We start from the raw sequence: 144,179 nt of genomic DNA on the forward strand, positions 1-144,179 counted from the left end.
AAGAGGAAATTTACTGAAAGGGTATGGGGGAAAAGCACAAGGAGGTTTGTGGAAGTGAGTCATGCATTGTGAAGCTGTCAGGGCCTGAGGGAACCACTCTTTTCATCTCTCTGGAGTCACATTATTTCTCCTTGCTCCTTTCTTGTCATTCTCCTACTTCTTGCTCAAAACTGGCCTAGAATTATTCACAAAAATTCACATGGCTTATCATGGCCATTGTGGCTTTGAGTCGTGTTTCCTGGGTGCCTTGTTTCAAATTGGAATGGAAAATTCTGATTGATCACTGGTCATTCATTGCCTTGTTATTCTTGGATTCTCATCCTTCCTGGTTACATGCTACTCACAAAGTTGATTGGACTCTACAGTACATCAGGCACTGCTGGTGTGGGAAATTCCCAGTGAAGGGGGGTAGAGGGTAGGGAATAGTCTCCTAAAGTGGTTGACATTTTTTTTATATAAATGATAACAATGAATAGGCTGTAATGGTTTTTCTAGTTTTGATCCAACCAAGTGTCAGACTTTGTACTGTCGTTCAAGATTAATAAATGCAACTTTGAATTGGTCACATTTTTTTTTCTTCCCTAGTTCCAAATTCAAGTACAGTGGCTGAAATCAAGAGGATGAGAATCACTTATAGGATAAGTCATAAACTTTAAAAGTTCTAATGACTTTTACCTTGGAGTTATGTAAACTTTTATCTCATTATTTGGAATAATTATTTTGTCAAATAGCTAGAATTTTAAATTTATGAAAATGTTGTGTGATAAATTTATAAAGAAATGGGGTTACAGGGAAGAGCAAAAACAGACATCACCATTGTAACTAGATTTTTACACATGCACTAATAGTGCATCTGTGATAAATAGATATTTAGTGGAAAAGAGTCATATTTTGGATAAGACAGGTAACTCTAACCAGTTATTGTTTTCAATGTCATTAACAGGAAAAAACAAACACAACAGTCACAAAAAATGATTTTTTCTCTCTTTTCTGCCCTTCCATTCACTTCCATTTAAGTAATCAGATAGTTGAAGACAGGAATACACTGTCATAATAAAGCAAAATGACAAGATTCTGCATGCTTTATTGCCAAATACAGTATTTCTTTTTCCCCTCAGATGTAAAAATAGAACAAGAAAAAAAAATGAGAAATTCTTAACAGAATTAAGTTGCTTTTTAAATAAAATCACTCCTAGAATTTTGAGAAGTTATGTTGCTCCAGGCACCATGCCAAATGCTTTACATACATGATCATGGTTCATTTTAAGAACAACCCTGTGGGGGATGTCCTATTATTACACTTCACATTTTCCAAATGAGGAAACTGAGGACCACAGAGATGAATTAACAGGTAGTAAATTGTGGAGCCTGGAGAAGAGAATGAAGTAAGAAGGAAAATGCCAAGGGCGATTGGGAGGAAACTTCTGAAAACAGTGGTTTGTTTCATGGAGAGAATATGACCCGGCTAAGGGGACAGTTTGTAAATAGCTGATCTTGTTAAGTCAGGTAGTAGCATAGTAGAGATTTCCCACACTTAGGGAACAAGCTATAGGAAATGTTAATAACAAACACTCAACCTCCTAAATGTTGAAATACACTTCAAGTGGAAAAGGTTGAATAATTGTTTATTTGGCACTCAAATTGTTTCAGCTCCAAGACAATCCCATAGAATCTCCTACTTGTATAATCTTGGGCGAATCACTTAAACTATCTAGTTATCAGTTTATTTGGCTGAAAACTAAGTTTCTAAGGGAACTGCAAGCTCTAACCTTCTATGATTCTACGGGGATTTTTTCGTTTGTTTCAACTCCCTTTCACCCCCCATTTATTTTCCTAAGAAGTCTGTTCATAAGTCTGTTTATTCAATCAAGCATTTAGCTTTGTACCAATCTTGAAGGAATTCACTTTTATTCATATTTGAATAATTGAGATGGAGAGTGTAACTGTTATTAAACTAAAACTCATATAAAACTATTTACATTTTCTCTGCTTTAAAAAGTAAATACATCAGTCTGATTTTGTTTTTTCTTTGACAACGGGCTCTCATAAGCAGCTGTGGAAACCTAGAAAAACCATGTCATCTGTATAGTATTCTTTCCCAAGAAAACAAAGGTCACTTTGAACAAACAAATGATATTCTGTGGCAGGTGGGAGTATTCTGAGTCATTAAAACCTCAGTAAATTTGAAGCACTTTAATCTTAAAAGGATTGGGAAACAAACACAACAAGAGCTAAATCCACAGAATTTAGAATTACCACAGATCTTCAGAAATAGTTAATCAAATAATGATTTATGAAAATGGAAATGCAGCTGACTATTCCTAGTCATAATGAAGGTATACTAGAATACTGTCTAGCAGGCAGTTGGGTTTGATTCGAAAAGAAATTGTTATATGCTTTCTACTTCTTCATTTACCATAAAACCACCGTCATTGTGAATTTAGTCATGATAGGCTTTTGTGAGATTATCAGTAAAATATTTTCCAGCAAAACCTTAATTTGTTGTAAAAGTCCAGACTGGAAGTAGAAGATCCTCCTAGAGTTGGTTTTCCTTTGTCCTAAAATGTAGCTCAAAGCCTATTTAATTATACGTGGAGATCTAATTAAAGCAGAAATGCTTTTCTTGTCTCCCCCATACTTCATACTCCTGGTCACAATTAAGCAAAACATTTACACACAATCAGTCAAAAATTACTAAGAATATTTCACGTGTTTAATTTGTGGTCATTCTATCTTTTGATTAGATCAGCATAATTCAAACATGTTTTGGAGGAAGATATATTTCCTTCCTGCAGTTTTCAGATATTATCAGTGAACATGTAAGGTCCAAAATAGATTAATTCAATTGTTTGTTTTAGGTTATTTGGTGAAAATTAATTGCACATTACTTATGCTATTTGGTGGATACATTTTCCCTGAAACAAGAAAAGTATTTGGTTTACCCAAACAAAAACAGACCCATAGGTACAGAGAAGAGATGGGTGGTTGCCACAGGGGAAGGGAGTGAGGGTGGGAGAAAAAGGTGAAGGGGATTAGCAGGCCATGGGTATGTAATGTATAGCATAAAAAAAATGGTCAATAATATTGTAATAACTTTGTATGGGGACAGATGGTTACTAGACTTATCATGGTGATCATTTCATAATGTATGCAAATGTCAAATCACTACACCTGAAACTAACATAATATTGTATGTCAAGTATATTTCAATAAAAAATAAATAGAAACAATGGAAGAAACAACAACAACAAAAGTATTTGTTTTATAGTAATTATAATATTTTCTAAAACTCTTCCTATTTTCAAGAGAAAAGTTATTGGCATCCTATAGAACTGAGTTCTTAGGATCATATTTTGGAAAGTGCTGGGCAAGAGGTACAAGATTAAAAGATCTTTAATATGGTATAGAAGGTCCACCAATAACTTATTTCCACTTCTTTCTGTGCTCTCATAATGCCCTACATTAATAGCAACACAGCCCCTGAGATGTGCCTTTCTATACTTTATAGATATGAAGAGCTGATCTGGGGTCATTCTTTGTTTCTCTGTCCATGTGTGTATTAGCTTGCTAGAGCTTCCATAACAAAATACAACAGACTGGGTGTCTTAAACAAAAGTAATTTATTTTTCACAGTTCTGGCAATTAGACATCCAAGATCAGGGTGTAGGCAGGTTGGTTTCTTTTGAGGCCTCTCTCCTGGCTTGTAGACAGCCACCTTCTCACTGTGTCCTTGTATGGTCTTTCCTCTTTGGGCATGCTTCTTGTGTCTTTGAGTCCAAATTTCCTCTTTTTGTAAAGACACCAATCAGACAGCATTAGGTCCCACCTATATGACCTCATTTAACTTTAATTACCTCTTTAAAGGCCCTAACTTCTAATACAGTCACATTCTAAAGTACTGGGGGTTGAAATGAGTCTTTTTTTTTTTTTCTTTCGGTACGCGGGCCTCTCACTGTTGTGACCTCTCCCGTTGTGGAGCACAGGCCCCAGACGCGCAGGCCTGGCGGCCATGGCTCACGGGCCCAGCCGCTCCGCGGCATGTGGGATCTTCCCGGACCTGGGCACGAACCCATGTCCCCTGCATCGGCAGGCGGATTCTCAACCACTGTGCCACCAGGGAAGCCCATGGGTCTATTTCTGACTTTGCTATTCTTTACTTTTAATCTTCTGTTAAAGTGTCAGCATCACACTATTTTAAGTATGGAAGCTTTGGAGCACATTTTAATAACTATTAAACTAATCACTTACAATGAATCTTCTGCTTCAAGATTTTACAAACAAATATTGTACTTTGATTATTCAATATGAACTTTAGAGTCAACTTGTCTACTCCAGGAAAAAAATAACTTGGTGGTATTTTAAATAAGATCACATTAAATTTACAAATTATCTGAAAAAGATAACATTATGCATGACAGCTTTATAATGTTGAATTAGAACAACAGATGTCTTTTCATTTGATGAAGCCTACTTTTGTGGTTTTCATGAGTTTTAAACTTTTCCTCATATAGGTTTTGCATATTTCTTAAGTTTATTCTTAAGTAATTTATCTCACGTTATAGCCATGTAAGTGTGGTTTTCTTTTCCATTACACTGTCTCATTGTTTGCGTAATCAGAGACTATTAATTTTGTACGTTAACTTTGTTTCCATTCTCTTATAAATGCAAGACAGTTACTATGTCTCTCCCTTCCAAAATTTCAGATATTCTTTCCCTACAAGGAGAGGCATTTCTGGAAGTATTCATATTGTCTTGCCTTGTCAGGGCCACTACCTTAGTAGAGATCCATGAGTCCTCTGGTACCTACCAAACTGTAATGAGTACTCATTTCAATCTTCAATGAATGAGGACTGCTTGGATAGAACCCTCTTCTGGAAATGCAAATAACTCTGAGGAAAATTCAGGTAATATATATAAACATGATCTGATAAGCAAGCAATGAGCCCAAAACAGGTAGCCAAAAGATAAGGAATGTTTCCAGTATGATGTTTCACCACAACTGACCTTCATTTCAGTCTAGGGTAGAGTGGGGGAAACAAAGAGGAGATATCTCCTTATTTTTTCTTTTTTAGATATCTAAGTGCAATGGAGAAGGATATCTCAGTGCAAGACAATTGTGCTGTTCCAGGCACCTCTCCACCCTCTGACTGCTGGGTCACTAACCTACAGCTGAGAGAATATGATCCCTTGGGGATGGTTATGCTCAGGGCATGTATAGGATTGCGTAAGCAGTCCACCCCACCTGCCAGTGAGTGGTAATTCATTTTGGCTGGTAAAACAGTATTTGTTTCCACTTTTCTATTGTTCCATTGTTCAGCAGGTGGAACAGTAGTGAATCACATGTGACATACATCTTACCAATATAGGTTCAGTGATGACTATTGGCAAGAGGTTAACTCTTGGAAAAATAAATGAGATGACAGCCAACATCAAGACCACTATAGTGTCTTTGTCCTATTTTCTATTCTCAGTTTTGGATGCTTTCCCCTACCAAACAATAGAAATGGGAAGGTGGAGAGGTAGGAAAAAAGAGAAGGAAAGAGTGAAAAAAAGATCAGATCAATGGCTAAATCCTGGAACTGACATCCCTGACTATTCACTCTCACTACCACCGAAAAACATTCTTAAAAAACATTAATGAATAAATTAAGTAAATGAACAAATGGATAAGAAGCTCAATGCACAGGTTATAGTTACAAAGTTAAAATGATGTGTTGTATTCACGTAAATAAGACATTAATGGAATAGTCTCATTGTTATAGTCTTCTCAACATATTCTTATTTATCCCAGAAACAAAAGAGTACATGGTGCTATGTTTCTTTGAATCAGTGTTTAATTCTCAAGATGATGATGCTTAAAGCAAATATGCTACTTATTGTAAAACTGTAATTCAAACTTAATATTCCTTATTTTCTAACATATGCCCCTTTGAAAATGAGTAACAGTCCAAGAATTTCAGAAACGTGATTCTACATGAATCTGAGTCAGGAAGCCCCTCTAAACCTGTGTGTTGTTTTGATACATATTCACATCTATTTACACATACAGCTTAAGTCAGGTATTTCCTGAGTACATTGCACTTGCCTCACATAGCTTGGTTTTATGCTGCTTATACAAACATATTTTAAAATTAATACTTTCTAAAACCCCAAAATGCAATTCTAACTAATGATTTGGCTACATGTGTTTTGGTACAAATTCCAGTATGTTTTCTGCCTAAGTCCTACTAATAAACATCAACTTAAGAGCAAAATCTTTTTCTGACACATTGTACTATAAAACAATTTCTTCTAGTGATAAATAGCATGCTATCCCGAGAAAGTGTTTAGTACAACACTGTGGAATGACCTTCCCCCAACGTCATTCAGAAACAAGGCTGGCTATCCTGATTTCCAGTATAAGCCTTCTCTTAGGGCAGTGTAAATTCTCCTTAGATTGCACCTTTTATTTGGTGAGATGTCAGAAGGGGATGTAGGGAGAAGGCAAACATTCAGTAATCAAGATAAATAATATTCAGTGCAATATTTTTAAACATTCAAATTATTTTAAAAACATGATGAACAAAATATCAAAATTTTAAGTAAAGACAAGATTTGACTGCATTTACAGGACCCTATCTCACTCAGCACACTCTACTCCAAGCTCTGGTTGCAATTAAACTTTATTTACAAAAGTAGGTAGATGGCTTATAGGTATAGCATGTCAATTCAATTTTTTAAAAATATTATTTACCTTAATAACTGTGTTTTTTGTGCTCTCTTAAATAATGCACCCAAAATGCGTGCTTCACTCACCTCACCCTGGTTTCTGCCCTGGTGTACATATATATCAAGCCCTATTAAATTGTACACTTTAAATTCTTCAACTGATTTTACATCAGTTATACCTCAGTGAAGTTGTTAAAAATAGAAATGAAAAAAACTCTTCAGGTATAAAGCTATAGATACTCTTATTTACTTTCACTCCCACAACTCACTAATCTATCCAAAGGGCATAAATTTTACTGGTTTGTACTTGAGGAAAATTTATCTCTTTTATTTCCATGTTCCTGTCTGTAAAAATGTAGACTGTGGTAGGGTACAAGAAGAAGGGATTTATGATTATTTCCTGGCAATGTAGTTGTGTGCTAGTTGGAATTAGGCTTATCTGTGAGTGACAGAAAAATAACAGTGGTTTAAGTGAAGTTTATTGCCCCTTCTATTCTCTTTCTGGGCTACAACCTTCATTTTTTTGGCCTAAGTGGGTGACCTTCAAGCTCCTACAGCAAAATAAGGAAAATATAAAGAAGAGGGAAAAAGAAACATTCTAATTGTCCCTTTGGGAAGACTTCTGGAAGCTACCAAAATATAGTCCTGTTTTCATTCCTTCCACAGATTTTAGTCACAATGATACATAGCTTAGATACAAGGAGCTTAGCTTCAAGGAGACTGGGAAGTTTTTCTGAGTATCCATATACATATGTAAACACTTTATCATCATGGAATTGGTACTTACTTTCCTCGTTTCTCAAAGGAAGGGATTTACTTCATGACCTTGATGTTTTTCTGAGATTTAATATTCTGTATTTTTAATAAAAACCAAAAGTGGATCTAATTTGGGGGCCAGTGGGAGTAAGATGCAGTGATAGTAATAAAATTATATCTGACTAAAATTGAGCTCTTTGTTTGAATGCAATAATTCACAAGAATGTATATTTCAAAGAGAAATAGTTACACTGAATGGTTAAAATGTCTATTTTAAGTTCCATATTTATAAATTCTAAACTGGATATAAAAACAGAGGGAGCTATTTTAATAATACTTGTCATTTACATTTGAAAACCTGTTTATTTCTCCCATGAATAAAGGCATACTTTTCTGTTCTTTTTCTCTTGATTAAAAACTTTTTTAAGTTGACTGAAATTTGCATGTTCAATCTGACTTTTTTTGTCTTCTAGGGAAGATCTAGTGACAATGATTAATCTGTTCAAATGTCATATTGTAAGACAACAACAAGTATTTAAGGATATAACTGGGGAGATCAAGATGATGGAGTAGGAGGATGCTGAGCTCACCTCCCCCCAAGAACACATCGAAAATGCATCTACTTGTGAAGTAGTTCTCACTGAAAACAAACCGGAGATTGGCAGAAAGACTCTTATACAACCAAGACTGTAAGAAAGATCCACGTGCATTTGGCTAAGAAAGAAAGAGAAACAATCAGGTCAGGACCTGTTACATAGACTCAGAATCCTCCCTGGAGAGTGAGTGGTTCAAACCACATATTGGATGTCCCAGGCCTGGGCTTGGACACTGGGAAGATAAGCCCCCTTGGCTGGTTTGAAGATCAGTGGGACTGGCAGGGTGGGCTATGAGAAACTTGGACTCCACTCATGAAAAGTGTACACACAGGCTTGTTTGCTCCCAAACCAAAGGAGAGGAAGAAGATTGAGGCCACCTGAGATTCTGGATGGTTTCTGGCAACTGCCCCAGGGCATGCCCCAACCCAGGCCAAGTGCCCACTCTGGCACCTCTTGCTCTGTGGTACAACTATCCACTTGGATGAAAACTGCCACTGATGAATAGAGTGTGCAGTTGTGGAGAACAGAACTGGTTCAGACCCAGCACTACATCTGAATGGGGCAGGGGTGATTATTGCTGGTGCTCTTGGAGGCAGCAAATTGGGAGTGGTCTGGAACTCTGACTGGTGTGCCTGGACCACTCAAGTGTGCACCTACTCTGGCTCCTCTTGTTCCAGTGCTGCTCCTTTCTGTGGCAAATGTGCTAATGCAGGAAGAGGGGACAGCATGCATTTAGAGGCAATAGGACCAGCTCAGACCCTACCATCAGGGTGTCTGCTTTAGCACCCTGGGACCTTCCCCCATCCCCAACAGCATGGTGTCAGTCACTAAGTATAGGAGAAACCCCAGCTCACAACTGGCTCTGGCTCTAGCCCCTTCATCTCCAGCCTCAACTCCATCAAGGTGATAGCTGCCAGCACACCTTGGGGGGAGATGTGACTCATATTCACTTCAGACCCAGCTCTCCCAACAAAGGCACTGGGCACATGTAGACTGTACAGTGATGTACCCACACCAGGATACCCTTTCAAGGCTGGGATAGATAACCATTTTACTCTAATTTCATAGAGACTGAGAAAGTTAAACAAAATGAGAGTACAGAGGAATTTGTTTCAAATGAAAGAACAAGAAAAGTACCCTGAAAAATCAACTAATGTAACATGTATAGAGTTCAAAGTACTGGTGATAAGAATGCTTAATAAATTATGGAAACGAAGAGATGAACACAGTGAGAGTTTTCACAAGGAACTAGAAAATATAAAAAAGAGAACCAGTCAGAGCTGAAGAACACAAAAACTAAAATGAAAAACATACTAGAAGGAATTAAGAACAGACTAATTGATACAGAAGAATGCACAAGTGATCAGAAAGGATAATGGAAACCACCTAATCAGAACAACAAAAAGAAAAACTAATTAAAAAATGAGAACAGTTTAAGGGACCTCTGGGACAACAATAAGCATACTAACATTTGCATTATAGGGGTCCCAGAAGGAGAGAAAGAGAAAAGGGTCAAAAAATGTATTTGATGAAATTATTGCTGAAAATTTCTTGAAACTGAAGAAGGAAACATATATCCAGGTATAGGAAGCACACAGTCCCAAATACAATGAACACAAAAAGACCCACACCAAGACATAGCATAACTAAAATGGCAAAAGGTAAAGAGAGAATTCTAAAGGCAGCAAGAGAAAAACAAAGAATCACATATGAGAGAACCTCCATAAGGCTATCAGCTGATTTTTCTGCAGAAAATTTGCAGGTTAGAAGGGAGTAGCGTGATACATTTAAAGTGATGAAGGGGGAAAAAGACTGCAACCTAGGGTATTCTACTCAGCAAGATTATCATTCAGAGTTGAAGGAGAGATAAAGAAATTTTCAGACAAGCAAAAAAATGAAAGGGTTCATTAATGCTACACCAACCCTTAAAGAATGTTAAAAGATCTTTCTTAAGTGGAAAAGAAAAGGCTACAACAAGAGATAAGAATTAATAGGAAAGGAAAAAAAATCCCACTAGTAAAGACTATTTAGTAAAGGCTGTGGGTCAACCATTTAAATAAGCTAGTTCAAAGACTAAAACACACAAAAAAATTGTAAAATCGTCTATAACTACAATAAACTGTTAAGGGATAAATATGAAGATGTAAAATATGACATCAAAAACACAAAATGTGGAGGAGGGGTTTAAAAATATGTAGATATTTTAGAATGTATTTAAACTTAAATGACTACCAGTTTAAAACTAGTAGATATAGGTAAGCATGTATATACCCATGGTAACCACAAATCAAAAACCTATAATAGATGCACAACTAGAGAAATAGGAACCGAAGCATATCATTAAGAAAATCATGAAACCACAAGGGAAGAAACCAAAAGAAGAAGAAAATAACAGATAAGAACTACAAAACAACCAGAAAACAAGTAAAAAATGGTAATAGCTACATACCTATCAATAATCAGTTTAAATGCAATGGACTAAATGCTCCAATTAGAAGATATAGGGTGGCTGACTGGATTAAAAAACAAGATGAATCTATATGTTGCTTACAAGAGACTCACATCAAAGCTAAAGACAGACACAAACTGAAAGTGAGGGGATGGAAAAAGCTATTCCACACTAATGGAAACAAAAAGAAAGAGAGGGCAGCAATACTCAAATCAGACAAAATAGATTAAAGAAAGTTTATAACAAAACACAAAGAAGGGCATTAGATAATAATAAAGGAATCAATACAAGAAAAGTGTATTATTCTCTGTAACACATATGCACCCAATACAGGAGAACCTAAACGTATAAAGCAAATATTAGCAGACAAAGGGGGAGAAATTGACAATAATACAGTAATAGTAGGGGATGTTAAAATTCCACTTACATCAATGAAAAAGTCATCCACACAGAAAATCAACAAGGAAACAGTAGTCTTCAATGACACATTAGACTAGTTGGACTTAATAGTTATCTACAAGACATTCCCTCCAAAAACAGCAGAAGACACATTCTTTTCAAGATCACATAGACCATTCTCCAGGACAGATCACATGTTAGGCTACAAAACAGATCTCAACAAATTTAAGAGGATACAAATTATATAAAGTATTTTTTCTGACCACAACAGTATGAAACTAGAAATGAATTACAGGGAAAAAAATGGCAAAAACACAAACACATGGAGACTAAACAACATGCTACTAAAAAAAAACAGTGGGTCAATGAAGAGTTAAGGAAGAAATCAGAAAATACCTTGAGACCAATGAAAATAAAAACACAACTTTCAAAAATCTATGGAACTCAGCAAAAGCAGTTTTGAGAGGAAAGTTTACAATGATACCTCAAGAAACAAGAAAAATCTCCAACAAACAACATAACCTACCACCTAAAGTTATTAGAAAAAGAAGGAACAAACCCCAAAGTCAGCAGAAGGAAGGAAGTAATAAAGATCAGAAGGGAAATAAATAAAATAGATACCAAAAAACAATAGGAAATATCAATGAAATTAAGAGCTGGGTTTTGGAAGAGGTAAAGAAAAGATAAAGAAAATTGATAAGGCTTACCAAGAAAAAATGAGAGGGGACCCAAGTAAACAAAATAAGAAAGGAAAGAGGAGAAATTACGACCCATGTCACAAGGAACACAAAAAAATTATAAGAGAATACTGTGAACAGTTCTATGCCAACAACTTGGACAACCTAGAAGAAAGTGATAAATTCCGAGAAATATACATTCTTCCAAGACTGAATCAGGAAGAAATACACAACGTGAATAGACCAATCACTAGTAATGAAATTGAATTAGTAATTAAAAAAAAAAAAAACCTCAGCAAACAATAGTTCAGGACTGAATAGTTTCACAGGGGAATTCTACTAAACATACAAAGAAGAGCCTATCCTTCTCAAACTATTCCAAAAAATTTGAAGAGGAAAGAACACTCTCAAATTCATTCTATGAGGTCACCATCACTCTGTTGGCAAAACCTGACAAAGACACTACAAAAAGAGAAAACTATAGATATCTCTGATGAATATAGACTCAAAAATCCTCAACAAAATATTAGCAAAATGAATTCTACAATATATAAAAAGGATCATACATCATAGTCAAGTGGAATTTATTCCAGGGATGTATGGATGGTTCAATACCTGCAAATCAATCAATGTAATACACCACATTAACAAAAGGAAAAATACAAATCACATGATCATATCAATAGACACAGAAAAAGCATTTGACAAAATTAAACATTCATTCATGATAAAAACTCTGGTCAAATTTGGTATACATGGAACATATTTAAACATAATATAGGTGATTTATGACAAACCCTCAGCTTACTCATACTGAAAGTATAGAAAACCCTAAAGTCTCCACCAAAAAACTATTAGAACAAATAAATGAAGTCAGTAAATTTGCAAGATACAATATTAGTATACAGAAATCTGTTGCATTTCTATATACTAAAAACGAACTATCAGAAAGAAAAAGCAAGAAAACAATCCAGTTTAAAATCACATCAAAAAGAATAAAATACCTAGATATAAGCTTAACCAAGGAGGTGAAAGATCTCTGCTATGAAAACTATAAAACATTGATGAATGAAATCAAAGATGACACAAAGAAATAGAAAGGTATTCTGAGTTCATGAATTAGAAGAATGTTAAAGTGTCCATACTGCCCAAAGAAATCTACAGATTTAATGCAATCCTTATCAAAATACCCATGACATTTTCAACAGAACTAGAACAAACAATTCTAAAATTAATTTGGAACCACAAAAGACTGAAGAGCCAAAGCAATCTTGAGAAAAAAGGACACACCTGGAGGTATCACAACTCCTTGACTTCAGACTATTCTACAAAGCTGTTGTAATCAAAACAGTATTTTATTGAAATAAAAATAAACACATAGCTCAATGGAACAGAAGAATAGAAAATGCAGAAATAAATCCACTCATGGTCAATTAATTTATGACACAGGAGGCAAGAATATACAATGGAGAAAAGACGGTCTCTTCAGTAAGTGGTGCTGGGAAAACTGGACAGCTACATGTAAAAGAATGAAATTAGAACATTTTCTCACATCATATACAAAAATAAACTTGAATTAAAGACTTAAATGTAAGATCAGAAACTATAAAACTCCTAGAAGAAAACAAGTCGAACACTCTTTGGCCTAAATTGTAGCAATATTGTTTTGGGTCTGTCTCCTATAGAAAAGGAAACAAAAACAAAAATAAACAAATGGGACTTAATTAAACTAAAAGCTTTTGCACAGCAAAGGAAATTATCAACAAAATGAAAAGACAACCTATGAATGGGAGAAAATATTTGCAAAGGATATGGCCAATAAAGAGTTAATATCCAAAATATATAAACAGCTCATACAACTCAGTATTAAAAAACCCAGACAACTCAATTAAAAAATGGGCAGAAAATCTGAGCAGATATTTTTCCAAAGAAGAAATACAGACAGCCAACAGGCACACGAAGATATGCTCAACATCGCTAATCATCAGAGAAATGCAAATCAAAACCACGATGAGATAACACATCACACCTGTCAAATTGGTGTGGCCACTATGGAAAACAGTATGGGCTTCCTCAAAAAAATAAAAATAGAACTGCCATATGATCCAGCAATGCCACTCCTGGGTATATATCTGGAGAAAACAAAAACACTAATTCTAAAAGATATATGCACCCCAATGTTCATTGTGGCATTATTTACAGTAAACAAGATATGGAAGCAACCTGTTTGCCCATTAACAAATTAATGGATGTGGTATTTATATACAATGGAATATTCCTCAGCCATAAAAAGAGTGAAATTCTGCCATTGACAGCAAGATGGACCTGGAGGGTATTATGCTTAGCGAAATATCAGACAAAGAAAGACAAACACTGTATGTTATCACTTATATGTCAAATCTAAAAAATAAAACAAACTAATGAATATAACAAAACAGAAACATACAGATATAGAGTAAAAACTAGTGGTTACCAGTAAGGAGAGGGAATGGGGGAGGGGAAAGATAAGGGTAGGGAGTTAAGAGGTACAAACCACTATATATAATATATAAAATACACAAGCTACAGGATATATTGTACAGCACAGGGAATATAGCCAATATTTTATAATAACTTTAAGTGGAGTATAACCTATAATAATATTGAATCACAATGTTGTTTACTGAAACTGATATAGTATTGTAAATCCCCTATACTTCAATTTTTTAAAAGGCTATAAATATAAGATTTTAGAATTATTTAACCTGAAGTAGCTGAATACAAAGTGTGGAAATGAGGATACACACACACACACACACACACACACACACACATATTTTAATATATGTAAAGGTCTGTGACCAAAGGGATTTTATCAATAGCAGGAAAGTTTAGTGGTTTTGAGGAGACACTTGGGAATTGGACATATTTGGGTTAGAGTCTATATTGTAAATTTTTAAAACTTCAGATTTTCCTGATGCCTCAACATCCTCATAAACAGGTTGTGGGTACCACTCCCAGGTGACCAGGTACACCAGTGTGATAAGGCTGGTCTCTGAAGAAGTTCCCCTTCTTGCCTTCCTCTGACTGACCTAGTGACATTCAAACACATTGATGAAATTCCCCTTACCTCTTTGCTTGCATACCCCACCCTGACTCCCAATAAAGGCACTTGCCCACATCCCCAGTCTCTCCTCTCCACATCTGCTTTGCTGAGTTGACTCCTGTGGCCCTCCTCCTGTGTGGTCCCCTGTGTATGTCATGGCATGGTGTGGTGTGCCTCCCTCTTCTAGGACTCATGGGTATAATAAGTTTCTTTCACTTTCGTATGCCTCTCCATGGGGTTATTCCATATCCACACTAGACCAACGATCAAAAAACTCCATTTTGAGTGACATAATTATTCCTTATAACACAGAGTCTTAGCCTCTGTTTCTTCATCTAAAACATAGGTTTGATAATTGAACCTGTATTATAAGGTTATTATGCTTCTTCAGTATCATCATGCTCATAAAGTGCTTAACTTGGAGTCTGATGATTGGGGACTGCTCAATAAAAGGTAGTTGTTATTATTGCTAAAATATTAGAAAACAGAAAGAAAGCAAGAAAGTCAAACAAGCTTATGATGATGAAATCTGGTGATTTTTTATATTCAGGAACAATAGCATATGTGAAGGAGAGTGACATGCTGGAATCTTAAACAAATGACTTTAGGAGAAGCCATGATTCCAGGTGCTGGCATAATGGTAAGGAACATATGCAGGGTGACAGTGCTCTTTTTTTTTTTTTTTTTTTTTCCATTCACAAGCCGTTTATTGAGAGTTGAAAATGTGCAAAGGTACAGAGGTGAATAAGATAAAATATCCAAACAAAGGTGGCTCATACAGACGGTAGTGTTGGTATTAGAGACAGATTGATATCTACAAGTTAAAGTAGTGCATTCTATAAAAAATGGGAGGGACTTCCCTGGCAGTCCAGTGGTTAAGACTCTGCACTTCCACTGCAGGGGAGCTAAGATCTCACAGGCTGTGCAGTCAAAAAAAAAAAAAAAGGGAAAAATACAACCTGAGAAATTTTTTTTCTATTTTTTTTATTAGTTTCTGCTTTATAAAAAAGTGAATCAGTCATACTTATACATCTGTTCCCACATCCCTTCCCTCATGCATCTCCCTCCCTCCCACCCTCCCCATCCCACCCCTCCAGGCGGTCACAAAGCACCGAGCTGATCTCCCTGTGCTCTGCGGCTGCTTCCCACTATCTATCTACCTTACGTTTGGTAGTGTACATATGTCCATGCCTCTCTTTCGCTTTGTCACAGCTTACCCTTCCCCCTCCGCATATTCTCAAGTCCATTCTCAAGTAGGTCTGTGTCTTTATTCCCGTTTTACCCCTAGGTTCGTCATGACATTTTTTTTTTTAATTCCATATATATGTGTTAGCATATGGTATTTGTCTTTCTCTTTCTGACTTACTTCGCTCTGTATGACAGACTCTAGGTCTATCCACCTCATTACAAATAGCTCAGTTTCATTTCTTTTTATGGCTGAGTAATATTCCATTGTATATATGTGCCACATCTTCTTTATCCATTCATCTGATGATGGACACTTAGGTTGTTTCCATCTCCGGGCTATTGTGAATAGAGCTGCAATGAACATTTTGGTACATGTCTCTTTTTGAATTATGGTTTTCTCAGGGTATATGCCCAGTAGTGGGATTGCTGGGTCATATGGTAATTCTATGTTTAGTTTTTTAAGGAACCTCCATACTGTTCTCCATAGTGGCTGTACCAATTCACATTCCCACCAGCAGTGCAAGAGTGTTCCCTTTTCTCCACACCCTCTCCAGCATTTATTGTTTCTAGATTTCTTGATGATGGCCATTCTGACTGGTGTGACATGATATCTCATTGTAGTTTTGATTTGCATTTCTCTAATGATTAATGATGTTGAGCATTCTTTCATGTGTTTGTTGGCAGTCTGTATATCTTCTTTGGAGAAATGCCTATTTAAATCTTCTGCCCATTTTTGGATTGGGTTGTTTGTTTTTTTGCTATTGAGCTGCATGAGCTGTTTATAAATTTTGGAGATTAATCCTTTGTCAGTTGCTTCATTTGCAAATATTTTCTCCCATTCTGAGGGTTGTCTTTTGGTCTTGTTTATGGTTTCCTTTGCTGTGCAAAAGCTTTGGAGTTTCATTAGGTCCCATGTGTTTATCTTTGTTTTTAGTTCCATTTCTCTAGGAGGTGGGTCCAAAAGGATCTTGCTGTGATTTATGTCATTGAGTGTTCTGCCTATGTTTTCCTCTAAGAGTTTGATAGTTTCTGGCCTTACATTTAGGTCTTTAATCCATTTTGAGCTTATTTTTGTGTATGGTGTTAGGGAGTGATCTAATCTCATACTTTTACATGTCCCTGTCCAGTTTTCCCAGCACCACTTATTGAAGAGGCTGTCCTTTCTCCACTGTACATTCCTGCCTCCTTTATCAAAGGTAAGGTGACCATATGTGCGTGGGTTTATCTCTGGGCTTTCTATCCTGTTCCATTGATCTATCTTTCTGTTTTTGTGTCAGTACCACACTGTCTTGATTACTGTAGCTTTGTAGTATAGTCTGAAGTCAGGGAGCCTGATTCCTCCAGCTCCGTTTTTCATTCTCAAGATTGCTTTGGCTATTCAGGGTCTTGTTTTTCCAAACATATTTTGAAATTTTTTGTTCTAGTTCTGTGAAAAATGCCAGTGGTAGTTTGATAGGGGTTGCATTGAATCTGTAGATTGCTTTGAGTAGTAGAGTCATTTTCACAATATTGATTCTTCCAATCCAGGAACATGGTATATCTCTCCATCTATTTGTATCATCTTTAATTTCTTTCATCAGTGTCTTATAATTTTCTGCATACAGGTCTTTTGTCTCCTTAGGTAGGTTTATTCCTAGGTATTTTATTCTTTTTGTTGCAATGGTAAATGGGAGTGTTTTCTTGATTTCAATTTCAGATTTTTCATCATTAGTGTACAGGAATGCCAGAGATTTCTGTGCATTAATTTGACAATGCTCTTGAGTAAGTTTGCCACACAGCCTTTGTTCAATATGCCTCGGTGCCAAGAAGGTTTGGAACACATCAAAACTTTCTTGATGGTTGAGTTTTAACTAGGAGGAACCTTGGCTATTTTACTGTGTAAATTATAAGATAGATATGGTTCCAAAACCAAATTTTCTTGCACATGCCCGAGTCCTTGCATGAGCAGCATGGCACCAGTGGCTGTGACATCCAAGGCTTTGTTCATACAGGGGATGATCAGAAGACCAGCATGCAATAAAACTCCCGTATTGCCGGGCTTCACAGAAATAAAATACACAATTCTTATCCTATGTGAAACATGGTAGAGAATACATTCAAGAGAACAAAGAAAAGGTGAAACATAGCCATTGGCTATTTTTGCAGTGCAATATACAGCAAACCTCAATTAGTTTGTATTTTTTTAAAATGGAAATACACAGTATAATGCAACAAGGAGAAAGAAAGGACTAAGGATGAAGGGCACAAGTTCTGGAATTGATTAAATTCCTAAATTTATTATTAAGTCCTCAACAAAGTGCTGGAAAAATTAGGTACTCATAAGTTAACTGGTTTTGTTCACCTCTTTTGCTACTTTCCATCATCTGCTAAAGCATTATGGAGTCAGCACGTTTAGAGCAAAACTTATTATTCTCACACAAGCATAGTGTCTTTGAAATCAAAATGAAACCTTTTTTTAAATGGCAGAGTGATTTATTTGCTGACTACATTTTAATAAGAGCAAGTAGATTTATGCTGTGAATTAAAGAGAATAATTTATAGCTGGAAGATCAAGTAAGTTAGAAATCAGGATCATTAAAATGAGGATCAATGACCAGGGCAAATCATCTTACAGATTTTCTATTTCTACTGTTACTTCTCTTATCATTATGTATGCTTACATAAAACAAATGATTAAGAAATAGAAAATAAATTATCAAGGGCAGTTAGAAATAGAAGGTGGAGTGAGTGAAGGTGGTACTGTCTTTATCTCAATGCCTTGCAGTGGAGATGGTATCAATAAGTTTTTGGAATTAGATGTGTATGAGTTCATGAGCCCAGAGGAAACATTCTCCTCCTTCTTGGACTGTCCAGATAGATCCTATCCTATAAGCCTGGACCTTATCACTGTTCTGCCGGTAACTTACCAATCTGTTTCCAAGGAAAGAAATCACATCACTCTAAATATACCAAGAAAAATTGAGAATAATTTATACTTTTAGTTGTATTCTTCTTTTAAAAGCAACAGAGGCAATTTAAATTAAGACCAAAAGATAAATATTTTATAATGAGATTGCCTAAATATTGACACTGAATTCCTGGATATTTATAGATGTAGGAAGAGAATCTTTATATTAAGTTCTTTAAGCTACTTCTGAGGAAGGTATACATGAGGCAGATTCATCATCTATAAATAAAACTATTATAACTTGAATTCACCAAAAATATGGAAATCAAATACATGCAGTGACTTGAAGCCCTGTGTGTTCATCTGACAAATATCTATTGTGTGCACAGCAGTTATTAGATGTATATGAGAAAAAAATGATAAATTAGACATGGTCTCTGTTTAATAAAATGTAGGAAAGAAATTGTAAAGGTAATATATATGGAAATTTCTAAATAGTTTGCTTTAATGAATAATATATACTGTCCATTCCTTGATACAACTAGTTATGAGAAGATAGGAAGAAAGATTGGGTTCATAAAACTTAAAGGGTGTTTTTCTATAAGGTAGTAAGTGAATGGTAAGAAATATACCAATTAATAAGGTATGTCAAAGTTAGTCATTTCCACTAAAAATATTTTAAAATGAGGGAGAAAATGGAAAAAAGAAAACATTTCCTGAATACTGATAATTGCATTATCTCATTTAATTATTTCATAGATGAGAAAACTAAATCAAAGAAAGGTTAAGTGAAAAGATAATAGGCAATAAAGCAGGGATTAAAATTAATATACTGGAATGAGAAAATTGAAATAGAATATAATTCTCCAAGGTTCAGCCTGGTCAAATTCTCCTGGGCTCTTCACATTAATATTCGTGTCCTCTCCATGATGCCTTTGAACACTGTGACAACCAATCACATAGTATGTACCAGCGTCAGCAGAAGACTCGAGAAGAGCCTTAGATAACTTTGGAAACTTTTCCCATGAAAAACATCTGCCAACCGAATGCCATTATAGGTTTTTACTATAGAATTGGTCAAGTGAGGGGCAGTACAAGTAGGAAGAAGAAATGGGTGCTTTTAACATTAAGGGATTTCAGTGCTCAACGGGATCATTAATGTTGACTTTAAATTGACCTAGAATATATTTAAATGAAGAAAGTAAATATTACTACTCACCAGGAGATGTGATGCCTTTCACCCACATCTATAAAGTAATTCAGTAATTTTCAGTTGCATCTAATTTATTGACTAGCTATTCCTTTTCCCTGAGGATAAAACAAAATGAACTTGGATGAATAAATTAATTAGTTTCATGGTAAGTGGAATAATGTCTCCCCGAAGATGTTCATGCTCTAATCCCCAAAACCTGTGAATATGTTACCTTATATGGCAAAAGGGACTTTGGAGATGTGATTAAGGGTAAAGGCCTTGAGGTGGGAGATTATTTTGGATTAACTGGCTGAACCCAATCTAATAACATGAATTCTACTAACTCAGAGTGATATGACATCAGAAAGCCTTGATCCACTGCTGCTGACTTTGAAGATGGTAAAAAGGGGCCAGGAGCCAGGGAATGCAGATGGCCCTAGGAGCTAGAAAAGTCAAAGAAACTGATCTCCCCTATGGTTTTCACAAAAGAATCAGCCCTGCTGACACCTTTAATTTAGCCCAGTGAGATCCATGTTGTACTTCAAACCTACATAATATATTTGTGTTACTTTAAGCAAGTTTGTAATAATTTGTTGAAGTAGCAATAGATATATAAATAATAGTAAATATAAGCAACATATATAATGTATATTATATATGTGATAAATATAAGCAATAGAAATAGTAATAATATCGACTATATATATTGTACAATGCAGTGGTAAATCCACAATAAATATAAAATATGACCCTTAAACCACAGTTCACCTTGCTAAAAGGAGCAAGGCTTCCAAACATGAAACAATTAGAAGATAATACAAATTATTGTGTATACAAGCGTTAACTTGTTTGATTCAGACAAAATATTTAAGACTTCAAAGAAAGATGTGTTTGAATATAAATGTGAGCCCGTGGAATTAGATAAGGCTTCTCCTTGAGTAGGAAATATGAGTGTTATATGGAAGATGTGAGAAAGATTTCCTTGATAACATTGACCATAATAAATAGCTGGCATTAAAAGAAAGCTTTGAATTCTTATTTCTGTACAATTCTTTCAGATCACAGATGAAGAGTGTTTTTGTTTTTTGTGTTTTTCTCCTCAAAACAGACAACTTGGTTTGATTGATAATGAGGCCCTGAAGGATATTTGAGATAGAACCTGAGACCTTATTTGAACTCAGTAGGAATGGTGCCATGATCAATTAGAGATGTGTATTAGGGTCATAGGAAACATGTTTAGTTTGGATATTACCAGGGCTGATATTAGTATGTACCAGTTGATAAAATATGGACCTGTACTGACCTATATCAATTATTCAGGTTGATAAAAAGTGGCTCCCTAATTCCCCAAATGCTTTACTGTTACCTTGGTTACTTGGCTTCTACACCAGAGCCCTGAACCATCCCTTATCCAGAACCTAAAGGACTAATATATGGTGCAGTGGTCATACTGGTTGTTGCATATTTTGAATATTATTTGGATATTACATTGAATGAAGGTAGGGTGATACACTAGATGATTTTTCAAGGTCGGTTTGAATCCTATGTTTATGCAATATGTAAAACAATATATATACTTGGCCAAAAGAATATACTGATTTATGTTTATAGATATAATTTATTTGGAATCAAACAGAAAAGTAGCTGTATTAAATTTACTTCTCAGGAAAAGCCATTAATCACCAGCGTGGAAAAACTTTTGGTATAAGCACTTTATGAAATGCTTAGCAATGACCTCACAATAGAAGCAGGAGCTGGCAGATACATGCCATTGAGCTTTCTCAGGACAAATAGTACAGTTTCTTGGCATACTTAGAAAAATTCTAAAAATGGCATTTTCCATGTACAAAGCAATGAGAATGGAATGTCTATTTTGTTACTACCATATGTGGAAGGAATCCATAGTTTCTTACAAACATATAAATTCGTTGTGGTAGCTAGACACAATACCAACATGTGGTGGATAGACAAGCAGACATTTAGAATTACGTCACATAACATAATTTAAAAAACCTCTTCCATTAGCAGTCATGCTGGGAGAATGTGTGACTATATTTCAGTTGTGACCATAGAAAAACAATTAAGTAAGGAAACTGCACCATATCCAGGTACAGCTGCTGTTCTCATCTATGCTTTTATCTAAGAGGTCATTGTTGACATGTTGAACTAGCCAAAACTTGACATTTTCTGTAAAAAGCGGACAGGGTGCCAGAGTCTACTTCACTTTATAACATTCCTTCTGTGTTTCTCAAGCCTGTGCAAAATTTACCTATTCCATATGTCTACCCAGTCTTCATTCAGATTTTCTACCTTACCTGAAATCTTTGAGCAGTCTGGGCAATAAACAAGTGGAATAATTCTAGGGACTACTATACAGACCATGAGAAGTTTTGAGGAAACATTCATCAAAATAACAAAAATGAGAATGACCCAGAATTTTATTACTCAGTTATACTCTGCCATTAATGATATGTGAATTGCATTGTTGCTAAATCTAGACCTGAAATTTCCCTTACTAGTTGTTATGGAAGTACTTTTGGGCTTGGAAGTATATTAAACTTTACATATGAATCAAATGAATATATGTAATTCATATGTATAATTGTGAATTTTAATTTTAGCATCAATCATACTTTGACTTGTATTATAATTAGTTGTGCATATTTATATTTTTCTTGCAACACTGGGCTTCTTATGGATAAAGGTTGTGGTGTACCAACTTTCATTTATCAAGAATAGAGTTATTCTTGGAAAAAGACAGTAAGCACTCAAGACACCATTTTTTTTAAATTGAGTTGAGTTGAACTGAATTTCATTTTCAAAGTTTTTTTTTTTTTGCGGTACGTGGGCCTCTCACTGTTGTTACCTCTCCCGTTGCGGAGCACAGGCTCCGGACGCAGAGGCTCAGCGGCCATGGCTCACAGGCCTAGACGCTCCGCGGCATGTGAGATCTTCCCAGACCGGGGCACGAACCTGTGTCCCCTGCATTGGCAGGCGGACTCTCAACCACTGCACCACCAGGGAAGCCCATTTTCAAAGTTTTATGACACAGATATTTTGGGGACAACATTCTGCTTGGATGATGCCCTGCATTGCTTAAGTAGGATAGTATAGTTGAGTATAAGAGTTTTAAATTGATTTTTTGGTGAATTCTAGGCAAACCAAAATGCATTTTCAGAGATATTGCTGTTGCTTTTCATATTGTGTTACCATAATGTTATTCATAACCTTAAATAAGAAAAAATATTTATAACTAAGCATATGTTATTTTCCCCTTCAGCCCTCAAAATTGTCCCCCCAAACACAGTATTAAAGAACCAGGGTTTCGGGCTTCCCTGGTGGCACAGTGGTTGAAAGTCCGCCTGCCAATGCAGGGGACACGGGTTCGTGCCCTGGTCTGGGAAGATCCCACATGCCGCGGAGCGGCTAGGCCCGTGAGCCATGGCCTCTGAGCCTGCACGTCCGGAGTCTGTGCTCCGCAACGGGAGAGGCCACAACAGTGAGAGGCCCGTGTACCGCAAAAAAAAAAAAAAAAAAAAAAAAAAAAAGAACCAGGGTTTCAGCCTAGTATTTGTTGCTAATTAGTATTTGACATTAAGTTAACTTTTTAAGCTTTAAAATCACACTGAGTTTTTAAGATGGGAAAATTTGTCTAGATAATGTCTAGTGACTCTTGAAATCTAAAGTTCTTTTATTTTCTAATGTTGTTTTCTGTTTACAAAGTCCAGAAAGACATAGGCAAGAGAAGTTAGGCAAGCCCTTCAATTCTGTCTGCAGTTGAAGAAAAAGAAAGTTATATATAGGTATTGTTATTTACCATTGTAATTTCCACTACTTTAGGTGTAGGCAGGTATTCCTAAAGGAGACAAATGGAAACACAGAGATAGCAAGAGATTTAAACAAGCTCATTATTCAATGGTAAAAATAGGATTAGATCAGGTCTCCTGAGTCCAAGTCCTTCATTTGACAAGTGACTTATTTTCACAAATACAGCATTATTTTTTTTCATTAATCTATTTGATAGATTGCTCCAACTCTACCTGACATATTTTCACCTCTGTTTCATAATGCTTTCCTTCCTATGTTCTTTATCTTCCTTTTTCTCCCTTTAGACTCCTTTACATGTATTTTTAAAAAAATTTTTCCATTTCTTTCTTCCCTTGAGAGAAATTCTAGAATCAACTAATTATTTTCTCTTTTAACAGTAATTCTAACAGGAAAAGCTAACGTAAATACACATTTGATGCCATATTTAACAGCATGCAATAAAGTTTATATTTTAATGGACCTTGAATTAAATGAAAATACATAAATCCTTTTCCCGTCTTTTCCCTCTATCAACTGTAAAATTCTACTGAGACTTGGAGTCACTCAATCAAGGCTAAGGTGAAACTTTTTTAAAGTAGTTGAATGTTAATTAATAATCTACTCTTCAATTAAACATAATCTTTTAAGGTAAGAATTCAAGGTGAGTGCTTAAATTAGCTGTATTCAACTTATAGCAGTGGCCACATGTAATGGACTAAGAAATATATATTATTGAAATAGAGAATAGTGAAGATATAAAAGAAAGAAAGGAACAGGATTCAGGAGGTTAAGAAACAGTTTGACATAACACTAATATGCCTTTGTTCTTTTGATTATTTGGTGATTGTTTTCTTTTGGATCCCTATAATTTGAGAGATGTCTCATATTTTAGAGAAGCAGAATCCCCTGGAGGGTTAATAAAGTACATATTGCCAGGCGTCACTCCCATGGTTTCTGATTCAATAGCTCTGAGTAAGGCTTCTGAATTTGCATTTCTAATTGGTTCCCAGGGGATGCTGATGCTGTTAATATGGGTTGTATAGTGGATTCTATCTTGAGAAAATATTCCTCAAACCAGCTCCTGTTCTCCCTTCAAAACTATGCATTATCTTTTTTTTTTTTGGACTTAGATTATATGCGCTCTTGTTAGATGCATTTCATTAACACTATTTAAAACTGTTTTTATTTATTTATTTATTTTTATTTATTTATTTTTGCGGTATGCGGGCCTCTCACCGCTGTGGCCTCTCCCCTTGTGGAGCACAGTCTCTGGACGTGCAGGCTCAGCGGCCATGGCTCACAGGCCCATCCGCTCCGCGGCATGTGGGATCTTCCCGAACCGGGGCACGAACCCACGTCCCCTGCATTGGCAGGCAGACTCTCAACCACTGTGCCACCAGGGAAGCCCTTAAAACTGTTTTTAGTGAGATGTTAAAGCAACAGTCAAAGTTTTCTTTAAATTCTGGTTGGATAAAGTAACAAAAGCAGGCTGGCTGGAACCGTGTATACAAATAGAATCTGCAATCACTATAACATGAAATAAGGATTTGAGTTATGTTAGTATAGTACTCAGAGAAAAGTTATTCTGCTTTCACAAACTTGAAATCATTCCAGATTCCTGAAAAGACCAGCAGAGCATCATAAAAGTTATAACACAGGCACATAGACATACACATTATAATATTTACCATGACTGTAAAAATTCCCAGAGTATATAATATGAAAATCATAATGGAATAGAAATGAAATCATGCAGACTGTTGAAATGTTGAACAATGCATTCATTTAAATTGATGTAAATGAAATAATTTTTTGCACTAATAAAAAGAAAAGATTTACTCATATAATTAATCTATGATTCCATGTACATTGTCGGAATTCCTTGAAGTATTAATTTGGACTTTTTTTTAATATCTGGGGCTCTAAATTTATTGAGAGTAGATAGGCTTATTGTAATCAAAGTTGATTAATGATTACAGCTCTTATACTATTTGACATAATGCCTTATAAATTAGGATTTTAGAATATTCTCTTTTCAAAATAGCCATATCTACTATCACTAAATTCAAGCTTATTATTTTGTTTAGATTTCAGAAGTCCAAAAAGTGTCATAATTCCACAGTGATTTCAATAGTGACAGGAAAAGGGGATTAGAGACAAAACAATTTTTGCTTAGGTTCCAGGAATGCTACTGAAAATATATCTCTCTTTCAACATTATGAAATATGTCAGAGACTTCAGTTCTTTTTAACAATATAGTAGAGTTTAATCCAACTACATCAACAATCGCTCTAAACATCAGTGGCAGTATTATAAATACACCCATAAATGACAGAGATTGTCACAGTTGATCAAAAAACAGGACCCAAATATTCCAGAAAATAGAAGCAGAGGAAACTTGCCTAACTCATTCTAGGAGGTCAATATTACTCTATAAAATCCAGATGAAGACACTGAAAATTAAAAAAAGCAAACAAACACCTACACAACAATATCTTTCATAAACATAAATTAAATCCCCCAAATTTATTAGCAAGTTGAACAAACAATATAAAAAGTTATATACCATGTTCTACTAAGATTTATTCCAGGTATGCTAGAGTGGTTCAATAGTTGTAAAATCAAATAATATAGGGTTGGCCATAAAGTTCGTTTGGATTTTTCTGTAAGATGTTATGGAAAAACCCAAATGAACTTTTTGGCCAACCCAATATAATTCACCACATTGACTTCCTTTAGAAGAAAAATCATATGATCATATTAATTGATGAAGAAAAACTATTTGGCAAAATCCAACATTCATCCATGATAAAAGCTCTCTGATGTAGAAAATGTACACAAAATATACAAAGACTCTTAAAACTCAACAATAAGATACATAGAGAATCCTAAAGATGCTACCAGAAAATTACTAGAGCTAACCAATGAATTTGGTAAAGTAACAGGATACAAAATTAATGCACAGAAATCTCTGGCATTCCTATACATTAATGATGAAAAATCTGAAAGGGAAATTAAGAAAACACACCCAATTACCACTGCAACAAAAAGAATAAAATATCTAGGAATAAACTTACCTAAGGAGACAAAAGAACTGTATGCAGAAAATTATAAGACACTCATGAAAAAAATTAAAGATGATACAAATAGATGGAGAGATATACCATGTTCTTGGATTGGAAGAATCAACATTGTGAAAATGACTCTACTACCCAAAGCAATCAACAGATTCAACGCAATCCCTATCAAACTACCACTGGCATTTTTCACAGAACTAGAACAAAAAATTTCACAATTTGTGTGGAAACACAAAAGACCCCGAATAGCCAAATCAATCTTGAGAACAAAAAATGGAGCTGGAGGAATCAGGCTCCCTGACTTCAGACTATACTACAAAGCTACAGTAATCAAGACAGTATGGTACTGGCACAAAAACAGAAACATAGATGAATGGAACAGGATAGAAAGCTCAGAGATAAACCCACACACATATGGTCACCTTATCTTTGATAAAGGAGGCAAGAATATACAGTGGAGAAAAGACAGCCTCTTCAATAAGTGGTGCTGGGAAAACTGGACAGCTACATGTAAAAGTATGAAATTTGAACACTCCCTAACACCACACACAAAAATTTACAAGGAGCTCATGTAGCTCAATATCAAAAAAACAAACAACCCAATCCAAAAATGGGCAGAAGACCTAAACAGACATTTCTCCCAAGAAGATATACAGATTGCCAATAAACATATGAAAGAATGTTCAATATCATTAATCATTACAGAAATGCAAATCAAAACTACAATGAGATATCATCTCACAGCAGTCAGAATGGCCATCATCAAAAAATCTACAAACAATAAATGCTGGAGAGGGTGTGACAAAAAGGGAACACTCTTGCACTGTTGGTGGGAATGTAAATTGATACAACCACTATGGAGAACAGTATGTAGGTTCCTTAAAAAACTACAACTAGGGCTTCCCTGGTGGCACAGTTGTTGAGAGTTCGCCTGCCGATGCAGGGGACACGGGTTCATGCCCTGGTCTGGGAAGATCCCACATGCCGCGGAGCAGCTGGGCCTGTGAGCCATGGTTGCTGAGCCTGCTCATCCAGAGCCTGTGCTCCACAATGGGAGAGGCCACAACAGTGAGAGGCCCGCATACTGAAAAAAAAAAAAAGAAAAAAAAAACTACAAATAGAACTACCATACGACACAGCAATCACACTACTGGGCATATACACTGAGAAAACCATAATTCAAAAAGAGTCATGTACCAAAATGTTCATTGCAGCTCTATTTACAATAGCCAGGATATGGAAGCAACCTAATTGTCCATCAACAGATGAATGGATAAAGAAGATGTGGCACATATATACAATGGAATATTACTCAGCCATTAAAAGAAACGAAATTGAGTTATTTGTAGTGAGGTGGATGGACCTAGAGTCTGTCATACAGAGTGAAGTAAGTCAGAAAGAGAAAGACAAATACCATATGGTAACACATATATATGGAATCTAAAAGAAAAAAAAAAGGTCATGAAGAACCTAGGGGTAAGACAGAAATAAAGACACAGACCTACTAGAGAATGGACTTGAGGATATGGGGATGGGGAAGGGTAAGCTGTGACAAAATGAGAGAGTGGCATGGACATATATACACTACCAAATGTAAAATAGATAGCTAGTGGGAAGCAGCCACATAGCACAGGGCGATCAGCTTGGTGGTTTGTGACCACCTAGAGGGGTGGGATAGGGAAGGTGGTAGGGAGGGAGACGCAAGAGGGAAGAGATATGGGAACATATGTATATGTATAACTATTCACTTTGTTATAAAGCAGAAACTAACACACCATTGTAAAGCAATTATGCTCCAATAAAGATGTTAAAAAAAAGAAACTCAAGAATAAGAAATAAACACCTCAATTAAAAGCATCATTAATCATTAGAGAAATGCAAATCAAAACCACAATGGGATAACACATCACACCTGACAGAATGACTACCTTCCAAAATACAACAAATAATAAATGTTTGTAAGATGTGGAGAAAAAGGTAACCCTGTGCACTGTTGGTGGGAATGTAAATTGGTACAGTCACTATGGAATACTGTATGGAGGCTCCTCAAAAATTAACAATAGAACTGTCATATGATCCAGCGATTCCACTTCTGGGTGTATATCTAAAGAATATGAAAACACTAATTTGAAAAGATACATGCACCCCAATATTCATAGCAGCATTCTTTATAATAGTCAAGATATGGAAGCAACCTAAATGTCCATCAACAAATGGATGATGAAGCTGTGGTATATACACACAATGGAATATTACTCAGCCATAAAAATGATGAAAATTTGACATTTGCAACAACAAAGATGGACCTGGAGGGTGTTATGCTTAATATGTTTTTACTTATATATTGAATCTAGAAAATGAAATGAATGGATGAATAAAGCAAAATAAAAGCTGACTCACAGATACAGAGAACAAACGAGTGGTTATCACTGGGGAGAAGGATGGAGAGAGGGGAAAGTTGGGGGAAGGTGATTAAGAGGTACAAACTACTAGGTATAAAAGAAATAAGATACAAGAATGTAATGTGTAGCACAAGTAGAATAGCTAATATTTTATAATAACTTTAAATGGAATATAATCAAAAAAATATTGAACCACTATGTTGTATACCTGAAACTAATATAACATTGTAAATCAACTATATATCAACTTAAAAAATAAATTTAAAAATAGGCAAAAGATCTAAATAGAGACTGTATCAAAGAAGTTATACAGATGGCAAATAAGCATGTGAGAAAATGCTAAATCATTTTTCAATAGGGAAATGCAGATTACAATAATAATGAGATACATCAGATACCATTACAAACCTATTTAAAGGGCTAAAAAGAAGATAATATCAACTGCTGGCTAGGATGCAGAGCAATAGGGACTCTCATTCACTGCTGGTGGGAATACAGTATGTAACATACAAATGGTGTGGCCACTTTGGAAAACAGTTTGGCAGTTTACAAAGGTAAACATACTACTACCATATAATCCAGAAATCACACTCCTAAATTTTTATCCAAGTGATTTTAAAATTTATGTCTACACAAACACCTGTACATGAATGCTTCTAACAACTTTATTCCTAGCTGCCAAAAACCAGCAGCCAACAAGATGTCCTTCAGTAGGTTAATGGATAAACAAACTATGATATATCCACACAAAGGAATCCTTTTCTGCAATAAAAATAATGTAATATCAAGTCATGAAAAGACATGTATGAACTTCAAATGCATATTGCTAAGTGGCAGAAACTAGTCTGAAAATGCTACCAACATTATGGTTACGTTTATATGACATTCTGAAGACAAATGTCTATAGACAAATGTCAAAAGACAAAACTACAGATCAAAACAGCAAAATGAAACAGCTAGAACAGTTTGAGCAATAAATAAGTAATATTGTATGATAACTTAAATTATAAAATAAATGTTCCTTATTCCATACAGATATAAATAATTGATTAAATACATAATTGAGTGAGATGAGAGAAATCTGCCTGCAATAGAATTGCAAACAATTATTGTAGATACTCTACCCACAAAAAGATAGAGCATAACTCCCCGCTACTTAAGTACGGGCTACTCATAATGACTTTCTTCCAAAGAGTAGATATAGGAAGGCAAAGGAAAGAGTAACTTTATAGTCAAGAGACCTGGGAAACACTTCCTCAGGTCACCAAAGTCAACAGCAGTGATAAATCTTGTTGATAGTATGTACCCTTGATATGTGCTGAAAATGGCACTTTACCTCTGTGGTCTTCCTATCAAAACCTAGAACCACATCCTAATCACAAGAGGAACATCAGACAAATCCCAGTAGAGGAAAATATATTTAACTACTACTCCTCAAGACTATCAATGTCATCAAAAATGAGGAAAGTCTGGGAATCTGTCACAGCCAAGAAGAGACTGAGGAGATGTGATGACAAAATATAATATGGTATCCTAGATGGCATACTGGAATATAAAAAGACCATTAGGACATCTAAGTATGAACTTTAGTTGATAATCATGTATCAATTGGTTCATTAATCGTGACAAATATACCATACTAATATAAAATGTTACTAACGAGGGTAACCTTGATACTCTCTTCACACTTTTCTTTAACTATAAATATATTCTAAAATAAAAAGTTTATTAAAAATTTTAAAATTTTAGGTAAAAAAACATGAATTTTAGATGTATAGATCTATAAGAGACCTTATGTATCAATTAATTTATTTCCTCACTTTACAATACAGGAAATGGACCCCCAGAGGAAGTGACTAAACAAATATCACACAAGTCTAGAACCTTTGTTCTATAATACTGAGCTTTATCATATGCCTTGAGAAATTTCTCAAGTTTCTTCAAAATTCAAAGTATGAAACACATTCATATAAATAAATATGCAATAAGTTAATAACATGTTTTATAACTCCTTTTAACATAGCATTAATTTGAATTTTTCATAAAATATATTTTGTCAAACACACTGAGTTCAAGGAAAGCCATAAGAGCTTAACACATGACCTTAGTGTTACAGATAAGACAAAACTATTTATTCAGAGCAATGGTACTATAATAATACTGCCCTCTGAGACAGTCTTCTCCAGGAGTAACTTTGCAAGACAAGCCTAACTTTCAGAAAAGACTTCTGGAGAAGGCAGACAGCAGAAGCAAGAAGAACTACAAAACTGCAGCCTGTGGACCAAAAACCACATTCACAGAAAAACAGACAAGATGAAGAGGCAAAGGGCTATGTACCAGGTGAAGGAACAAGATAAAATCCCAGATAAACAACAAAATGAAGTGGAGATAGGCAACCTTCCAGAAAAAAAATTCAGAATAATGATAGTGAAGATAATCCAGGACCTCAGAGAAAGAATGGAGGCAAAGATCGAGAAGATGCAAGAAATGTTTAACAAAGATCTAGAAGAATTAAAGAACAACAAACAGAGATGAACAATACAATAACTGAAATGAAAACTACACTAGAAGGAATCAATAGCAGAATAACTGAGGCAGAATGGATAAGTGACCTGGAAGACAGAAGGGTGGAATTCACTTCTGCAGAAGAACAAAGAAAAAAGAATGAAAAGAAATGAAGACAGCCTAAGAGACCTCTGGGACAACATTAAACACAAAAACATTTGCATTATAGGGGTCCCAGAAGGAAAGGATCAGAGAAAATATTTGAAGAGATTATAGTCAAAAACATCCCTAACATGGGAAAGTAAATAGCCACCCAAGTCCAGGAAGCACAGAGAGTCCCAGGCAGGATAAACCCAAGGAGAAACATGCCGAGACACATGGTAATCACATTGGCAAAAATTAAAGACAAAGAAAAATTACTGAAAGTAGCAAGAGAAAAATGACAAATAGCATACAAGGGAACTCCCACAAGGTTAACAGCTGATTTCTCAGCAGAAACTCTACAAGCCAGAAGGGAGTGGCATGATATATTAAAAGTGATGAAAGGGAAGAACCTACAACCAAGATTACTCTCGCCAGCAAGGATCTCATTCAGATTCGATGGAGAAATCATAAACTTTACAGACAAGCTAAACCTAAGAGAATTCAACACCACCAAACCAGCTCTAAAACAAATGCTAAAGGAACTTCTCTAAGTGGGAAACATGATAGAAGAGAAGGACCTACAAAAACAAACCCAAAACAATTAAGAAAATGGTCATAGGAACATACATATAGATAATTACCTTAAACATGAGTGGATTAAATACTCCAACCAAAAGACACAGGCTTGCTGAATGGATACAAAAACAAGACCCATATATATGCTGTCTACAAGAGACCCACTTCAGACCTAGGGACACATACAGACTGAAAGTGAGGGGATGGAAAAAGATATTCCATGCAAATGGAAATCAAAAGAAAGCTGGAGTATCTATACTCATATCAGATAAAATAGACTTTAAAATAAAGAATGTTACAAGAGACAAGGAAGGACACTACATAATGATCAAGGGATCAATCCAAGAAGATATAACATTTATAAATGTATATGCACCCAACATAGGAGCACTTCAATACATAAGGCAACTGCTAACAGCTATAAAAGAGGAAATCGACAGTAACACAAAAACAGTGGGGGACTTTAACATCTCACTCACACCAATGGACAGATCACCAAAAATGAAAATAAATAAGGAAACAGAAGCCTTAAGTGACACAATAGACCAGATAGATTTAATTGATATTTATAGGACATTAAATGCAAAAACAGCCGATTACACTTTCTTCTCAAGTGTGCATGGAACATTCTCCAGGATAGATCACATCTTGTGTCACAAATCAAGCCTCAGTAAATTTAAGAAAACTGAAATCATATTATGCATCTTTTATGAAAACAACACTATGAGATTAGAAATGAGTTACAGGAAAATAAAGGTAAAATACACAAACACACGGAGGCTAAACAATACATTACTAAATAATGAAGAGATCACTGGAGAAATCAAAGAGGAAATCAAAAAATACCTAGAGACAAATGACAATGAAAACTCTATGATCCAAAACCTATGGGATGCAGCAAAGGCAGTTCTAAGAGGGAAGTTTATAGCTATACAATCCTACCTCAAGAAAGAAGAAAAATCTCAAATAAACAATCTAATCTTACACCTAAAGGAACTGGAGAAAGAAGAACAAAAAACCCAAAGTTAGCAGAAGGAAGGAAATCATAAAGATCAGAGCAGAAATAAATGAAAAAGAAACAAAGAAAACAATAGGAAAGATCAATAAAACTAAAAGCTGGTTCTTTGAGAAGATAAACAATATTGATAAACTATTAGCCAGACTCATCAAGAAAAAGAGGGAGAAGACTCAAATCATTAAAATTAGAAATGAAAAAGGGGAAGTTACAACAGACACTGCAGAAATACAAAGCATCCTAAGAGACTACTACAAGCAACTCTATGCCAATAAAATGGACAACCTGGAAGAAATGGACACATTTTTCGAAAGGTGTAACCTTCCAAGACTGAACCAGGAAGAAATAGAAAATATGAACAGACCAATCACAAGTAGTGAAATTGAAACTGTAATTAAAAATCTTCCAACAAACAAAACTCCAGGACCAGATGGCTTCACAGGTGAATTCTATCAAACATTTAGTGAAAAGCTAAAACCCATCCTTCTCAAACTCTTCCAAAAATTTGCAGAGGAAGGAACACTCCCAAACTCATTCTATGAGGCCACCATCACCCTGATACCAAAACCAGACAAAGATACTTAAAAAAGAGAAAATTACAGACCAATATCATTGATGAATATAGATGCAAAAATCTTCAAAAAAATACTAGCAAGCCAAATCCAACAACAAATGAAAATGATCATACACCATGATTAAGTGGGATTTATCCCAGGGATGCAAGAAGGATTCTTCAATATATACAAATCAATCAATGTGATACACTATGTTAACAAATTGAAAAATAAAAACCATATGAACATCTCAATAGATGCAGAAAAATCTCTGACAAAATTCAACACCGATTTATGATAAAAACTCTCCAGAAAGTGGGCATAGAGGGAATTTCCCTCAATATAATAAAGGCCATATATGAAAAACCCACAGCAAACATCATTCTCAATGGTGAAAAACTGAAAGCATTTCCTCTAAGATCAGGAAAAGACAAGGATGTCCACTCTCATCACTATTATTCAACATAGTTTTGGAAGTCCTAGCCAAGGCAATCAGAGAAGAAAAAGAAATAAAAGGAATACAACTTGGAAAAGAAATAAAACTGTCACTGTTTGCAGATGACATGATAGTATACATAGAGAATCCTAATGATACCACCAGAAAACTACTAGAGCTAATCAATGAATTTGGTAAAGTTGCAGGACACAAAATTAATGCACAGAAATCTCTTGTATTCCTATAAACTAATAATGAAAAATCTGAAAGAGAAATTAAGGAAACACTCCCATTTACCATTGCAACAAAAAGAATAAAATACCTAGGAATAAACCTACCTAGGGAGACAAAAGACCTGTATGCAGAAAACTATAAGACACTGATGAAAGAAATTAAAGATGATACCAACATATGGAGAGATATACTGTGTTCTTGGATTGGAAGAATCAATACTGTGAAAGTTACTATACTACCCAAAGCAATCTACAGATTCAATGCAATCCCTATCAAATTACCAAGGGCATTTTTTACAGAACTAGAACAAAAAATCTTAAAATTTGTATGGAGACACAAAAGACCCCGAATAGCCAAAGCATCCTTGAGGGAAAAAAACGGAGCTGGAGTATTCAGACTGACTGACTTCAGACTATACTACAAAGCTACAGTAATCAAGACAATATGGTACTGGCACAAAAACAGAAACATAGATCAATGGAACAAGATAGAAAGGCCAGAGATAAATCCATGCACCTATGGTCAATTAATCTATGACAAAGGAGGCAAGGATATACAATGGAGAAAAGACAGTCACTCCAGTAAGTGGTGCTGGGAAAACTGGAGAACTACATGTAAAAGAATGAAATTAGAACACTCCCTAACACCATACACAAAAATAAATGCAAAATGGATTAGAGGCCTAAATGTAACACTGGATACTATAAAACTCTTAGAGGAAATCATAGGAAGAACACTCTTTGACATAAATCACAGCAAGATCTTTTTTGATCCACCTCCTAGAGTAATGGAAATAAAAACAAAAATAAACAAATGGGACCTAATGAAATTTCGAAGCTTTTGCACAGCAAAGGAAACCATAAACAAGACGAAAAGACAACCCTCAGAAGGGGAGAAAATATTTGCAAATGAAGCAACTGACAAAGGATTAATCTCCAAAATTTATAAACAGCTCATGCAGCTCAATATTACAAAAACAAACAACCCAATCCAAAAATGGGCAGAAGACCTAAATAGATATTTCTCCAAAGAAGACATACAAATGGCCAAGAAGCACATGAAAAGCTGCTCAACATCACTAATTATGAGAGAAATGCAAATCAAAACTACAATGAGGTATCATCTCACACCAGTTAGAATGGGCATCATCAGAAAATCTACAAACAACAAATACTGGAGAGGGTGTGGAGAAAAGGGAACCATCTTGCACTGTTTGTGGAAATGTAAATTGATACAGCCACTATGGAGAACAGTATGGAGGCTCCTTAAAAAACTAAAAATAGAATTACCAAATGATCTAGCAATCCCACTACTGGACATATACCCAGAGAAAACCATAATTCAAAAAGACACATGCACCCCAATGTTCATTGCAGCACTATTTACAATAGCCAGGTCATGGAAGCAACCTAAATGCCCATTGACAGACGAATGGATAAAGAAGTTGTGGTACCTATATACAATGGGATACTACTCAGCCATAAAAAGGAATGAAATTGGTCATTTGTTGAGACATGGATGGATCTAGAGACTGTCACACAGATTGAAGTAAGTCAGAAAGAGAAAAACAAATATCGTATATTAACGCATGTATGTGGAACCTAGAAAAATGGTACAGATGATCCGGTTTGCAGTGTAGAATTTGAGACACAGATGTAAAGAACAAACGTATGGAGACCACGGGGGGAAAGCCGCAGGGGGGTGGTGGTGGTAGTGTGATGAATGATGTGATTGGGATTGACACGTATACACTGATGTGTATAAAACTGATGCCTAATAAGAACCTGCTGTATAAAAAAAAAATAAAATAAAATTTAAAAAAATATTCAGGTGAAAAAAATTTTCTTTAAGAAAATGAGAAATTGATCACCAATTAATATTTGCTCTCATTGGATTTTCCACATATTCATAATTATTTTGCCATAAAAAAAGACTTCTGACTAAAGAAAAGACATGAGTGCTCAAAAAAAATTCTGTACTTTTTATTTCCCTGCCACATAGAGAAATAATTATCCCAGAAAATAATAATCCTAGAAAATTGTGACCCAGACAAGTTACATGAATTCCTTGTAGTAATTTATTAAGTCAGTGGCATAATTCCTTGTTAGTTCATCTAGTTTACATTTCTAGATCATATATACCATAATAATACCCAAATTACTGAAACATAATTTGATGACATCAAATAAAATTGGGTACATTCGAACTCAAGAAATAAGAGGTCTTCACTGAGGGCCTCACGGGAGAGAAGTGAACATGCCTTGTCTTTTTTCAATACTTTTTTTTCCAATATCTCCTCTGACTTCTTCCTTTAAAAATTTCAAAGTTTAATTTCCAGAAACAGCAATGATAAAACAACATCATACCCTTTAAACCCTATAGAAATATTAAATCTATTTTGCTAGGTTAGCCAGTAGCTAAAGCATTCAATATTGCTCAATTATTCTCATCCATCTGTTCAATATGGTAAAGTGACATTCCTAGCCATCCTTCTCGCCATGAAAATAAAACAATGTAGAGAAAAATTCAGTAGGTCTCACAAAGAGAAATAATAAAGGAAATAGATTATTATTAAGCCTCATGAACAGTCCTTAAAAAATGTTTCTGTATTTTGAATCTAAATATGATAGAGTACTGTGGAGCAAACAACAGTTATAAAACAGAAACAAAAATGTTATTTTTAAAGTCTTAAAAGAGAACCATAACTTGCAGGGCTTCTTCAGCATCTGTTTTTACTTAGCATTGTTTTATATATAGACACTATAGAGTTTACATCTGGTAAAAAGATCTTTTAAAGGACCCTTAGGTCCTTTACGTTCCCTTCTTTGGTGATAAAATTATATTTCTAGGTGACTTAGGTGAACAGTAATTTTAATACTTCTTGAAAAAAACAAAAGTTAAAAAATTAAACCTCAGAGTTCTAAACCTTCAATATTTTTTTCTGGGTCTTTATGAAGTCCATGAAATATTGCATTTTTCTTTTTCTCCCATAAGTGGTCTTTCTGTTAACATTGTTCACTGATTTGCTTTCTTTCTTTCACAGTCTCCTAGCAGTCTTGATTATTATGTCACCTTTTAAGTTATTTTACTGACTAACACCAAACAAATTCTATTATTTCCCCTCTCTTCACAGTTTAATCTAGCCACTCCTTCCTCTGTAGACTTTATTCCTTTTACATACCAGGACCTTTTCCCCCCTTCTTTAATTCTGCAAATCATCCTTTAACTTCATGGAGCTCATATTACACATTCAGTTTAAGGACTTAAAATAGCATACATATACTAAATTTCATTTTCACCTTGCTCAACTTATTTTTTTAAGCTCCATGGGCTAATTCTAGTAAAGAGTGTGAAAATATGTTTCATTACAATTTCATGAGTGAATAAATAGCTTTAATAAACTGAAACCGTGCTAGAAAGGAGATGCCCTAAAAATGGCATGAATTGCTTATTTCATATCATACTGATGGGCTGATTGACAATGCTGAACACTTTTGCTAGGTAATAAAATTAAATGAATGCAGAACATGGTGAAGCTGGTCAAAAAAGATTGATGGACATTTAAATTGAAGGTTTCTCTTTCCTTCTAAAAGCCAAAGTAAATTAACAACTGAAAATACAAAATAGTCTTTTATTTTTTCCTATTACTTTACGTTTGGAAATTAAAGTTTCCAAAAATTAGAACACGGTTGCCTAGCTTGTTATTGTTTAGAGTTAAAAATCATTCATATGTTTTGCAATGATGTGTGTGTGCATGAATACACGCACACACAATGATATGATACAACTGAGTTAGGTAAAATAAAACCTCACCAAAATCTTCTCTCTTTGATGCAATACCAAAATAATCTACTAAGAAAATAATTCAAATATAAAATTAATCACTTTTTACAAAAGTATGTTGACTATTTTGCATTTTATACATTATTACTTATTTGTCTGGGATATAAGTATTAACAAAAAAATTGTTTGAACTTAAGAAACTTAACATGTAGTCTAGTACAAGGGTTACTTGGCTTTAAATGGTGTAATATGAGATAGAGAAGTGGCTAAGTATGAGGAAAGGATTTTGGAAGTTTGGACAAAAAAGTTTCTGTGTGTGTGTGTATGTGTGTTGGCAATTTGGGGGAAAATTTTAGTTGAACCCTGCAAATTCACCAGAACTCAAACATGTCAAAATGGTACCATAAAGACACTTCTGGTATTTAATAAGGCATGGAGGAATGGATACAAAAATAACGTGTATGAAAAATATTAAGGAATTCAAATTTGCTGAGAGGGTAAAAATTAAATACAGTGGTAGAATGTAGTGCTGGGAAGGCAAATTTGGGTCAGATCATTTAGGATTTTGAATTTTTAAACAATGAGACTAACTGTGGGCAATGGGAAGTCAATAATGCTTTTAGGATAAAGGAGTAACCTGACCTGTCACAGTCAGCATCATGATAATGCTTTTGACAGCAGACTGTAAGAATGGTAAGGGAGACAAGACACTGAGAATGTCTTCGTTTTTTTTTTTTTTCAATTTAGCAGGGAAAGAAAGATAATAAAGAAGGCAGAGATTTGGTAAGAGGACCAGGGAAAGGTTTTGTCAATTCTCATTTGGGCTGAAAGCCATGAGGTCACTATTGTCCCCAAATGGATGTAAGTTGAAAAGTATCACCATCAGATGTAAGATAAAAAGATTTAGGAGAAGATACCATCTAGCAGAGTTAATAATCGTCTTCCCATAAGGAATCATGCATGCATGAAAGATTCTCCAAGAGGGGAGAAGGAATAAGATTTGAAGGAGATGATGGAGGATATTTCATTGTTGGTGGGAGTGCCTGTGAATTTTCCCAGTGCTCCTGGTTGAGTTTCTGGGATGGAGGTGGGAGTTGGGAATCACTTAGAACCACCTTAATTCTCAGCTAAATTTGGACCAAATCCCCATTTCTTGTTCAGTATTCTGAGGGCCAGCAATCTAAGGAGAAATTTCTCATGTTACTGTTATACGTTAAGAACAAATTAGGAATGGCAAAGTATATCTTGGTCAGAGAGAGTCTGATGTCCACACTCCGAATATCCTAAGACCTAAGGCCTACGTGTCACAAGAAAGCAGCTGAACATTCTCTACCAGAGAAGTTGGAAGTTAGCTAAAGAGACACCAGAGTGGATAATGGAGTGAGCATTTGAAGACCATGACTGGGTCACAGATATCACAGCAGAATGAATGGGATAAATGCAATGACTAGACTTCATGGTTTCTGCTGACTGCCTTCTGCTCCTCTCCACAGACCACTACCTCTCTCTCTGCATCTGGTATTTAAATTTTTAAAGAGAAAGACATAATTTGTTCAAATGGAGTTTAAGTGTAAAGATTACATATTGAAATGTGAAATATGAGAAAGAAAGAGACCTATGTAAAAGTTTTTTTTTTTAATCTGCAGTACTATAATCCACAAGGCGGTGAAATATGTGTCATAAACAGGCAACAGACCAGTGAAATCCAGACAAAGCTCCATTTAATGGTGGACCACCAGACAAGGGATCAAGTGATACCTGCTGAGGAAGTCACTAAAAGCTGTATTAAATTTTCAATGTGGGCTAGTTTCTGTGATGTTTCGTCAAAGTCCTACAGAGCACTGAGATGAGGCTTAGTGGAAATGAGCATTTTGACACATTCTTCTTACAGAGGTTACAGTTTACTGCTGTAAAAAAAAAGGATAAATTCTGAGCAAATCTCACCAGGAGATGTGAAGTGTGATGATATCCAGTGAACTTGGTTTCTGTCATCTCAGTTGCTTAAGGGAAACATGCTTAGATTGGAAATAATGCTATTCAACCTGTCCCAGGTGAGGTCCTTCCATGAAATTAGAAGCCCAAATTGGGTTTTACCAAATCTTTTATACTTTAACAACATCATGAAACATCAGCATTTTATGTATAAGTAGTAAATATTGCCTTTAACATATCACATCACCTAGCTTCTTAGTTCTGGGTTCAGTTTCTTCCCACATCACCTATGGTCTCTTTATATATTGTCCAGAGATATATAATAATGTCTAGGTATCACACAAGGTTACCTGTCTATCTATGTATCTCTCACTTGATTTTAGTCCTTCAGCTGATCATAAAATAATAAAAACGTTTGTCTTTACTCCACTTCCTGGTCTGTTTTATAAATTAAATCCTACTTTCCTATCACTGTCCTTCCCCCAAAACTTTAATCCTAATTGACATTGTTATGTTTAGAATATAAGATCTATGAAGGCAATAATAATTGTACAATAATAATTTTTATTTACTTTTAATGAATAATTATAATACCATTTTATTAATAGCAGAAAAGTTACAGTTATAATTTAGGGTATTTCAGAAATACATTGTTACACGGAAAAAAATTTTTTTGACTGCATAAAGATATAAATATAGATATATAATTGTTTAGATAAAGTCTAATTTGTGGGTCTTTAGTGTCAAATGTTCCTTATGGATCCATATCTTGAATCATGCTTAGTTTTGTCCAAGAAACCTTTTCCACCTTATTTAGAAAAGGGCAATATTGGTTAGCACTCCTTAAATTCCAAAGTCTCAGAGGACCAAAGATGATGCCAACCATAACACATTCTTCTACCAGCTCACACTTGAATCTGGTATTTAGTTCCAATGTTTGCTTATAACTGTTTTATTTATGTTAGATACTTACAGTGCTTTTTTTCTACAGTTTTCAAAGAGGTATTGCAAAGAGGTTAAGATGGCAAACAATACCCAATTGCTTAAATGAAAAATCTTTGCCAAACCACATTCCTTAGTAAACTATAACCTTAAAATTTTGCCAGAGACTAGAGGTTCATGTTAGTCAATATTTAAGCTGGGAGGTCCTTTTCAGTCAATAGTTAAATGGTACCAATGTTTTTGAAAACCGATTAAATCTTCACAATCCACTTTTTGATTCCAGCTGCCACATCCAAGGATATATTTTTGTTAGAAGATAGAAAACTATCAAATAATGAAGAGCTTCTAAAGAATTTGGGACAGTCTCCTACAAACCATAGTGTGTAAGACACTGATTTCTGCCCAAATCCAAGGAAATGTCTAAAATTCCTCTTAGTTAAGAAGGATGAGGCATTCATCAGCAGTGCTAACTGAGGAATGTATATATTTTTATTTTGGCTTTAGTTTTTGCAAGTGTTAGTGGAGCATGTTTTCATAAGAAGAATCTGTGCTTCCTGATTTTTCAACATTTGTGGAAAAGTGTGCAAAGGACATACAAACAAAAATAGTACAGCAGGAGAATAACAGGGCAAGTGAGCTTTTTTCTCCTTATTTAAGAAAATGTTGAAAACACCACTATTCTTACGAGATAAATCCTGGACAGGATAGTCAAGAATGCAGAGTTAAAAAACAGACATAGGGGCTTCCCTGGTGGCGCAGTGATTGAGAGTCCGCCTGCCGATGCAGGGGACACGGGTTCGTGCCCCAGTCTGGGAAGATCCCACATGCCGCAGAGCGGCTGGGCCCGTGAGCCATGGCCGCTGAGCCTGCGCGTCCAGAGCCTGTGCTCCGCAACGGGAGAGGCCACAGCAGTGAGAAGCCCACGTAATGCAAAAAAAAAAAAAAAAAAAAAAAAAAAAAAAAAAAAAAAAAAAAAACAGACATAGCTATGCTCAGGTGAAGGCCAGGAATGAAGTACAGGCATACCTCAGAGATATTGTGGGTTCTGTTCCAGACCACCAAAATAAAGTGAATATTGCTATAAAGTGAGTCACACAAATTTTTTGGTTTCTTAGTGCATATAAAAGTTATATTTACCTTATACTATAGTGTATTAGGTGTGCAATAACATTATGCCTGAAAAAAACAATGTACATATTCTAATTAAAAATGGTAATCATCATCTGAGTCTTCAGTGAGTTGTAATCTTTTTGTTGGTCAAGGGTTTAAAATATTACCAGAATTACTCACACGTGATGCAGAGACAGGAAGTGAGCAAATGCTATTGAAAAACATAGTGTCAATAAACTTGCTTGATGCAGGGTTGCCACACACCTTCAATTTGTAAGAAACACAGTATCTGTGAAGTGCAATAAAATGAAGCAAGGTATGGCTGTATTAAACAGATCAGAAGTTCTTTCTAGACCAAGAAGTGAGCACAGGAAAACGCCAATAGCTATATGTATATGGTATATGAAAAAAGATACACTGCAAGGAAAGAAGGGAAAATTCAATAAATTATGGTGAGAGGAATAGTTAACCAGAGGAAAAAAGAAATTAAACATCAACCTCATAACAATATAAAAATCAACTGTAAATAGATTAAAGGCTTAAATATAAAAGTCAAAACTTTAAACCTTTTAGAAGAAAATATAAGGAAAAAATCCCTTTGTTGTTTATTCCATATAAGAAAGATTTTTTTCCCAAGGGAACAAAAAAAGTACTCTGCATTAAAATTTTAATTAATGTGCTTATATTAAAATTAAGAACTCCTGGGCTTCCCTGGTGGCGCAATGGTTGAGAGTCCACCTGCCAATGCAGGGGACACGGGTTCGTGCCCCGGTCCGGGAAGATCCCACGTGCCATGGAGCAGCTGGGCCCGTGAGCCATGGCCGCTGAGCCTGCGCATCCAGAGCCTGTGCTCTACAACGGGAGAGGCCACAGCATGGAGAGGCCTGTGTACCGCAAAAAAAATAAAATAAAATAAAATTAAGAACTCCTATTCAATAAAAGATATCCCTTCTCGCCCCGCCCCAAAACAAGAAGAAAAAGAAGTTATAACTACGAACTGGTGTCAGGGATTTGTAATACTTATAACTGGCCAATGATTCATAAACCAGAATACATAAAGAAAATGTTCGAATAAGTTTAAAAAAATACAAAATATCTAATAAAAGTATGAGTAAGAGAATAGCCATTTCACAGAAGGAAAAACCTAAATGAATAATAAATATATAAAAATATATTCAACCTTAGTAATCAGGGAAATGAAAATTAACACCCAAATGATTTATATGTACTAGACCAGAAAAAAAAAAGATACTTTGACAATTCCAAGCTTTGGAGAGTTTGTAGATAACCAGAACTCGTATGCATTGAGGTGGAAATGTAAAATAATACAACCACTTTGGAAAAATATTTAGCATTATTTTGTAATGAATATTCACATACTCTGTAACCCATCAATTCAACTCCTCAAATATATACTCTAGAGAAATTCCTGAAAATGTGTATCAAAAGACAAATACAAAAAGAAGTCTTAGTACCACTCATTATCACTCTTTCATCACTACTCATTACAGAAAAATATTGAAAGCAACACCAGCATCCAAATATAGGAGAATAAATGATCAATTGTGATATATTCACACAGCCCAATAGCACACAGCAATGAAAAAGAGCCACATGCAATAAAATGGATGGATCCTAGAAACACACTTTTGAATAGAAAAAGAAAGTCATAAAAACTACATATATAGTATGATATTTTTACAAAGCTAAAACACAAGCAAAACTAAACAATGTATTGTTAAAAGACACATACATGTGCAATGAAACAAGTTTAACAAATAGAAAGAAAGCAATGAACACAAACATCAAGATACTGGTTATCTTCCAGTTGGGGTGGGGGGGGATATAGGAGGATGAGCTAGTGGAGAAGCCACCTGCATGTATGTAATATGTAGTCTTTCATTTATTGAAATTAGATAATAATATAAAATTGGGCCAAACAATCATTATAGCCTAATCAGAAATGGCAATTTAGGCACTTATATAAAGAGGTCCTTGTTTGAAGTGATAAAGGTTCTGAGAACCTCTGAGGCATAATTTTCCTCAGAGCATCATCTGTGGCAATACATGGGAAAGGAACAAACAATGGGAAAGGAAGCCACAAAGCTTACCACAGCTGGTGAACCTGCATGCTTCTAGAAAAAGAATTCTCTGTAGTGGCTAGTTAACTCAGCCTAATCTGGGTTCTTTTCCAATTTGAGGGATGTCTTAATCTGGTTAATTTTACAGGATTTTATCCTATTTTTCTCAATGCTTTAAAGGTAAATTTATGATTAATGAATTTGGTTATCAACTGGCTACTTATATCAATTATTATAGTTTCCAATTAACTGAAGAATAATAATAATGGTATTTTATTTTCTGATTAGAAATCATAGGCTGAATTAATATTTATTAGGAGGCCAAATCAACTCCAACCTTACCAGATTAATTAATTAGGACAAATCAGTGTTAACAACACTATCCTAACAAGAATTAGGACAAATCAGTGTAAACAGACCTATCTTTGTTTCTCATTCTTTATTTGGGAGTTCACGTATATAGGTACATAATATATTTAGCATGACTTATGTATTTTTTCATTTTTTATTTTTTTCTGAGCACACTCAACCAAGGATTTATGAGTTTTATTCTTGGAATTTTCTTCTGGGTCCTGTTAAAAATCCATGAATATGGCTTCCTAGTTCTTATTTTTGCTTTCTTAGCCAGGCTAGGTTTACATATTCCCAATCATCTCAGTGCTACCATTCTCAATGATGTATTCTTCTCTTGCATATTATATGTACCTTCTCTAGAAAAGATTAGGTCAGGTGTCCTAGGATGCAGGAGGGTGTGTTGCATGTAGCCAAGAATTACAGTGAATAGAGAAGCTTAACATGCCCGTACATTTCAGGCCAAGAGAGAGGTACAGGCCCTAAGCTAACAGCACTATCATAAAAGGTCTTTCAACATAACTGAACACTGAGTTCAGCTCCTTTAGAGACAAGGGTTCACTGGAAGACTTGAGGTAAACTCCCTATTTGAAAGGAGGACAAGGGAGAGATCACCGGGCCTGTGTCCTGCTTTGGGCCATTTGTGAGAGAATAAATAAGCAGAGAAGAAACTTGCAGAGCAGACAGCTTTATAAAATGCTTCTGATTGGTTTGCTCAAGAGAGGGGTACACTAAAATAGGTAGTGGATGGTTTTATAGAACTCCAGTTTTTGATATTCATCCCATTGGTCAATTGATATGAATGAGGGACATCTGCCACAAGAAAAATATTCTTTTAACTCTAGTTGTGACCAGAGACAGCAAAGAACAACAGTAAAAGTAAGAACAATAACAAACTAGCAAAATGAGGGCATTCAGTATAGTAACTGACTGTTGAGAAGTTATGATAATGGAACTCCAGGAAACCTTATCTTTCATTTCTCTGGTTGACTTTTGTTGCTTTTTTCAACACACACAGTATGAAAAAGTAAGCCCTACACACTAAAACACATGATACTCATATAATATTTTAAACCTTTTGGTCTCATTCATTAATTAGATTTCAATTTAAATGCCCTTCCTCCTTCTTCCCACAATACGTTTTAAATCCCTCATCATAGCATTTATCCATGTCACAATAAGAAGGTGTATCTGATTTTGACAACATTCAACACCTATTTATGATAAAAACCCTCAAGAAAGTAGGCACAGAGGGAAATTTCCTCAACATAATAAAGACCATATATAACAAACCCACAGCCAACATCGTCCACAATGGTGAAAAATTGAAACCATTTCCACTAAGATCAGGAACAAGACAAGGTTGCCCACTCTCACCACTATTATTTAACATAGTTTTGGAAGTTTTACCCACAGCAATCAGAGAGAAAAAAAATAAAAGGAATCTAAATTGGAAAAGAAGTAAAGCTGTCACTGTTTGCAGATGACATGATATTATACATAGAGAATCCTAAAGATGCTACCATTACTAGAGCTAATCAATGAATATGGTAAAGTAGCAGGATACAAAATTAATGCACAGAAATCTCTGGCATTCCTATACACTAATGATGAAAAATCTGAAAGTGAAATTAAGAAAACACTCCCATTTACCATTGCAACAAAAAGAATAAAATATCTAGGAGTAAACTTACCTAAGGAGACAAAAGACCTATATGCAGAAAATTATAAGACACTGATGAAAGAAATTAAAGATGATACAAGTAGAGGGAGAGATATACCATGTTACTGGATTGGAAGAATCAACACTGTGAAAATGACTCTACTACCCAAAGCAATCTACAGATTCAATGCAACCCCTATCAAACTACCACTGGCATTTTTCACAGAAATAGAAAAAAAATTTTCAAAACTTGTATGGAAACACAAAAGACCCGGAATAGCTAAAGCAATCTTGAGAAAGAAAAACGGAGCTGGAGGAATCAGGCTCCCTGACTTCAGACTATACTACAAAGCTACAGTAATCAAGACAGTATGGTACTGGCACAAAAACAGAAAGATAGATCAATGGAACAGGATAGAAAGCCCAGAGATAAACCCACGCACATATGGTCACCTTATCTTTGATAAAGGAGGCAAGAGTATACAGTGGAGAAAAGACAGCCTCTTCAATAAGTTGTGCTGGGAAAACTGGGCAGCTACATGTAAAAGTATGAAATTAGAACACTCCCCAACACCATACACAAAAATAAGCTCAAAATGGATTAAAGATCTAAATGTAAGGTCAGACACTATCAAACTCTTAGAGGAAAACATAGGCAGAACACTCTATGACATAAATCACAGCAAGATCCTTTTTGACCCACCTCCTAGAGAAAGGGAAATAAAAACAAAAATAAACAAATGGGACCTAATGAAACTTCAAAGCTTTTGCACAGCAAAGGAAATCATAAACAAGACAAAAAGACAGCCCTCAGAATGGGAGAAAATATTTGCAAATGAAGCAACTGACAAAGGATTAATCTCCAAAATTTACAAAATTCTCATGCAGCTCAGTATCAAAAAAACAAACAACCCAATCCAAAAATGGGCAGAAGACCTAAATAGACATTTCTCCAAAGAAGATATACAGACTGCCAACAAACACATGAAAGAATGCTCAACATCATTAATCATTAGAGAAATGCAAATCAAAACTACAATGAGATATCATCTCACACAAGTCAGAATGGCCATCATCAAAAAATCTACAAACAATAAATACTGGAGAGGGTGTGGAGAAAAGGGAACCCTCTTGCACTGTCTGTGGGAATGCAAATTGATACAGCCACTATGGAGAACAGTATGGAGGTTCCTTAAAAAACTAAACATAGAGCTACTATACGACCCAGCAATCCCACTACTGGGCATATACCCTGAGAAAACCATAATTCAAAAAGAGACATGTACCAAAATGTTCATTGTAGCTCTATTTACGATAGCCAGGACATCGAAGCAACTTAAGTGTCCATCAACAGATGAATGGATAAAGAAGATGTGGCACATATATACAATGGAATATTACTCAGCCATAAAAAGAAACGAAACTGAGTTATTTGTAGTGAGGTGGATGGACCTAGAGTCTGTCATACAGAGGGAAGTAAGTCAGAAAGAGAAAAACAAATACCATATGCTAACACATTTATATGGAATCTAAGAAAAAAAAAAAAGGTCATGAAGAACCGAGGAGCAAGACGGGAGTAAAGGCACAGACCTAGTAGAAAATGGACTTGAGGATACGGGGAGGGGGAAGGGTAAGCTGTGACAAAGTGAGAGAGTGGCATGGACATATATACACTACCAAACGTAAAATAGATAGCTAGAGGGAAGCAGCCACATAGCACAGGGAGATCAGCTCGGTGCTTTGTGACCACCTAGAGGTGTTGGGTAGGGAGGGTGGGTGGGAGGGAGATGCAAGAGGGAAGAGATGTGGGAACATATGTATATGTATAACTGATTCACTTTGTTATAAAGCAGAAACTAACATACCATTGTAAAGCAATTATACTCCAATAAAGATGTTTTAAAAAAAAGAATGTATATTTGACTGTCTTTCATTAGAATGTACACTCCATGAACATATCAGTCATATCTCTGTTGCTTACCATCATGATATCTTTAGACTTTAATGAAGTTCCTAGAGCATGATAGCTGCTTAGAAAATATTTTTGCATAAGTGAATAAGTAAAAGTGTTCTAAAGTTGATTTTACTTGAACATAAGTATGGTGACTTTAATCATTATTTCTAAATGGTAGGTTGTGCAGTTTTCTGAAACTAGTTCCATCAAGCACATATGGTATCATGTATTCAGTTTATCCAAATGCTCACAATCTCCACACTGCATCATTCCAGGATACTTCACACATCAAAGTCTAAATCAGATGCCCTTGGATTTATGCATTACCAGCCCAAGTGGCCACACATGGCAGTCCTGACCTGTGCTGACCTATAGTACCACCTAAGACCATAAGAGAAGAATGAGAGCACAAGGTTTAAGAGCACAAGAAATCCATGGGGAGTCTTAATCTTACTAAAAGCCCTTAGTCATATGCATTACTTTTTTTTTTTTTGCGGTACGTGGGCCTCTCACTGCCGTGGCCTCCCCCGTTGCGGAGCACAGGCTCCGGACGCGCAGTCTCAGCGTCCAGGGCTCACAGGCCTAGCTGCTCTGCGGCATGTGGGATCTTCCCAGACCGGGGCACGAATCCATGTCCCCTGCATCGGCAGACGGACTCTCAACCACTGCGCCACCAGGGAAGCCCCCATTACTAACTTTTTAAAAAATGATAAAATTTAAGAAGAGTAATTTTCATTAGATGTGATTTTTTTTTTTTTTGGTAATGGTTTTAGAAACAAACCTTTATAAGATGTGACTGTGTCCTAGTTAAGATCTATCAAAATTATGAATTTTAGGAGACTTCCCTGGCAGTCCAGGGGTTAAGACTTCACCTTCCAATGCAGGGGGTGAGGGTTTGATCCCTGGTCAGGGAGCTAAGATCCCACATGCCTCGTGGCCAAAAAACTAAAACATAAAACAGAAGCAATAGTGTAACAAATTCAATAAAGGCTTTAAAAATGGTCCACATCAAAAAAAATCTAAAAAATAAATTATTAATTTAAAAAATGTTTTCCCTCTATTCATTTGAATTACACCAACCACTGTAGACAACACGCAATCCTGTTCATTCAGCTTTTATTCACATCTCCAACTATAGATGTACCCCCTTCTACTGAAATCAGTTTAACACTTTTTGTTTACATAAGTCTTTGACGAGGCATTCTGACACATGAAATGCATTATTATTTTACACATCCATATTGTCATTCCTAAAATCTTGGGATAATGCACATACTGATGCCAGCTCCTCAACACCCAACTGTGTGATTTATGTAGAGGGGGTATTGACTACTTAAAAGTTGAAGGGACCTGGTCCCAAGCATGATTGGATCCAGGGATTTTATTCTTATTGTCCAGAAACTTTTACTTTTCCTTCTGTCCAACTCTCATTTCTTCATTTTTATTCTTAATTTTCTCAATATGGTGGCCAAAAAGCCTTTGAGAAACCCTTATTTCCACCCTCCCTTTTAAATGGGTACATAGGATTCATACCTACATTTCAACCACTATTAACCTTTGACATTTTAATGTAAAATTTCATGTGCTTATCATCATATTGCATTAAAGAATCCCTTTAAAGTATTCAGTATTGAGGTAGAACAGAGTATTAAAATACATTTGTTATAGAACCTAAACTCTCAGAAATATCCTGTATACACAGTGTCTTCCACATTATAGTGGAATGATTCTTTTTTTTTTTTTTGAAGCAGTACAGTAAATAAAACCTGTTTCACCACATCCTAAGTATGTTGTAGTGGGGAATGATTCACTCACTTTCCTTCCTTATTAATATGCACTTTTGTTTCTGTGCTTAGAAAAATTTATGTGAAGTTTGTTTCAAATGGAATGTTTCTCTGTGTTACTTCTTTCAGGAAACACAGATTCCTGTGGTAATTAGGAAGGAAAGTAATGATATTGGCAACCGTGGAAAGAAGCCCTTTCTGCTTATGTATAGTCAAATGAAATGTCTACAGTAAATAGCTTAGGTTGTTATTTCTGCAACTTATCTGTGTATAAAACAGAGGCTTATTTTCCAAGAGTTGGTATCTGTGTTTTGCAGTTGCTGCTTCTCTTTGGAGAATTGTCTTAGGGATGAAATGTAGAAAGTATGCACCCAAATGGCAAATGCTGCATTTACGTCAACACTAAAGCACAGAAAACATATCCAGCATTTGCCATCCTGGTAAATGCCCAGATAGCAGACGTGAACCCAGACAGTAATGCACATCTTCCAGCTAATACCTGCTTAGGTATGCACCAGGCGTACCCTGATATGCCACACAGTCTAGAGCTGTCTTGGTTCTTCCCAGTGAATGGGTCAGAACAGAGATGGCATGATAGTGGAATGAGTGACATCTCAAAATGAGGAAGGCAATAAGGGCAGCCAAACCAGGGTTAAAGGACACCTAAGTCTAAGTGTAAAGTATGTGAAAAAGCTGCCCTGGTGTCATTTCTTGCCAAATACTGTCAGCAGCTCTTGGAGATCTGAAACATGCCTGAAAGGTGGGTATTTGGGCAGGGTCTTTGTTTTGATAAGTGGTGCACTTATCAAATCTCTATTTCAAGTTATGCTGCACCATCCCAGGAGGGCAGCATCATTCCCTCCTCTTGCATTCTCTTCTGCTAACACCTAGCATCCTGGCATTCATCAGCACAGATGACTCTGTGTGGCCATATGGGTCCCTGAGTACAGACAACTATCTCGTCTCCTAGCTTTGGAATGGCTGTCAGCTTTCATGCCGTTTCCATGGCTCTGTGATCCTTGAGAAGCTGCATTCTCCTGGGCATGAGGGGAAAATTTACATTTTCACTTAATATTTTGAACCATCTTTTATAAATCAGCATACTAAAAGCATGATACTTTTCATGAGTGCATACATTGTGTCATGAATTACAAATATTTAAATGTTGTTATAAAACAGGTTGCATGCTGTATTCGATTTCAATTTCTGCCCAACAAAATTGCCACAATTTAGCAGCTAAAAAACCCACACACACATTCATGACCTTACAAGTCTGTAGGCCAGAAGTCTGAAGGGGTCTCATCAAGGTGTGGCAAGGTCGCACTCCTAGCTGGAATCTCTAGAGAGAATCCATTTCCTTGCTCATTCAGGTTGTTGGCAGAATTCCTTTTCATTATAGTATTGACATCCCCAGTTCGTTAGTGGCTGTCTAGAGTCACTTGAATTTCTTGACTCATGGCCTCCTTTTTCCATCTTCAAAGCCAGGAACTGTGGCCCAAGTTCCTCTGATGCTTCAAATCTCTCATGCTTCTTCTTTCCTGATCACATTTCTTACTGATTCCTCTGTCTTCCTCTTTCACTTAGGAGTTCATGTGATCACACTGGAACCAACCAGGCAATCCAAGATAGTGTCTTCTTTGTAAGGTCAGTTAATTAGTAACCTTAGTTCTCTCCACAAAATCCCTTTTGCTATGTAAGGTAATATACTCACAGGCTCTGGGGATTAGGGTATAGACATCATTAGAGGGTCATTATTTGGCCTACCACACACACTTTAAAAAAATCTCTTTTAAAATATTTACTCACATAAAGCTGATTTTTATGAATTTTTATATAAAATAACCCTAATCAGTGATGGGTACCTAATATTAAACTCTTTCCTTTGACTTCTTTTCCTACAAAATACTGGTTATTATTTTTCTCTATTGGAAGTATCTAGGATGGAGCTAAATTTCTGTAACTCTTGTTTCAGTCCCTGAAATTCTTCAGGGGATAAACAAAAAAAGAACTGTTTGACATTTGTAGCTTATTACTTTACTGTATTCATTTAATGCAATCATAAACCCTTCCAACAATCTTGAAAAGTTCTTCTAGAAGTCATCCAGCTAATGCTATCGCTTTTGCTTCACCTCATCTACTTCTTGGCAGACATTACTTAAATTTAGCTATTCTAAGCAGATAGGAATCTCCATGCTCATTTAATGACAATGAGGCTCTAAAGCTCCAGTCTATCATTTTTTTTGCTCATGCATAACATACTTTACTGTCTGGAAATCTTTCTTTGAATTTAACCCAAAGAGTTCCTGATATAATTTAAACAATTTTAACTTCCTCTTTTAGAAATTAGTGGATTCATACCTTAAAGTGCTAATGAAATTGTATAGTCCTTCTGATCTCTTCTCCCCAAAAAGTCTATTTAAATCCCAGAAGTTTCAGTAAAATCAAAATAACATCCATAGGAAATCACTATTATTAAAAATCATGTAATAATACCAAAATACATTTGTCAATAATAGGACTTTTTTTTTTTTTTTTTTTTTTTGGCTGCTTTGGGTCTTCATTGCTGCATGTGGGCTTTCTCTAGATGCAGAAAGCGGAGGCTACTCTTTGTTGCAGTGCACGGGCTTCTCATTGTGGTGGCTTGTCTTGTTGCTGAGCATGGGCTCTAGGTGCTTAGGCTTCAGTAGTTGCATCATGCAGGCTCAGTAGTTGTGGCTCGGGGGCTCTAGAGTGCAGGCTCAGTAGCTGTGGTGTGTGGGCTTAGTTTCTTTGAGACATGTGGGATCTTACCGGATCAGGGCTTGAACCCATGTCCCCTGCATTAGCAGGCAGATTCTTAACCACTGTGCCACCAGGGAAGCCCTACAATGACAAATTATAAAGGGAGAGAATCTTTTTTTTTTTTTTTTGCGGTATGCGGGCCTCTCACTGCTGTGGCCTCTCCCGTTGAAGAGCACAGGCTCCGGATGCGCAGGCTTAGCGGCCATGGCTCACGGGCCCAGCCACTCCGCGGCATGTGGGATCTTCCCGGACCAGGGCACGAACCCGTGTCCCCTGCATCGGCAGGTGGACTCTCAACCACTGCGCCACCAGGGAAGCCCGGGACAGAATCTTTATGAGTAGAACTTGTTAGCCAAAATGTCGATATGAAAGTGCAATTAAAAAACATAAAACTATTTTTGTACCTCTACTAACAAAGAACAAATTTTGTGTAAGAAAATGTGAATTCTTTTGACTCTACCACTAAATTAAGAAATGTACTTCAATTAAAAAACAGGTGTTGGCTAGCTCCTATGAATTCTTTCTGTGTCCAGGGAGTGTTAATGACAAGGAAATTCTACAGTTTGGGATAAGAAATACTTAGCTGTGGAAAAAGAAGGATACTGGGAAGACAGGTCAAATTCCTTCCAGTCTAGAGAATTCTACACTTATGAATTCCCACAGCATTTTATCTGAACATTGTCAATGGAGATTTTCACTGACTACCTTGTGCAATAATTATCATGAGCATGTATATCTTCTTTGGAATAAACATTGGAATCACAGAGCCATTGATTTGAATCCTGATTTTACCCCCCCCCCCGCCCAGTTCATGTCAAGCACATGTTATACAGAAGGTTAAAATAGAGTTCCTGCTCTCAGTGTAGTCTGGTACTCCAGTGAAGATAAAGGCTGTGTTGGAAATATTCATAGGTGTCACATAAGCTCAGAGGCAGCTAACCCTCTCTGCTATTAACGATTTATGAAGGAGGTAACTGCAGTGGGTTTCAGCAAGCTGAAGAAGGACAAGGGTGCAGGGTAGGTGGTCTTGTAATGGGAAACAACATAAGCAAAGGTAAGGAGATAGGAAACATCCTTTTAGAGCAGCATTGAGGAAACTTGCAATTGAAGAAAAAGCAAAAGGAGATAAAGGTGGAGACGTAGGCAGGAACCAGATGCTGGAGTCCCCAGTGTACTAGACTAGCTCAGGAATCCTGAATTTTTCCTAAAGTCTGTGTGGGCTTGGGTAATGTTCTGTGGCCTCTGTTTCTGCACCTGTAAAATGGAGATAGTGCCTGTGTCAGACGCTTTTTAAGAAAATAAAACATGCAAAGAGCTTAACAGATGCTTGTCAGAGAGTAGGGATTTGAAAATGTTAGCTATCTCCGTTTCTTTTATTCATGTCATTTCTAAGGAGTCCTAGTACATGGGCCTATTCTTGGAGATAGTCTAGTCTGGGAGAAGTTTCAGTGGTACTGACCCTAAGTCCATGCCTCCTTCACAGAGGCTCTCACTGGTTCTTCTTTCTTCTGAGCATTCTTGGCATTCAGTTCTCTGGACTGCTTTTGCCATGGACACTACTCCCAGGACTTGGGAGAAGCAATTTTCCTTCAAGTGTCTTTAGATCTTTATGTTAGGCCGAGCTACTCTTTAGAAGGGAATGTGGATAACTTACTTACTCCTCAACAGGTTGTATTATTCTTTCAGTTTTAAGGTCTTTCCTATTGAGAAATGTAGAGCATTTTTTAAAGCTCTGAGCTAGAATTCATATGAGTGATACCATGCTGTTCTATCCACTCCATCACTGGGCATGTGTATTTGGATTTTTTTCCCCTTACTTTAGAAATTCCCCAAGTTTCTGGAGCTCTAAATCTCCCCAGAAAACAGAGAAAGCAGAACAGCTTTGTGCTCCCACTACCACCACTGCAGGACATTTGATACAGGGTTGAAAGCTTGATTTCAGTCTCACAATCCCCTTCATCATTTCTCCCAGGGTGCCTAGGGACGCTTGTGAAAATGAAATTTGATGTAGTCTCCTTTCTTATACAAGAACTCCTTAGGTAGGTGTGCCCATTGTATCTACTTTTCTATATATACGCCTCACACATATAGTAAGCATTCAGTAATTCTAGTAAATATTACTAGAAAATGAAAGAAAGGGAGAAAAGAAACAAACCAATCAATCAATTTGGCCTGGTGCATACTAAAGAAATTAGTACATGTTTTAAAAAAAAAAGAATGGTTAAGTACATACAAAGTTCATCCCATTAAAAAATGTAAGTTACGGGGCTTCCCTGGTAGCGCAGTGGTTGAGAGTCTGCCTGCTGATGCAGGGGACACGGGTTCATGCCCCGGTCCAGGAAGATCCCACATGCCACGGAGCGGCTGGGCCCGTGAGCCAGCGCGTCCGGAGCCTGTGCTCCGCAACGGGAGACGCCACAATAGTGAGGAGCCCGCATACCACACACTCACACACACACACACACACACACACACACATACAAAAGTAAGTTATCTCAAGATTAAATTACAGAAAAAGAATGAGACCAGTATATGAACAGAAATTATTAAATTCCTAGTCACATGTTTGAGATGCGAAGTTTAAAAAATTCGTAAAGGGAAGACAGTGAAGTCCAAGAAAGTGTATGAAGAAGTTGGAACATAAATTGTAACTTAAAGGACAGGTAAGCAATGACTTTTAATCACTCTTTTATATATTCTAGAGGTAAATGTGGAGTTGGGGGAAGGAAAGTTAGAACCTTTTTGTGAATAAAGGCCCAGGAACAAAAAGTACAGAGAATATATTTGTGTAACCTGCTGCATGTTTTCCATCTTTAACACAAAACTCACCAACCTTGGTAGGTTACTCCATTCCACCATTCTCCACAACCATGAATTCAAAGGCTTGAAAATTATATAGCTTTTTCCCTGCCACAAATCTGCCAACAGTGTCGTCAATTACTTTCACCAAGGACAATGACACAATAACTGCTCTATGGTTCAGCTGAGATTGATAATATGCCTCACAGATCTGCAGATAAAGACTTTAGAACAATGATATATAGATGTAGATTCATGTGTATTTTTCCCGTATCCGACAGTAATACATTATGCAGTTAGTCTTTTGCTGTGAGCTGTGGGAAGATATATTGGACCATATATCAGACTGAGCAGAACAATAAGACTTTTACTAAACATGAAAGCATGATCCAATTTCTGCAATAAAAAGTAATTCGGTGAGTCTTTAGCAGCATTCCTTATTTGGAAAGCTAGGTTAATGAGAGGAGACTATATATAATAGAATTAACCAGTGAGCCATTACTCATAAGGACAGGGTTATGGAGAATAATGGTAAGAATACCTTTTTAAGTACCTTAGTTAGATTGAAATGACAACCCAAGAAATTAAGAGACTAGACTGCAGCAATAGGTATGAACTTGATGATACAATTAATTAGAAGGCCTGTAAAACCAAACATTTGTAGCTCTATTGTTAGAAGAGAAAATTAGGGTAAACATACACTATTTTAGAACAATTTATCTATCATCCTCCATCTATTGATCAATCTATCTGTCACATCTTATTTTTTTTAATTTATTGCTTTCTGATGTTACTTTATTTTTCAAAGATGCCAGCCTTTACAAATCCTAGGGTAAAATTATTAATTGTGATGTTAAAATTACCTTATTGGGTCTATTTATTTTATATTCACTCTAGATCTTATTAAAAAAATAATTATACAGATTGTCTATACTTCAAACCAATATGACTATACTTTTCCATGTTTCATTGAAGAACAATATACATACAGAAAAGTGTATATTTCATAAAGTACTCATAGCCATACAATGAACCTGGACAGAAATAATGAAATAGTCTAAATATTCTTCAATGATTATTAACTATTCAAAAGATCAAAACATCTAATTTTCTATATCATTTATGATAGTAAATGCTACATAAGGCTCACAAAGCTATTGAAATTGAAACTTCAGAATAGTTTATCTTATAATTGCCTCCATTAAATTTATTATTCTTGGAAGTCACTGCAATAAAACCAGTGAAATCTCTCCTTGTTGTTGAATTAGAAAAATATCACAGAACTAGATCCTCAGTTGGTTTAGTTATATATTTCTATATAACAATATTACCATGAACTTTGCAGCTAAAAACAATATACATATATTATTTCACAGTATCTGTGGGTCAAGAATCCAGGCATGGTTTAGCTGGGTCCCCTGCAAGGCCACAGTGTCAGACAGGACTGGGTTCTCATCTGAGGTCACCCGGGAAAGGATCTACTTTCAAGCTCATAAAATTATTGGCAGCTTCTATTTTCTTGCAGGCTACCAGACTGAGGGCTTCAATTTTTTGCTGGGTGTCAGCCTAAGGCTGTCCTTAACTTCCTGCTGTGTGGTCCTGTTCATATGGCATCTTACAACATGGCAACTTTTTTTTTCAAAGCCAGCAAAGGAGAAAGTCTCTTAGCAAGATAAGTATTTCTATCTCATGGAAGATAATCTTGCATCTCCTGTCATCTTTGATATATTTTGTTGGTAAGTAGCAAGTTGTAGTGTTTTTAATGCAGAGAAATTAAAAACTTAAACAAAAGGGTCCATAATCAAACCCCACAAATATGCCTGTTAACATAGTTGGGATAGACTAAATCATACTGTGGTAACTAACAGTTTCCAAAACATCAGTGGCTTAAAACAAAAATATTTATTTTTCAATTACACCAAATGTTCACCACAGGCCCGTTAAGAATCTCATTAGAGAGTTAAGCTCTGTTCAGCAGCCACACTATAGAATAGAGCTGCCCAAATTTCAGAACTATAGGTTTGAAAAATAATCTTTCCAAAAGGTAAATTATTTGTGAATAATTTTATTGAAAAATAAATCTCATATAAGTATTAAACATCACTTTACATTTTTTCAAATGAATCAATTTACAAATAATTTTGAGGAACTTGCTTACTGCATAAAATTACTCAGATGCATCATAAACAGTAGCATTTTGTTAACCTAAGTTAAAAGTCATAAAAATCTGAAGAACATGAAGATAGACATTAATTAATTAACTATTAAAAAGAAAAAGATAGACATGGTAAAGGAACGAGGAATTCTCAAGATGATTTACATCCCTTCCCGCCTGTATGCAATAAAGTGAGCTGCATAGCAATGCCAGATTTCTTTCAACATGAAAAGTATGATTATATAACTTCAAAAAATGCAATTATAATGGGTTTCTAGAAATAAATATTGCTTTCCTTATACAAAAAAGGTGATGAGTGTTTCTGTCCAACATGAAATTATGCTGTCAAAAAGACATTTGTTTGAATAACTACATCTTCACTTTGTTAAGTAACTGCTTTTCTTAGGGCATATTACCAATAAAATTTCTAGCATTGGATAAAATTATGTAGTAAATATTATGAAATTTGATAGAATGCCTGCCTTATAAAAATCTGTTCTGGCAATGACTGAAAATAGAACTTAAAATAGTTTATCTAGTCAGATTATTTACATTAAAAGTTTAAACTATGAATGATGCTACATATTTTTTTTTTTTTTTTTTTTTTTTTTTTTTTTTTTTTTTTTTTTTTTTTTTTGCGGTATGTGGGCCTCCCACTGTTGTGGCCTCTCCCGTTGCGGAGCACAGGCTCCGGACGCACAGACCCAGCGGCCATGGCTCACGGGCCCAGCCGCTCCGCGGCATGCGGGATCCTCCCAGACCGGGGCACGAACCCGCGTCCCCTGCATCGGCAGGCGGACTCTCAACCACTGCGCCACCAGGGAAGCCCGATGCTACATATTTTAAACAAGGAATGCCAAAATAATCAAAGCTATGGAGATATAACTTAAAGGAATTAACCTATATAAAATTTAATGTTTTAAAAATATTTTAGGTTCTGGATTTACCTTTTAAAGACCTATTTTTAAATAGTGTATAGTCTATGATTGATTACCATTGTTAGTGTTCCTACTTTATTAATTATCATGGCACTCTTTTTGTCTTGGCCAAATTAATTGACGTTTACACCCTAATTCTCACCGCAACACCATGTGATGACTGAGGCTTAATGACTAGGCAAATTTATTCAAAATGTGTAGGCTAGAGATCTTAAAAAATGAGTAAAACTATAGTACAAGCAGAAGACTGATGGGAGGGACTGAACTATGAGGAGAAATTAGAGGTCATTTGAAGGAGGATAATCTGACAAAGAGAATGATAGTGGCATAATTAAATGGGAACCTTGTAAAGACAGATGAAGTTTCCATGAGAGTGTAGAGTGGTTTTCAAAGTGTGGTCCCCAGAGCAAAGGCATCAGCATCACCTAGGAAAATGTTAGAAATGCAAATTCTCAGGTCCCACCTCAGACCTACTAAAACAGAAACTCTGAGGTGGGACCCAGCCATCTGTGTTTCTGCTGATTTTGATGCACACTCAAGTTGGAGACCCACTGGTATAGTGTCATGAAAACTAAGAGAGGAAAAAAGAAAGAAGGAATGGTCTACATATTGAATGCTACTGACAGCTTAAATAAAATGAGGATATGAGAGTATCCATTACAGCTGAGCATGGAAGTCTCTGGAGATTATTATGCAAAGGACACTGACACACATGTACCCTAAGATGTATTAAGGAAAGTGTAGAAGCAATAGAGTCAGTAGGATGCCCAAGTTCCCTTTTCTATTCCTCATACCATGGGCAGCTGGACAAAACATGGAAAGTGCTGCATGAGAAGGACTCTCTCCCTGTGGTGGGACATACATTTATTGGACAGTTGAGAAAAGTTAGGGAACTCTGGTCAACCATGTAATAATGGAAGCTCTCTAAGGAAGTAAAAAGTGTTGGTAGCTCAGAAAGATGTGAGGCCAGTTTTTTTTTCTATTTTAAATATGGGAGATACTAGCCCATATTGGTGTGCTGAAGATAATAATTCAGTGGAGATGTAGTATTGGTAATTCAGAACTGAGGGGGGACACTCAAGTTAGCCAAGATATTTGAAGAGATGAGCAGAGATGGAATCGAGAGAACTGTCATGAATTTTGAACTAGGAAAGAAGAAAAAGAAAGTCTGAAATGTTGTAGGTTTTGAAGGCATTTATTGTTAACTTGATCATCTCTTGGTCTGGACCATCTTTCTCTAAGACCATGGCTCGGCTGTGTAAGTCACCAAGTTTTCTGTCCACGGAGAGATAGAGAAGAAGCACTGGGTCTCAGGGTGTAATCAGAATAAGATGATGCAACACAAGCTGTCACACGTCTGGGAACTGCAGCTAGGGCTTGGTGTGTTTACAGTGGTGCCCTCCCTGTTCTGTGCATACTGCAATGGCCATCTATGCACTGAACAGGGTCAGTGCCCCATCCACCTGTCCATGTGCCTTGAGGCCGCTAGATCAAAGTAAGGACCATTTTTTGACTTTTACACTAGCAATCCCCAATAAGAGAAAATGGTTTTAATCCTCTTAGAAAATGATCGCTTTCATACAGGGCAGGGCTCATTTCTTCAGGTCAAGATGCAGGAACAAACACATTCTTTCCTTCCCTCTTAAGATTTTCTTCCTTCTCTTTCCTGCTACTTATACACAGAAGGTGAATGGAAGAGAAACGACAAACTGCAATAGTAAGAAAATGTGAAATTTCTTATTGAAGACTTTCATTTTTGAGGCTATTTTGGAGTTATACTATGCATTTGGAGTTTATGTGGTGAAAGAGTTGGAAATACCCAACAAGGCTATAGAGTATAAAAGTATAAAGTAATGCACTGTAATCCCAGCTCTGTTATCCCTTTAATGGAAACAGGCCAAAAAATATTGGTGATGTATACTTGATCTTCAGAGAAAAAAATCCATTTAGTTTTCCCATTAAAGCTCTCCATAACACAATATTAAGACAAATGAATTTTTAAGTGCTGTTTTGTAGTGCTTCATTTATTCTGTGGCCTGTTTTTAAAGTGATTTATTGAACGTGATAAGTGAAAATAAGCCAAAACACCATTTGCCTGACAGAACAAACTTAGCAACAATTATAAATCATGTGTAACCACTTGGAACATAACACACTGTATTCTGAGTGAAATACAACTGTACAGGACATTACTCTCTCATTGTATAATATTTATAGAAAACCAACAGCGCCTGGAGCATGAGATAAAGTCTGAGTCCTCTATTATTCTATATTTCAGCACTCTGAAGGCACTCTGAAACATAAATTGAAATGCACAGTTCTTTGATATTGATGTCAGGCTCTATGTAAAAGTTTGATGACCTGAGGAATTAACAATGAAAATTAATGGCCTATTATAGTTCAAAATAGACTTTTTGCTGAAATAGAGTTAAATTTTCCCACATTGTCTGCCACAGATAGTTAAGAAGAGCATTTCTCTCATTTGGCTTTGCTAATCATAGAACCATGCTGCCTGACCTAGCATAAATTCATGCTATTTTCAGTTGGGCTCTCAAAGCTACTTGACAATCTTATTATTCATCTCTAGATCATAAATTAGTCCATCCCTTACAACTCAAATTCCGAATCTTTTCTCATCTTCTCAAATTCTCTTGCCTGAATTTCCTACACACTCCAGGTCTTCAGTTAACCTTGCCTTCTTGTTTACTGAAGACATTAATATTGACTATTAAGCTTAAGTGCTCACTTCACTTATTATATTTTATCTTTTATTAGGTATTCTTTGGTTGTCTCTCAAAGGAAAAAGTGATCTGCTTTTCCAGTCAATTCCTATGGCATTTTGTTCCACGGATATGGTACTTATTATATGCTTGATGTGTTGCAATTATTGCATACATGGTCATATCTTCTTTTATATTACAGACTTTTTTTTTTTTCGGTACGCGGGCCTCTCACTGTTGTGACCTCTCCTGCTGAGGAGCACAGGCTCCAGACGCGCATGGCTCACGGGCCTAGCCACTCCGCGGCATGTGGGATCCTTCCGGACTGGGGCACGACCCCGCGTCCCCTGCATCGGCAGGCAGACTCTCAACCACTGCGCCACCAGGGAAGCCCTATATTACAGACTTCTTATGTATAAAGGCCATGTGTAACACTAATGAATATCTCTCACAGTGCCAAGCCTTTTACACAAACAATTCTCAATTAATATTTGCTAAATGAATATATTTAGGAAGAAATGACAAAACCCTGGCTTCTATTACCTTGGTCTTTGTTTCAAAATAAAAACAATGTAAAGATATTCTACAGACTGTGTGATTTATTTTTAAATTTAGAAGCCAATAAAAGGAGAGAACAAAAGCTACCTTGTGTAATAAAGGATTCCAGAGAAGGAATTTTAATACAAATGGATAAATTAGTGATTCTAATATCTATTGATTGGCATTTCTTTTAATTACCTTGGTGTATGTATAGCCAAATTCCCTAAGCCTGTGTGCCATAGTATGCATTTGGAACACAGGTGTCACTCATGATGGTAAGGGGGGTTCTGTAAAGAGAGTTTTATGATCAAGAGGTTATGTTATATAGTATTATCTCCTCTAGAAAATTCACATTGTGTCGTAAGCTATTAAAGTATCTAGAGTCCCACAGTAAAAAATATCTCATTTAACCCAGCATTTCTAGAAATCAAAGAACTCTGTTTTGTATCACATTAACATCTAACAGAACATTAGTGTTTAACGAACCATAGTTTGGAAATTCCTTCTTAAAGGAACTTGGAGTGATATGGCTTTATTTGGCCATGGAGTCTACTAAAACAAATCCTCTGGGATCTATATTATGTTATGAATTATTAATGTATTCAAATACTTTATTAATCCAGTCCATAATCATGAGTAACAAGGAAATGAGAGGGTACCAAATAAGGTTGTAGTTTTTTAGCCAAAAAAAAAAAAAAAAAAAGGTAGGAATGGCCATTGGGTAGGCAGCTAACAAACTTTACATGCTGTCAATAGAATTACTTTTATCTACTCTTGGCCAATACGTATAAGAATATTTTTTTTTTTACTTGACCTATTAAATTTGCTGGAATGTACTAAGGATGTTGAATATAAATGGTGATGGTAAGCATCCTCAGTTCTTTTTGTTTTTAATGGCTTTAGCATTTGTAGATGTACTTCTTTTATATGGTAATTAGATATTTGTTTTGATCCAGAGAATTTTTCTGTTAAAGACTATGTTTATACCATCTTAAAATAACAAATAGTCTTACCTTAATTTTATTATCTTGCTTCATATATTCTATGTTAAATGCTTTATCTATTTTCTTTATTTTCTCACTTGGTTTTTATTTTCTTTGAGGGCTATGTGTGTGTGTGTGTGTCCTCCATCTGATAATTCTTTTTTTTTTTTCAGTTGTGGCATGTGGGATCTAGTTCCCCAACCAAGGATCGAACTCAGACCCCCTGCACTGGGAGCACGGAGTCTTAGCCACTGGACCACCACGGAAGTCCTATAATTCTTTATTTTTGTGATAAAAACCACATAACATAAAACATATCACCTTAACCATTTTAAAACGTAAAGCAAACTATATGCACACTGTTATACAACAGATCACTAGAACTTTCTCCTCCTGTAAAACAGAAACTCTATATCCATTGAACAGTCACTTTTTCCCTTCCCCCAAGCCCCTGGCAACCACCATTTTACTTTCTGTTTCTAAGACTTTGAGTATTCTAGATACCTCATATAAGTGGAGGTATAAATATTCATCTAGTATTTGTCTTTTGGTGACTGGCTAATTTCACTTAGCGTAATATCCTCAAAGTTTATTCATGTTGTCATATGTGGCAGAATTTCCTATCTTCTTAAGACTGAATAATAGTCTATTGTATATAATATCTTTTCTTTATCCATTTATCCATCCATGGATATTTAAGCTGTTTCCACATCTTGGCTATTGTGAATACTGCTGCAATGAATATGGGGGTACTAATATCTTAAGATCTTGATTTCAATTTTTTTAATAATTACCCAGAACTAGGATTTGCTGGATCATATGGTAGTTTTACTTGTAATTTTTTGAGGAACCACCATACTGTTTTCCATAATGGCTGTGCCATTTTACATTCCAACAAACATTGCACAATGGTTCTGATTTCTCCATGTCCTCACCAACACTTGTTGTTTGCTGTTTTTTAGTAATAGTCATCCTAATTGGTATGAGGTAAAATCTAATTACAATTTTGACTTAAAATCTGTAATGATCAGTGATGTTGACCATATTTACATATGCCTGTTGGACATTTATATTTCTTCTTTGGAGAAATGTTTGTTCAAGTCTTTTGCCCACTTTAAAATGAAATGTTTTTGTTTTTGTTTTTGAGTTGTAGTTCTTTATGTATTCCATATACAACCCTTTATCAGATATATGGTTTAAAAATATTTTCTCCCATTCCAGGGATTGCATTTTTGCCCTGTTGGTTGTTTCCTTTTCTGCACAGAAGTTTTTAAGTTTGATGTAGTCCCATTTGTCTATTCTTGCTTTTGTTGTCTATGCTTTTGATGTCATGTCCAAGAAATCATTGCCAAATTTAATGTCATGAAGTGTTTCCCTTGTTTTCTTCTAGGAGTTCAGGTCTTATGTTTAAGTCTTTAATTGATTGTAAGTGAATCTTTGTATATGGTATAAGGTAATGGCCCAACTTTATTTATTTCTATGTGGATATCCAGTTTTTCCATCACTATTAGTTGAAGAGACTACCTTTTCTCCATTGTGTAGCATCAGCAATTTTGCCAAATATCACTTAACCATAAACATGAGAATTTATTTCTGGGCTCTCCATGTTGTTCCACTGGTCTATGTGTTTGTCTTATGCAGGTAGTATACTGTTTTTCTTAGTTTACCTTAAGGGCTTGTCAATTTTGTTGATATTTTTCAGAGAAAAACTCAGTTTTTTCGATTCTTCTATTTTCTTATTACTTATTTCTACTCTGGTCTTTCCTTCTGCTAACTTTGGGTTTAGTTTGCTCTTCATTTTCTAGTTGCCTGAGGTGTAGGGGTTGTTTATTTAAGATCTTTCTTCTTTTTTAATGTATTTACCACTATAAACTTCCTCTTAGTACTTCTTTTTCTATATCCCATGTTTTGATTTGCTGTTTTCATTTTCATGTCTTCAATATTCATAAATTTCCCTTGTAATTTCTTCTTTTAGCGATTGATTGTTCAGAAGTGTGTTAATTTTCATATGTTTGTGAATGTTCCAGTTTTATTTTGCTATTGATTTCTAGTTTTATTCCACTGTGGTCAGAAAAGACAACATGGTATGATTTCAATCTTCTTAAATGTATTAAGTTTTGTGACCTAACGTATGATCTATCCTAAAGAATGTTCCATATATGCTTGAGAAGAATGTTAGTTCTGCTGTTTTGGTGTAGAGTGTTCTGCATATGTCTGTTAGGAATAATTGGTCTATGGTGTTGTTCCAGTCCTCAAGTTGTTTCCTTGCTGATCATTTGTCTGGTTGATCTATCCCTAATTAAAAATGGAATATTGAAATTGCCTACTTATATTTGTGTTCTAATGATTCTATTAAAATACTTTTAATTTTTAATTAATTTATGTTCCTAATCGATAGAACATTTCTAACCTATTCCAGAGTAAATAGGATATAAGTAATAAATGAGTAAATTAATGGAAAAAAACAGACAAAATTGTAAGTATGAGGTACATGTATGGCGTTGCTGAGTATTTTTCTTTCTTCCCTTTCCATATTAATTAATGTTCCATTTGACTATTAAATTTGAGAGCAACCTAGTATTACTGTATTTATTCCCCCAAAAGAAGAAAATATTCTACTTTTCTCAAGGAGACTCATAGGGGAAACTAGCTGCATTCCCACAATGTTTAACCAAAAATGAGGGAACTGTAAGCAGGGCAGAACATCATTCCTCACTCCCCATAAGTGAGGTTGGATAAAGAGAGAGAGTGTACCTTCCTACTGTCAGCACCATGGAAATATGACATTATGAAGAATAAAGTAACCCACAAAAAGTTGTCTAGAATTTATGATCACAATTCTTCCTACTGTTTGAATGTAGTGAATGTGGTACCCATAATTTTAAAATGTAATTTTTACATTTTGTATTGTTTTTATTTTAATTTATTAATGTATGGGAATTGTTCCATGAATATTTACCTAAATGACAGATGAAATGTATATATGTATATTTTATCAATATAATTCAGTATAATTAATTTTATCTAATAAATCAAATCCTGAATCTCATATAAATGATAATTAATACCATTTTATTTATCTCCTAAAATCATTTTGTTTTTATGGGTGTTAATAGGTTTCTGCTACTCTATTTACTTAATTCTTCACTTGATCTATTAGTCATATGCATATTTTAAAATTTTCTTTGTGGAAGTTTCTTCTTGCTCACAATATAAAGCCTGTCGCTATGACTTCTTCCTTATCTCTCCTTATTTGTTTGAATCAGTCTGCTAAATCTTACTCATTTTCTCCTATCATTTATGAGTATTATTAAAAGGCACATTTTTTTCTTTTTTCTTCCAGCTTTACTGAGATATAATTGACATATAACACTGTGTAAATTTAAGGTGTACAACGTGATGATTTGGTACACAAATATGTTGTGAAATTATTAGCACAATAATAAGGTTAGTTAACACCTCCATCATTGCACATAATTACCTTTAAGTGCATGTGTGTGGTAAAACATTTAAGATCTATTCTCTCAGCAACTTTCAAGTATGCAATCTAGTGTTGTTAACTATACTCACCATGCTGTACCTTGGATCCTCAGAACTCATTCATCTTATAACTTATTCATCTTACAACTTTGACCAACAACTCACTTTCCCCACTCCCAGGCCCTGGCAACTACCAGTCTACTCTATGTTTATACGTTTTTTAGAGTCTACATATAAATAATACCATAGAGTATTTGTCTTTGTCTGACTTATTTCACTTAGCATAATGCTCTTTAATTTCATCCATGTTGTCGCAAATGGCAGAATTTCCTTCTTTATGATGAATATTCCACTGTATACATGTTCCACATTTTTAAAATGCACACAGAAGTATTTTATGTGAAATACTGTTTTCTTTTTTACAGACAATATCCCAGACAAATGCACACCCTTTTTATTGTTGGGAGTAGACCACACAATATCTCACTATGAAAATTAAATGATGAAGAAAGAAAAATAGGAGGAAGAGGATGAGGATGAGAAGAACAAGTAAAACAAGAACATGGAAAACAAGAAGGTACTAGCAATTAAGGTCTTTTGCAGTTAATATGCTTTCATGTGAACAAAACCAAAAAAATTAAAAAGTGATTAGGTATCACTATTTTTTCCCATTTAAAAAATGAAAATGAACTGTCTTATACAAATATATGTAACACTAAACATGCAAAAGTAAATCTAGTGTTAATATATTTTACATCTAGGATAGCTAATGGTCAATATGTATGTTAGAAATGGTATAAAACATGGATTAAATATTTATTCAAATACTACACAGTCATGGTTTTATATTTATTTTTCTAAAAATATATCTGATGTTAAAGAACTTGCATTAATATATGACTCTAATTAAGCTTATTTATTTTCCAATATGTTGTAACATGATTAAATAATCAGTTAGGAATACCAAGTCTTCATTCCTAACTAGCATCACTTTGAAAGAAAATTCTGGGAGATGATTAGAAGGGGAACCAATGAAAGAAGGAAGGTGAAGGAAAGGAAATAAATAGGCGTTTACTAGCAAGAAATCAGGATTCCTGTCCTGTTACTTTAAATATTAATACAGAACAATAGAACTCTTAGTAGACTACAAGTTACTTGACGGGGACACAGAGATAGCACGTAACAAGAACTGAATGTCAACCTAGGCAAGTTTATTCATTTAAAGAAAAGAGAATTAGAAGTAGTACCAAGGGTTTGATCTAAAAATTGTTTAACCCTTCAAACAAATTGAGGTATAACTCATCTTACTTCTCTTTCATGAACTTTCTTTTTCTTTTGAACTCACAACACTTACACATCTTTTTGTAAAATCCTACAGTTTTGTGACATCTCATAAATTATATTATTATTTAATATTTGGTGTGAATTCAAAATGCTATCACGTCTATTTTATAAGCATCTCTACAGTAGGGCTCTTCTTGGTATGTGAAAACACGCCTAGTGTAACGTTGTACACCTCCTGCTGTAATTATCTCTGTGCCCCATCCCACTCAGACATTGATTAATGGACACAAAAGATTGTTCAGGCCCTTATATTTGTTGTTCCATCCCTGATTGCTAATTAAGCAAGAGCTGGCCTTTAACCAGCCTTCCCTTCCCTCCCTTCCCTTTCCTATTCTCTTTCTTTTCAGACATTAAGATTTTTCTCACCAAATAAACCATATTCATGTGACAGTCTTATAAAAAAAAATTGTCATCTCTATCTTGCTTCCATACTGAGCTTAAATTTCCAATATTGATATTTAATTACAATGATAAATTAAGTAGACATGAAAAGATATTATCTCATTTTTCTTCTACAGCTTCAAAGATTCTCACTGTGTACAATTTCTCTGGGACCTGATTACATTTAAAATCTAGAAAGCATTTTTCATATTGTTTCCTTTAATAAGTTGTTTCAGAGATACAAATCTCTCTCCCTGGTTTACATTTTGATTTATAGGGACTACAGATGTTTAAATTTTTAGATCATTGTTTTCCTTTCTATTACATGTTCTTACCCCCAAACTCACATAAACACAGCACTTCTGCAAATATATATATTGAACAGATACAGGTTACTGATTAGTAAGAAGCTTTGTGAAACAGGAAGGAAAAAGGACATAAGAAATGTGGCTGCAATAAAAAAAAAAATTCCCCTAAAAGATATTTTAGTTTGGCCTTATGTAGAGCCTACTTAAGCATTATTAGAATATTCCCATCCAGAAGCCTGTGGTGGAAATTTTAATCTTTGAATGTATATAAAGTAATAATATATGTGCATGTTTATTTCCATGTGTATATATTATATGATGTGTCCATAAGCATATATAAGTAAATGTATAGTGTGAAGGGGAGCAAGATTGAATCATATAAAGCTACAAAAATTTACAGATCACTGAAAGTTAGGTGATAAATCAATGAGAAATAAAATTTTGAATTAAATTAGTAGTTTTCAAAAATTTATATATTTACAAATACACCTTTAACCAGAAGTGAAAAACTGGTGACCTGCAGGAAAAATCCATCACACAAATTTATCTCAGTTGTTCAGATGAGCATGTTGGTCATCACAGTTTCTTAAATTAAAAACATATATATTTGTTAACATTTAAATATATGTGAATTCTCATAAAATCTAGATATTGGGTCTCTTTAAAAAATCAAATTTCCAGTACAAATGACCCTGAGTTCCCAAAAGACAATGATCAGCTGGAGAGGTGTTGCAACTTATCCTCATGGTTTTAGGGCATTTCCATCTTTCTATTGTTTCCGCTGGCATGAGGACAAGTGTCAGTGACCTAACGTTTTTATTGCCGAGAATTAAAAAAAAAAAAAAAAAAAAAAGGTATGTTTCTGGTATCCATATTCTGTCAAAAATAGGAAAATAAAAGGTCAGCAGAGAGGGCTATGTATTTCAAAATAAAATGGGAGTAAGGGAGGGGAAGGGCAAATGGTGCAGGCATAGACTGTTTCTACATGTTCAATACCAAGCAATAAAGGAAGGTTTTGTAAGAGTAGTCTTGCCTGCTCTACTTATTTATTCATGCCATTCAAAATTGTAAACTTTGCTTTAAAAAACTTATCTGTTCCTGTTTCCTTATCAAGTAAGAAAGAATAAAGAGAATATTCTAACACTGCCAAATTCAAATTCCCCTTGTTTGTTATTCATCTTACCCAGTGCTTCTGCTATTTCACCACTTATGTTAAAAATGTCACCATGTGTTAAAAATGTTAACATGTGTTTTAACTCTGTGGCAGTGGTTTTCAATCCTGGCTGCACACTAGAACTGCCCGGGCCACTTAAAAATACCACTGCCATACCTCGACCCCTAGAGGTTCTTATTCAATATGTATAAAATGTGGCTTTTGCATCAGTGTTTTTAAAAAAATCTCCCTATGTGGCACTAGTGGGCATCCACAGCTAAAATCACTGCTCTAAGGACTTTGCTGCCTTTTCAAAATGGAGTATATGCACCCTCTGCCCTCTCTCATTTTGCAAATTTCATGAGTGTATCCACTTAACCTGCTTAGGTCTAATATATTTCTTTATAAAATGCTATACAGGGCTTCCCTGGTGGCGCAGTGGTTGAGAGTCCGCCTGCCGATGCAGGGGACACGGGTTCGTTCCCCGGTCAGGGAAGATCCCACATGCCGCGGAGCGGCTGGGCCCGTCGTTAGCCATGGCCGCTGAGCCTGCGCGTCCGGAGCCTGTGCTCCGCAACGGGAGAGGCCACAACAGTGAGAGGCCCGCGTACCGCAAAAAAAAAAAAAAAAAAAAAGTGCTATACAGAGTGTCACAGGGTGAGTTCTTCCGGAAACCAACTTAAGACAAGGATCCAGTGGAAAAATATAATACATGCTTCCAGGAGTAATCAGAAAGATGGTGAGGAAAGTGGAATAAGGGAAGCGAGACAAACCACACACAGGTGAGTTTTCAGAAAAATTCCTAGACAGCCTGAAATCATGAGGAGCTCTGGGGGTGTAAATTACACCTCTAAGTTGATCACACACACAGGCAAAGAAGCTGGGCTTTTGTACTCCTGCACCAGTCATCAATCATGAGGGATAGGGGAGTAGAGAATGTTCTAAGAACTCTCAGTATTTCTAGCAACCTCTACAGGTGAGAAGCTCCATCACAATCCTCCAAAGGTCACAGGGGAGAAACATCAGCAGGAAAGCAGCCAGAAGCTGGGGATGAGTACAGGGAGCTGGAATACGGGATCCTAGGGGCACCTCTGTGGGACACCACACACCTGCAGAGGGAGAGTGCGGGATGATGGTGAAAGACGTGTTCATGTTGAACTAGAAGATTTCTAAGACCTTTTTTAGGTTAAAGAAAATAAATAAATAAAGCTACAAATTGCTGTTTGAAACAAGCCCTTTGGATCTTTATTTTCTAACTAATAAACATTTAAAGATTCTACTTTCTCTCTGCCTCAATAGTCTTTTGATTCCTATTTTGGTAACTGACAGTTTGACAAGGATACTAATTAACACCTATAACAGTTCTTTCAAGGAGGGTCAAGGAAACACTTTAGAGTGTTAATAAGTAAAAGATTCTTCACTATGGTACTTGTTCAGTCTTAATGCTATGTATTTGTAATCATATTTAGAGTCATGTAACAAGACCAAAGATTGACATAAATGAGTATATATGTAGAAGATATATTTTTATATTTGTCAAATATTTATTTAAATAATTATATGAATATGTAAAAATAATGAATGCATTAAGCAAAAGACACCTATTTACAATTTAGACTCTGTCATCTATTTTAATTAGAAATCCCATAAAGGGCTATGTAAGACTACATTCAAATGATTTAGGCTTACTGCAAGTACATTTCTTACTTGTAGAGAATTAAGAGAACAGAGAGCAAGAACAGATTTTCAGGCAGTTTAAATCCTTTGGCTAAGGAAAACTATAATAAATGAAACATATTTTCACCCCAAATGAAAAATGGTAACTAAGTAATTTACCCTAAAAATTACAGTTGTAATCTTAAGGATAATATTTTCGAGTATATTAAATTTGACTTGCTGAGACAGTGATGTCTTGGAAAAGCACCAATGTTATAGAAATTCATGGTACAACCTCAATATTCAGCCACAGAAAATAAATCTAGGAATTCTGACCCAGCTTTCTGACCACAGTTTCTGCAACTTTATTTACCCTCTTTAAAAATATGTCAGAACTGTTTTTGTTATAGTCAGCAAATTGCCAAAATACCTATGCTAAATAAATAGGACAGGACTAGAGGATCGTCAAAAATTAAATTATTTGACACCCTTTTCTTTAAATTAGGAATTAAATGATGAAATAAATTAATGTTATAAGAAGAATAGATGTGTGTGCATATGTGTGTTAGGAGAAGGAAATAATTTTATGTATCTCTTTGCCTTCTTTATATCATATATATCATATAAATTATCTCATTTAATACTCACAACAGCCCTAATGTATATGCTAAGCAAAATTATAGGGTAGGAAACTAAGATTTAAACAGGTAAAATTATTTGTCCCAGGTGACACAGCTATTTAACTCTGAAGTTGAGACTGAAATCTCAGTCTGTCTGCCTTCAAAGTTTATGCTCTTATTTGCTACACCAAGCAAGGAAAAGAAGGTATGTGGTTCAAAAACATATGATCACCATGAAAATTTCTGCCTTTTCCGAGATCAAAATCTATTTTTACAGATTCTGGGTGTAGAATTAGGTGAATTGAATCCATCTTAATGGTCCTTCTTTTGAAAATTTTTACTTTTTACATTGCAATGAAGAGAGTCATTTTTAAACAATTTTCTCTGAAGAAGCATCAGAAAATTCACGAGAAAAAGGAAGTAAAGTGCCTGGTGACCTTGTCCTCCAACCCTGTTCGAGGGCAAGAACGGAGAGGACTCATGCTGGCTTCCTGACATCTGAATTTCTTTATGCCTGGATAATGAATTCTGATAACAACCCACACTTTCTTTGTTACCTGTATTTTGTTTAAGAAAAAAACATAAAAAGGAATAGAAAAACATTGTTTCCATGATATTATTCAATATCAAGGAATTTGACAGCACTGGCAGAAGCATTTGTTTCCTAACAAAAAACAGACACTTAATCTCAGGTGTTCAGTGTTTTGAAATGACACCTGAAGGTAAGAATAGAATTGCTAATCAGGATCCCAAGAGCAAAGACTGTCAGTAAAGAGAGTGATTTTTGATGTGGAAGACAGGATTTGACTATTTCATGTTATGTAGGTGTTCTCTCTTCCAACGCTGACATTTTATTTATGTTTTTGATGAAGAAATTGAGTTTCTTTCATCCTGTTCTAGAAGCATATTTTCTTCATTTGATCTCACTGAGGTGAACAAGGTTTCTGTGTGGAACACAGTGATATCTGTTACAAGCACCTGCCAGGATCCGGGACTTCTCCTAGTGCTGACGATAGAAGAGTGAGCAAAGCAGACAGTAACCCTGCCCTCAGGGAGCGTACAGTCTAAAGGGGAATCAAGTGATAAGCAAAATAAGTAAAATATGTAGTATGTTAGATAGCAGTATGTACTCTGCAAAGGAAAGAAAAAACAGAAAAGGATATAAAGGGTTGGGGGTTGAAATTTTAGAAAAGATGGTCAAGGAAGGCTTCACTGAGAGTGACTTTGGGCAGGACAGGAATAAAGATGCAGACATAGAGAATGGACTTGAGGACATGGGAAGAGGGAAGGATAAGCTGAGACAAAGTGAGAGAGTGGCATGGACATACATACACTACCAAATGTAAAATAAATAGCTAGTGAGAAGCAACCTCATAGAACGGGGAGATCAGCTCGGCGCTTTGTGACCACGTAGAGGGGTGGGATAGGGAGGGCGGGAGGGAGACACAAGAGGGAGGGGATATGGGGATATATGTATATGTATAGCTGATTCACTTTGTTATAAAGCAGAAACTAACACACCATTGTAAAGCTATTATACTCCAATAAAGATGTTATTTAAAAAAAAGAAAGTGGGAATGTAAATATTAGGGAAAGGAAATTTTAGGCAACGTCAGTGCAACTACAAATGGAAACTTGTGAAGCAGCCTAGTAGATGGGTAATAGACTGTACCTATTTCAGTAGTCCCATCCAAAGGAATTGAAGTTATGAAACCCAGCATAATCATTAGTTAAATCCATTTCACCTGTAACCTGCCTTCACTAATCAAGATCATTTTACTTGTTGCTACAAAAGACTTGCATGTCCTTCAAGTGGCACATAGCCTAAATAAGATGTTTGCCTAAGTTGTCCAAGAACTTGGAGTGAGCTGTATCCAGTTCCAGATGAGCCAGTTAAGATTAGATAGGACCACCGACCCTCCACCCAGGCATCTGTGAATGTCCACTGACGTGTCATCAGAGGGCTGAAAACTCCACCCTCAGATTGTACTAAGCGCCTCCGTTTTTGAATGTGCAGAGGCCTCTAGCTTAGTTACTCCTGCACGGAACATTTGTCCAATCATCTTTCCCCATGCTCCCCACTCATAGATCACCCTGCTTTTTTACTCCTTATCCCAGAAATACCTCCAGCCACTTGCCTTCAGGTAGGCAGACCTGAAACTTGTCCTACATTCTCCTCATTTGGCTGCCTTGTGAATAAACCCTCTCTTTGCTTCAAACCTCACTGTCTCAGTGTTTTGGCTTGCTCTTTGTTGGGCAAGATGAAGCTGGTTCAGTAACAGTTACACTAGTGAGAGAGTAAACTATGTATTCTACTAAATTCCAAATACATATGTCTTGGGCAAGTTTCCTTTGTTCGCAAGTAGCTTAGAATTTTAAACAAGTTTAAATTTAAAAAAGAAAGAAAAGAAAGGAAATGTTTTGGAAGGCCTGTAGAGTATTTCAAGAAACCAAGAGAAATGGGGCCATGGTAAATGCCAATGTGGAAGGGAAAACAAACCAGTGACATGGAGTATTAATTACAGAAGTGAAATCATCATCTAGACAAATTGTCACCTAAAGCAATCTTTTTTGTATCTAATTGCTTTCAACTAAAGTGTATTGAGCAGCCTCACCTATGACTGTGTTTGGTTTCCCTCTCCACCTCTACTTCTCTGAGCTGTGGCTCCTGGTATAATGGAACAAGGATTACATGTAGAATCAGAACACCTGGATCTGTCTCATTTGCCCTTTTCACTAGGGCATTTTCAGTAACTCACTTCAGTCTTAAGCCTGTTTATTCAATAACCACCATAGTTGCTTTCGATTATAATATTGGGTTGGCCAAAAATTCTTTCGGGTTTTTCCATAACATTATGGAAAAACCCAAACAAACATGTTGGCCAACCCAATATTTTATGATGTTAGTAAATGTATGGGAGCTAATTGATTGTGTTCCACTTGAAATCTACCCTTAAAATGAGATCACTCAAGAAAAAAGCTTAGAGAGAATGAAAGGACTGAAAATATCTTAGTGAATATCTATTTTTAGAGAGTAGAAATAAAAGAAATGAGGAGGGTGGAGAAGAACCAGAGGAGTAAAACTAATCACAGAAAGTAATAGAAGACACCGTTACTAAAAAAGAGCTGGAGATCAGTAGTGTCTTCTGAGCAGATGCAGAGCTCCATTACTCAGAAATAACTGTTAAAATTGGTGACAAGATTATTTGATGAGCAATGAGGAAAAACAGGTTGGACTAAGTGTCTATCGACAGATGAATGAATAAAGATGTGGCACATATATACAATGGAATATTACTCAGCCATAAAAAGAAAGACATAAAGTTATTTGTAGTGAGGTGGATGGACCTAGAGTCTGGCATACAGAGTGAAGTAAGTCAGAAAGAGAAAAACAAATACCGTATGCTAACACATATATATGGAATCTCAAAAAAAAAAATGGTTCTGAAGAACCTAGGGGCAGGACAGGAATAAAGATGCAGATGTAGAGAATGGACTTGAGGACAGAGCGGGGAAGGGTAAGCTGGGACAAAGTGAGAGAGTGGCACAGACATATATACACTATCAAATGTAAAATAGCTAGCTAGTGGGAAGCAGCTACATAGCACATGGAAATCAGCTCAGTGCTTTGTGACCACCTAGAGAGGTGGTATAGGGAGGGTGGGAGGGAGACACCAAGAGGGAGGAGATATGGGGTTGCATGTATGTGTATAGCTGATTCACTTTGTTATAAAGCTGAAACTAAAACACCATTGTAAAGCAATTATACTCCAATAAAGATGTTAAAAAAAAAAGCAAAAAAAAAAAAAATAATAAGAGTAAGGCTAAGAGCTAAGAAGGACCAAATTACTGGGAGCTTTGTAGATGGCTAAGTTACAGTTGAAGGTAGCAAAGGACAAATATTTTTTAAATTTGACTTTTAAAACTCACTTTTTCTGTTCTGTGGACATTGGGTTATACTGTGCAAAATTGATAGCAGGAACACCACTTAGCAGAATATTTCACCCCACTGTATTGAGGCATATTGACAACTAGGTACAGTGGGTGAAGAGATTTAATTCTGTCCACTGTGTAAATAACGTGTATCCCAAGCATTTGGAAGAGTGTTTGGCACATAATACTTAACAAAGATTTGTTGAATGAATAATAAAATGAACCAAAAAATGAAAAAAAAAAAAAACAGGTTGGAGAGAGAAAGAGGGGATGAAGACTGGCTAGAGATGTAAGAGCCAAATTGCAACAAATTTTATAGTGAATGGGTGATGACTGCAGAAAGGAACACAGTACTTTTTTGAAAATTTGGTTAAATTTCTTTAAACTAATTGGAATACCGATCATACTCCTTTTGACACATTTTTTTCTTTCAAACATGACTACAATCTAATGGCAATAAGTATACTTCATGGACAGATGACATGCACAATTGATAAATCCAGACAACGACACTGTGTGTTCCCTAAGATTTTTTTTTCCATAAAATTTTGACTGTGGAAAAATTTCTAACAAGAAGCAGATGCTCTCTCATCAAAATTGCCTGTGCCTTTGAAAAGCAATCAAGGATGTTAAATAGCATCTTCCCTGCTGCACTCACTCTGGTGGTCTTCTTGTTAAATGATCAGGATTCATGTACTCTGTTATTACACACCAGGATGTCATTATTTTTAAATCTGAGGAATTGAAAGACAATAAGCTCTTTATTTCCCCTGAAATCCCACAGCTCCACATAATTAGAAAGTTCAGAATTTTCAGTTATTTATTTGAAAGAGACAAGAAAATGACTTTTTAATAGTTGGATATGAGCTCTGAAGTCAAGAGGATACAAGACTCAAGGTCAGCTAATACAATGTAATAGATAACTCTCCACTTTTATTTCCCAAACTAAAGATACTTACTGATTTATTCAAGCAGGGAATGGCTATGGTTTTGGATCTTGGTCAAACCAGATTTATTATTTTTCCCTCTTATACATAAAGATGTAGATTCGGGCTTTGTTAAAAAGAAAGCTCTATAGGTTTTTATTTATTTTAAATGCCAGGTTTAGAAAAAAATGTTATCCAAACATTGTTTAAATAAAAATATAGAATATAATCCTATCTTTGACATTTCCTGATCCTTCCTGCTCTCTCTCTGTCATCCTCAAGCTGGATGGAGTCACAATATTTTTATAACTACAAGAGAATTTAATCCTCCAGTTGAACATTCTTATATTTTTTTATGAAACCCTTTGAGAAAGAGATATATTATGGATACTGTCCATAGAAAAATACATATGCACACATAAAAAAAACATTTGCCTATAATTTCAGGGGTCTCTGAGTCACAGGATAAAAACCCTTGACCTAATCCAACCCTGTAATCTTATAAATAAAGTCACTAGGAGGGTCCTTTTTCCAGACAACCAGTTGATATCTAACATGGTAGAAATTCAAAGCTATCGGTACAAAAAATCCTATTCAATACTCTTTTTACAATGCTACCTTGATTCTCTGTGAGCATGTTCCATACAAATTAGTTATAAATATCCAATACGTTTTAACCATACCGAGAGTAGAATGCACACAAGAGACTGGGATCGAAACACAAGGAGGTTAATAGAGAGCAGGTTTGGAGCCAAGCAGGCCTGACATACCAGCTGTGGGACCCTGGACTGGAGATTACCTGATACAAGTGTCATCTGCTCATGAGCGATATCTCTGCAACCTACCTTATAAAGGCTTTTGGAGAATTACACAAGTTAATAGATGAAAAGAGCCTATTAATATGCTTGAAATGTAGTGGTAAATAAATAAGTTACCTAGTAGAGTAGCTGCATTACTATTACTAAGTTATTCAGAAGTTAAATTGGCAGGATCCCCTGCCCTCAAGGATCACTTGGTTGATTAGGTTATATGCAAACTTAACAGCACAAGCCATTAACAAGCCCTATGACAGGTCCTCTACATTCCAGTCCTAAATATTTACAGGGCTATAAGAAGGGCACGTCAAGCCCCTATTTTGGTTAAAGTGTCTAGGGTGAGCACGGATGAATAAACCTGTTTATTTTTAAGGCTCACAATTGTAATTTGAGAATCAGTCACCACATGAGCACTGTTATGGCTTTATGCTACAGCTTTATGACCCATGCATATCAGTTTCCCCATATATTTAGATACATGAGTCACTGTAAGCTAATAAGCTATGTTTTTATTGTTTAAAAGATAGCAAAGCATTAAAGTCAATCATTTTAAACAAACACAATCTATGGCAAAATTTTATAATTCAAATCCTGGCTTTTATGGCTACCCTGCTAAAAGCGGATGCCCCCCCCTCCAAAAAAAGTTCATGTTAAGATCAATGACATCACACACACTAGGAGTGTGTGAAATGGTATGGTTTATTACTTACATAATTGAAGCTTTTCTGAGCAGAGCAGGGCAGGCCTCCCAAGTAAGTCTGAAACAGCTTCAGAGAGCAAGGAAAGGAAGAGGGCTGGAATTTTTAATGTAGTTAGAGAGCAGGGCCGGAAGAAGGTTCCCATGCATGGGCAGGAGCTTCCATGGTTTGAATCAACAGGGCCAAAGGAGGCAGCACCTGGGTTTTCTTATCAGCTTGTCCAGAACTGGGCAAAGAAGAAGAGACAGGGTGGGCTTAGAAGTTGTCAACAGTCACACATCAGAAAATGGAGTCAGTCTTTATTACACTATGTATGGTGAGGCATCGTCACACTAAACTTACCATCATCAGTGCTTAACCACTCTCAGTAGGTTATTTTAACCCTGTTGAGAGAAAACATGAAACTCACCTGGGTGCCTAAAGCCTCCTTTGGAACAGCCTCAACTGACAGGGCAACCTAAGCCTACTCCACTGAAACTTAGATTTCTTACAGCACACTGTCTTGAGCATTTATACCAGGCTCTGTTTTTGCAAATACTTTAGCTACAGTTCTGTAACAGGAAGAAACTGACCATTTGCAACCATCCCCTCATATAATCAGGGACAAAAAGGAATAGCAAAAAATGATGGCTATGCTTGGTGTATTTATTCATAACTATCTTTTTCTAATCAGCAACAGATTCTGTTCACATTTCAAGGATTTAAAATTAAATATACTTAACTTCTTTACTGAAGTTTACAGATTCATCTAAGTTTATTTCTGGTTTTAAAAGCACCAGACACTTTTCTTGCTGAACATATTAAAAATAGCTTGCATAGCTGCACACCAAGCAGACGGCAACTGTGAATAACAGTGATAGACAATAGCTTCTTCCCATCGTAAGTGTCAAATAACCATATGGTGCACAGCATCAGTGCTTCAGCAGCTTAGAAGGGAGACAAACCTTCTTGAAATGGACTGAATAGGGGATATCTGAGAGAAGACTGAGAGAAAGTAAATGGAATCAGGAAGAGGACATTTCAGATAGGGAGTAAAGCATAACAGTTACATGCATGGGTAAGTGTTAATATAAGACCCCCAGTTTGAAAGCAATGCATGTGTGTGTGCCTGTATTTTAAGTGTACTGGCACGTGGTTCCAGCATAAAATAACAGCAGAAAGGTAGCTGACTTTTCCTTGCATAATTCAAGGAACGTGTATTCTTCACATTATAAAGAAACCCCTTTTTGGAAAAGTCATTAGAAATCAGCTGAAATTGCCATATCTGGCTCTGAAACAAAATTTACAGAACAAAAAAACCATGTGAGAAATTTGAAAAGTTATAGAGCTTTCAGAGGTGCTTCTGAGACTACAGAAAGGCTATTGAAAATATAGCATGGCTGGAAGAGAAGGTCTATCTGAGAATTAAGCAGGCTCCCTTGAGAACAGTAAAATCTGTCAGGAATCATGTCTGTTTGAATTCAACACCATGTTGCTGGTGCTTAAGCTAGTGCCTGAAACCTAGGAGGTGATCAATAATTTTTTAATGAATTAATAAACTTATTTCCTTGGGAAAAGTGCAAAAGTGTACTTTATAAAATTGAGCTAATAAAAAAATCTTTTGCAGAGAGGGGTTAGAGTCTAAATTCAAATCAAATCCTTTTTAAAATGGACCAGGTGTCTGCAACCTGCCAGTCACGTTAATTAGAAGACAAACTACTCCCATTAGAAGACTATCCTATTCTTCAAATGAGTAAATTAATGTTATGATAAAACCATTACTCTGAGAAAATGCACTGCGTGAACATGGGAACTATTGGGATTGGTTTCAAGTCTAGAAGTGCAGGTGTTCTATGTGTATCAGCATCCCAGCAGGGTTGCTATCAAGCAGAGGACAGAAAGTTCTCTTCAACATGTCAAGTGGAACATATTATTACCAAAGGAAGCTCCTTCCCTTTGCTTTAGAATTATTCTTCAATAGAGCTTATTATTCCCTGTGTGGTGTATAGATCATGTATAGTCATTTTAGAAAATTTGAAGTAAAGTCCTCAAAAATATAATGAGAATAGAAACTCATAATCCCTTAACTCTGAGGTAGCTGCCACAAATATATATATATGTGTGTGTGTGTGTGTGTGTGTGTGTGTGTGTGTGTGTGTGTTTATATAATTATCAAAGCAAAAAATGAAAGTGAATCTACCAAATCCTTATGCAGTCTTCCCATACATCCCCTCCCCAACAAAACTTGCCAGCTTTGGCTGATACAGTCTGTGATTTTCACATATTACTCTCTGGGTCCAGGGGTACTCATAAGTCACAATCCTTTTCACCAAAGTGGCTAACAAATTTGAGAAATATACATAGGAACTATATAGGAACTAGAAAGTAGTTCAAACTCTATTTTCCAAAGAACAGGTTTTTTGTTTTTGTAAAACTAACTTTGAGAACACAGCTTGATTAAAAGACTAAAATGGAACACATTGATTCATTTATTCAAAAAATACTTAAAGAGGGGGGAGGGGTGGTGAGGGAGAAATGGCTTGGGAGTTTGGGCTTAGCAGATGCAAACTATTATATATACAGTGGATAAACAAGAAGTTCCTACTGTATAGCACAGAGAACTATATTCAATATCCTGTGATAAACCATAATGGAAAAGAATATGAAAAAGAATGTATATATATATGTATAGCTGAATGACTTTGCTGTACAGTAGAAATTAACACAACATTGTAAATCAACTATATTTCACTAAAATAAATTTTAAAAAATACTTAAAGAGGTTTGCTAGGAGCTATTCTAAGCACTGGGGATAGAGCAGTTAAATTACATTCTTATGGAGCTTACATTCTATGGAAAAGACAGACAATGATGAAATAATAAGCTATATGCCATATCCAGGAATGGGTATAAAGAGTGCTAGAAAGATGATTGCTATTTTAAGTAGGGAGGTCTGGAAAGGCCTCACTAAAAAGGGACATTTGAGCAAAGACGCAAAGGGTACCAGCATATTTGAGAGAATTAGCATTCTCAATAGCATTCAGGTAGAGGAGACAGTGAATGCAAAGGCCCTAAGCAGACACATATCTGGTTTCTGACCTCTATTTTCCTGTGTTGGATTGTTTTACCTATAGCTGGGGAACAATGGCCTACTCCAATGGGGCACAGAGCAGCATTACAGTTCCTGCCCCTGCCACTCAGCCACTCAATCTTGTTTCCTTCTAGAGCATGCCTCACAGGAACAAGAGTGGGGAAAGGGTATGTTTTACCTGTACCCTACATAACAGAGACGTGCTGGAAGAATGTCCTTTTTTTCCAATCTCACCGAGTACAAAAAGACATCTCTCCTCCCATGGGAAGGAGACAAAAATGGAAGATGAGATAGGAATCAGAAGTGACCCCTAAACTAAAGAATTAAATGTGATTTCCTTTACCTCTGAGTGTGGGGAATGAAAAATAAGTGTCTTCCTTTTATTTGAGTATTATATTATATATCTTCTTCAGATATTGTAAAGGAATTGACATCTTTATTTTAAGTCAATATAAGTAAAATTCTCTCTACAATAAGAGAATTACTCCTACTATCTTCTCTGTGACTATTATTCAACCATTTGGGTTACTCAGTTGTACTAAATAAAGATGTGAATAATTCTCTACACAGAGAATGAAATCTTGGCAAAAATCTATGAGAGAGTCCTGTTCTGATGTCAACAGTTACCCCCATCATTTTTATGAGAAGTCATTTTTCACTTTTTTGAGTGCAACTGAAAAGTGAGGGAAAGGGGGTGCAGAGAACTGACTCAGAACTCTCTGACTGGAAAAGAGCCAGGTGTGGATAAAGTACATCCTTAAATCAAGCTGGGAAGAAGCCAATATTGCTGGCTACACTTTCTTCTCCATTAGGAATCTGAGCAAGTCAAAGAGAAACAGACATAGATGGGATGAATAGAAGATCATGTATGTGTCCATTTTGATGAAAAAATAATTAGCATTCCAAAATACCAACTATGCAATCAACACATATCTCCAAGGAAACTCTCAATTTAGAATTTCAAAATGTAAAATCAATTTCCTGCCCTAATCACCAGTTTTCATACAGATAACTTTAGTATAATTGTGAATATCAAAGATGGTATATGGGGGCTTCCCTAGTGGCACAGTGGTTAAGAATCCTCCTGCCAATGCAGGGGACATGGGTTCAAGCCCTGGTCTGGGAAGATCCCACATGCCGTGGAGCAACCAAGCCTGTGTGCCACAACTACTGAACCTGCGTTCTAGAGCCTGCGAGCCACAACTACTGAGCCTGCGTGACACAACTACTGAAGCCCACATGCCTAGAGCCTGTGCTCTGCAACAAGAGAGGACACCACAATGAGAAGCCCGTGCACCACAATGAAGACCCAAGGCAGCCAAAAATAAATAAATTTTTTTTTAAAAAAAAGACGGTAGACGGGAAATTGGACTTCTCATTAAACTAATGTAGTTAATTGAATCTAGTCCTGGAAGAACATTTACTCTTATAAAAAGCACTCAAGACAACATCATTTTATGTACAATTTCAGCTCTAGTTCTTAAGATAAATTTTTTTCAATAAAAAAAGAATTCAAGTAATGTTGAAACATTCTGTGGACAGCAAATTGTCAAATTATAAATAAGCCTTGTTCATCTCATTTTATGGAAATTGAATGATATCTCCTAAAAATTATATTGAAAGCACGTTTTCAGAAATTCTTGAAAAATAGTTGCCTAAGCACATATCTATGACTCCCTTTCTCTCCCTATTCTGTTAGAGACAGCTCAACTTGTATTTTGAGTGAAACTTATTCCTGGAAAATAATAGGGCTTCCAAACACATCTTAAGCTTCTACTCCAGAGAGAATAGGGCAGTCAATGCCAGGAGAAGTTAGCATTAGAATGTCCCTGCTTACTTCCCCACAAGAGGACTCAGGTCCAGAAGCCTGGGAGAAGGTCCTGCTTCCTGATAGCATATGAGCAAAGACTTCGAACTCATAGCTGCTAGAGCATTCCAGCTCAGAAAGTTGGATGGATTCCCTCAACACATATAGATGAACCCCCCAACCTGTTCACAATATGTACACTGTTGGATTATTACTTGATCAAACAAGCAAGTGCTTCTGGCAATAGTAAAGCGGGGATTATGGGAAAATTTAAACATTAATAGTATTTGATGATCGATTTTAAAGTATCGTGTGAGGATCACAACATGGTTGGGTTTTCTTATGCTTATTAGTTTTATTGTGGATTATATATAGTGTGTGGGGAGGACAGGGGACATACCATTTTTTTTTCAAGGAGTAGGGCCTCTAAAGGGTTTTGTCCTGCCCTATATGTGTAGTTGTGTTGGAATTTCAATAATCAGGATGTAGTTAACCACATTGTAGTAGAAATTGACTGTTAGAATCAACTGCTCTCCTTCAGTGCAGCTGGGAGAAAGCTATCTCTCTCCCATTTATACTGAAAAAGGCACGAAAAGCTAAAGGCCTGAACATCTAACCTCAGTTGAGCCAACTGAGTTATTGTTTGCCTAATAGCAAAGAAGCACATTTTGTATCCCTAATCATTTCAAATCAGTTTCCTGGAGAACCTGAAATGATGACTAAAATATATTCGAGGAAACTCTCACCCAAACACATGGGTAGACAGAGAAAGATTACAAATCATAAGAACACACTAATTTTAAGGAGTGAGACCAAGCCAAGTGTTCAGAGCAGTGATTTCCACTGAGGATATATTTAGTTGGAAAAATAAAAGACAACCTTGAAGGAGCTGTAATGTAAATTCTTAAGGTTTTACAACATAGCACAATGGAACAATCAGAGAACTACAAAATAAATAGTTTTAGGAAAGAGAAATATAGTTTCAAAATTTTTAATTTCAATAATGAAACTCAAAAATGCTGGAAACCATATTACTTTTTGGGAAGTCAAAGGAAGACATAAAGCAAAAATAATAGAAATCACAAGTAAAAAGATAAGAGATATGGAACTAATCCAGGGCTTTCTAAAAAGAGAGAGGGATAATCAAGAAGAAACAATCAAACAGATAATGGAAGAAAAGTTCCCTGAATAATATAACGGTTTAAAATTTCAAATAGAAAGACTCACTGAGTTTAAAATAGGATTAATTTCAAAAGAGGTAGCTGAAGAATTTTCTGAATGACAGAGATAAAGAGAAAATTTTATAAGTCTACAGATGGAAATAATAGATTACTTACAGAAGAAAGGAAGTCAAAACAGCATCAAGTTTCTCATGTAAGCTAAGAAAATAGATTTCCAGAGGAAAGAACCATGATCCAAGAATATATCTTCACAATGTTTTATTCTTATACCAAAGACATACATTTAGGGACATGCAAGGAAGCCAAAATTACATCACTTTTATAATAATTCTAAGTAATTGAGAAAGTTCAACAGAGTGAAAATTAAGTCCAGGCAAAGATCTATCAGAATGTCTTAAACTGTTTGGGCTGCCATAACAAAATACCACAGACTAGGGGCCTAAACAACAGAGATTCATTTTCTCACAGTTCTGGAGGTTGGACATCTGAGATCAGGGTGCCAGCATAGCTGCTTTCTGGTGATGGCTTTCTTCCCACCTTGTAGATGCTGCCTTTTCCCTGTGTCCTCACATAGTAGGGAGACAGCAAGAAAGTATCCATCTACAAGCCAAGAAGAGAGCCATCACCAGAAACTAACCATGCTAGAATCCTGAACCCTGATCTTGGACTTCTTCCAGCCTCAAGAACTGTGAGAAAATTAATCTTTGCTGTTTAAGCCACCCAGTCTGTGTGTTATGGCAGCCTAAGCAGACAAAGACAGCTTCTGGTACTGAGCGTAGGGTGCTGCTGTAACAAATACCTAAAAACTGTGGGAATGGTTTTGGATCTGGGTATTGGTAGAGGCTGGAAGAGTTTTGAATGCATGCTAGAAATATGTACATTAAGGGTGATTCTGGTGAGGTTTCAGACATAAATGGGGACTATGTTTTTGGAAACTGGAGGAAAGGTGATCCTTGTTATAAAGTGGCAAATAACTTGGCTGAACTATGTTCTAGTGTTTTCTGGAAGGTAAAACTTACAAGTGATAAAACTGAATATTTAGCTGAGGAGATTCCTAAGCAAAGTGTTGAAGGGGTGGCTTGATTCCTTCTGACTGCTTATAGTAAAAGGTGAAAAGAAAGAGATGAATTGAAGAAGGAATTGTTAAGCAGAAAGGAACCAGAACCTGAAGGTTTGGTAAATGCTCAGCTTATCCATATTGCAAAAAATGAGAAAATGTGTCCTGAAGAGAACTGAACAACCATTTGATTAAAAGATCATCAATGCACCTTATAGACTTAATCAGCCATCTCAGCAGAAGTCAGGAATGGAAATGGGATTATACCTACCAGTAGAGATACTGCCAGTTTGAACTGAAGGGGACAGAGAAGGCAGGACAGAATGAAGAAAGCTATCAGACTTCTGGATTTCACAGGACAGGACCATAGAGTTATTCAACTGCAAATGTGTGTTATCCTTCAAGAAAAAGGAAGAAAGACCCAAACGTGATTCAGAGATTATCAGGGCCACTAGTTTCACCACAGGCCCAGAGTGCAAAGGCCCCAGGGAGCAGGGCTACCTACCGCTCAGTCTCAAAGGGCAGGCTCGGGGCTTCTCTGGTGGTGCAGTGGTTGAGAGTCCGCCTGCCAATGCAGGGGACACGGGTTCGTGCCTCGGTCCAGGAAGATCCCACATGCTGCAGAGCGGCTGAGCCCATGAGCTGTGGCCGCTGAGCCTGCGCGTCCGGAACCTATGCTCCGCAATGGGAGAGGCCACAACAGTGAGAGGCCCGCGTACCGCAAAAGAAAAAAAAAAGGGGCAGGCTCACCACCCAGTAGAGCCACTGGACAGGACACTGACAGGACCACTGGAAAAAGTAGGAAACAGTGGTAAATCCCCTGATACTTTTCCCATTGCTTCTAAGGAGCCTCTTCATCCCCTTCTTGCTTTGCCTCTAGTTGGTGAGTTTCTTGGATTTTTTTTTTCTTTTCCTTTAATGTAAGCATAGTTGTTTTGTTTTGTTTTGTTTTGTTTTGCTGTACGCGGGCCTCTCACTGTTGTGGCCTCTCCCGTTGCGGAGCACAGGCTCCGGACACACAGGCTCAGGGGCCATGGCTCACGGGCCCAGCCGCTCTGCGGCATGTGGGATCTTACCGGACCGGGGCACGAACCCATGTCCCCTGCATCGGCAGGCGGACTCTCAACCACTGCGCCACCAGGGAAGCCCAGTTGTTTTGTTTTTTATGAAGCCTTCATGTCAAGTCTCTTGGAACACACCTGATAGTTGCTGAATAGTAGCCTCATTCTACGGTGGTTCACAGCTCTTCTAGATAGATGGTATTCCTTGCTGGTATCATTCTATTCATTGCCCCAAGATATCTCCTTCCTGAAGTACCCACTAATTTATTCTTATTTCCCATTTCTAGTTGGTATTTTTAACATACATTAAAACAATCTCAAGGGATCTGCTTTCTATTTGGGTTGCAGAGAACGAATATCCACTAGAAATCAAAACTTTAATACAGCATCAGGTGTAGACTTTATCTTAGACCTATGGTGAGAAGATATCCTGAATTAAAAGAAAAATCTTACATAAAATTCTTCATCTGTTTGAATATTTCCACAGAATTAAGTAAAACTCAACAGAACAGTGCAGTCGGTGAAGGCCCATGCACCCTTGAGTAAGAGGGGCTATAACATGCAGAGTGTAGCCATAATCCATGAAGCCAGAACGTATTAGAGCGGTGGTTCCCAACCTTTTTGCCACCAGGGACCAGTTTCGTGGAAGACAATTTTTCTACGGGTGGGGGTGGGGTATTTAGGTGGTAATGTGAGCGATGGGGGGTATGGTTCAGGCAGTAATGTGAGCGATGGGGAGCGGCAGATGAAGCTCATCACTGATTCCCACTGTCCTCTTGCCCAACCTTCTCTTGCTGACAGCAACACTCATTCTGTTGCCAGGGCTCTGTCTGACCTCAAGCCTTTAGCTGTCCCATCCTGCCACCACCCAAGCCTGGACTATAACACACTGAAACACTGGGAAGAGCTCAAGATCTGTTCATTTCAGTTTTAGAAGGCGAGGACTATAGAAAGTATTGTCATAAACTGTCATTAATAAATATTAGAGAAAACTTGAGAATCTTCGGTGAGTACATTCCCAGATGTCTGGAAAAAACACTTATGTAGAAAACGTCATTTTTTAACAACAGCAAGTACAAATAAATGTGCACATTTGCTCATTATTCCATTGACACAAATATATTTAAGATAAGCATTTAAAGTGCCACTTTATGATAAGTGCAGTGCAGTGTGGAGACATTAAAATCCCCTCTCAGGGATTCTTGCCTTGGGGGGAAGGGGTGGAGCTGTTTCTGCTTTTGGAAACGGAAAGAATATTACCAGAAGCAAGAAGTTTCAACGTCCACATTATGTCTTTCATCTAACCCAACATTTCTCTGGAAGAAGAGTTTCCACCTCTAAATCATAGTCTAGACCCTTTCCAACATTAAGCACTTTCTCTTTTCAGTGTGGGTGCAACGACCATCTTTACAGGAGAAGCCTCACATTCAGGTCATCCTGCCACTAATGGCCACACCCTTAGGCTGTGGCCAAATTTAAAGGATTTGACATAACCTCTCTGGTAACTTCACCCCTGTGGCTGCCCACAGGGGTCCGTGCCCTGCACAACGGGCTACTTCAGGTTCCAAGCACCTTCATATTATTAGAGCAATTTGCCTTGTCAAGAAAGCTGCAGCAGGTAAAAGTCAGTGATCCTGTTCCTTCTGCACTGACCTCTATTCTAATGTGCAAAGTAGCACACTTCAGTCCTCAGGTAAGAAAAGTAATTCAAACATATTTTATGATGAAGTCTTATATTGAGAGGAAAATTCATTACAAAGCCACTAATAAGCAGAATATCAGGAAATTTCCCCATATTTGGAAAGAAGTGCATCAAAGTAAAGTTTGTGGGTTCTTTGTTTTGGGGTTTTTTGGGGTCTATATCAGTCATCTTTATCGATCTATTCGTCTGATTGGGGGGTCACCAATAAATCTCTATTTTATTCAGAGGTAGCATTATGATTGAGAAAACTGAGGAGAAAAGTCCATATCATACAATCAAGGCAACCCATTTATCAAAACTATTCTGACAAAGAAAATAAACTGAACTAAATATTTTGTGCTATTAATCATGGCACAAATATAAATAAAATCAGGGTCAATGCCTGTTATTCTGGTATTGTCCTCAAAGGGAAAAACCAAGTGAATTAAATAACCTAAACTGATCACATTAAATGCAGTGATGCAGGCAAATATTCTCCATGCCTTATAAATTTTAAATATTTGTAAACACTTCTCCTTGAGCTGCTTCTCAAATGTATTAGTTTTCTATATCTTTTTTTAACCTGCTTCCTTATGTCCTATGACATAGTAATAAGATGCTTAAATGTGAGACAGAGGCAGAACATGAAGCACCAGACTGCTGTGTCCTTCACTGATGAGACAAATAGTCATCAACTGACTGATTGACTTAGTGTGGAATAGATGCCAGGCACTGAACTGCTTACACCATGACAAAATAGGAATTATGCTACCAGCTAGACAGAATTTTGCCTGTATTAGAAGGAAGATTTCTATGCTCACTTCTCTCTGACATATCTATGACAGTCAGGTAGATTTTTAATTCATGCAAATTATGTTCTGTCCTATGAAGACAAAACATTAATGTCAGCAAGAGGACCCATTTCAGCTGGAGGATGAAAGTATACTGATTGACCAAGCATAAGTAGCATTCCAAGAAACCCTTCAAATAAGAAATATACTACGTGTTAGACACTTGAAGCAAATTTCTTTCTAGTGTCTGCATTATGAATGTTTCACATTCATGTTTTCAAATCAGTGAAATAAGTTAATGTATACAAAATTACATCATAAATGCCAAAGCTTTGTAGTTTAAAAATGTTTGTGTCTTTTTAATGTTGGTTTCCACAGGAAAGAAAATTTAGAACTGGGTTATACTTGGTTGGTCATTACTGATAGTCATTCAATTATCAGAACACATTACAGGCAGTCAGATTTATAGCAGCTTAATAAGGATAAACATGTTTAAGTGTCCTGCTGGAAGAGGGAGAAGCTTGCTAGTTGTCTTACATTTGCAAAGGTGCACAGCCTTTCTTACCTTTGGGAGGATGTGGAGGAAACTTGGAAGCCAGGTGTTAATGGCAGAGCCACCTTACCAGCATATGACTACTTACCTCTGGATTTCTACTTAAGACAAAAATAAAAATAAACTTTTATCTAATTTGTGTCTCTGTACATTTCAGTCCCTTAGTTATAGAAACTTAGCCTGTCTCTTAACTAATACAACTTCTAATCCACTGTCTATACATTTATTTAAATATGTTTATTCTAAAAAAATAATGTTATCTTATTTTTAAAAAATACATGAAGATTATTATGCCATAGATGTCATTCAGTTTCCATCTGTTTATCCTAAACAGCACTGCAGTGAACATTCTTGCACATTCTTATGTGTACCTTTGCAAGTGTTCTGAGTTTTTCAGTTTATATTAAAGATGCGATTGCTCTCTCTCTATATATATATATATACACTCATCACTTTGCTAAGTAACCACCAAATTGTTCTTCAGAATTTCTTCACCAGTTTTCATTGTACCATCCGTGAATGAAGGTCCCTATTGCCACCATCCTGGCCAGTACTTAATATTACCAAGTTTTATAATTTTTTTTGTTGATCCGGTTGATGGAAATTGATATCTGCAACTGCTTTTTTAAATCGTATTCTTGTTTCTTTGGGTTTACACTGTTGCTCTTTTTCAGTCTTCTTGAAATGAACATTTATCTCATTTTTTTCAGTTATTTTTGGTATCTGAAATGTATCACTTATCCTAAGTGCTAAATTAAATATTTTTCATACATTTTGACATACAATGTTTTCCTTATCATTTGGTTCTACAAATTTAGTAATTTAACTACTGAGTTCCTCTTTAACCAGTTATTTAGTATTTTTTTAAATGTTTCTAGTCACATAGGATATTTTACAGCTAGCCATTTATTACTGATTTTTTAATCTTAGTGCATTCTGATTAGGGAATCTAGCCTGTATGATTAATCTTCTGAAAAGTATTGGGGCTTTTATGGGGGACTAGCATATTTTCAATGACTGTAAATATTCTACATGTGCTTGAAATGAACATGAATTCTGTATCTTTATATATATATATACACAAAGATATAGATATATATATACATAAGCTATCTATATATATACATACATATATAAACAAAAAACATATTAACCTTATTATTGAATTTTTCTATACCTTTACATATATTTTATTTGTTTGATATATCAATTTTTGAGCAAGTCTTCTAGAATTTCCAGCTCTTATTCATAACACATTCCCCCACCCCTCAATGGGAATAAACAGCACCTTCCAGGATCTAGAAGCTAAACTGATTCTCAGAGCTGTGTGTTTCTTGTTCCTGTAATTATTCCTGAATATTCTTAAATAGTGTTAATGATGTATACCTAAGGACCTATTTAACTGTCCCTTTAGGGAGATGAGAATTCAGCTGTTCTATTACTACTGCCATTTCTTAAGAAAAGAATTTTTAAATGTATCAGTTAATTAAGAAATAGTCTCTGAGAAGACCCAATTACTATGAAATTACAACAGTTTTAGACTGAAAACATTATTTATGTATTTTAATAAAAATGCTGAAAAAGGAAAAATAATTGGATGGTTCCTTAAAATATATCTTCCTGTTAATTTCTTCTTTGCATTTTCTGACCAATTCCCTGTAAATTATGGTTATTTCATGGTGAAGAAACCTTAATTAAAATGCAAAGTGCAAAAGAAGGACAGGATTTGGCTGACATGTAAATGCAGATAAAAAGTATTCTGTAGGGAAAGTGAGACTTCATTGAAGGTGACACGCTTGTGGAAGGAAGAAATGCTGAGCAAGCACCTCAGCTAAACAGGCAATTTGGGGAGTGCCATAAACTGCAGGTATTTTAGAAAAAATACATTGAAAATGTAATTGGTAATGGCTTGGGTAATTAGACCCCCAAACAGCATCAATCTTTAGGACTGCAAAAGCAGAGAAAAACAAATTGCAATCAATAAGAAATAGTGATGATGCAAAAACAACAACAAACACATAAGGAGAGGCACAACTTGCTTTAACTTGGGGGTAACTAGCATTATGAAAGTCTGTTTCTAAGTTAGATGTAAACAGATGTGGATTTATAAATTTTTGTGTGCTCCTTTGTGTGTATGTATATAAGAGAAACAGATATATTAACACAACATAAACTGTCTTGGAAACAAAGTGGTGTTCTGTAGCACTCAGATTTTGTAAAAGTATTCTAAAGGAATCTCTCTTCTCTCTAACAGAAATTGTGTTTGGGAACCAGGACAAAGAGACTGTACAGTGCAAGATCTCTTAATAGATGCATGCAAAAAATCTCACATGATCTTAGTCCCAGTGTAGAGGCAATAATTTGAAAGGAAACTCAATCAGGCCCACTTGCTAGCCTTGGAGAGCCCCCGTCCCAGAGAGGTAGGAGGCAACTGGGACTCCCCCTGAGAAAAAAGACACTGGCAGCAGCCATTTTTAGGGGCTTGTTCTACCACGAGGACACTGGTGTTGGCAAGTACCATTTGGGTCTTCCCTCTTGTCTATTAGTGCCAGGGACTTACCAGCTCAACAGCAGGCCAGTACCAGTTCTATGACTTTCCAGGACAAGCAGCCAGCCATGTGGGGACCCAGCCCCACCCACCAGTGGGCCAGCATCTACTGCATGAGGAGGGCCTAGCAGCCAACCGGTCCAGGCCAGCTCCACCTACCAGCATGGCCACAGCATTTAGTCCCACCACAAAAAAGGGCTCACACAGTCCACATAGGGTGCATCCCTAGAGCATATAACTCTGGTGACCAGAGGGAAAGGTGCTACCTGTCCCCATAGGATTTATCCTATAAAAAGCTACTTCTACAAGATCAGGAAAGGTAACCAACAGACCTAATACATAGAAACAAACACAGAGAATTAGGAAAAATGAGAAGACAGAGGAATATATTACAAATGAAAGAAATGGAGAGTAACCTTTAAAAACTGTATACAAATTTTTTTAAAAGAGTTCAAGGTAATGATCATAAAGATGCAAAACAAACTTGTGAACAGTGAAACAAATTATCAGCAAAATGAAAAGGCACCTACTGGACAGGGGAAGGTATTTTCAAGCACTATATCTGATAAGGGATTAATATCCAAAACATGTGAAGAACTCATACAAATCAACATCAAAAAAATGAACAACCCAATTTAAATTTAAAATTTTTTTAATTTAATTTAACCCAACTTAAATGACCTAAATAAACATTTTTCCAAGGAAGACATACAGATGGCCAACAGACATGTAAAAAGATATTCAGTATCACTAATCATCAGGGAAATGCAAATAAAACCATAATGAGATATCACCTCTCACCTGTCAGAATGGCTATTATCAAAAAGAAAAATAAACAGTGTTTTTGAGGATATGGAGAAAAGGAAACCCTCATGCACTGTGGGGAATGTAAACTAATTTTTATTGGAGTAAAGTTGATTTACAGTGTTGTATTAGTTTCTGCCATACAGCAAAGTGAATCAGTTATACATATACATATATCCACTCTTTTTTAGATTCTTTTCCCATATAGGTCATTTACAGAGTATTGAGTAGAGTTTCCTGTGCTATACAGTAGGTTCTTATTAGTTATCTATTTTATATATAGAAGTCTGCATATGTCAATCCCAATCTCCCAATTCATCTCTCCCCCCCCTCCCTTTCCCCCTTGGTAACCATAAATTTGTTTTCTACAGAACAAAAATTGTCGCAAAATTTGTACAGCCACTAAATTGGAGCTGTATTTTATATATATATATATATATATATATATATATATATATATATATATATATATATATATATAATGTCTGAGTAAGATACCATTGTATATATATGGAATCTTAATCAGCCATTTACAAAAGGGGAATTTTACCATTTGCAACAACATGGAATGGACCTAGAGCATATTATGCTAAGTGAAATAAATCAGACAAAGACTAGTATTGTATAATTTCACTGATACATAAAATCTGGAAACAAAACAAATTAACAAACATAAGAAAACTGAAACAGACCATAAATACAGAGAACAAACTGATGGTTTGACATCAGAGGGGAGGGAGATGGGGGGATGAGTGAAATATCTGAGGGAAATTAAGGGGTACAACCTTGCAGTTATAAGTCACAGGGATATAATATAAAACATAGGAAATATAGTCAATAACATTGTAATAACTTTGTATGGTGACAGATGGTAACTAGACTATTGTAGTGATCATTTTGTAATGTATAAAAATATCAAATCATTATTTTGTACACCTGAAATTAATATAATATTGTATGTAAATCATACTTCAATAAAAAGCCAAACAAACAAACCAACAAAAAAAACTTCTTAAGTAAACCTGTGTTTACTCAAGGGAAGGAACACCTCAATAAATGTAAGTTATTGTCGGTCCTATAGATCTCCAGTTTGGTAGGAGGTTCATTAATATTAACTATATTATTAAAAATAAAATTTTTAAAAATTTTATTGAAGCATAGTTGATTTGCAATGTTGTGTTAGTTTCTGCTGTATAGCAAAGTGACTCAGTTATACATATTATGTTTTTTTCATATTCTTTTCAATTATGGTTTATCACAGGGTATTGACTATAGTTCCCTGTGCTATACAGTAAGACCTTGTTATTTATCCATCCTATGTATATTAGTTTGCCTCTACTAATCCCAAACTCCCAATTCTTCCCTCCCATGCCCCCTCCCCTTTGGCAACCACAAGTCTGTTCTCTATGTCTGTGGGTCTGTTTCTGATTTTTATAATAGATATGTTCATTTGTGTCATAAAAATAATTTTTTTTTTTTTTTTTTTTTTGCGGTACAACGGGCTTCTCACTGTTGTGGCCTCTCCCGTTGCGGAGCACAGGCTCCGGACGCGCAGGCTCAGCGGCCATGGCTCACGGGCCCAGCCGCTCCACAGCATGTGGGATCTTCCCAGACTGGGGCACGAACCCGTGTCCCCTGCATCGGCAGGCGGACTCTCAACCACTGCGCCACCAGGGAAGCCCTATAAAAATAAAATTTTTAATGTGGCCATGCATGGCTCACTGATGACAGTGCGTCATGAATCAATGTTTATTGTTAAACTAATTCTGAATACCTGATGCATACATTTTTTAAAAAGAGGGAGTATTGGTCAAATGTACTTTCTACTCCACTTTTTTAAAGAGAGAGAGGGGGGTATTCTACAAAACAAATAATAAAAAAAGTAAACACAAGGAACTTCTTAATCACGAAAATTGGTTATAGACTCAAAATCTATTTATATCATGCCTTTAATATAGCAAGATGTGCTCTAGATATAATATAATTAATAGTAAACCTAAATTTTCTGCTAGGTCAGGCTTTTACTGAATTCAACCACAAAGAAAAAACATGGGTTGATTACACGACTTGATGTGATTGGACATTTTCTAATGAAAAACAAATCCTGCATTGTTTAATACACTTTGTAAAGAACCTAGCAGTAAGCCCTCATAGTGGCACTTATAATATATCTTGGTGTTTATGTCTTCAGTGAATGCAACTCTTATACATTCTCAAGCTGTAACATAATGTCATCGTGGTGGAGAAAAACACATCACACGTCCTTTTTTTTTCTTTCTTAAGGGGTTACATTTTACACACATCCTGACGAAAATGCAGTCTCCTTAGTTCTCAAGACTTTTCTGTGCATAAAAGCCCATCCTTGTTTTAAGCCTGAAACAATCTCTTGTGTTCACTGAAACTAGATTCTAACCACGAACTTCTCCATAATTGACTTCCTGTAAGGACCACCTATTAACGCTCCTGGATCTTGTCCTAATTCCGAGTTATATTTTCACTAGAGATGACTATATTACTGTGCTGATTATCCTGAAGTGGTCAGAAGAACAAATTAAAACCGGAGCAGAGAAAAATTCTAAAAACTGTGAAATAAAACATTTGTTCTAAAGAATCATTTGTTCTATAAAGAACAATATATAAGCATATTTTGTATTTTCTTCAAATTCTAAAGGTGGCCAATCTGGCTCTTTATCCTTTCTTTTTCTGATCCTGAAACTCTTAAATTTGCCTTTACCACAGCAGACATTTCATAAAGATTTCTGAGCAACTGAAAGTCTAAAGCTCAGGTTTACATAAGGAAGGGAAAGAATTTCTGACATCACAAGGGAGTAGGCACTAGATTTTTTTAAACATTCTAATTTTTCAGTGATTGAATATTATTGAATATAATCTGTGTCATTCACATTCAATATGATTTGAGTAGTGTCACAAGTGCATTTTTAGCTTAGGCTCTGCAGAATATTTTAGTATATTGGGTTTGTTTTTCTATGGGGAAAATCATGTAAGCAAGAACATCCCATGACATTCTTATAGTTTGATCATGCCAATCAATCAAAGAATTCTCAAAATCTCCAAAAGCAATCAAATTTTTTTCAAGTCACAATATAAATAGAACTTTTCCCAAGATACTGTAAATTAAATCCTAAGACATTAGGCAAAAACTGCAGTTTTTCTTATGACTTGCCTTGCTGTTGATGGGTAAGAGCTCAGTCAATGAGATCAAAAGCATTTTAACTTAATGTGATACTTAAAAATTATTAAAGTGAGAAGGCTGCAACAGAATATTACAAAATTAAACATCATAGAACTTAACAAAAAGTAGAAAATAATTTTTAGGGATGAAAATGATCATGTGAAAAATATTAACAAAAGAGAGATAACTAAGATTACTGGGAGTCACAGATTTGCATATCATGCAATTTATAAAATGAAATAGGCCAGTTTCATTGAGATACAATATTTGTTCATGAAAGCCTTTACTTTCTGTTTACATTGTTGGACTGTTTTCTAATGTAAGTATAAACTTATTTTAATTAGAAAAATTTTTTACTATCTTGATCTTCTTTTCAAAGAACTAAAACACATGCTGCCTAATATGTGTAAAATCACTTTGTTATGCAGTAGTTGAAGATTCTCAGGGGTACATAAATTCAATGATTAGCTTAAGGTCACACTACAATTCAAGGACAGCTTCAGGAATGTAAGAGTAGTAGCTTGGCACCAGGTTATCTCATTCTAAAATTTCAGAGAATAGAGAGAAAAGTAAAATTACAGCAACTGGCTTTAGCTTAGATGAGTATTGTTTCAGGAACTTTGAGAATTCTCTCTTTAACAGTAACATTTTACAGAGTACTCATAAGATGAAATGTTGTATATATTTTAAATGCATTTTGGAATAAGTACAGATTCATAGAAAATTGCAAAGAAATTTACAAAGAGGTCCTGTACACACTTCATCCAGTCTTCCCCAATGTTAACATCTTGTATAACTAGAGTACAGTAATAAACCAGGAAACTGAAATTTGTATAAACCATGAAGCTTATTCATATTTCACCAGTTGTATGCGTGTGTTTACGTGTGTAGTTTTCTGGAATTTTATCACTTGTATAGCTTTATATAACCATCATGAATTATAGCACTTTGAATATGTCATTCCACTGCCTCCTGGCCTCCATGGTTTCTGACTGTAAAACAGCTATTGATCTTAGTGAGTTTTTTTTGTATGTGATGAGTCACTTCTCTTGTTTCTTTCAAGACTGTCTTTGTCTTTGTTTTTGATTTTCAACAGTTTAATTATGATGTGTGTAGATGAAGGTCATTTTGAGGTTATTCTACTTGGAGTTCATGGGGTTCTTGTATATGCAGATGAATTTTATCAAATTTGGGAAGTTTTCAACCATAATATTCAAATATTATTTTTGCCTCTGTTTCTTCTCCTTTTGGGACTCCTGTTATATTTATGTCGGTATGTTTAATGGTGTTCCACAGGTCTCCAAGTCTCTGTTTATTTTTTTCTTTATTCTTTATCTTTCTGTTCCCAAATGATAATCTCAATTGCCTTACCTTCCAATTTGCCAATTCCTTCTTCTGCCTGCTTAAATCTGCTGTTGAGCCCCACTGCTGAATTGTTCAAATCAGTTATTATACTTTTCAACTCCACAAAATCTATTGTTTTTAAATATGGATCTACTTCTTTATTGATATTCTTTATTTAAGGAAACATTGTTTTCATACTTTTCTTTAGTTCTTTGATAGCCATTTTAAAGTCTTTGTCTAGTAAGTTGAATACCTAGACTTCCCCAGGGATGGCTTCTATTGACTATCTTTTTCCCTCTATGTATAGGTCATACATTCTTGTTTCCTTGTAGGTCTTGTGTTTTTTTTGTTTTTGTTTTTGAAAACGAGACATTTTAAATATGTGACAAATCTGGATATGTTTCTTCCTTCTCCCTAAGACTTGTTGTTGTTGTTTGTTTGTTTAATCACTTTCCTGAACTTTGTGAAGTCTATTCTCTGTTGTGTGTGGTCAGTGAAGTCTCTCCTTGGTTAGCTTAGCAGTCAGCTACTTATTAGACAAGAATTTCCTTATATATATAGAACTAAAAAGTCTCCCAGTCTTTGTTAAGGGGCTCTGTGTACGTGATAGAGCATACCCTCAACACTTCAGTTAGGCAGTTCACTCCTCTGACTTTTCATTTCCTGCAGTGTCTCAAGATCAATAAAAGGTGAGAGAGCATAGGGATGCACTGGGTCTTTCCTGAGCATGTGCAGAGCCCTATACATATGTGTGGCCTTTCAGCTTCCCAAGAATATGTCAACACTTTTCAAAGCCTCCCATGGAAATTACCCCTCTCAGCTTTTCCTTCTAATTTCTTTTTGTTTAGCTTATTGTTTGCCCCAACTTGTAATGCCACTTCAGTAAGCTGTTAAGTTAAACAATTGCCACTAATTGTTTTCAACAAATGCCCCTGAGGAAAAGGCTGTTCACACTGAGTGAGCTCTGAGTCAAGTCAAATAAAGAAAATCCTTACAAGTGGAGATTTCCTGGAAACTGCCAGACAGGTCAAATAATGACAATTTTCTGAAAATGAGCCTTTGAAAGAGCTCCAACTGCTCTTTTGAGTACTCCATTGTGTGCCAGGCTAATGGTTTTCACTGCGATTGTGGGCTATTGGTTTTCAAGGCTATCACAGAACTGGAAAGGGAGAGGGAAGGATAAAATTAAGGAAAAATAAAATGCCACAAATCTGATAATAAGATTTGGTCATTTTTTCTTGGATAGATTGTCCACAGATGGTTGCCAGCCTTGTTAATTTTTAAAATTCTGAAAAGATGATTTTGATGGGTTTTGCCAGTGTCCTTGTCACTTTTATCAGGGAGAGGATTTGTAGAGGTTTTTACTCTGGTATTTCCCTTGATGTCATCTCTGCTTGCTAGAATTTATGGGGAATTTTTGCATCTGTGCTCTTGAGAGATACTGGTTTATAATTTTCTTTTCGTATTTTGTGTTTGTGTGCAAAAGCCTTTTGTTGTCAGGGTAATACTTGCCTTATAATATTATAAGTTAGGAAGTGTTCCCTACATTTATATCTTATGGAAGACATTACATAATATTTTTATTAATTCTTCATTGAGCGTTTCGTAAAATTCTTCATTGAAACCATCTGTGCCTGGATATTTCTTTTTCAGCAGATTTTATTTCATTTTCTTATTTTTTAATTTTCTTACGTTGCTGCTGGTGAAGATAATTTTATTTACTTATTATTTTTTATTCTTATTAGTCATCCACTTTTTAAAAAAATCTTTTTTGGAGTATAAATGCTTTACAATGGTGTGTTAGTTTCTGCTTTATAACAAAGTGAATCAGTTATACATATATGTATGTTCCCATATCTCTTCCCTCTTGTATCTCCCTCCCTCCCACCCTCCCTATCCCACCCCTCTAGGTGGTCACAAACCACTGAGCTGATCTCCCTGTGCTATGCGGCTGCTTCCCAGTAGCTATCTATTTTACGTTTGGCAGTGTATATATGTCCATGCCACTCTCTCACTTTGTCACAGCTTACCCTTCCCCCTCCCCGTGTCCTCAAGTCCATTCTCTAGTAGGTCTGTGTCTTTATTCCTGTCTTACCTCTAGGTTCTTCATGACCTTTTATTTATTTATTTTCTTAGATTCCATATATATGTGTTAGCATACGGTATTTGTTTTTCTCTTTCTGACTTACTTCACTCTGTATGACAGACTCTAGGTCCATCCACCTCACTACAAATAACTCAATTTCGTTTCTTTTTATGACTGAGTAATATTCCATTGTATATATGTGCCACATCTTCTTTATCCATTCATCTGATGATGGACACTTAGGTTGCTTCCATGTCCTGGCTATTGTCAATAGAGCTGCAATGAACATTTTGGTACATGACTCTTTTTGACTTATGGTTTTCTCAGGGTATATGCCCAGCAGCGGCATTGCTGAGTCATATGGTAGTTCTATTTGTAGTTTTTTAAGGAACCTCCATTTTATACACATCAGTGTATACATGTCAATCCCAATCTCCCAAATATTCACACCACCACCCACACCCCCACCACTTTCCCCCTTGGTGTCCACACGTTTGTTCTCTACATCTGTGTCTCAATTTCTGCCCTGCAAACTGGTTCATCTGTACCATTTTTCTGGGTTCCACATATATGCGTTAATATATGATATTCGCTTTGCTCTTTCTGACTTACTTCACCCTGTATGACAGTCTCTAGATCCATCCACGTCTCTACAAATGACACAGTTTCGTTCCTTTTTATGGCTGAGTAATATTCCATTGTATATATGTACCACATCTTCTTTATCCATTCATCTGTCAAAGGACACTTAGGTTGCTTCCATGACCTGGCTATTGTAAATAGTGCTGCAATGAACATTGGGGTGCATGTGTCTTTTTGAATTATGGCTCTCTCTGGGTATATGTCCAGTAGTGGGATTGCTGGGTCATATGGTAATTCTATTTTTCGTTTTTTAAGGAATGTCCATGCTGTTCTCCATAGTGGCTGTATTAATTTACATTCCCACCAACAGTGCAAGAGGGTTCCATTATCTCCACACCCTCTCCAGCATTTGTTGTTTGTAGATTTTCTGATGATGCCCATTCTAACTGGTGTGAGGTGATACCTCATTGTAGTTTCGACTTGCATTTCTCTAATAATTAGTGATGTTGGGCAGCTTTTCATGTGCTTCTTGGCCATCTGTATGTCTTCTTTAGAGAAATGTCTATTTAGGTCTTCTGCCCATTTTTGGATTGGGTTGTTTATTTTTTTAATATTGAGCTGCATGAGCTGTTTATATATATTGGAGATTAATCCTTTGTCCATTGATTCATTTGCAAATATTTTCTCCCATTCTGAGGGTTGTCTTTTCATCTTGTTTATGGTTTCCTTTGCTGTTGAAAAGCTTTTAAGTTTCATTAGGTCCCATTTGTTTATTTTTGTTTTTATTTCCATTACTCTAGGAGGTGGATCAAAAAAGATCTTGCTGTGATTTATGTCAGAGTGTTCTTCCTATGTTTTCCTCTCTAAGTTTTATAGTGTCCGCTCTTACATTTAGGTCTCAAATCCATTTTGAGTTTATTTTTATGTGTGGTGTTAGGGAGTATTCTAATTTCATTCTTGTACATGTAGCTGTCCAGTTTTCACAGCACCACTTATTGAAGAGACGGTCTTTTCTCCATTGTATATCTTTGTCTCCATTGTCATAGATTAGTTGATCATAGGTTCGTGGGTTTTTCTCTGGGCTTTCTATATTGCTCCATTGATCTATATTTCTGTTTTTGTGCCAGTGCCATATTCTCTTGATTACTGTAGCTTTGTAGTATAATCTGAAAGCAGGGAGTCTGATTCCTCCCGCTCTGCTTTTTTCCCTCAAGACTGCTTTGGCTATTTGGGGTCTTTTGTGTCTCCATACAAATTTTAAGATTTTTTGCTCTAGTTCTGTAAAAAAAAAAAAATGTCATTGGTAATCTGATAGGGATTGCATTGAATCTGTAGATTGCTTTGGGTAGTATAGTCACTTTCACAATATTGATTCTTCCAATCCAAGAACATGGTATATCTCTCCATCTGTTGGTATCATATTTAATTTCTTTCATCAGGGTCTTATAGTTTTCTGCATACAGGTCTTTTTTTTTTTTTTTTTTTTTTTTTTTTTTGCGGTATGTGGTCCTCTCACTGTTGTGGCCTCTCCCCTTGCAGAGCACAGGCTCCGGACGCGCAGGCTCAGCGGCCATGGCTCACGGGCCCAGCCGCTCCGCGGCATGTGGGATCCTCCCAGACCGGGGCATGAACCCGTGTCCCCTGCATCGGCAGGCGGACTCTCAACCACTGTGCCACCAGGGAAGCCCTGCATACAGGTCTTTTGTCTCCCTAAGTAGGTTTATTCCTAGGTATTTTATTCTTTTTGTTGCAATGGTAAATGGGAGTGTTTACTTAAATTTTCTTTCAGATTTTTCATCATTAGTATATAGGAATGCAAGAGATTTCTGTGCATTAATTTTGTACCCTGCAACTGTACCAAATTTATTGATTAGCTCCAGTAGTGTTCTGGTGGCAACTTTAGGATTCTCCATGTATAGTATCATGTCATTGGCAAACAGTGACAGTTTTACATCTTCTTTTCCAATTGGGATTCTTTTATTTCTTTTTCTTCTCTGATTGCCGTGACTAGGACTTCCAAAACTATGTTGAATAATAGTGGTGAGAGTGGATATCCTTGTCTTATTCCTGATCATAGAGGAAATGCTTTCAGTTTTTCACCATTGAGAATGATGCTTGTTGGGAGTTTGTCATATATGGCCTATGTTGAGGTAGGTTTCTTCTATACCCACTTTCCAGAGAGTTTTTATTATAAATTTGTGTTGAATTATGTTGAAAGCTTTTTCTGCATCTACTGAGGTGATCATATGGTTTGTATTCTTCAAATTTTTAATATGGTGTATAACATTGATTGATTTGCATATATTGAAGAATCCTTGCATCGCTGGGGTTCAGGGATGCTCAGGTGCAATCCCACCTGATCATGGTTATGATCCTGTTAATGTGTTGTTGGATTCTGTTTTCTAGTATTTTGTTGAGGATTTTTGCAACTATATTCATCAGTGGTATTGGTCTGTAATTTTCTTTTTTTATAGTATCTTTGTCTGGTTTTGCTATCAGGGTGATGGTGGCCTTGTAGAATGAGTTTGGGAGTGTTCCTTTGTCTGCAATTTTTTGGAAGAGTTTGAGAAGGATGGGTGTTAGCTCTTCTCTAAATGTTTGACAGAATTTACCTGTGAAGCAATCTGGTCCTGGAGTTTTGTTTGTTGGAAGATTTTTAATCACAGTTTCAATTTCATTACTTGTGATTGGTCTGTTCATATTTTCTATTTCTGCCTGGTTCAGTCTTGGAAGGTTATACCTTTCTAAAAATTGTCCATTTTTTCCAGGTTGTCCATTTTATTGGCATACAGTTGCTTGTAGCAGTCACTTAGGATGCTTTGTATTTCTGCGGTGTCTGTTGTAACTTTTCCTTTTTCATTTCTAATTTTATTGAATTGAGTCCTCTTCCTCTTTTTCTTGATGAGTCTGGCTAATGGTTTATCAATTTTGTTTATCTTCTCAAAGAACCAGCTTTTATTTTTATTGATCTTTGTTATTGTTTTCTTTGTTTCTATATCCTTTATTTGTGCTCTGATCTTTATGATTTCTTTCCTCCTGCTCACTTTGGGTTTTGTTTGTTCTTTCTCTAGTTCCTTTAGGTGTAAGGTTAGATTGTTTATTTGAGATTTTTCTTGTTTCTCGAGGTAGGCTTGTATAGCTATAAACTTCCCTTGTACAACTGCTTTTGCTGCATCCCATAGGTTTTGGATTGTCCTGTTTTCATTGTCATCTGTCCTAGGTATTTTTTTATGTCCTCTTTGATTTCTTCAGTGATCTCTTAGTTATTTAGTAACGTATTATTTAGCCTCCATGTGTTTGTGTTTTTTACATTTTTTCCCCCTGTAATTTATTTCTAATCTCATAGCGTTGTGGTCAGAAAAGACGCTTGATATGATTTCAATTTTCTTAAATTTACTGAGGCTTGATTTGTGACCCAAGATGTGACCTATCCTGGAGAATGTTCCATGTGCACTTGAGAAGAAAGTGTAATCTGCTGTTTTTGGATGGAATGTCCTATAAATATCATTTAAATCTATCTGGTCTATTGTGTCATTTAAAGCTTTTGTTTTCTTATTAATTTTCTGTTTGGATGATCTGTCCATTGGTGTAAGTGAGGTATTAAAGTCCCCCACTATTTTTGTGTTACTGTCAATTTCCTCTTTTATAGCTGTTAGCAGTTGCCTTATGTATTGAGGTGCTCCTATGTTGGATGCCTATATATTTATATTTGTTATATCTTCTTCTTGGATTGATCCCTTGATCATTATGTAATGTTCTTCCTTGTCTCTTGTAACATTCTTTATTTTAAAGTCTATTTTATCTGATATGAGTATTGCTACTCCAGCTTTCTTTTGATTTCCATTTGCATGGGATATCTTTTTCCATCCCCTCACTTTCAGTCTGTCTGTGTCCCTAGGTCTGAAGTGGGTCTCTTGTAGACAGCATATATATGGGTCTTGTTTTTGTATCCTTTCAGCAAGCCTGAGTCTTTTGGTTGGAGCACTTAATCCATTCACATTTATGGTAATTATGGAGATGTATGTTCCTATTACCATTTTCTTAATTGTATGTGGTTTTTTTTTTTTTGTAGGTGCTTTTCTCCTCTCGTGTTTCCCACTTAGAAAAGTTTCTTTAGCTTTTGTTGTAGAGCTGGTTTGGTGGTGCTGAATTCTCTTAGATTTGCTTGTCTGTAAAGTTTTTGATTTCTCCATCGAATCTGAATGAGATCCATGCCAGGTAGAGTAATCTTGGTTGTAGGTTCTTCCTTTTCATCACTTTAAGTATATCATGCCACTTCCTTCTGGCTTTAGAGTTTCTGTTGAGAAATCAGCTGTTAACCTTATGGGAGTTCCCTTGTATGTTATTTGTCATTTTTCCCTTGTTGCTTTCAGTAATTTTTCTTTGTTTTTAATTTTTGTCAATTTGATTTCTATGTGTCTCGACATGTTTCTCCTTGGGTTTATCCTACCTGGGACTCTCTGCACTTCCTGGACTTGGGTGGTTATTTCTTTTCCCATGTTAGGGAAGTTTTTGACTATAATCTCTTCAAATATTTTCTCAGTCCCTTTCTTTTTCTCTTCTCCTTATGGGACCCCTATAATGCGAATGTTGTTGCATTTAATGTTGTCCCAGAGGTCTCTTAGGCTGTCTTCATTTCTTTTCATTCTTTTCTCTTTATTCTGTTCTGCGGCAGTGAATTCCACCATTCTGTCTTGCAGGTCAGTTATCCGTTCTTCTGCCTCAGTTATTCTACTATTGATTCCTTCTAGTGTAGTTTTCATTTCAATTATTTTATTGTTTATCTCTGTTTGTTTGTTCTTTAATTCTTCTAGGTCTTTGTTAAACATTTCTTGCATCTTCTCGATCTTTGCCTCCATTCTTTTTCCGAGGTCCTGGATCATCTTCACTCTCATTATTCTGAATTCTTTTTCTGGAAGGTTGCCTATCTCCACTTCATTTAGTTGTTTTTCTGGGCTTTTATCTTGTTCCTTCCTCTGGTACATAGCCCTCTGCCTTTTCATCTTGTCTATGTTTCTGTGAATGTGGTTTTTGTTCCACAGGCTGCAGGATTGTAGTTCTTCTTGCTTCTGCTGTCTCTCTTTTCAGATTTTAAATTATAAATATAATGTCCTTAATAATTATAGAAATATTCAAGTTATCAATTTAATTTTGCCTGAGTTATGGTAGTTTGTGGGTTTTGAGGAATTTGTCTATTTCTTCTAAATTGTCCAAGTCATTAGCATAAAAATATTTGTAATATTCCTTTTAATGGCTGAAGGATTCTTCTGCTATTCCTTGTTTCATTTATGACCTTGGCTATTTGTGTCTCTTCTCGTTTTTTGTGAGGAAATAAAATTTCCCTATGTCAGCTTAGAAAATATTAACAACCTAAAAGGTGAGAGTTATGCTTTATTTAGTGGGAATTTTTAGGACTTCAAGCCCAGGAGGCAGCATCTCAAGTAACCCTGAGAGAACTGCTCTGAGGAGGCAAAGGAGGAGCTAAGATCTATAGAAGTTTTGCAGTAAAGGGCAGGCAGTCAGAAAATCAAAAGATTACTATTAATTAAAGAAAACCCGAAATCACAACTTAAGGAATTTAATGCTTTTTTATATACGGGAAGATGCAAGAGTCTGGGCTCACTTAAATCATTCCTTTGATTGGTACCTCAGCTATCTGGGGCCAGTATCCTGTGTTTTCACATTCTGAGTTTCCTCAGGGCTCACCAGCTCATATTGAAGCATCGCAATTGCTGATGACTGTGACATCATTTGTTTACTGATATGGCAGGCAATATTCCATTTGTCACCTAGATATGTCAATGTTCCTGTAAGAAGCCTGAGCCTCCTGAAATATTTTGCCTATCATAACAATGATATCTGTATCCTTTGGTCATGTTAATTACAGTGACCAGAAAGGATAGTAAAGCTTCTTTTATTTTCTGGATGGGGCTGGTGGCTATTGCCCTGAACTAGGTTCTGAGGTTAAGCCCAAAGATCTAGGAATTCTGGAACATTATTTCCCTAGGTATTTATATTTCAATAAGACATGAGGCCAGAAACTTGAAGACATCTATAGGCGTGAGGCAAATTTGGCTATCTGTCTTCTGGAAAGATATTATTTACATACCAAAGAATCACAGTAAAGAGGATACTCTAAAGTAAGGGGAGCAGCTGCCTCCTTTCCTTTTATTAAGCAATGAAAAATCATTTTGCCTTTTCTCCCCCATGTGGGGTATCCACCTATTCACGTAAGGTAATTTACCTGATTTATCTTATTGCCTAAGGGTACGGATGAGGGAAAAATTGGAGGGAGGGTGAACAGGATGTATTTATTTGTTGTAAGGTATTTAATGGGAAAACTGTTTATGATCCAGAACTCCTCATGTGCACAAGATAGACTGAATGAAGATGCATATTAAAAACCCAACATTTTACGTTTGTCAATCTTGGTAGAGTTTTACCAATTGTATTGACTTTTTTAAAGAATCAGCTTTTAATTTTATTGAATTCCTTTATCATTTTCCTATTCTCAAGTCCTAAGGCCCCTAAGCAGTCCATGTTCTTCTTTCAAGTTTTCAGAGTCCTTTTATCATTGTCTATTGAATGATCTGGGTATTTAGTTGTATTTAGAGAGGAGAAATAGGGGGGAATTACTGTATGGCATCTTATCCTAGAACGGAAGCCAATATATTAATGATACAAAATACACTACTGAATAAGTTGATATTGCCATCCAAAGTGTAACCTTGCCAGAGGCTGATGAAGTGACTAGTCTAAGGTTATAGATCAAGACACTCACATCCTGAGTTAAATTTGCTCTAGGTTTTTCTACCTTGTTGCTTAGCAACTACACATATAAATTTTGATATTTTTATGTAGACTGCATTTGATCATTAGAACAAAAGCCTCATTAATTATATCTGGTAGATTTCTGGAATATCTATATTAACAAAAGTTCATCTTTCTGTTATCTCTTTTGTACTGTGTAGCAGTTACAGAGGCATCAAAAAAGTAAAAAGACATGTAAATAGGTGTAAATATATATGTGCTTGCTAATATCTGATATCTTCATCCAAAGTAATATAAATAGAACATGACTGCCTCCATGTTATGAAACACATCCATAACATAAGAATCTATCTTTTAAGATAAGCTTAAAGAGCATGTGTTTTACAATTAACAAAGTGTTGAGCTTTTGTTAAATTTTTTTATATAGGGAAATTGAATTTGAAGTTATTAATGACAGGAACAGAGATATAGAGCTATCTGGAATGACACAGTTCCCTGCCCAGGCAGCATTTAACTACCCACTGTAAAATTTTTAGAATATCAAGCTAGGTATCATCATGCAGAGGTACTGGTATGGAATTAAGGAATATTTATTTTCATGTCTCAAGAATTTTCATTTCAAATGTGTAATGTTGCTTGCCAATTAAAATTATCTAACGTTAGAAGTTAATATGGAAAACAAAATAATTTATCTTTAGATTTTATTAATACTATTATTTATACTCATTCAGGGTATTTTATTAAAATTACTTTTTGAAAGTCTGTTTTGAAGAGACCATTTTTGAACAATAACATTACCAGATATTTTATATCTGCATTTTGTACTTATAAAGCAAATGGGCACATGAGCAAGAGATTTAGTGAAATATATATTTAAAAATTTAAAGTACCCACTCTATGTCTTTTTAGCTTCTAATAATCACTTAGCTAGATTTCTAGGAAATGAACCAAGACTTATAGTAAAGGCTTGACTAAATTATCCTTTCAACTTTTGAAATCCATGCTGAAATAACATTAAGTAGCTTTAAATGTTCAGGTAATGAGACATTAAACAACATAAATTCATATGAAGTAAAATCAAAATGTTTTGAAACGTTTGGTGTTTCAAACTAGAGATGTAAAGAATTAAGTGCTCAATGAATTCCTTTTTTTTTCTTTTCTTTAATTTAACTATTTTGTTGATTTATATTTGATGTAGCATAAACACATATTTAATTTGTCCAATTTGACAAATCTGCACATATATATCTACATCAATAAAACCACTACTACAATCAATATAATGAATATATCCATCGACCCAAAACTTTCCTCATGCCTTTTGTAATCTTCCATACCCTTCCACACTCCTCCACAAGCAAACAGTGATCTGCTTTATGTCACTATAATTCAGTGACATTTTCTAGGATTTTATATAAATAGAATCATATAGAACATACTCTTTGTATAGCTTCTTTCATTCAGCATAATTATTTTTATTTCATTCATGTTATAGCATGTTTCAATAGTTTATTGTCCTTTTATTAGTAGTATCCCATTATATGGCTATAGCACAAATATATACCCATTCACCTATTGAGGGACATACAGGTTATTTCCAGTTTGGGGCTATTATTAATAAGCCCACTATAAATATTTTATTGCAAGTTTTACAGATTCATAGGCTTTCACTTTCCTCAGGCAAATATTTAGAAGTAGAATTCTTAGGTTGTATGGTAAGTATATGTTTAACTTTTTAAGAAACTGTCAAAGTGGTTATACCAATGTAAGAGAGCCCCAGTTCCTCCACATCTTCACCAACACTTAGTATAGTCAAGCTTTTTAGTTTTAGACATTGTAACAGTTTGTAGTGGCATCTCATTGCCTTCTCCTAATGACTAAACATGTTGGGCATTTTTTCATGTTTTTCCTTACATGCATTTATATATCTTCTTTAGTGAAGTTTTCATTTAAATATTTTGCCCATTTAAAAAATGTATTTTTATTATGTTATTTGAGTTTTAAGAGTTCTTTATATAGTCTGAACAGAAGTCCTTTATCAGATATTTGATTTGCAAATATTCTTCCAATCTCTAGTTTGTTTATTCATTCTCTAATAGTTCTTTCAAAGAGAAGACATTTTTAATTTTAATAAAGTATAATTTACCAATTTGTTCTTTTATAGGTCAGACTTTTAGTGTTATATCTAAAAATCTATGCCTCATCCAAGGTCACTAAGGTTTCTTTCTATTTTTTCTTCCAGAAGTTTTATAGTTTTAAGACTTACATTTAGGACTACCATGCATTTTAGCTAAATATTGTACATGATGAGGGGTATAAATTTTTCATATGGATATGAAAATTGTTCCAGCACCATATTTTGAAAAGACCATTTTTCTCTGAATTACCTTTGCTGCTTTGTAATAATAAGTCAGTTGCCAAGTATGAGGGTCTATTTCTATTTATTCATCTATTTGTCTATATTGACACCAACACCATACCATCTTGATTACTATAGCATCGTAAATTTTGAAAATGAATAGTGTTAGCTTTCTAACTTTATTTTTCTTCTTCAAAATTGGTTTGTCTATTCCAGGTCCTTTGAATTTTCAAGTGACTCAATTTCTACACTCACCCCCAAAAAACTTATTGTTATTGAGCTGGATTTGTAAATTACATTGGAGAAAATTAACATCTTAATACCACTGAGTCTTCATCTGTGGGTATGGTACATCTGTCTATTTATTTAGACCTTTAATTTCTCTCAGCAATGTTTTCAGTTTTAAGTGTATATAACTTTCAATTTTTATCACATTTACCTCTCAGTATATCATGATATAATGTTATTGTAAATGGTATTCTCTATTTTAATTTCAAATTGTTTATTGGTAGTATATAGAAATACAATTGCTTTTTTATATTTATCTGATATTCAGCAAACTTATTACACTCACTTTTCAGTGCTAGCAGCTTATTTGTAGATTCCATCAGATTTTTCTACATGGACAATCATGTCATTTGCATATAAAACAGTTTTACTTTTTTTTTTCCTAATCTGGATGCCATTTAAAAATTTTTCTTCCCTTATTGCATTGGCAAGAATATTCTAGTTCAATGTTAAACAGAAGTAGTGAGAGAAGATATCCAATTTGTTCCTGACCTTAGGGAGAAAGTATTTAATTGTTCCCCAATAATTATGACGTTAACTATAGGTTTTTCATAGATGCCCTTATCAGGTTAAGGAAGTTGTTTTCTATTCCTAGATTTCTGAGAGTTTATATCAAAAATGTATGCTGCATTAAGATGATCATATGGTTTTTCTTCTTTCAGTTTGCTATTATGATGAGTTTTGTCCCTTTAATGCAAGAATAGTTAACATTCAGAAATAATCAATGAAATTCATCACATTCACAAACTGAAAAAAACCATAAGCTCATCTTAATCCAACATCTAACTTCTATGCTGCTAGATTCAGTTTGTTAATGTTTAGTTTAAAATTTTTAACAACTATGTTAATGAAGGATATCCATTTGTATTTTTCTTCTTTTTGTAATGTATTTTTCTTATTGCGGTATCAAGTTAATCTGGCTTTACACAATAAGTTGGGAAACAGCCCATCCTTTACAATTTTCTGGAAGAACTTGAGAAGAATTGGAATTATTTATCCCTTAAATGTTTGACAAAATTCAATAGTGAAGCCATCTGGGCCTGACATTTCTTTTCTGGGGAGATTTTAAATTACCAATTTAATTTTTTAAATTGATACAAGGCTATTTACATTATGCATTTATTTTTAGGTGAGTTTTGGATATTTGTATCTTTCAAGGAACTTGTTCATTTCATCTGAATTGCCAAACTTATCAACAAAAGTTGTTCAAGATATTTCCTTATCATTCTTTTAATATTAAATATTGAAATATCATCCTTTTAATATTTAATATAATATGTAGTGACTATGTTTCCTCTCTCATTCCTGATATTGGTAATTTGTGTTGTCTCTCTTTTATTTCTAATCTGTCTGGAGGGAATTTATCAATTTGATTGATTTTCTCAAAAAACCAACTTTGGATTTTATTGGGTTTTTTTATTGTTTTCTTGATTCTTGAAGTAAATTTCTGCTCTGATTTTTATTATACCCTTTCTTCTACTTACTTTGTATTTAATTTGCTCTTTTTTCCTACTTTCTTAGAATGGAATGTGAAATTATCGATTAGAGAATTTTTCCTTTTCAATACGAGTCTTTAGTGTTATTAATTTCCCCATAAGCCTTGCTTTAGGACATTCTACAAACTTTGATTTGCTGTGTTTTTGCATTTTCATACATTTTAATTTTTCTTTTTATTTCTCCTTTGATCTAAGGGTTATTTATACATGTGTGATTTAGGTTCCAAATATTTGGGGAACATTTCAGAGATGTCTAGATTGTTTCTAACTTAATTCCATTATGGTTAGAGAAGACTGGGGACAGAAAGGGAGGGAAACATGGAGCAATCACTAATGGGTATGGGGTTTCTTTTTCAAGTGTTGAAAATGTGCTAAAATTGACTGTGGTGATGGTTGCACAATTAACTCTATGAACACACTAAAACTCATTGAATTTGCACTTTAAATTGGTGAATTAGAATTACAGTTGACCCTTAAAATACACGGGGGTTAGGGGTGCTGATCCTCTGCACAGCCAAACTCTAAATATAACTTATGGTTGGCCCTCTATACCCACAGTTCTGCACCCATGGATTCAACAAACCACAGATCCTGTGGTACTGTAATATTGACTAATGAAGAAAATTCACATGTAAGTCAACCTATGCAGTTCAAACCTGTGTTGCTCAAAGGTAAACTATGTATCTTAATAAAATTGTTTTTTTAAAGAATGCAGTTGTATATTATATAAGCTCAAATTAATTAATTAATTCATAAAGCAAAGAGTTGAACATCTTTAAACAAGTACATTTAAAAATATATATATATAGTGGAAATTAGATTGTGTCTATATTCTCATTGACATAAAATTCAGAACCTAATCAATAAGGTTAGATCAATCACATTAAAATGAATTAGCTAATAAGACTGACTTAAGGGTCCAGATTTTGGTCAATATTATGCATATTAATTATGCATATTATGCATATATTATGCATATTAATAATTCCTTCAGGTTATGTTAAATGGCTAAAAGTCTCAAATTTTTTGTCCCTTTAAACACATGTCCCTTTTTATTTCTTTTTCTTCTCTGATTGCATGGCTTGATGAATTTTCACAAACTGCACACATTTGTATAATTAGCAGCCATGTATGGAAACAGGGCACTGGGGCACACAGAGACCTTTCTGTTCCTTCTAGTTCTATTTCCCCCCACAAAAGTGATTCATATTCTAACTTCTAATAGCATAGTTTAATTTCATTTGTTTGTTTCTTTTAGCCTCATATAATTGGCATTAAAATCTATACACTCTCTTATGCCTCATTTCTTTTACTCAACATTAAAGTTCTGAAATTTATCCAATGTGTTGTATTAATCCCATTGAATTCTACTCTATTCCACTGTGTGGCACTAATCCCATGGTGATGGCATTTGGTAGTTTTCACTTTGGGGCTATTAACTATAGCATTATATATTAAATATATGACAATAAATTAAAAATAAATAGAAGAGTTGAAATATAAAGTTTAGGAAAGCTTCAAGAAAGTGGAAACAAAATCAAAAGAAGAAAAATGTGAGAAAAAAATAAGAGATCTGGAAGATAAATTCAGGAAATGCAACAAACAGAAAAAAAACAAACAAAAGATTGAGAAGATGAAGTTATTTTAAAAATAAAATAGGCAAAATTTCCCCAGCTGAAGAAGAAACAAGGCTTCAGATTGAAAGGGACTACCCCTCAATAGCAGAACAAATGAAAGAAGAGCCATAATTAGACATAGAAGTATGAAACTTAAGTACTTCAAGAATAAAATCATCCTTGAGATTAGGTGGGTAGGTGAAATGGGTGAAAGGGTCAAAAGGTTAAAACTTCCAATTATAAAATAAATAATTCATGGTTATATAACATACAGCATAGCGACTATAATTAATAATATTGTATTGTATGCTTGAAAATTTCTAAGAGAATAGATCTTGAAAGTTCTCCTCACAAGAAAAAAATTTAACTATGTGTAGTGATGGATGTTAACTAGACTTATCATGGTGACCATTTTGCAATATATACACATATTGAATCATGTTGTAACCTGAAACTAATATGTTATATGTCAATTACATCTCAATTTTTTAGAAAAGAATAAAATCATCCAGAAAGAGAAAAAAAAAATGTGCTATGTTCAAAGCAATGAGAATCACACTGGCATCTCACTTTCCAACTGACATACTACAGGTAGGACACAATGACTCAATGCCTTCAAAAATGTAGAAAAAGTTACTTTAGCCCCAAATTCCATATCCACCCACATAATTATTAAATCTGTTGATAAGATAAAGATATCATTAGACACACAAAGCATTAGAATATTTATCTCCTACATATATTCTCTCCATAATTTATTGAAGGATTTACTCTGGAAAAAAACAAGAGTGTAAACATAAAAAAGGAAACAAAGGATCTAATCAAGCAAATTAATAAAAGGAAGGCCCAGCATTCAAGGGTTCAGCAGGTATAGAAAGCAAACAGGTAAGACCCCAGGAAAGCAAAATGCAATACAAGATAATCAGAGTCCAAATATAAAGAAACTACTCAAACTGGAAAAGGAATTCAATGACATTCAATTAGTGGCATGAAACACAGTCCAAACAGTACATACAGCAAAGCAGAAAGATGACTCCTAAATTTTCTACCTTTAGAATCAACTTTTAGGAAAAGCTAAAAAGACTTAATTATGATTACAAAATATATTGCCATATTTATCCACTTGGCAATATGTTTGTAAAGGTACAGGGACAGCTGTTGGGAGATAGAAAGAGGAGAAAAGGTAAAGTGAAAGACAAAAGAAAAATTATGTTCTTTCAAACTGAGAAAATAAAAGACACTGATTGAATAATACATAGAAGTTTGAATACATAATTTGTGCAGAAATATGGACTCACTACCCCTCAACAGTACAAAATAATGTAGTTGTTTTTCTAAAATTGATCTAATCTTTCTAACAAAGTTCCTGCTAAACCCATTGTTGCCAGTTTAAACTTGTTTCTTTTGAATAATTCAGTTTATTCGAGGTAAATGCCCGATCTTTAAGATTTCTTCCCCATAATTTACTTTCCCTCCCTCCAACCTAACTTCATATGGAATCTAGTAGGAGAAGGTTGGTTGTCTCAGCTCCTGTACCACACTCTGCTAGGCCCCCGGGCCTCCCCAGTGCTGTTCCTTACTTGCCTGGGTACTCATTGGCTTCCCCTGCTAATGTTTGCAATGAAGAATTGTGTCTAGTTCTCTTGGCTCTGTCGGGCCTGATGAACTTTCCTTTTTGACTTAACCCCACCTTTCTCTCTGGCTGCCCATTCCTCCAGGTCTCAGCAAAGCCCCACTCAGGCACCTTGCTTAGTTCACACTCAAATCTCCCTGCTGTTGCCCCCAGAGCAGGCCAGCTGGTTTTCATCTCAGCTACATCCCTGTTCCCACAGGACATAAGGAACTTGTGAATCAATTCTATATCACAAAGTCTAATGACATTCTTTCTCTCTGTAACCACAACAAGCCTCCATGTGTATCTTGCTGTGTTTGTGCACAAATACATTTCTGCAGACCTCACTCTCTGGCTTTCCCTCAACCACAGAGGACTCCACCCTCCATCCTCAGGGCTGGGGAGCCAGGGGAAAGTATGTAAACAGGTGTTTCTACTGCTTCTCCCCCTCTTCTCTGTACCACAGTCTACTGACTACAAAGGGCTTTAATTTATTCCCCTTTTGCCTGGCATGAATTCCATGTACATCATATTCTCCATATTCCATCTGACTTCCACCCCTTGACCTATGATATAGGAGAAAAAAAAAGGAATAAAAAAGATATTATTTTAATGGTTTCAAAATAGCTGACTACCTACATAAATTTAACCAATAGAGATATTAAAAAGAGTGGTATATGTACCTATATTTGGGAAGAAAAAAAGCATGTGCCAGAGGAACTGAAACAAAAAAGCTTAAAAGTATTACTTTGGGTGAGAGAATTAGAGGTGAGAGGGAAAGGGCATGGACTATTGCTTTTTATTATAAATCCTTGTGTACTATTTAACACACTATTTCACAATCCAAGTTTTTATTTCTTTACTCTAATTATGCCATGAATTCATCAGGAATAGTTTCTAGCATTTCAACCTCCTTGCCATCGATTCTTAAAGGGAGATTCTTTGGGCAGAGCAGGCTGGCACTTCTATTGAACCTAGAGACCCATTTCTTTGTCTTCTTTTTATGATTATTTTTCTTCATGTATTTTCAAAATATATTTCATATATTTTGGGAATCTATCTCAACTCTTAGAGGACTTAATATGTTCAATACACATATTAATTGTCTTATCAAGAATTTTGCCCATAATTTAACATCATAAATCCTTCCAGCTTTACCAAGGTAATATTTGTGGAGCAGATGTTGCAGGACTTTAAGAAAGTTATTTAATTTTTCTAATCTTGGTGTATCCTCTATAAAATAGGGCTAACATGGCAGGCTCAATTAGAGGTACTGGAGATACAAAGACATATCAAAGCTAAATTCTTGCATCTAAATTTCTTGTATGCTTGACTAATTATTTCATATTCTTGAAACAAAAAAAATTAACCATAATAATTTTTACTGCTAAATAAGGAAAATTTTTAAATCACATTCAGGTATTCCTTATTTTGGAATATATTCCTTTTATTGTATTTTGCATTGCTGATTTTGCATATTTATTTGTTTTCTCATTCAGAAACACATTTTTTTTTCTTAGATCACTGAATTAAATCTTCTGTATCCATAATAATCTTATCATTATCCTTCTTCTATCATATTATATTTCACTTCAGGACATCTATCAAGTTTGTTTATTACATCACTGATTTAATTTTATATAATATTTATTCTGTTCTTTAGTGTTTAATGCAGATTTCAATTCTATTTTTAGTTTTGTACTAAAAATTGCAATTTTTTTTTTTTTTTTTTTTTGCTGTACGCGGGCCTCTCACTGTTGTGGCCTCTTCCGTTGCGGAGCACAGGCTCCGGACGTGCAGGCTCAGCGGCCTTGGCTCACAGCCCCAGCCACTCCACGGCATGCGGGATCCTCCCAGATCAGGGCACGAACACGTGTCCCCTGCATCAGCAGGAGGACTCTCAACCACTGCGCCACCAGGGAAGCCCTGCAATATTTTCTTATCTCCCCAGCTTCTTTTTTTACTTCCACCTTTTATATTAAATGTATAGTTCCTTGCTCTTTTCATAAAGTCTAATCTCTTGAACTTTTTTACTAGCTCCATGCAGAAAGTTTTTAAAATGTATTTCAATTTTTCTGTAATAAATCTTTTCCAAGTATATGTTTTTTCCACATCTTCTAAATTATATTCCTTTTAATGTTGAAAAGTATTTCCATACCCTCAGTTTGTTGGGGTGTTTTTCTCCTCTGTTGACTCATCCTACAATAGAGAATGATTTATCCAAGCCAGATGTCAGCCAGAGGGCTGAGGGCTCTTAGAACCATTTGCCGACCACCTGGTTGCTATTAGAACCCTATTCCCAGATATAAAGTTTCAATTGGAGGCTGGTTGATAACATTTCACTTCCCCAGTTCAGTGATCCTGGAAGCCTCAGGAAGAAACCAGAACATTTGAAAGGCAACTTAATCTGTACAAGCACATTTCTCTTTGTAGTGAAACTGTACCATTAATTTCTAACTTTGGTTTCCAGCTTTTTTGCTGTCCAGCCTTCTCTGTCATGTATGAGGTGTGACTCTACATGCTCTCCTTTCTGGTTATGATACTAGTCAGATAACAGTGGAGCTGCATCACCCTGCTGGATTCTATGGTGGAGCTATGACCTCCTTCACAACTTCTTAATGCAGTGGCAAAAAACATAGGTCTACCCTCAATCCTTTGACCTTCACTCGTCCTTTTATTTTAGGAGATTTTTCTCTCTTCAACCAAGAAATAGTAAATCACATTTCCATTAAAAAGTTTACATGGTATTATAAAATTTTAAAGAAGATAAAATTTATAATTTTTCTCTACATATTTTGCAAAATCTGTTTACCTTCCTTTCCAAATTTAAGTAATCAATAGGAAAAAAATAGATATCCTAGAAGTTTTATTACCATATGCTAAATGTTCAAGTACCAATAAAGAGTTAATATATGAGGGATGTGTGAAACCTTTTCCTTTGGCTCATCAGTTATATGATTTACTTAATAATCTTGGTTCTTCCTGGTTCTGTTTGCACTGAGATCCTTTCCTTGCTTTTTTCTTTGCTTGCTGTTGTACCGTGGAGGTAAGGTGGCTGTACGAATGGGAGGAATTGAGTCCTGCCAGCTGCATTTCCAGGCTTCCACGTCTCTTGGCTCCTGGCTGATTATGACTCAGGAAAACACTGTAGGTCATTGGAAAGAGAGAAGAAAGAGAGAGGGAGCCAGCCATATTTCTTCCTCTGGGCCATAGTTGGCATTCCCAATTCATTTTCTCTCTCTTCAACTCCAACTGATAGACCCATTATGACTGCATATTATCACAGGTGACCATGTGCTCTAACCTTTGATTAAACTACCTCTGCTCTCTGTCACTTCAGCCTAGGGATGGTGGCTTCCTGCAGTTGTTAAATCTAAGTTGCCACACCAATCTGATGGCTTCTTAATTCTTTTATCACATATGTAACCAATTACCTTTATTAAATTCCTTCTGCTTCAAATACTTAGTGTTTTCCAATTAATATCCTAACTAATATCCAAGCCATTACATTAATATATATAGCTATCTCAAATTTTTATCCATTATAAGTTGATCAACTTCAGTGCTATGTTCTCAGTGGACCTTTAATCCTATTGACGGTGTTGATTATAATATGAAAATAAATGCATATTTTAACACCCTTTCTCAGATTCCTCCTCAAAGCTAAAAAAAAAAAAAAGTTGTTTTACCTTTATAGGAGTTTAAATTTCAAAGATCTATATAATAGCAGTACAAGGTCAAATAATAATTGTGTAACTTTTGCTTTATATGAAGTAATTTTTCATATAAAGTACAATTTTCTTTCTATTTCCTTTTATTTACCTGTGTATCAAAACACTAAGAAACTAAGCATCCAGACCTGATTTAGTTATAGACTCTTAGGTGCCGATTATATGCCAATTAACTAACAGTTGAATTCTGATATTTGAAATAATTTAAAAATATTAAATGGTATGGTTTTACTTATTTTCTGGGCAACAATATATTTTCATATAATCTGCAAAAATTCCATTTTTTCATAAAATTGAAATATTCTCAATCTAAAAAGTGACAGATATTATTGCCATGTTAAGCAAGGATATCAGTTCCCACTTCACATTTGGATAATGGTTAGTTATATACTTTAAGCATTGTATTTTACAAAACTCATGTGCTCTGGTTAAACAGAAATAGCAATTTACAGTCAATTAAACCCAGTAAGAAATTTCCCTTGTCATTTAAAAACTGAACCAAAGCCAATAGGTCTTGCCTTCTAACTATAGAATGGCCCATTTACACAGCTTCTGCTAATGCAGTAAGACTTTGAATGGGCCAAAGTCTTCTGAGTTTCTGACAAAGGACTTGGAAATTTCCTGTAATTACTACCTCTGGGTATATTGTTGTAATGATTTATGTGAAAGGGATTAGAAAAATATATTAGTAAATTAATATGATAATTGCTACAGCTTTGTTATATTTTATCATTTTATTGCAGCTTATGAGTTCAGCTGCAAATGGCTTTCGTTATTTTCTTTGCACAGGGCTTAAAATTTTTCCATGGTAGACTTTCTGCTCCTACCTACACATCATGTTCCTCTGGAGGTATCAACCTTCTCATACCCTGGTGTCTTTTTCTCTAGCTAGAACTCTGTAGACAGAACAAATCAACACCCTGACACAGTAAGAAAATAATGTACATATCTTGCTTGATCCATTTTTACTTGTGCAGAAGCATAAACTTTGTCTACATAATTAACACCAGGAGATTCCCAACAGTTATTTTACTCACTGCCCTACTGCACTACTCAATATGCTATTCTGTAGTATGAATTGTATCCCCCTGGTAATCCACCTAAGAACTCTTGAGAAATCAGCTAACCTTAGGTTACCCCAATTTCACTCCAATGTTGGGGTAAAATTTGCTTTCCTATATAGTAAAACAGCTGGTTAGGAAACATTTGTGTGTGTGTGTGTGGTACGCGGGCCTCTCACTGTTGTGGCCTCTCCCGTTGCGGAGCACAGGCTCCAGACGCGCAGGCTCAGAGGCCATAGCTCACAGGCCCAGCCGCTCCGCAGCATGTGGGATCTTCCCAGACCGGGGCATGAACCCGTGTCCCCTGCATCAGCAGGTGGACTCTCAACCACTGCACCACCAGGGAAGCCCAGGACACATTTTAACAGAAAAATCACAAAGAAGCAACTAGAAATAACGAGTAAACCTCTGTGATAATGGTTTACGCAAAGCAGGGGATGGGAAGGGGAGGAGTAAAGATGTGGGATAGGAGGATACGGAATTCATATCTCCTCACAAGTACATCAAGAATACATCTACAAATGGAATAATTCTCACAGGGCACCTGCTGAACATTAGCGGAAGACTTCAGACACTTAAAAGGACAAGAAAAAAATCCCCTCACAACTGGGTAGGATGAAAGAAAGAAAAGAGGAATCAAAAAAGGAATCAGCACCACTGGCAGGAAGCTGAAGGTGAGGAGCGGTTCCCATACTCAGAAAAACCCCCTCACGGTGGGGGAATCAGCTGGGACAGGAAGGAAACTTCAGGGGATCGAAGGGGAACTCAGCGGATGGTGTGGAAGGCAGGACAAAGTAAGAACTATGTGCAGGTGTGTGCCGCAGCCCTGTGTACCCTGGCTTCAGCCGTGTGTCTTCTGTTTTGGAGTGGGGCTGGGTATTGGAAAGTGGGATTTGGAGCAGGGACACAAGGAGGGGACAGCTAGTGGTTGTGAAATACAGCCTAAAGGGATGGGAATAAGGAGCTCCACAACTGGGAAAATTTACAGAAGAAACCAGGGACACTATAGAAGCAAGGTATCATTGTTGAGGGGCACATGAGGGGCGGGGATGCCATTGCTACCCCTTTCCCCACCCACCAACTTCTGCCTCTGAGGGAAGTGGGAGGCGCACCCATCCAAGAAGGCTCACCACCCCTCAGTCCAAGGCCTCCTCTGTCCACACAGGCTCAGGGGTCCTGAGCGCTGCCCATATCACAGCTTCCTTGGGAATCAGCCCTGGGTGTGCCTGACTGAGGTGGGAATCTGCTAATGCTGGCAGGGGCAGAGTGCTAAAGTGTGGGGTTAGGAGAGCGGGTCCAGAGAGAGGACCACTGTTGGCTGCGTGGACATAACAGAGAGGATGGGAGTGAAGGGTTCTGTGAGCGGGAATGCCCCTAGAGGAAGCGTGGTCTGTCTAGGAAACAAGGCGCCATTGTTGAGTGGCGCACAAGAGGCAGGGCTACCACCACCACCATAAGCCAGCCCCTGCCTCTATGGGCACTGAGAGGGACTCCCACCAGAGCAAATGCGCCACAGTCTGTTGCAACTGCCTGCCGGTCTCTGCTGCCACAGGCACTTTGCACCACCCCAGTTGTGATGACCGCACCCCTCCCCAACCTGAGTAAGTGTGCCCCAATCAGCTGCTGCTTTCACCCCCTCTTGCCTGGGCGGGAAACATATGCCGGAGGGTCTGTGATGCCGGAAGGTCTGACCCACGTGCAGAGGCGGGGCCAAAACCAAAGCTGAGCCCCAGGGGCAGAGAAACTGAGGAGGAGGATTGGAAATCTCTCTGTGTGGCTGCACAAGCCGCGGATTAAATACCCACGATCAGCTTGCTAAATCCTGCATCTGTGGAATATCTGATTATACAAATGTTCTCGCAGTTGACACTGGTCTAGGTTTAGCAGCAGCAGACTCTGGGGGCAAGTACATGTGGGAGCTGGGCCAAGTCAAGAGTTTGAGCTGCCAACAGCGGGTCCAGATACCTACCTAGAGGTATTGCAGAGCCTCCTGGGGAGGCAAGGGTTGGCTGTGACTCACAGTGGGAACAAGGACACCTGACAGCAGAGGCCCCAGGAAAATATTCATATTACTATTACTCTTTTTTTCTCTGTTTCGTTTGTTCAGTTGTTGTTGTTTTTATCATTTTATTTTTTAATTTTTTTTTTTTTTTTTTTTTTTTGCGGTATGCGGGCCTCTCACTGTTGTGGCCTCTCCCATTGCGGAGCACAGGCTCCGGACGTGCAGGCTCAGTGGCCATGGCTCACGGGCCTAGCCGCTCCGCGGCATGTGGGATCTTCCCGGACCGGGGCACGAACCCGCATCCCCTGCATCGGCAGGCGGACTCTCAACCACTGCGCCACCAGGGAAGCCCTATTTTTTAATTTTTGTACACATTTTTTATTTTTCTATTTTTACTTAACTTTTTTGCTGTTTTGTATTTTTTCTTCTCTTTGTTCTCTTCTTTTTCTATTGTTTTGTGTGTTTATGTTTTATTAGCTTTTTTTTAGTTTGCTTTCTATTTTTGTGGGGGTTTTTTGTTAGTCTTTATTGATTGTTTTCATTTTTGAGCTCTTTATTCTCTTGTTTTTATTGGTTTGCTTTTGTCTGTTTCTTTGTTTGTTTCACTTTGTTTGGTTTTGTTTTTATAATTCGTCTTGGATTTGGTTTCTGTTTGTTTTCTTTTTTCTTTTCTCCTTTTTCGTCTGTGTTGTTGCTTTTTGTTGTTGTTGTTTCTGCTATTTGTCTTGGGTTTTGTTTGTTAGGTTTTTTTCCTTTAATCTGACCACACTGAGTGACTTGCAGGCTCTTGGTTCCCTGGCCAGGGGTTGGGGGTGGGCCTCTGGGGTGGGAGCACCAAGTCCAGGATACTGGACCACCAGAGAATTCCCAGGCCCAGGGAATATTAATCAGCGTGCACTCTCTTGGAGGTATCCATCTCAACACAAAGACCAGGCTCCACCCAACTGCCTGCAGGCTCCAGTACTGGATACCTCACACCAAACAACCAGCAAAGCAGGAACACGGCCCCACTCATAAGCAGACAGGCTGCCTAAAGTTGTATTAAGCTCACAGACACCCTAAAACACACCACCTGATGAGGCCCTGCCTATCAGAGAGAAAAGACACAGCTCCACCCACCAGAGAGCAGGTACCAGTGCCTCACACCAGGAAGCCTACACAAGCCCCTGAACCAACCTCACCCACAGGGGGCAGACAACAGAAGCAAGAGGAACTACGACCCTGCAGCCTGAGAAAAGGAGAACACAAACACAGTATGTTAGACAAAATGAGGTGACAGAGAAATATGTTGCAGATGAAGGAGCAAGGTAAAAACCCACAAGACCAAATAAATGAAGAGGAAATAGGCAATCTACCTGAAAAAGAAATCAGAGTAATGATAGTAAAGATGATCCAAGATCTCAGAAATAGAATGGAGGCACAGATAGAGAAGATACAAGAAATGTTTAACAAGGACTTAGAAGAACTAAAGAACAATCAGTGATGAACAACACAATAACTGAAATGAAAAAATATGCTAGAAGGAATCAATAGCAGAATAACTGAGGCAGAAGAATGGATAAGTGAGCTGGAAGATAGAATGGTAGAAATAACTGGCATGGAGCAGAATAAAGAAAAAAGAATGAAAAGAAATGAGGACAGTCTCAGAGACCTCTGGACAACAATAAATGCACCAAAATTAAAAATTATAGGGGTCCCAGAAGAAGAAGAGAAAGAGAAATGGTCTAAGAAAAAGTTTGAAGAGATTATACATAAAAACTACCTGAATATGGGAAACGAAATAGTCACCCAAGTGCAGGAAGTGCAGAAAGTGCCATACAGAATAAACCCAAAGAGAAACCCTCCAAAACACATATTAATCAAAGTAAAAAAAAAATTAACTACAAAGAAAAAATATTAAAAGTAGCAAGGAAAAAACAACAAATAACATAAAAGGGAATCATATAAATTTAAGAGCTGATCTTTCAACAGAAACTCTGCAAGCCAGATGGGAGTGGCAGGACATACTTAAAGTGATGAAGGGGAAAAACCTACAACCAAGATTACTCTACTCAGCAAGGATCTCATTCAGATTCAACAGAGAAATCAAAAGCTTTACAGACAAGCAAAAGCTAACAGAATTCAGCACCACCAAACCAGCTTTATAACAAATGCTAAAGGAACTTCTCTAGGCAGGAAGCACAAGAGAAGGAAAAGACCTACAATAACAAACCCAAAACAATTAAGAAAATTGTAATAGGAATATACATACTGATAATTACTTTAAATGTAAATGGATTAAATGCTCCAACCAAAAGAAACAGACTGGCTGAATGGATACAAAAACAAGGCCCATATATATGCTGTCTACAAGAGACCCACTTCAGACCTAGGAACACATACAGACTGAAAGTGAGGGGGATGAAAAAAAGATATTCCTTGCAAATGGAAATCAAAAGAAAGCTGAAGTAGCAATACTCATATCAGACAAAATAGACTTTAAAATAAAGACTATTACAAGAGACAAAGAAGGACACTACATAATGATCAAGGGATCAATCCAAGAAGAAGATAGAGCAACTGTAAATATTTATGCATCCAACATAGGAGAACCTCATACATAAGGCATATGATAAAAGCCATAAAAGGGGAAATTGCTCATAATACAATGATAGTGGGAGACTTTAACACTCCACTTACACCAATGGATAGATCATACAGACTGAAAATTAATAAGGAAACACAAGACTTAAATGACACATGAGACCAGATAGACTTAACGGACATTTATAGGACATTCAATCAGAAAGCAGCAGAATACACTTTCTTCAAAAGTGCACATGGAATATTTTCCAGGATAGATCATATCCTGGGTCACAAATCAAGCCTTGGTAAATTTAAGAAAACTGAAATCATATCAAGTATCTTTTCTGACCACAATGCTGAGACTAGATATCAATTACAGGAAAAAAAAAAACTGTAAAAAATACAAACGCATGGAGGCTAAACAACATGTTATAAATAACCAAGAGATCACTGAAGAAATCAAAGAGAAAAAAAAAAAAAACCTAGAGACAAATGATAATGAAAACACAATGATCCAAAACCTATGCGATGCAGCAAAAGCAGTTATAAGAGGGAAGTTTGTAGCAATACAATCCTACCTCAAGAAACAAGAAAAATCTCTAACAAACACCCTAACCTTACACCTAAGCAACTAGAGAAAGAAGAACAGCAACAACAACAAAAAACCCACCATAGTTAGTGGAAGGAAAGAAATCATGAAGATCAGAGCAGAAATAAATAAAATAGAAATGAAGAAATTAATAGCAAAGATCAATGAAACTAAAAGCTGGTTCTTTGAGAAGATAAATTAAATTGATAAACCTTTAGCCAGACACATCAGGAAAAAAACAGAGAGGACTCAAATCAACAGAATGAGAAATGAAAAAAGAGAAGTTACAACAGACACCGCAGAAATACAAAGGATCATAAGAGACTACTACAAGCAACTATATGCCAATAAAATGGAGAACCTGGAAAAAATGGACAAATGCTTAGAAAAGTACAACCTTCCAAGACTGAACCAGGAAAAAAAATAGAAAATATGAACAGACCAATCACAAGCACTGAAATTGAAACTGTGATTAAAAACCTTCCAACAAACAAAAGTCGAAGACCAGATGGCTTCACAGGCAAATTCCATCAAAATTTGGAGAAGAACTAACACTCATCTTTCTCAAACTCTTCCAAAAAATTGCAGAGTGAGGGACACTCCCAAGCTAGTTCTATGAGGCCACCACCACACTGATACAAAAACCAGGCAAAGATATCACAAAAAAAGAAAATTACAGGCCAATATCGCTGCTGAGCATAACACAAAAATCCTCTACAAAATACTAGCAGACCAAATCCAACAACACATTAAAAGGATCATACACCATGATCAAGTGGGATTCATCCCAGGATGCAAGGATTCTTCAATATATGCAGATCAATCAATGTGATACACCATGTTAACAAACTGAAGAATAAAAACCATATGATCATCTCAAGAGATGCAGAAAAAGCTTTTGACAAACTTCAACACCCATTTATTATAAAAAATCCCTCCAGAAAGTGGGCATAGAAGGAACCTACCTCAACATAATAAAGGTCATATATGACAGACCCACAGCAAACATCATTCTCAATGGTGAAAAACTGAAAGCCTTTCCTCTAAGAACAGGAACAAGACAAGGATGTCCACTTTCGCCACTATTATTCACCATAGTTTTGGAAGTCCTAGCCACAGCAATCAGAGAAGAAAAAGAAAAAAAAAGGAATCCAAATTGGAACAGAAGAAGTAAAACTGTCACTATTGGCAGATGACATGATACTATACATAGAAAATCCCAAAGATGTCACCAGAAAACTACTAGAGTTCATCAATGAATTTGGTAAAGTAGCAGGATACAAAATTAATGCACAGAAATCTCTTGCATTCCTATACACTAATAACAAAAGATCAGAAACATAAATTAAGGAAACAATCGCATTTACCACTGCAACTAAAAGAATAAGATACCTAGGAATAAATCCACTTAAGGAGGCAAAAGACCTGTACACAGAAAACTATAAGATACTGACGAAAGAACCCAAAGGTGACACAAACAGATGGAGAGATATACCATGTTCTTGGATTGGAAGAATCAATATTGTGAAAATGACTATGCTACTCAAAGCAATCTAGATTCAATGCAATCCCTATCAAATTACCAATGGCATTTTTCACATAATTAGAACAAAAAAATCTTGAAATTTGTATGGAGATACAAAAGACCCCAAAGAGCCAAGACAAACTAGATAAAGAAAAATTGAGCTGGAGGAACCAGGCTCCTGGACTTCAGACTATACTACAAAGCTATAGTAATCAAGACAGTATGGTACTGGCACAAAAACAGAAATATAGATCAATGGAAAAGGATAGAAAGCCCATATATAAACCCACACATCTACGTTCACCTAATCTATGACAAAGGAGGCAAGAATATACAGTGGAGAAAAGACAGTCTCTTCAATAAGTGATGCTGGGAAAACTGGACAGCTACATATAAAAGAATGAAATTAGAACACTCGCTAACACCATATGCAAAAAATAAACTCCAAATGAATTAAATACCTAAATGTAAGACCAGACACTATAAAACTCTAAAAGGAAAACATGGGCAGAACACTCTTTGACATAAATCACAGCAAGATCTTTTTTGACCCACCTCCTAGAGTAATGAAAATAAAAACAAAAATAAACAAATGGGACCTAATTAAACTTAAAATATTTTGCACAGCAAAGGAAACCATAAACAAGATGAAGACAACCCTCAGAATGGGGGAAAATATTTGCAAATGAAGCAACTGACAAAGGCTTAATCTCCAAAATATACAAACTGCTCATGCAGCTCAATATCAAAAAAACACACAACCCAATCAAAAAATGGGTGGAAGACCTAAATAGACATTTCTCCAAAGAAGACATACAGATGGCCAAAAAACATGTGAAAAGATGCTCAACATCACTAATTATTAGAGAAGTGCAAATCAAAACTACAATGAGGTGTCACCTCACACCAGTCAGAATAGCCATCATCACAAAATCTACAAATAATACATGCTGGAGAAGGTGTGGAGAAAGGGGAAGCCTCTTGCACTATTGGTGGGAATGTAAATTGATATAGCCACTATGGAGAACAGTATGGAGCTTCCTCAAAAAACTAAAAATAGAACTACCATATGACCCAGCAATCCCACTCTTGGGCATATACCCAGAGCACACCATAATTCAAAAAGATACATACACCCCAATGTTCATTGCAACACTATTTACAATAGCCAGGACATGGAAACAACCTAAATGTCCATCAACAGAGGAATGGATAAAGAAGATGTGATACATATATACAATGGAATATTACTCAGCCATAAAACAGAATGAAATTGTGTCATTTGCAGAGATATGGATGGACTTAGAGACTGTCATACAGAGTAAAGTAAGTCAGAAAGAGAAAAACGTATGTGGAATGTTTTATATAATGTTCCACATATATGTGGAATCTTAAGAAATGGTATAGATGATCTTATTTGCAAAGCAGAAATAGAGACACAGTCGTAGAGAACAAACGTATGGATACCAAGGGGGGAGGGGGGGTGCTGGGATGAAATGGGAGATTGGGATTGACATATATACACCACTATATATAAAATAGATAACAAATGAGAACCTACTGTATAGCACAGGGAATTCTACTCTGTGGTGACCTAAATGGGAAGGAAATCCAAAAAGGAGGGAATATATGTATACATACGGATGACTCACTTTGCTGTACAGCACAAACTGACACAGCAATGTAAAGCAACTATACTCCAATAAAAAATGAAAAATAAAAAATAAAAAAGCAGGGGATGGGGTTGTTATAAATGGAAATGTGACAGATCAGTGTTAAGTGCTCTAAAAGTATGAAAGAATGAATCAAGAAGGCACAGTGAGTGGTAGAGGGGAGATCCCCTGTGCTAATTACTAACTAATTGCCTTTCAGCTCCAAACCCACCTTTCTTGTCTCTGCATTCTGATATAGAATCTGAGAGGGCAATCCACATTTCAGCTTTCCCAGTTGGATCCATGTTAGACTCCACGAGTAGGGGGCGCTAAAGGAAACTGGGAGCCTGGAGGAGGGAAAAGGTACTTGCATCTTCCTGATTGCTTCCTGTGGGCATCCTGCCTTCCTCTGGCTTCGCGACTATCATCCGAGCTATTCTTTTTCACTTCAACAAGAGCTGTTCCTTCCCATAGAAAATACAGAATCCAGGTTTCAGTTTTTCCAAAACTTACAGAACCAGCTTCATCACATGCTGCTCCTCAGAGACACTAGCACCAGCTGGCTTCCAAGGCCTGGTTCCCAAGTTTCTAAGTTTTAGTAATTCCAGTGTGTTCCATAAGGATGGTAGGTGTTTCTTGCAATTGCTACCTCCATGAGAGCTTATGGTTCCTTTTTACCCTTTTAATTATTTAACTAATAACTTTATACTTCATTAACAATTCATACCAAATTCTCTTCTTTCAAATATGTAATATCATTTTTGTTTCCCTACTGGACCATGGCTGATACTGCTCTCAAAGAGGCAACTAGATCATGAATTGTTCTTTAAAAAGTTGTAAAACCCACCCTACCAAAATGAAAAGGTGAAAAGAAGACCCAGAATGGTGGCAGAAGAAAAGCTTGAGCTGTAAGAGTTGTAAAAGTAAGTTGTAAGTTGTAAGAGTAAGTTGTAAAAGTAAGAGTTGCCATAAAAAGCTAGAACAATATTCTTTTTGAAAAATAAGTAAGTCAGTGAAGGTCAAAGAAATAAAATCAACTTGACGTTGAGGGAAGCTGATCGCACAAAAATTCTGGCTTCTACTGCATCAGAGCTCACCCCAACTCCTCTCTTACCTATGCTTCAAACCTACGAACTATGAATTTCAGAAAGATATGCAGACACCATGAGTATAAGGACTTCATGAGATACTTAGCATTAACGTTGGAGCATGGTAAAATGAATAATTGTTATGTATCTCTTTATATCTATAAATCAGCTAATATTCTTTTTTATGAAAGGTGGGTAAGATTGCCTTTTCCATTAATATGCTAATATTAATAGAAATTCTAGAAATATAAACCACATGAAGTTAGCCTTCACCAAGTTAGTCATTGTGAGATATAATTAAAAAGTGTGGCTGATTCAGGATCTAAAGGACAGAGATTTATACATTGGTCCATTAGTAATTTCCAGTAGAACATATAAAGAGCTTTATGAAGAAATCAAAGAACTGAAAGAAAATGTAGGTGAATATATATATTATTGGGAATGAAAAAGGACTTTTGAGACAAAATAATGCCAGAGATCATTAAAAGGAAATTTTATAAATTTAACAACATTAAAATTTGAAACATCAGTACCTTAAAAATGACCACAAATAAAAAGTAAAAGACTGAAAATATTAATGATATAAACCTTAGTATATTTTATAAATAGGCAATCATAAATCAAAATGATAAATACACTAATAGAAAAAAGGAAACAGTGGTTAATATATAATTCATAGAAAGAAATACAACTAGTCAATAAACATATCTAACAATTAAAAATGTATTAAATGAGATAATATTTTTCATGTTTCAAACAAAGAGTTCAGGGAAATGAGCACCTTCCACACTACAGCAGGGTTATGGGAGAGGATATTGTTTATAGATCTTCATCAAACAACTTGACAAAAGATATATATTTTTTTAACTCTAAAGTATTTATACCTTTTAACCTAGTAATTCTTTTCCTTCAAATTAATCAACAGAAATGATCAGAAAAGTGGGCAAAACATATGTTGGAATGGTTTACAATTTTAAAGCAACTCAAATGTTTGCAGGAGAGGATTAATTATATTATTATAATATTAAAAAACAGAATATTAAAATATAATATTTGTTGATTTAGAAAAAGTTCATATTTTATTTGCTCAAAAAACAAATATATATGCCTCATGATGTTATTGTTAGACTGTACTCTGTCAATATGCATATTTCTACTGAAAGGAAATATACCAAAATGATAAAGTTTATTTCTGGGTGGTGGGAAAATACTGACTGAAAATTTGTATTTTCTACTTCTTCCAAGATTATATTTTTGTCTGATTTTTTAAATTCTTTTTGCCTTCCCAAATCTGTTCAAATGTAGTACTAAAATTATTGTGTCCCTCAGCTTTCTCAGTTCCTTCTCAGATTGCAATGTTTTTTGTAGTTGTTAATCATTTGCTTTTTGGGATTTAGCAGTTAAGGAAGAGAAGTGAATAAAGAAAGCTATAAAGTATTTCACAAAATTAAATAGTACATTCATAAGTTTCATTATTATTTTGTAGCATTTAGGGAGGGTCTACATATTACCTCACCCCTGATAATTTTCTATTTCCTCTCTCTGAATTAAACCCTGATTCTGAACTCTAGTTCATTTTTCTGATTAAAATAATTAAGGAAATAGAAAGAAATAATGTGCATTATTTGGAGAAGGACTGTCCCCTCTTTATACAAAGTTATATATATCCTATTAATATTTTCCCGAATATACCGGTGTTTACTTTGAGAATGGAATTATTCCCTTATCTTTTTCTTTATGATAGAGTTTTTAAAATATTAGAATTAAATTCATGCTTTTTTTTGAAACCAAATGAAGAAAATTCTTAAAGATATTTCTCTCCATCTCAGCATTCTTCTTTAAAGGAAAAAATAAATAAATATTTAGAAGTCCTATGTAATAGTCAACTTGAAATATGTAAGTTGTAGTCAATAATACAAGGAAGGCATTTTTCCCACATTTCCCTAGCCCATTAAGCACAGTCAGGCACAGATGTGTACAGCTTCTCAGAAGAATCAACAATATCAGGACATTATTTAACTAGAGTGGAAAAATACTTCTCTTATTCCACAGTGTTGAAACAGAGTCACCAGTGTTTAAAGTTAAAAAAAATTATTGAAGATGAATGGAAAGCCTTATCAAGTTAATTTCATGCTATTTTACTGTAAATTCCTTTTAGACCTCTGGGTTTTATATATTATGGCATGCTAGTAAAGAACATATTAGAAAATGATTACACCATTGAACAATTACTGATGGCATGTTAAACTTAATAGATGGTAGTTGAGAGATTTGCCAGTGTAAATGCCACTTTCTAAACTGTAAGGGAAGTATGATTTACCTATCTATATTTGGTGGTTTTAATCTAACAGAGGAATTAATACAAGAAATAACTGTTAACTTTGAAAGGATCACAATAAAAAGACATATGCAAAGCTTTCATTTAATTGATATTGGAATTGGAAAAGAGTAATAGCATGTCAGTATAATAACTAAAAACAAATACTGACAATCACTTTTCATAGTACATAAGTAGTGAAACATGCATGCTAAAGAAAAAAGTCTCTTTGAATATGCATCTTCTTAATTACAAATTCACTTATTGCTTTCTCCTGTCATTAGAAAAAATGTATTTGTGGAGAGAAATTGGAGCTAACGATTTTAAAATTAAAGTTCCTTGCATTGATAAATTCAATTTCATACTTTCTCTTACAAAATCAAATATTTTATATCAAGTTAAATTGCAATTTATATCTTGTATAGGCACATCTTTCCTGTCATTCTTTCACTATCATACAGTATAGGCATACCATATTTAAACTATATGGTATCAAACCATGCTTTTTTTCAGAATGAAGAACAATTTTTATTCCAACTCCCATGCTTTTCATCTGAGAATAATTAACAACTTTTTACAAGTAAAGAAATTACCTCACTTAAATGCTATGAACTTGAAATTCTGCAAAGGGATGACTGTGTAATGGTGCCTAGATCTATGTAGAAGCATGTACTGCCTGTCCCAGTATATGGCAAATGAACCATTTGCTTTAACATTTTCTAAAATTACTCTGAAACTGGTTCTTTTTTGACAGTGTGAGAAATACTGAACTTGGACTTTGAAACTCTGTTGTGATTTCTTTTGCTCTGAGTTTCAAGACCTTAGAGAATATACCTTTCTAGAATAGTCTCAGTGTGACAGCTCTAGTGACAGGGAGGATGGATGAATTGAGCTTTCAGAGCCTGAAGACAAAGACTCCACTCACTTCAATGCCAAGCCCAACAAGCAACCAGGTTCTACATATAAGGAGAGATTGTGCTCCTCCACAGAGAGTAGTATCTGGTTAGTTTTTCTTGACTATGAAATAACTGATCTTGGAAACTTCTTTATTGTCTTTATGAAATGAGGCAGAAAATGGAAACCTCTTTAACACAAAAGCCTCATTAAAGACTGTTCTTTAAGGAATGCTATTAACCTCAATTTTCCTCACTCTTGGCGGCAGAATTTCTGCCCTATTAGTCAGGAAGGATCCTCCCACTTCATTTCACCAACTAAAAACAAATGTTTTAATTCTTACTGAACCTACACTCTATATTAAGAATTATATATAATTTACTATCTGTGGTTATATATAAAGTAACAATAAAAGATGTACAAAATATAATTCTGGTATCAGGATTTAGCTGTTTCTCACTTAGGACCTAGGGCATTTTAAAGTTTGACCTTTCTGATCTGGTTCTTTTTCTGCTTGTCTCACAACACTCCTAACCCATTCAGCTGGTACTGACAAGTATGTTTCTTATTCTAGTTTCCTTAATCAGACAATTTAATCTGAGTCCTCTGTGTCTATGGTCTGACTGTGGCTGATATTGTTACACTAGTTCAGCATTCAGCAGCCACAGATTTTGGGAAATGGGTGTTAAAATACTTACTGTAAAAGAGAATCCATCCCCAATAGGAATGGAAATGGAAAATAGGTGAAATATTAGATTAAAAAAATGAACACAACTATATTTCTTTTGTGATATTAAATACCACTGATAGTCCCCACCCATCACCCAGAACAGCATCCAAAAGTTTTAACAGAAGTGAATTACTTAATGTCCAATATTATTTGGTTTATATTGTACTCAGACCTACTACAAATCATAACTAAGAGCCTTTGTAACTAGAAAATACGTTTTTTATATTTGTCTCTAGCCCACCTTACCTCTTCCACCTTTTTAGAAGCATGGACCACAGTAATAACCAGTGGATCTTTGTTTACAGGCCTTTCAGATATTTAAAGATAGTTTTAGGTAACAGACGTGAAAATACTGGACAAGCACAAAAACCCAGATAAAAGAGAATTTTAATGTATATATTATACATATGTGCATATATATATATATATATATATATATATATATTTTAGACTCAGGTTAAAACCTCCTACATTATCTGCTTGGAACTTCTTCCCCTTCTTTTACTTTTTTGTACTTTTAATATTTCCTGCTTTACACATTTTTAACTATGTTATTTGAAACATGAATGTTTGTGATTGCTATATCTTAATTATAGATTGGACAATTTCAAATATATACAATTCTCTTTGACATTTTTAATTCTTTTCCCCTGAATTATTATATGACCTCTTACTATTACTGCTGCTCTTGATTTCTTTCTGCTTTCAATGACTGGGTAATATTTGCAATATTTATTTTAATTTTCCTTTAGTTTAACATTTGATTTTTGTTTCATAGTAGTATATCATTGAATTATTTTATAACATTTCTCTTAATAAAAATTTGTACTCAATCAATTTTATTTTAAAAGTATATAAGCTTGCTTATTTGTGATTTTATTTTATATTTCCTTAGCAGTTTTTATGTTTCTTTAACTTTTATTTTTATCTTCATGTATTGAACATGGTTTCTGAGCGCATGCTTTTTCTTTAATGATTTAGGAGTTCTATATCTTGTTTTTAATTCTATTAGTAATTATCTTCATATTTCTTAAATGTGAACATGTATTTCTCTAATATTATAAATAAAGAAGCAATAACTACTCACATCCCCATTTTAACATAAAACTTTATTTTAACCCTAATCACCTACCTCATATTTCTTTCTCTTGCTGTTTTGTTGGAGTAATTCAAGAACTTAGCTCCAGATTTTATTATGACTTTACAATATTTACCTTTACTTTTATGAACTATTTGACAACTGCATTATTTTGTAATAACATTAACAACTTATAGACAACAGCTTTAAGTTTCACTGGTCTCATCATCCATTTCTTTCTACTATGCTACACCTTTCCCAATCATGAGGGTTTTCTTTTTCTCAGTTAGCATATTTTTTCAGGGTTTTCCTTTTCTTTTTCTTTTCTCCAGGGCAACTGTGGGAGTGGTGTTCTTTCTCATTTCACAAATTTCTGAGAATGTCTTTCAATCTGTCTCCTATGTGAAATATAGGTACTCTGCTTCAAATAATAATATTTTCCCCTCAAAACTTTAGAGACACTTTTTCCAAGGAATTACCTTAAAGCCTGATACTAATTAATTTTTTCTTGCATAGACAATCATTTTATTGTTTGGGTAATATAGGGTTTTTCTCTGCATTCTTTACTATCCATCTCTCCGGTTTGCTCATACAAATATATTTCCCACATGTTTTCTGCCTTAGTGGCTCTCTTTGGTGGCCACGTTATTCCACATATCAGAAATGTATTTTCCCCATCAACCCCTGACTAGTTTTTAAAACATTTTAAGAGCCACTTCCTCCAATAAGCCTTCTCCTATAGCTTTAACCTGTATTAAACTTTACCTGTGTTTGAATCACAGCTCTGCTAATTGTTAGTTGTGTGACTTTGGGCACACTGCTTACGCTCTCTGTGCTGCAGTTTTCTCATATGTAAAATAAGTATGACATATACATTTGGGGAATGTTTGAAAGATTAAATGAGATAATGGAAGCAAGGTGCCTTATTTAATACCATAGAATGAACACAGTGACTATCTTCCTATAACTGTCAATTATATGATAATTGTTATTACTAATGCTATCCATTATAATAATAATGTCTAGCCATTAAATGGACAGAGAATTAAGCAAGTCTTACAAAGCCTTGCTTTCCTTTTAAATAAAATGTAACCTAGTAACATAACTAAGGTAATTTTAATGTAGAAGTTCAGCTAGGTTGAAGTAATAGCTAAAATACTTAGTGCTATGTGATATAATGGTTTTTTGTTTTGTTTTTTTCAAATAGGAGGCTAACCATTGTGCATAATAATATACAATGACAACACATTTAAACCAACATGAACATATGTGCAATGATGTGAACAGCATGGTATTTCAGCTTAAGAGAGGAGGTAATAGCTGCAAGGATGCCTCATCTTCCTGTTCATGAATCATTAGCAGACAGGGATGCTTCATGTTTCCACAATAGAGCATAACATGTCTACATTACTTCTTTTCTGGCAAAATTCCACCAGACAAATCTGTTTGCTATTCCAAAATGATATGGATATTTTCCCAGAACTGATTTCAAAGAAGTGAATTGAGCATACTTTTAGGTTTTAAAGGATCATTTTCTCAGTTTGCCATGACCAGATTTTAAGGATACTGTTATAAAAGTCTGCAAGGAAAAAATACTTCTCCGAGAAATCTCAATTTTAAATTACTTCATCTAAAAGAAATCCCACCACCATTTAATTGCTTGGTCTAGATTTCATTCAGTAAGACTTTCCTCCTCATACATTCTTTAGAGAGATACGAAATTAAGAGTAGTGTAAGTGCCAGCCATTAAACGCCTATGTCTGTGTCAATTTTTAATCAGATCTTGTCAGTAACATTTAATGGACTCTTGCCTTAAACTTAAAAATTGTAGCAAGAGCAATGTGACTAGAATTTGTAAGTGCAAGGGATTCTTAGTCCCCGCTTTTCTTTCTGTAAAAATATTGTCTTCTTCTTTCCTTTCATAAATTCAAAGTTCATTTCATGTTCACAATCAAACTTTGCTTCTTTAAATGCATATGTTATCTTCTTCTCTCTTGTTTTAAAGTTACCTTTGATGATTTGTTTGTTTCCTATACTCTTGCGGGGATTAGACAGTGTTGTAAAAAATTGAAGCTATTTAATAAAATGATATGTGTAACATCATAATTCTCAACCCATAGTGTATATTCAACATTGAATAAACATGAAAAAGAGGGGGCAGAGGGGGAGAATATAAAACTAAAGCATTGGGCGAATGAATTGATGCAAAATGATTACTTCTACTTAAAACTAAATGATGATGGAGAAATTTTAAGTGTAAAGATTTAATAGCAAAGTTGCCATGCATAAATTAATGTAATATTGGGTTGGCCAAAAAGTTCGTTCATCTTACAGAAAAACCGGAACGAACTTTTTGACCAGCCCAATATAATTGTTTAAGGTAGTTACTATTAAAATGTTTTTAAAAGAATTTTGAAAACTTATACAGCATCAGCATTGAAAATTATATTTCTGGGAGAAGGAGATCAAGATGGCAGAGTAGGAGGACACAGAGCTTGCATTGCGCCATGAACATATCAAAAATATATCTACATGTGGAGCAATTCTCACTGAAAACTAACTGGAGACTGGCATAAAGATTCTTCTACAACAAAGACTATAAGAAAGATCCATGAGGAATTGGGTAGGAAGGGAAGAGAAGTAATCAGGTCAGGACCTGTGCTCCTGGGAGAGGACACAGAAGAGGAGGAGGATTACACAGACTCACAGATTCTACCTAGGGAGTCAGTGGTTCAATCCACATATTGGGTGCCCCAGCCCTAGGGTCCGACATCAGGAGGACAAGTCCCCTTAGCTATTTCGAAAACCAATGGGACTTATAGGAGGGTTGTAATAAACATAGACTCTGCTTGTGAAGAGCATGCACACATTTGCTTATTCCCAAAACACGACAGAGGAAGTAAATTGAAATCGCTCAGGATTCTGACTGGTTTCCCGCAACTGCCCGAACTGAGCCCCTGCTCTGGACCCACTTGCTCCTTGGCATACCTTCACATAGAGCACAGGCTGCTGTGGACGAGGACAGTATGAAGTTATAGGGGATGGGGCCAGATCAGACCTAACGTGGCATCTCAGTGGGGCGAGGGCAGCCATTACTGGTGATCATGGACACAGCAGATCGGAAGTGGCCCAGCACTCTGAATGGTGCTCAGATTGCCTCAGCTCACACTCCAACACATGCTGAGTGCCCACCTGCTCCAGCACCATTCCCCTCTGGGGCAAAGGTGCTTATGTTGAGAGGGGAGAGAGCATGCACCTAGAGAGAACAGAGCCAGCTGAGACGTGACCCTCAAGTCTTCTACTCCAGCAGTGTAGGCCTGCCCCTCTCCCCTATAGGGTGGTGCTGGCCACTGAGCAGAGGAGAAACCCTGGCTCACACCTGGCTCTGGCTCTAGCCCCTTCATCTGCAGCCCTACCTCCTACCAAGGTGATAGATGCCAGTACACCCTGGGGAAAGACGTGACTCATGCTCATGTCAGATCCAGTTCTCCCACCAAACCCACTGGGCACATGCAGACTGTAAAGGGACACTCCCACACAAGGGCACTCCTTCAAGACCATGATAGGTAAGTGTTTCACCTAATTTCATAGAGACAGAGAAAGTTAAGCAAATGAGAAGACAGAGAAATTTGTTTCAAAGGAAAGAACAAGAAAAAAACAAAAAAAAATGTAGGCAAAACACTCTTTAACATAAATCATAGCTATATTTGACCAGGGGGTACCTGTCTCCTAAGACAAAGGTAACAAATTAAAAATAAACAAATGGAACCTAATAAAACTTAAAAGCCTTTGTACAACAAGGAAACCATCAGCAAAATTAAAGAACAACCTACTGAATAAGAGATTATTTGCAAATGATATGCCCAATATCCAATACATATAAATAGCTCATACAACTCAATATCAAACAAAAAGTCTGATTTAAAAATGGGCAGAGGACCTGAACAGGCTTTTCCCAGAGAAGACATATGGATGGACATGAAAAGATGCTCCACATTACAAATCATGAGAGAGCTGCAAATCAAAACCACAATGAGATATCTCTTCATACCTGTCAGAATGGCTATCAACAAAAAGTCCACAAATAACAAATATTGGCAAGGATACAGGAAAAAGGGAACCCTAGCACACTACTAGTGGAAATGTAAATTGGTGCAGCCACTATGGAAAATAGTATTGAGGTTCCTCAAAAAACTAAAAATAGAACTACCATACAATCCAGATATTCCACTCCTGGGTATACATCCAAAGAAAATAACACTAATTCGAAATCATACATGCACCTCAATGTTCATAGCAGTATTATTTACAATAGTCAAAATATGAAAGCAACCTAAGTGTCTATGAACAGACGAATGGATAAAGAAGATGTGGTATATGCATACAATGGAATATTACTCAGTCATGAAAAAGAATAAAATTCTACCATTCAAAACAACATAGATGCACCTAGAGGGTATTATGCTTAGTGAAATAAGTTAGAGAAAGACAAATACTGTATGTTATCACTTACATGTGGAATCTAAAAAGACAAACGAACAAATGACAAGTATTTATTGTACAACACGGGGAATATAATTATTTTATAAGAACTATAAATGGAGTATAACCTATAAAAATTGTGAATCACTATATTGTACCTGTAACATATATTATTGTATAGCAACTGTACTTTAATAAAATAAAAAAATAAAAATAAAAATGGAGCTTAAAAAAAATTTTAAATAAAATGAATGAATATAGCAAAACAGAAACAGACTCACAGGTATAGAAAACAGACTGGTGGTTACTAGTGGGGAGGTGTCAGGGAGAGGCAGGATGGGGGTAGGGGACTGAGAGATACAAACCATGTTGTATAAAATGGATAGGCTATAGGGATGTATTTTACAGCACAGGGAATATAGCTAATATTTTATAATAATTTTAAACGGAGTATAATCTACAAAAATATTTAAGCACTATTATACAACTGAAACTATAATATTGTAAATCAACTATACTTCAATTAAAATAATTTAAATAAAAATAATAATTTGAAAAAACTTTAATAATAAAATGTTACTTTTTGAAGACAATGCCCCCCAAAAAAAGGAAAAAGAAAATTATATTTACGAAAGCATATTACTGTTACTGCTGGACTGAAGTATACAAAGAAGGCATCATATGTGTTTGCATAGAAGTCTTAGAATGGGAGGCTGTATAGCCTGTCATGGCCATAATGATTATGTCATACTAAAGTTTATTATTTATTCTAAACCAAATAGTTAGTCACTGACAGAGTCAGAACTAGAAATCAGGGCTTTCCTGGTGGCGCAGTGGTTGAGAGTCCGCCTGCCGATGCAAGGGACACGGGTTCGTGCCCTGGTCCAGGAAGATCCCACATGCCGCAGAGTGGCTAGGCCCGTGAGCCATGGCCGCTGAGCCTGCACATCCGGAGCCTGTGCTCCGCAACGGGAGAGGCCACAACAGTGAGAGGCACGTGTACCGCCAAAAAAAAAAAAAAAAAAAAAAACCAAAACACTAGAAATCAGGTCTTTTGTTTCCTAATCCAATGCCCTCCTCTATGACGCTGTTAGATCCTACCAACAGAAGCTCCTATCAGTGTCTCTGGGGGATATTAAGCTCCCTGCGTGATTCTATGGCATGTTCTACCCTAGCTCCTATGATGTTGAAATTCACGTGTATAAGGTATCAAGTCAAAGAATACATTGACTAATTGTTTCCAATCAACATAGAAATGTTCAAGAAGAAATAAATTGAAATTGCAGTGATAAATCATATTTTAGAACTATATATTTCAATGTAATAAAGCTAAAAATTATTAAGTACCAGAAAATGTACTAGATTATTTAAGTGCTTTGCATCAATGCACTCCTTTCTGCTCACGACAAACTATAAAGTAGATACTCTTATGACCCCATTTTACAGATATGAAAACTGGAACAAAGGTGATATGATTAACTTGTCCAAGGTCACATAGTCATTAAGTAGTAGAGCTAGGGTTTAAAAGCAAGCAAGTCTGCACCAGAGTACACACTCAACCACTCATAAATCTTTAATATGTGATCACTCAATTTCTCATTCTTTGCCATTAATGTGGTAAATTACAGTGAAAGATTTTTTTAAACACTGAAACTTCCTTTCACTTTCATGATTAATTCAACTTAGTCAAAATGTACTATTTTTAATACATTGCTAGATTTGAATTCTTTGTGTTTTTCAATATCATAAGTCAAGTTAGCCAATATTTTTTACCTGTTCTTTGTTTTCAAAATTAAACTTAATGGCTTGGCTTTTTTCTTTGTTCTGTAAGAAGTTTTATGAACAAGGATTTTCTGTTCCTTGAGAGTTAAATAGAACTTGCTTGTCAATAAATAAATAAATCATTAATATGTAGTCCATAATGGTGAATCAATGTATCAAATCAATGTTGGAGTTGGGGGCATCACCATGTGAAATAATCTCTAAATCTTTCTGCCTCTCTGGAGTACAATTACACTATCTGGCACCTGTGAATGCCTAGGACTGCTCTTGGACTTCTCAATTTTCCTTACACAACCCCAGGCCCTTAATATGGAGAACTTTTCACCATAGAATCATCGACTAGAAAATTTTGGCTGACATTGATTATGTACCATCTTGACATAACAACTAATCAGCTGTTAAGAGTCAGGATACTTCTGATTTTGTTTCCTTTTTATTATTAATAAGGTCATCAGCAGCTTCCCTGGGATATTATTTTACATGCCCATAAAGACGTCCATACCTTTAAATTTTTCTACTTCACCTCTCACCAGGATAATTGCCCTTATAAAATCAAATAGCCGGGCTTCCCTGGTGGTGCAGTGGTTGAGAGTCCGTCTGCCGATGCAGGGGACACGGGTTTGTGCCCCGGTCAGGGAAGATCCCATATTCCGCGGAACGGCTGGGCCCGTGAGCCATGGCCACTGAGCCTGCGCGTCCGGAGCCTGTGCTCCGCAACGGGAGAGGCCACAACAGTGAGAGGCCCGCGTACCGCCAAAAAAAAAAAAAAAAAATCGAAGAGCCGGTAATTAGAAGCTGCCATATCTGATACACTGAGATATCCTACAGGCATTCTGAAGTTGCATGACTCTGGTGCATAGCTTGTGGTGTATTTTAAGAAAGTCTCCTGCATATTTGTATAAAACTCTCCTCAATTATTTGGTGTACCATGATTCTTAACCCAAGAGTCATGCTTCATGTACACTACTCAATGCTGAGTTTTAAACACAGAGTAAAATAATCTGACATTTTGTTAACTAAGAGAACCTGAAGCATAATGTGGTATTTTTACTTTTAAAGAATCGGGGTGTCAAAAGCTTGTCTTTCAGCTGGGTTAATTAATATTGCTTAACCAACGTAAAAGACAAATGCAGGGGCATGATTTATTTAATGACCCATACATATGCTATACTAATGCCAAAATAGCAATAATTTGACTAGAGATTTTCTTTTTGGCCTCTGTTCTAAACATTCTTAGTTGAAAAGAATCTTCCTATGCTCTTTAACAAGGATTGAGCAGAAAGAAGCCAGTTTTTACCTGCTATCCTCAAAGGAATTCTTTCTAATTGCATTTTGAAGTTAACTACTAATGAAACGTGAAAATGTATGCAGAGCCCTGGAAGCAGAAGAAAAATAAAAACTGGGAGGATTTGCCTAAAGGAATAGAGAAAATATGAAAAGTGCTCTGCAGAGAATTATATGAATAAAATATTACATAGTACAATATGAAACAAGTTTATGACAAAATTGAGTAATATCCAGTGGAATTTGGACCACCACAAAGAAGGAAACGTATTTTTTACAAAGGATTTTTTTTCTTACACTTTCATTGTTCCTTCATTTGTAAAACGACAAAAAGAAATCATCACAAGCACTGCATAATGATTGAAGAAAACCTGCGGAGCTGTTGAGCTTGTGTGAGATCTAGGATAATAGACAATTGCTAGAGAAGAGCCATGAGAAAGTTATGGGGAAAGAGAGCATATAAGATGTGTGAAAATGGCTCAAAGACAACATGACTATTTGCAGCAACTCTCAAAAGTGAAGTATGGAAAAACTAGATGATCATTGAGGGACTTTTCAGAACATTTCTCCAAAGTCTTTAAGTTTAAAGAAATTATTCAATAAGGAAGTTGTCAGAATCTACATTTGGTCTAATGAGCTCTTTTATGACATCTACTCTAAACTGCTATTGTACATTTTAAAACTCCCTCTTCGATTATTTCATTTATTATGCTTTCTGTTAAGTATGTTTTATAATTGAACCCTGATAAATTACCATTCTTTTCAAATTTTTGGAAAAAATTTTAAGTAGTTACATATTAATGAAAAAAATCACAGCTAGTTTAAAATAATTCTTAGACACATTTGTTTTTCATCAATATTTCTGAAAAAAATAAGGTAGTCTACATCATCATAAGCAAAGACTGGCTTTTGAGAAAAAAAAATTTATAACACCCTCCCCAAATAAAAGAAGTACATATCTATTGATTCAGTATAGAAAAATGGTCTTTTCTACCTATATGATACTGTATAACTCATTTAACCCAATTTTTTATCTGTAAACTAGAAGTGATCATATTCATTTTACTTGTTCATGAGAACCAAGTGTGGGAGCTGGTGTAAAGTGTTCCACATACATTAAGATTCATTAGGATTTTGTGTCCTTGTCTTATTCTGAGTAAGGCACTATCATGTTCTTCCTAAATATTCTTTATTGACCATGGAAGAGCTTTTAAATTAGAGATTATAAAATGGAGAAAAATTTAATAAATTCTAAATGAGTGATCTCAGTGCTATTAAAGACGTATTCAGATTGAATACAGTATAAAAGAATGTGTTTCAAATTTAGAAATTAATTATTCTAATTTACATGACTTTATGGCTTTAAAAAAAGCATAGAATCTGAGATTTTACAATGCTACACACTGGCCATTAATACTAACTTTGAACTATGGTCAATATTAAAAACCAAATAATGGTTTAGTAGTTTTCTCAGAGGAAGTATTTTTTAATGTTAAAATCTAATTTAAATTGATTAATCATCTGCTCCAATGAGTTTCCTCTCAAAAACAGCAGTTTTTGAGGAGGCTTCAGACCACTACGGCAGCATAGGAGACCCCAGCCTCCTCGTCACACAAATATCAACAAAAAACTTCAGCAACACAGTGGAACAAAAAAACGTGAGAAGAGCCACACAAAAAGAGAAAGAAGACAGCTTCATTTCTGGCTGCATCATCCCATCTTCCAAACTGCTCAGAGCCAAGAGGGATCTCCCCAGCTAGAAGAGTTCTTCTCCCTGGAAAAGGGAGAGCAAGCCAGGTGAGTAACCAGCTTCCCTGGCCTTTCAGGGCAGGAAGGTCCCACTTGGATATTACCCCATCCAGAGCAGCAAAGTTGAGACATATAGGGATGTCAGAAACAAGGAAGAAAAGCAGGGACTACCTGTAATAGTCAACAGCAGAAGCAATCATGGTTAACAGTGAACTGCTTGGATGGATAAACCCAGAAGTTTTCACCACTGAAGAAGCAACCAAAGGTCAGTACAGTTCCCAGGGACCTCCTGCAAATCTCACCAGCTTTCACCCCACGGGTATTCATGTTTGCTGACACCAGCCACTGGAGCCCCTCTCTGCTCCCCTCGCCCACTTAGGAGCCCAAGGTGCACTGCATGGGGTTAATGGCAGACTAGACACTGAAGAAGAAATGATTAGTAAACTTTAAAACATAGCAACAGAAGCTATCCAAGATGAAAGAGAGAGAGGAAAAGACTGAAAAAACACAAAAAGAGCAGTGATCTGTTGGACAACTTCAAGTGACCTAATGTACATGTAATTCAAGTCCCCAAAAGAAGTGGGAGGGGGCTTCCCTGGTGGCGCAGTGGTTAAGAATCCGCCTGCCAATGCAAGGGACACGGGTTTGAGCCCTGGCCCAGGAAGATCCCACATGCCAAGGAGCAACTAAGCCCATGTGCTACAACTACTAAGCCTGCTCTCTACAGCCCGCAAGTCACAACTACTGAGCCCACGTGCCACAACTACTGAAGCCTGCGTGCCTAGAACCCGTGCTCCGCAACAAGAGAAGCCACCCCAATGCGAAGCCCATGCACAGCCACGAAGAGTAGCCCCCACTTGCCGCAACTAGAGAAAACCCGCACACAGCAATGAAGACCCAACACAGCCAAAACTAAATAAATAAATTTATTTTTTAAAAAAAAGAAGGGGGAGGGTGGGAATAGGACAAAAATAATGGCCAAATAGTTTTGAAATTAAGCATAATCCACAGATCTTAAGAAGCCCAACAAATCTCAAGCACCAAATGTGAACAAAATTATACCAAGGCATATCAAAATCAAATTGCTTAAAAATAGATATAAAAATAAATCTTAAAAGCAGTCAGAGGGAAAAAAAAAAGACACATCATTTCCAGAAGAACAAATAACCAAATACTTCATGTCAGAACAGGGCAAGGTAGAAAACAAGAGAGCAATGTCTTAACGTACTGAAA

This window comes from Hyperoodon ampullatus (assembly GCF_949752795.1).
Source record: "Hyperoodon ampullatus genome assembly, chromosome: 1".
Classification (NCBI taxonomy): Eukaryota; Metazoa; Chordata; class Mammalia; order Artiodactyla; family Ziphiidae; genus Hyperoodon; species Hyperoodon ampullatus.